At 39.7% G+C, this 144,179-nt stretch overlaps 2 protein-coding genes across 2 annotated transcripts; one reads left to right on the top strand and one right to left on the bottom strand.

Annotated features, from left to right (window-relative positions):
* Window positions 1-42,929: 42,929 nt before the first annotated feature.
* On the bottom strand, window positions 42,930-105,040 carry pls3 (plastin 3 (T isoform)). The gene is given in 16 exon segments (NM_001002326.1): window positions 42,930-43,458; window positions 43,605-43,729; window positions 43,855-43,978; window positions 47,833-47,966; window positions 48,123-48,240; window positions 48,957-49,035; window positions 67,060-67,255; window positions 82,409-82,504; window positions 87,618-87,760; window positions 92,128-92,293; window positions 92,494-92,575; window positions 92,675-92,807; window positions 93,903-94,032; window positions 98,138-98,301; window positions 103,302-103,393; window positions 104,930-105,040. Coding segments are annotated over 15 exon segments (1,884 nt in total). The 5' UTR covers window positions 103,363-103,393; window positions 104,930-105,040; the 3' UTR covers window positions 42,930-43,325.
* A 16,427-nt stretch (window positions 105,041-121,467) lies between these two features.
* On the top strand, window positions 121,468-129,799 carry LOC147833895 (uncharacterized). Its single transcript, XM_087281146.1, has 2 exons — window positions 121,468-121,557; window positions 121,912-129,799. Exon 2 carries the CDS (start codon window positions 125,325-125,327, stop codon window positions 126,660-126,662), a length of 1,338 nt encoding a protein of 445 aa, XP_087137272.1. The 5' UTR covers window positions 121,468-121,557; window positions 121,912-125,324; the 3' UTR covers window positions 126,663-129,799.
* Window positions 129,800-144,179: the final 14,380 nt, after the last annotated feature.

Here is a 144,179-nt window from a genome sequence, read left to right as displayed (position 1 = left end):
GTTCCAGAGATTGGGACGAGGGTGCCAGACGGTGCCTTGTCCCTGAGAAAGTAGGTCCTCTCTCAAAGGGATCTGCCAAGGGAGGGCCGTCGCGAGGAGGGAGAGCTCTGATATCCAGGTCTGGTTGGGCCAGAGGGGCGCAACTAATAGAACCTGTTCCTTGTCCTCCCTGACCTTGCACATTAACTGCGCGATCAGGCTCACTGGGGGAAACGCATACTTGCGTATGCCCCGAGGCCAGCTGTGGGCCAGTGCATCCGTGCCGAGAGAGCCCTCGGTCAGGGAATAAAACAACTGGCAATGACCATTCTGGGGGAAGCAACAGATCGATCTGGGCCTCCCCGAATCGCGCCCATATCAGCTGGACAGACTCGGGGTGGAGTCTCCATTCTCCAGAGTGAATCTGCTGCCGTGAGAGCACATCGGCTGCACGGTTGAGCATACCTGGGATGTGAATGGCGCGCAGCGACTTCAGCCGCGGGTGACTCCAGAGGAGCAGACGGCGGGCGGGCTGAGACATGCGGCGAGAGCGCATACCCCCCATGCGGTTGATATACGCCGCCGCCGTACTGTCCGTCCTGGCCAGCACGTGTTGCTGCTCCAGCACCGGAGAAAAACGACGGAGAGCAAGGAACACTGCCAACAGCTCTAGGCGATTGATGTGCCAATGCAGCTGGGCACCTACCCACAGGCCCGCAGCTGCATGCCCGCGACACACGGCTCCCCAGCCTGTGCTGGAAGCATCTGTCGAAACAACAACATGACTGGACGCCTGTCCCAGAGGCACACCGGCCTGCAGGAACGAGGGGTCGTTCCAGGGGCTGAGGGTGCGGCGACACAGCGCAGTAACAGAGACTCGGTGTGTGCCCGCATGCCATGCGCGTCTCGGAACTCGATCTTGAAGCCAGTCCTGAAGTGGTCTCATATGGAGCAATCCGAGCGGCGTGACAGCCGCAGCGGAAGCCATATGCCCCAGGAGCATGGACCATGGTGACTGAGTCCAGCTCCATCCCGAGAAAAGAGATCCTCTTCACCGGGGCGAGTTTGCTCTTTTCCCAGTTGACCTGCAACCCCAGTAGGCGGAGATGCAGGAGCACCTCGTCTCTGTGCGCAGTCAATTGCTCCCGAGAGTGGGCTAAAATCAGCCAGTCGTCGAGATAATTGAGTATGCGGATGCCCGCAAGCCGCAGAGGCGCAAGGGCACCCTCCGCGAGTTTGGTGAAGACCCGCGGAGACAGAGAGAGCCTGAAGGGGAGGACCTTGTACTGCCATGCTCGACCTTCGAACACAAACCGCAGAAACTGACGGTGGCGTGGAAGAATGGAGACATGAAAATACGCGTCCTTCAGGTCTATGGCTGCAAACCAATCCTGAGGACGAACGCATCGGAGGATGCGCCTCTGCGTAAGCATTCTGAACGACAGCTTGTGAAGGCAGCGATTCAAAACGCGCAGATCTAGGATTGGCCGTGACCCACCGCTCTTTTTGGGTACGATGAAGTACGGGCTGTAAAACCCGCTCTCCATCTCGGCTTTAGGTACCGGCTCGATTGCACCCTTCGCCAGGAGGGCAGCAATCTCCTCTCGCAAGACAGGGGCGGACAGGGGATTGACCATGGTGAAATACATACCCGTGAACCTGGGAGGCCGTTTGGAGAACTGTAGTTCGTAGCCGAGTCTGATCGTGCGTATGAGCCACTGCGAGGGGCTGGCCCGCGCTAACCAGGCAGGCAGAGCCCTCGCTAATGACGTCATCGCAGCAATCGTTGACGTACCCGCGGAGGGGCAGCCTGGGATATGGGCGCGTCAAGAAAGCGAACTTTGTCGACATCGCGCATATCTGCCAGGTTTAGCCAGAGGTGACGTTCCTGGACCACAAGTGTGGACATCGTCCTCCCCAGTGCGCAGGCGTCGGACGTCATCGCAGCAATCGTTGACGTACCCACGGAGGGGCAGCGAGGAGCGGGTGTGCTGATCCGGGGAGCGCGAGGGTCCCACAGAAGAGCTGGAGGAGAGCGATTCGCTCTGGCTCCGCACCCTGACTCCTGAGAGGGGGCTTGGGGGCTGGGAGAAGGGAGACCGTCCCCCCAGCGCCCGAGAGCCGCTGGCAGAGCATGCAAACCCTGCGAGCTGAGAGGCAGCGCGTCCCAGACTGGCGGGGCTTGAGCTGTCACATCCGGGGAAGGGAGAAAATGCTCTTTGATCGAAACTTTGGTGGCACTGAAAAGTACCGTTGGAATTTGGGCCCTCTCCTCCAGCGGGGAAAGAGAAAGTCTCCTCTTCTCCGCATGGCCTGTCTCAGGGCGCGTCAAGAAAGTGAACTTTGTCGACATCGCGCATATCTGCCAGGTTTAGCCAGAGGTGACGTTCCTGGACCACAAGTGTGGACATCGTCCTCCCCAGTGCGCAGGCGTCGGACTTAGTGGTCCGGAGAGCATAGTCGATCGCCGTACGCAGCTCGTGTACAAGCCTGGGTTAGACCCACCCTCGTGCAGCTCGGCCAGCGCCTGCGCTTGGTAGCACTGGTAGGTGGCCATCGCATGCAAGGCGGAAGCTGCCTGGCCCGCAGCCTTGTAAGCTCTAGCTCCGAGGGAGGCAGATAACTTACAGGCTTTGGAAGGGAGACAGGGCGGACCACGCAAAGCGGGGACGCCACGCGGACAAAGATTGACCGCAATGGCGCGCTCCACCTGCGGGATCGCCTCATACCCCCTGGCAGCTCCACCATCCAGGGTGTTGAGGGCGGAGGCGGACGCAGCGCGGGCAGAGAAAGGTGCCCTCCAGGACTGCGTGAGCCTACTGTGCACTTCCGGGAAGAAGGGGACGAGAGGCTTCGAAGGCTTCGCCTTCTGATCCTCTACGTAACACCCATCTAGTCGGTCCAGCCGCAGGGCTGGGGGATGAACCATCTCCAACCCGACGGCCGAAGCAGCACGAGAAAGCACGGCCAACATGTCCGCTTCAGGATCCGTTTTGACGGCGCTCGCTTGCCCACAGGGGGCGAGCGGGTCTGGATCATCGTCGGACAATGAAAGCCCACCCTCCGATGCCGCGGAGGACATCTGATCTCCGGTGTCAGAGAGCGTGAGAGCTACCATCTGATCAGACGGATCACTCCCAGTACCCGAAGCTTGGATGGAGCGCTTGGAGGAGCGAGAGGTCCGCGAGCCCTTGGGCGGCGGATTGTCTCTCGCTGAAGCCCTCAGATCTGCCCGAGCGCCCGCTGCAGAGCAGGAGGCAACTGGGGTGGCTCGCTCTCTTACAAAAGCTAACCGCGATCTCAACTGCGTAACGGTCATGGCATCGCAGTGACGACATGAACCGCCCCCGAGCACCACATTAACATGCTGGACCCCCAAACATGTAATGCAGTGATCGTGTCCATCATCCGGAGCCAGGAAACCCCCGCAACCAGAAACGCACAGTCGGAGCGCCATCCTGAAAAGGACGTGCTGGACGACTGTGTTGCTCTTTTAGGATGCTTAGCACCAATACGCACCACTCTTGGAGGACCGGACCCAAAGGGACGCCAGGCAAGGGAGATACCCAAGGCAAGGCAAGGCAAGGCAAGTTTATTTATATAGCACATTTCATACACAATGGCAATTCAAAGTGCTTTACATAAACAAGAATAAAAGAAACTAGTAAAATAAAAACAAATAATAAAAATGCGTAAAAACAAAACAAAACATAAAAACAGGTAAAATGTGATATAATAGAATGAAGAAGAAGAGAAAAACATGATAGTGCAATCTGTCGGACGCAGCACAGTGCTCATTCAGTAAAGGCACAGCTAAACAGATGTGTTTTCAGTCTTGATTTGAATGAGCCTAATGTTGGAGCACATCTGATCATATCTGGAAGCTGATTCCAGCAGCGAGGGGCATAGTGGCTAAAAGCCGATTCACCCTGCTTTGACTGAACTCTTGGAACTTCTAGTTTATATGATTCTAATGATCTGAGTGATCTGTTAGGTTTGTATTCAGTAAGCATATCTGTGATGTATTTAGGTCCTAGGCCATTTAGTGATTTATAGACCAGTAATAATACTTTAAAATCTATTCTGAATGTAACTGGCAGCCAGTGTAAAGACCTGAGGACAGGTGTGATGTGCTCCGATTTTCTGGTTCTGGTTAGAATTCTGGCTGCAGCGTTCTGGATGAGCTGCAACTGTCTGACTGTCTTTTTAGGAAGACCAGTGAGGAGTCCATTACAGTAATCCACCCTGCTGCTGATAAAAGCATGAACAAGTTTCTCTAAGTCTTCACTAGAAACAAAGCATCTGATTCTTGCTATGTTTTTGAGATGATAGCATGCTGATTTACTGACTGCTTTGACATGACTGTTAAAACTCAGATCTGACTCAAGAGTCACCAAGATTCTTGACCTTATTTTTTGTCGTTTGACCTTTAGTGCCAAGGTACGCATTTACCTTGAGAACCTCATCTCTGTTCCCAAACGCAATGACTTCAGTTTTCTTTGTTTAACTGAAGAAAGTTTTGGCACATCCAATTGCTCATTTCATCAATGCATTGGCAGAGGGTGTCAATGGGGCTGTAGTCATTAGGCAGTAAGGCTAGGTAGATCTGAGTGTCATTAGCATAGCTGTGGTAGGAGATTTGGTTCTTTCTCATTATTTGGCTCAGAGGGAGCATGTAAAGGTTGAACAGGAGAGGTGCCAGAATAGAGCCTTGTGGGACTCCACATGTCATGGGTGTCCACCTCGACCTATGGTCACCTATACTGACATGGTAACCTCTCCCTTCAAGGTAAGATCTAAACCATTTGAGGACCGTGCCAGACAGCCCAACCCAGTTTTCCAGCCTATCCAGAAGTATGCTGTGATCGACAGTGTCAAATACAGCACTGAGATCCAACAATACCAGCACTGTTATTTTACCTGAATCTGTATTTAGGCGTATATCATTGATTATCTTTATAAGAGCGCTCTCTGTACTGTGATGTGCTCTGAAACCAGATTGAAAATTGTCTAAACACCCCCTGAAGTTTAAGAACTTGTTAACCTGGTTAAAAACAACTTTTTCAATGATTTTGCCATTGAAAGGGAGATTTGAGATTGGCCTGTAATTGCTCAATAGGGTGTTATCCAGGTTGCTCATCTTCAAGAGGGGTTTAACAACTGCAGTTTTAAGTGAGTTTGGAAAAATCCCTGATAGAAGTGAAGCATTTACCACTTTTAGAAGATCCATTTCTAAATAGGTAAACACCGTTTTGAAGAATGATGTGGGGAGCGTGTCAAGACTGCAGGTTGATGTTTTCATAACTTGCACAATTTCTTCTAAGATTTTGCCGTTAATTGCTATGAAATCAGACATAATTTCTGATTTCTTAAGTTGTGGTTGAGCTTGTTTGATATCGACACAACTTGACTGATTGGATGAGCTGATTGCCTTTCTGATATTATTGATCTTATCAGTGAAGAAATGAGCAAACTCATTACATTTGCTTTCATAGAGGAGCTCACTTGGAATCTGACTTGGGGGGGTTTGTGAGTCTCTCTTTTGTTGCAAAGAGTGTGCGAGCATTATTTAAGTTGCTGTTTATAAGGCTTGAAAAGAAAGTCTGTCTAGCAGTGTTTAGTTCCATATTAAAGGCATGAAGACTGTCTTTATAAACAGTCCCAGCTCGACCGTCTGCCGCTGCGTGGACTCGCTCTGGACCGGGATGCAATTGTTCTCTCGAAGTGGCTGTTGATCAGCAGGAGGAACCCTCATGAAGCTCGATCAGAAAAGTCTCTGAAGCGAAAAGGATAGCGTCTGCTGGCACCAGGTGTGCTTATATACTCAGTTGATTGCATATGCCGCACACCTGCGCAGGCTTGCGCTGCCAATTCATTATTAATTGGCCCGTTCAATACTCTTTCAGACAAATAGCTTCTGAACCGAATCTCCCATACGTGGATTTAGAACATCAAATCCACTTATAGTGCTGGAGTTCCCCCCGAAGGGGAACATCAGATACCTGTCCTGATGCCAGGGGTTTCATGTATGATCACTTTTATATACAGTAACATCGGATACCTGTCCTGATCTCAGGGGTTTCATGTATAATTACTTTTATATTAGTTAACATCAGATACCTGTCCTGATCCCAGGTGTTTCATGTATAATCACTTTTATATTATATACATTAACATCAGATACCTGTCCTGATCCCAGGTGTTTCATGTATGATCACTTTTATATTATATACAGTAACATCAGATACCTGTCCTGATCCTAGGTGTTTCATGTATGATCAATTTTATATATATTAACATCAAATACCTGTCCTGATCCCAGGTGTTTCATGTATGATCACTTTTATATTATATACATTAACATCAGATACCTGTCCTGATCCTAGGTGTTTCATGTATGATCAATTTTATATACAGTAACATCAAATACCTGTCCTGATCCCAGGTGTTTCATGTATGATCACTTTTATATTATATACATTAACATCAGATACCTGTCCTGATCCCAGGTGTTTCATGTATGATCACTTTTTTATTATGTACAGTAACATCAGATACCTGTACTGATCCCAGGTGTTTCATGTATGATCACTTTTATATACAGTAACATCAGATACCTGTCCTGATCTCAGGTGTTTCCTGTATGATCACTTTTATATTATATACGGTAACATCAGATACCTGTCCTGATCCCAGGTGTTTCATGTATGATCACTTTTATATTATATACATTAACATCAGATACCTGTCCTGATCTCAGGTGTTTCATATATGATCACTTTTATATTATATACATTAACATCAGATACCTGTCCTGATCCCAGGTGTTTCATGTATGATCACTTTTATATTATATACATTAACATAAGATACCTGTCCTGATCCAAGGTGTTTCATGTATGATCACTTTTAAATACAGTAACATCAGATACCTGTCCTGATCCCAGGTGTTTCATGTATGATCACTTTTATATACAGTAACATCAACAACCTGTCCTGATCCCAGGTGTTTCATGTATGATCACTTTTATATTATATACATTAACATCAGGGACCTGTCCTGATCTCAGGTGTTTCATGTATGATCACTTTTATATTATATACATTAACATCAGATACCTGTCCTGATCCCAGGTGTTTCATGTACGATCACTTTTATATACAGTAACATCAGATACCTGTCCTGATCCCAGGTGTTTCATGTATAATCACTTTTATATACAGTAACATCAAATACCTGTCCTGATCTCAGGTGTTTCATGTATGATCACTTTTATATTATATACGGTAACATCAGATACCTGTCCTGATCCCAGGTGTTTCATGTATGATCACTTTTATATTATATACATTGACATCAGATACCTGTCCTGATACCAGGGGTTTCATGTATGATCAATTTTATATACAGTAACATCAAATACCTGTCCTGATCTCAGGTGTTTCATGTATGATCACTTTTATATTATCTACATTAACATCAGATACCTGTCCTGATCCCAGGTGTTTCATGTATGATCACTTTTATATTATATACGGTAACATTAGATACCTGTCCTGATCTCAGGTGTTTCATGTATGATCACTTTTATATTATATACGGTAACGTTCGAGGTTACAGAAGTAACCCTTCGTTCCCCGAGGAGGGGAACGGAAGTGCCATGAATGGGAGGATTCGGATCAGAAGCCGCTTATCTGGAGAGTATTGAACGGGCCAATGAATGAAATTAATTGGCAGCGTAAGCTTGCGCAGGTGTGCGACATCTGCAATTATCTCAGCATATAAGCACACCTGAAGCCAGCAGACGCCATCCTTTTAAGCTGAAGAGACTTTCAAACAGCTAAGGGACAGTCATTATGGCGACGGAATATGGCACTTCCGTTCCCCTCCTCGGGGAACGAAGGGTTACTTCTGTAACCTCGAACGTTCCCCTTCGGTTGGGGAACTTCAGTGCCATGAATGGGAGAATATGGAAAGCGCCATAATGACTGCACCTTACCAACACCCCCGATGAGGAGATAGTCAAGCAAGCGTGACGCACCCACATCATGGGGGGCGCGGTCCTCCAACGTGTCCCTGGCCCTAATTTATCCTACTTCAACAGAAGTTTTACGGATTTAGATATATTTTTTGGGAAGTCGTGAGCATCTAGATAATTCTAGGAAATACGACAGTACGTTGGGAAGCGTGCAATCCCGATAGGGAGGACGCTGCGGAGGCCATCCGTTACCCAAGGGGGGGATAGATGGCAGAATTTACCTATGGACTAGCCCTAAAAAGGGGGAGTACGCATAGCAAAAGAGTGGTTAGCGGAGAGGGAAGACACGGGTCCACCCAGGGGGGGGACTTAACCGTGGCGGAATAAGCATATGGGATCGCCTAGTGGGGATCACGCATAGCAGGCACCTATACCCAAAACGCGGGCTGACCAGCGGGCAGACCTACAACGTAGTGGGCCAGCAAGTGACTCCTCCGCTGAGTCAGTGCTGGGGGCCACGGAGGAATCTGCAGGGCTCACCTGACGGGGAACTTTACTGACAGATAAAAAAGGCGCACGTACCTCCGTGTTAGGGAGAATGGCGCCGCAAGCGTGTTTCAACACCCTACCGAGTTGTCTCCTCAATCACCAAAGGGTTACCTAATACCCTTGAGGAAACCGGCTCCACTCGCAGATTGTAAAACCTTGCAAATGTGTTGGGTGTCGCCCAGCCCGCAGCTCTACAGATGTCTGTTAGAGAGGCGCCGCGTGCACGCGCCCAAGAGGATGCAACGCTCCGAGTGGAGTGTGCACGAACTCCCGGGGGACACGGCTGACCTCGACTCGAATAAGCGAGTGAAATGGCATCCACAATCCAGTGGGATAATCTTTGTTTTGATACGGCACTTCCCTGCTGCCGACCGCCATAACAGACAAAGAGCTGCTCAGATGATCTAAAATTCTGAGTACGGTCCACATAAATGCGCAGAGCGCGAACTGGACAAATTAAAGAAAGGGCTGGGTCTGCCTCCTCCGGGGGCAGCGCTTGCAGGTTCACTACCTGATCTCTAAAGGGGGTGGTAGGAACCTTGGGCACATAACCGGGGCGGGGTCTCAGGATGACGTGAGAGTAATCCGGCCCGAATTCCAGGCACGAGTCACTGACCGAAAATGCCTCCAGGTCCCCGACCCTCTTGATGGAGGCCAACGCAACCAGCAGAGCTGTCTTCAGGGACAGAAATCTTAGAGATACTGATTCGAGTGGCTCAAAGGGATCGGATCGCAGACTCGTGAGAACGAGGGCGAGATCCCAAGAGGGCGTGAGAGGGGGGCGAGATGGATTAATTCGCCTAGCACCCCTAAGGAACTGGATGACCAGGTTATGCTTTCCCACGGTGCCGCCAGCTACCGCGCTATGATAAGCGGAGATGGCGGCCACGTAAACCTTGAGAGTGGAGGGCGACAGCCTGCTGTCCAACTTCTCTTGAAGGAAAGAGAGCACAACACTAATCTGGCAATTTCGGGGGTCTTCTCTGCGAGAGACGCACCATTCAGTGAATAGACTCCACTTCAGGGCGTAGGCGCGCCTCGTGGAGGGGGCTCTAGCCTGAGTGATGGTATTAACCACCGCAGTCGGTAGGTTACCTAAGTCTTCCTCGCGTCTAGGGACCACACGTGGAGGTTCCAAAGATCGGGGCGAGGGTGCCAGATGGTGCCCTGTCCCTGAGAGAGTAGGTCCTCTCTCAAAGGGATCCGCCAGGGGAGGGCCGTCGCGAGGAGTGAGAGCTCTGATATCCAGGTCCGGTTGGGCCAAAGGGGCGCAACTAGCAGAACCTGTTCCTCGTCCTCCCTGACCTTGCACAGAAACTGCGCGAGCAGGCTCACTGGGGGAAACGCATACTTGCGCATGCCCCGAGGCCAGCTGTGGGCCAGTGCATCCGTGCCGAGAGAGCCCTCGGTCAGGGAAAAAAACAACTGGCAGTGAGCGTTCTCGGGGGAAGCAAACAGATCGATCTGGGCCTCCCCGAATCGCGCCCATATCAGCTGAACAGACTCGGGGTGGAGTCTCCATTCTCCAGGGCGTAACAGCTGTCGTGAGAGCGCATCGGCTGCACGATTGAGCGTGCCTGGGACGTGAATGGCGCGCAGCGATTTCAGCCGCTGGTGACTCCAGAGGAGCAGACGGCGGGCGAGCTGAGACATGCGGCGAGAGCGCATACCCCCCATGCGGTTGATATACGCCGCCGCCGCCATACTGTCCGTCCTGACCAGCACGTGTTGCCGCTCCAGCATCGGTAAAAAGCGGTGGAGAGCGAGGAACACTGCCAACAGCTCTAGGCGATTGATATGCCAATGCAGCTGGGCACCCTTCCAGAGGCCCGCAGCCGCATGCCCGCGACACACGGCCCCCCAACCCGTGTTGGAAGCGTCTGTTGAAACAACAACATGGCTGGACGCCTGTCCTAGAGGCACACCGGCCTGTAGGAACGAGGGGTCGTTCCAAGGGCTGAGGGCGCGGCGACACAGCGCAGTAACCGAGACCCGGTGTGTGCCCGCGTGCCATGCGCGTCTGGGGACCCGATCGTGAAGCCAGTGCTGAAGTGGTCTCATATGGAGCAACCCGAGCGGCGTGACGGCGGCTGCGGATGCCATATGCCCCAGGAGCCTCTGAAAGAACTTCAGTGGGACCACTAGTTTGCTGTCGAGCTCCCTCAGACAGTTCAGCAACAGGCGAGCGCGTTCCTCGGAGAGGTGCGCTACCATGGTGATCGAGTCCAGCTCCATCCCGAGAAAAGAAATCCTCTGCACGGGGGCGAGTTTGCTCTTTTCTCGGTTGACCTGAAGCCCCAGTAGGCGGAGATGCCGAAGCACCTTGTCCCTGTGCATAATCAATTGCTCCCGCGAGTGGGCTAAAATCAGCCAGTCGTCGAGATAATTGAGTATGCGAATGCCCGCGAGCCGAAGGGGCGCTAGGGCACCCTCCGCGAGTTTGGTGAAGACCCGCGGAGACAGAGAGAGCCCGAAGGGGAGGACCTTGTACTGCCACGCTCGACCCTCGAACGCAAACCGCAGAAATTGGCGGTGGCGTGGAAGAATGGAGACATGGAAATACGCGTCCTTCAGGTCTATGGCTGCAAACCAATCCCGAGGACGAACGCATTGGAGAATGCGCCTCTGCGTGAGCATTCTGAACGGCAGCTTGTGCAGACAGCGGTTCAAAACGCGCAGATCTAGGATTGGCCGTGACCCACCGCTCTTTTTGGGTACGATGAAGTATGGGCTGTAAAACCCACTCTCCATCTCGGCTGAAGGAACCGGCTCGATTGCACCCTTCGCCAGGAGGGCAGCAATCTCCTCTCGCAAGACAGGGGCGGACAGGGGGTTGACCCTGGAGAAATACACGCCCGTAAACTTGGGGGGCCGTTTCGCGAACTGAATCGCGTAACCGAGTCTGATTGTGCGTATGAGCCACCGCGAGGGGCTGGCCCGCGCTAACCAGGCAGGCAGAGCCCTCGCTAATGGAGTCATCGCTACAATCGCTGACGTACCAGCGGTGGGGCAGCGCGGAGTGGGTGTGCTGATCCGGGAAGCACGAGGGTCCCGCGGAAGAGCTGGAGGAGAGCGATTCGCTCTGGCTCCGCACCCTGACTCCGGAGAGGGGGCTGGAGGGCTGAGGAAAGGGAGACCGTCCCCCCAGCGCTCGTGAGCCACTGGCGAAGCACGTAGAGTCTGCGAGCCGGAAGGCAGCGCGTCCCGGACTGGCAGAACTCGTGCAGTCACATCCGGGGAAGGGAAAAAGTGCTCTTTTACTGATGTTTTGGTGGCACTGAAAAGTACCGTTGTTATCGGGGCCCCGCCCTCCAGCGGGGAAAGAGCAAGTTTCCTCTTCTCCGGATGGCCTGTCTCAGGGACGCTTCGCGGTCCGTTTACCGGACTTAACGGCGCCCTGGGCAGGAGGGGCTGCCTGCTTTCGAGGTGAACGCCGCGCCCGCTTGGCCGGAGGCGCAGGCGGGGGCGGGGCAGCACTCGTTGGCGGGCGCCCTCGGCGAGGAACAGCGGAGGTGGATGGCTCGGCGGGCGGAGCGGGCTTACGGCCACGCCGATAGATGACATTGCCCATCGCATCCGACTGCTCTTTCACCGCCTTGAATTCCTGGGTGAATTCACCGACGGTGTCGCCGAACAGGCCAGCCTGGGATATGGGCGAGTCAAGAAAGCGAACTTTGTCAACGTCGCGCATATCGGCCAGGTTTAGCCAGAGGTGGCGTTCCTGAACCACAAGTGTGGACATCGTCCTCCCCAGCGCACACGCGGCGGACTTAGTAGTCCGAAGAGCATAGTCGGTCGCGGTGCGCAGCTCATGTAATAAGCTTGGGTTGGACCCGCCCTCGTGCAGCTCGGCCAGCGCCTGCGCTTGGTAGCGCTGGTAGGTGGCCATCGCGTGCAAAGCAGAAGCAGCCTGGCCCGCAGCCTTATAAGCTCTGGCTCCGAGGGAGGCAGACAACCTACAGGCTTTGGACGGGAGGCGGGGCAAACCCCGCCACGTAGAGGCGCCGCGCGGACAAAGATTGACCGCGATAGCGCGCTCCACTGACGGGATCGCCTCATACCCCCTGGCAGCTCCGCCGTCAAGGGCGGTGAGGGCGGAGGCACTCGCAGCACGGGCAGAGAAAGGTGCCCTCCAGGACTGCGTGAGCCTACTGTGCACTTCCGGGAAGAAGGGGACGAGAGGCTTCGAAGGCTTCGCCTTCTGGTCCTCTACGTAGCACCCATCTAGTCGGTCCGGCCGCGGAGCTGGGGGATAAACCATCTCCAACCCCACGGCCGAAGCAGCTCGGGAAAGCACGGCTAACATGTCCGCTTCAGGATTCGATTTGACAGCGCTCACCTGCCCGGAGGGGGCGAGCGGGTCCGGATCTTCGTCGGACAGTGAAAGCCCACCCTCCGATGCCACGGAGGACATCTGATCTCCGGTGTCAGCGAGTGTGAGAGCTACCATCTGGTTAGACGGATCACTCTCACCACCCGAAGCTTGGATGGAGCGCCGTGAGGAGCGAGAGGTCCGCGAGCCCGTGGGCGGCGGATTAGCTCCCGCTGAAACCCTCAGATCTGCCCGAGCGCCCGCTGCTTTTTTAGAGCAGGAGGCAACTGGGGTGGCTCGCTCTCTTGCGAAAGTTAGCCGCGATCTTAGCTGTGCAACGGTCATGGCATCGCAATGACGACATGAACCGCCCGCGAGCACCGCATTAACATGCTGGACCCCCAAACATGCAATGCAGTGATCGTGTCCATCATCCGGAGACAGGAAACCCCCGCATCCAGAAACGCACAGTCGGAGCGCCATCCTGAAAAGGACGTGCTGCACGACTGTGTTGCTCTTTTAGGAAAGTTGCAACTATACGCACCGCTCTGGAGGACCGGACCCAAAGAACCGCAGGCAAGGGAGTAACCCAGCTCGACCGTCTGCCACCGCGAAGACCCACTCTGGACCGGGAGACACACTCGTTCGCTCTGAAGTGCTGATCAGCAAGAGGAACCCTCATCGACTCACTCAGAAAGGATCTGAAGCGAAAAGGATGGCGTCTGCTGGCTTCAGGTGTGCTTATATGCTGAGATAATTGCAGATGTCGCACACCTGCGCAAGCTTACGCTGCCAATTAATTTCATTCATTGGCCCGTTCAATACTCTCCAGATAAGCGGCTTCTGATCCGAATCCTCCCATTCATGGCACTGAAGTTCCCCAACCGAAGGGGAACATCAGATACCTGTCCTGATCCCAGGTGTTTCATGTATGATCACTTTTATATTATATACATTGACATCAGATACCTGTCCTGATCCCAGGTGTTTAGTGTATGATCACTTTTTTTTTCCATCAAATTTTTCTTTTATTTTGTATTTTTGAACACAGAAAAACATGCCGTAGACAATCAGCATGAAACAGAATGTGTAGATATACATAAATAAACCAATATACAAGTTGTTAAGTAATAGTATCAATAATAGCATCAGCCTTGACAACAATATTATCAGTAAAAAGGAAAAACGGAAGAATAATGACAAGGACATACTATTGCAAATAAAAATGACAAATAAAATAAATTAATACATATATACATATATACATATATGCACACATATACATACATACACATACATATATACACGTACACATACAAACAAACATACATACACCCAGATATGCATACATGCACACATACATACACATACCCAAATAAATATGCACACATACATACACATAAATAAAACAAATTTCAAAACCAAAAAGGCAATGAGCCAAATCTGTACTTAGTGTTAAGTAAGGTTAAGAATAAACCAATTGAAAATAAACAATTAAATAGAAAAATGATATACACATAGAGATAGGTATTTAAAACTGTGCTAAAAAAGGTCTACGACAATGAACGTTATTAGAAGCCCAAACAGGGAACCTTAAATTACTATAAAAAGAGAAAAACAAGAAAAGAAAAAAATAATAATAATAATTAAATAATGTAATAATATGACATAATTCATAATTCATAATAATTCATAATAAGACATAATTTTAATGAATAATAAATGAGGGGAAAAAAAAGCCTGGAGCTAGAACTTCATGCTTTTTGGATGTCTCATGAATTCAAGTTAGTAAATCTTTAAGTCTGTGTAAAGTTTGCGCCTAAAGTCTGATGGTGTCCTCTCTTTCACCATGGATGCGAGCAGTGGACATTTCCATATATACAATGTCAATAAAAGTATTAATCCAAAAATGATGATTAAGAGAATGAGGGGGCTTCCATCTTGTTGCAACTATTTTCTTGGCTGCAGTCAAGCCAGCTAAAAACACTCGCTTTTGAGTTTTATTAAGTTGAATGCCAGAAAAATCATTTAAGATGAAAATAGAGGGGGCAAGAGGGATTGAAACGTTTAGTAGTGAAGATGAATTTTGTTTAACCATATTCCAAAAGTAACCAAGCCCAGGACAGTCCCAAATCATGTGAAAGAATGTACCAATTTCACCTGTGTGACAGAGAGTGCATTTAGGATCAGGTTTAAGCTTCATGCTATAAAGTTTGCGTGGAGTAATATAAGTCCTATGGATGAAGTTTAAGTGAATCTGTTGATGATCAGGATTTCTGGACGCAAGCATTACCATTGCCCAGACTTCATCCCAGTCAAAGGTGGGAGACAGTTCTGAGATATCTGATCTCCAAGAGGAGTCTAATGAAGAGGGAGGTACATTTTTTTCCGAAAAGTATGTGTATAGTTTAGAAACCAATCCCTGTGTTCCTTGAGAGTCATCCAATAGTTTTAACAAGGGGTGGTTTTTAAGAGGAGCCATCCAAGGGACCCCATAGGTTTTCATGGCTGCCCTCAGCTGTTAGTAAAAGAAAAAGGAGGAGCTTTGCAGATTAAACTTAATAGAAAGTTCTTCGAAAGTATAGAGGCCCTTTTCGTCTATTAGGTTACCTAATGAGTGAATACCTTTATCATACCATAGTCGACACTGGTCAAATTTAATTGGGTGTTTACCAATTAATAAACTGTAGTTATTAAAGATAGGAGAACAAGGATTCCAGTTTGAATGTATATCACAGAGTTTTTCTGCTGCTTTCCAGACTGAGAGAGCGTGTGATATTAAGGGGCCAAAACTGAGTTTGCACTTGTTTTTAGGTATATTAGCAAACAAAATCTCATTCAACTTCAAAGGAAGAACCAAATTTTCCTCCAGCGAATGCCAAGAAACTTCAACTTTATCATCAAACCAGCAAAGTAAGAGACGAAGCGTGAAGAACCAGTGGTAAAGCTTGAAATTTGGGAGTGAAAGTCCACCAGCATATCTGTCTCGTTGCATTATAGAAAGTTTAAGACATGGTCGTTTGCAATTCCAGATAAATTTTATAATTACTCTCTGTAGTCTATCCCAGAAATGAGAAGGAGATGTAAGAGGCAACATAGAACTCACAAAGTTAATTCTGGGCAGCACATTCATTTTAATAATTGAGACACGTGATCTAAGAGAGTTTGGTAAAGATGACCAGTTTTCTAAATTACGTGAAATTTTTGATAGTATGTCCTCATAGTTGGACTAGATGATATACTGTAATGAAGAGCCAATCATAATACCCAAGTATTTAAATTGTTTAACGACAGGAATACCTAAGGGGGATGTAATTTTTCTCATTGCATCGTTTAGCAGAAGAAGTGCTGATTTTGTTCAATTTATTCTGTATCCGGAGATCTTACCAAAACTGTCAAAAATTCATAAGATATTAGGAATAGACTGTGAAGGTTTACTTAAATAAAGGAGGATATCATCTGCGTATAGAGAAATATGATGGCTAGTCCCACAAACTGTTATTGGGGTGATGCCTTTGTCCAAGCGAATGGTCTGTGCCAATGGCTCAAGTGAAAGCGCAAATAGAAAAGGGCTTAAGGGGCATCCTTGTCGTGAACCTCTAGCTATATTAAACAATGATGAGCAAATGCTACCTGTTAGAACCATAGCTGTGGGATTTGCATAAAGGGCCTTAATCATATCAATAAAGGAGGACCCCAGACCCATGACTTCCAGCACTGACCAAAGATACGGCCACTCAAGACGATCGAAAGCTTTCATGGCATCTAGGGAAAGGACAGCAGTAGGATGCGTTGAAGAGGATGTACTATGTATAATATGGAGTAATCTTCTGACATTATCAGATGCAAGCCTAGATCTAATAAAGCCCGTCTGGTCACAGTTAATAAGTTTGGTCATAATGGGTTGAAGTCTTCTTGCAAGAAGTTTTGCATAAATTTTAAGGTCAGCATTAAGTAAAGAAAGTGGCCTGTAACTTGTACACTCATTAGGATTCTTGTCCTTTTTTAGCAAAAGCGAGATAATTGCAATATTGACATTACTGGAAAAGTACCCTTTTTCAATAACAGCTTGGATCATCTCAAAGAGTAAAGGCCCCAGATTATCCCAAAAGGTAGTATAAAATTCTATAGGAATTCCGTCCAGTCCAGGAGATTTGCCGCTACACATATCCAAAGCTGCTTCCTTGAGCTCCTCAAAAGTTATGGGGTAATTTAAACTTAATGAATCTTCTTCAGATAGTTTAGGAAGTGATATTTTGTTTAGGAAACTATCACATGTATCTTGGTTATGAGATATTTCCGAGCTATATAGTTCAGCATAAAAACTGCGAAAAGTAACATTTATTTGTGAGGGCTCATTGAGAGTTATACCGTCTTTTGATTTAATTGAGCTAATATCTGTAAAATGTTTGCTGGACCTTAATCTAAATGCAAGTAAACGACTGGGTCTTGCCCCGTTAAAATAGTAAAACTGACGTGTCCTGTGTATTAAAAATTCAGCACGCTGCTTCATAATATCATTAATCTCCTTTTTAACAAGGTCAAACTGAAGCTTAACATCATCATCGTAACCTTGTTGCAAAAGAGAGTCCAAGGCAGAAAGTTTAGCCTCTAGTATAAGTAATTTTGAAGATCAAGCTTTCCTTATACTTGAAGCATAGCAGACTGTAAAGTTCCTAATAAAACCCTTCACAGATTCCCAGAGTATCCTTGGGTCATCAACTGAACTTTTGTTTATACTGACAAAGTCTGTAAGTTTGTTTAAAAAATTTTTTCTGAATGTTTCATCTCGAAGTAGCGTGATGTATGATCACTTTTATATTATATACATTAACATCAGATACCTGCCCTGATCCCAGGTGTTTCATGTATGATCACTTTTATATTAAATACATTAACATCAAATACCTGTCCTGATCCCAGGTGTTTCAGGTATGATCACTTTTATATTATATACAGTAACATCAGATACCTGTCCTGATCGCAGGTGTTTCATGTATGATCACTTTTACATTATATACATTAACATCAGATACCTGTCCTAATCCCAGGTGTTTCATGTATGATCACTTTTATATTATATACGGTAACATCAGATACCTGTCCTGATCCCAGGTGTTTCATGTATGATCACTTTTATATTATATACATTGAGATCAGATACCTGTCCTGATCCCAGGGGTTTCATGTATGATCACTTTTATATATATTAACATCAAATACCTGTCCTGATCCCAGGTGTTTCATTTATGATCACTTTTATATTATATACAGTAACATCAGATACCTGTCCTGATCCTAGGTGTTTCATGTATGATCACTTTTATATTATATACAGTAACATCAGATACCTGTCATGATCCCAGCGGTTTCATGTATGATCACTTTTATATACATTAACATCAGATACCTGTCCTGATTCCAGGGGTTTGATGTATGATCACTTTCATATACATTAACATCAAATACCTGTCCTGATCCCAGGGGTTTCATGTATGATGACTTTTATATAAATTACATCAAATACCTGTCCTGATCTCAGGGGTTTCATGTATGATCCCTTTTATATTATATCCAGTAACATCAGATACCTGTCCTGATCCCAGGTGTTTCATGTATGATCACTTTTATATATATTAACATCAAATACCTGTCCTGATCCCAGGGGTTTCATGTATGATCACTTTTATATTATATGTATCAACATCAAATACCTGTCCTGATCTCAGGGGTTTCATATATGATCACTTTTATATTAGTTAACATCAGATACCTGTCCTGATCTCAGTTGTTTTGTGTATGATGACTTTAAATAAAAATAGAAAATAAATATGAGTTATGTTAATTAACTAAGATCGAGAAAGAAAAATTAACCACGATTTATTACAGAAAATGTGGTATTTATTTGTTTAAACATGACTGAATACCATATTTCAAACTACAAAAACATGGTTAATCTTACCACAACCATTATTATTTGGTTTAAAATGGAAGTACAAAAGCCCAGAGACAGTAAAACGGAGTAAAACGAGGTCAGCTGTTTTTGCTAATGAAATCTTTAAAATATAACATTATAAAAACAAAAAAAATAACCTGTATGATGGTTCTTTATCCATAATCATCCTGTTTGAGATGACCGCGCTAAAAAAGAACCTGTACTGCGCATGATCGGTGACCTCTCAGTATTGTTTTTTTTTTTTTTGTTAAGTGGGCGTTTCCCAAACACCGACCGAGCCACGCCCATTTTACGTCGTGGTAATGAACCCCCTGGAATTTAGTGCATGCCCTCCGCTCACACTCACACATGCTTCCTCATCTAGAATGATTACACTCGCACCACCTGAGGATTGTCAGAGACTGATTGCCCACACTATTTAAGCAACACACTCACTCGTTCACATTACCGAGTCTTGTTAACTGTAAAGCAACACTAAAATGCGTTTCTTAATCTTGTCTTCCCGAGTTTTGACCCTAGCCTTGTTAGCCCGTGTGTCTTAGTCTGCCGCCTGCATTCTGACCACTTGCCTGATCCTTTGACTATGATTCTGGACTTCCCTTGTATGTCTGTTTGCACCTGTATTGACCATTGCTTGCCTGACCACTGATTAAACCTGCAAGTGGAACCTATCTCTGTTGTTTGTTTCTCTGGTGAGGATCGAACACAGGTCGGCGGCTTGATAACGCAACGCGCTGACCGCTAGACCACAATGGTACTGCTGTGCTTGTATTACCGGAATAATATTTCATCATTCTGCAGGCTACATTCTGCTTGTGAGACTGCGAGACAATAAATAAGAAGAGCGGAGCTGCTGCAAAATAATGGATAAAAAGAGTGAGGCTATGGTCAAATAATTAAATAAATGAAAAAAAGTGCAACTGCTGCTTTCTCCGTTCGCCATGCTGGAGAGAAACAGTCTGCACAAATGAAGCGCAGCGTTGGTGTCATTGACTACAGCTCTCATCTGATTGGCTGAAAGGTATGAGTTACCCTGCCTCTGGCAGGAAAGTCTCAAAAATACTCACACACACTGCAAAAAATTGCTGTTAAAAAACGGTCAGATTCTACGGTAAAATAATGTTTTTTCACTAAAACAGTAATATTCTGTTAAAAACAGTGCTTTCTAGGTAACATTTTTGTTTTCGAGAAAGTAACCAACTGCAGAAAACTGTGAGCTAACCGAGTTCAGATTCGATGTTTTGAAGTCTGTGTTTGAAATCACACTTTGTGTCCTTGTTCACTATTTCATACACTAGTTAACTAATATAGTTCACCTGACAGTTTTAATGAACACTAATGAGTGAATTCAGACACTGATGAACACCTGCTGTTAATAATTACAATTACTGAAGAAAATAAACAAGAAACACAAACAGTGACTTGAGTTACAACATTAAATAAAATAAAATAAAATAAAACAGCTTCAGTCTCAGCAGAGGATCATTAAACAACTCCACAAACAACAGCAGACACACTTACAGCTTATTACTGACTGATTTGACTTCCATACTATTCACATTGAGATCCAACAGAAATTAAGGTGTTTTTTGTGTCACCGTAATGGAGTGAGGGGCTGATTTAGTTGGGTTCTTCACCCTTGAACTGATTAATTCAGACTCTCCAATCACTATAATAAAGAGTTAACAAAATGCTTGTATTATAGCAGTCAAGTTGGAGAGTCAATAAATAAAGAAATATATTTGTCTGAAATTAGTTCTGATAAATGTTTTGGTATAAATCTGGAAGAAGGGCCTCATGCAATAGATTTTATGTTTAGTTACAGGTATTAATTAAATTAATGAGAAGTGAAAACAGAAAGATACCTCAGTAATTACTTAACAGTTAAGAAATAACATACAAAAACAGTTCAGTTATGACAAATACACACTCAGACCTCATGAATCTGACCTTGTATCTCAACAATGGTAACATCTCAAATGTTTCATGCTGCAATGCATGCAGGGAGTGGCACGGTACAAATATCCCAGCATGCATTGCGGTATAAAAAAATGTTGTATAATGGTCTAAGAGTTTTCTTTACTTGTGTTTAATTCTGCTGTTGTTTATGTTTAGACTTTCAGTTGCCTGTTTGTGAGTTAAACTGTTAATTTTGTTAGTCGTCACCATTATTGAGGTTCATCCGCTGATTATTGATGTCTCTTTGAGTGCGATATACACCATAGAGCAGTGTTATTGTCCAAGATATTCTTAAAAACTTCCAGAAATCGTTGCCATATATATATACATAATGTAAAACAATAGATTTAACATTGAATGGGAGCAATAAATTTTATTATACTAAATGAGAACAGACTCTGCCATTTAATAGCAACTTGAACATCACCAGATCTTATTTTTTCAGATTTAGGTTTTTGGCTGGCTTGCCTCAACAAAGGAGCTTTTTAAGCAAAGTTCTTAACAATTGCAGCAGCCAAGATATATAAATGTTAAAAATGACAGGGCTAAGAGCCCAACTAAAGCAAACTCTGTTCTCCATGATGGTGACGTAAAACTTTAACTTTTTCTCAAGAAGAACTTTAGTAGATGTTATACAAAAATACATGTATTAAGTAATAAGTGTAGCTGGTGATGATGTTTGTAGAGTTGTTTAATCATCCGCTGATCATTTAAATGATTTAATCATTTGTTGTTCTTCAGGTTATTTCATTATAAAGCTGTGACTAAAGTTTTGTATGTTCTGTTTTTGTTTTTTCCCTTCAGTATTTCTTCATTTGTTCATTGTTAATCCTCAATTATCATTTAATTAGTCAGTTAATTAATGAATTTACTTCAGCTTTGCTACATGTTTCTTGAACACTCAGTAGTGTGGACACTTTAATAAAAACTGAAGTATATGCTCTGGGGTTTAAAGGGTTAAAGGTGTGAGAAGTAAAAACACAGTGTAAAAATGTATTTTAACAGTAATATACTGTTAATTTACACAACGGAAGTAGACTGTTAAAAAACAGTAGATTGCTGGCAACCACAGCTGCCAGTAGATTACTGTTAAATCAAGGAAAAAACAGTATTTTACTGTAAAACCTGAAGCTAATTTCTTCTGTCTGTCACCGTTGTGGAGGAGAGTAGAGCCAGTGGATGAGTTAAAGATGAACAATGAACTGCTGATGTTATTCTGCATGTTTCTCTATTTAAAGACAGCGGCTGTTTAGTGGCTGATGCAGTCAGAATCTCTCTGGTGATTCCAGATTTACATGCATGTGTGCTGTTGTGAAAAATAAGACATTAGAGTTAAACCAAACTTTTTTAATTAACTAAAATAAGTTATCATTATAAGTATGCTTCTAAGCATATATAGCACATTACTTCATAAACTCATTCAGCAGTTGACCAAGTTGAGGCAGTTGCTTTCAGTGAGCAAAATGAGTTCACTTGAGTATTGTGTAAATCAATGTAGTCCATGTATTTTTACAGCAACATACTGTAAAATAACAGTACATTGCTGGCAACTGCAGCTGCCAGTATTTTCCTGTTTTTTAACGGGACAATTTTTAACAGTGTTCTTAGGTCAGGGGATCGAGATGCCGTCTTACGCGTGGCAAGGGAGAAGGGAGAAATTAAGTATGAGGGGAATCGGATTCTGGTTTTCCCGGACTTCGCCAGTGCGACACAGTTGAAGCGAGAGAATTTCAAGGAATGCAAAAGAGCTCTTCATGCCATAGGGGTGAAATTTGCAATGATGTATCCAGCGACCCTAAGGATTGAGACTGGCAACGGGTATAAACGTTTTACCTGCCCTAAAGAAGCCTTGAGGTTTGTCACGGAATTGGGGCTGTAACAGGGTTTATTCTGTATGCAAGCTAACTGCTATGTTGAAGTACAATATAGGAAACATGTTGAACGAACATTACTTTAAAAAGACATTATTCTGAATTTAAGTTGACCAAGGACTGAATATTTTTGCTGCGATGCTGGGAACCGTTAATTGTGGCCTACAACCTGCACGCGAGTCATGGACCTAATTTTTCTTTTGGCACTATTTTGGACAGGGGGGGTCACGCTTTGTTCACGTTGCAGCACAGTTTGTTTTTTTGGAATGGGGACTGGGTTATCAGTGGCAGATTGATAAAAGTAAAATGATAATTGCTATCACACATATAGCCAAAATTGTTACAGATGGAGATTTAACTCTTCACTTTTATGTGCAAATGCCAGAATTTAAAGAAGCACTAAAAAATCAGATTTCAATTTACAAAGAGATCAATTTGGCAACAGCACCCTCTGCAGGAATTGCCTGGAAAGCAATGAAAGCGGTGTTAAGGGGTTATGTTATTCAAAATGCATTCTTTATTAAAAAACGCAATAAAAAAGATTGGATCAACTTAGAAAGGGAGATTAAACAAAGTGAATTAAAAATGATGAAAAAGATAACACATGGCGGCTTGAGACAATTGACTCAACTAAAATATAAATACAATACTATTTTATGTAAGAAAGTTGAATTTGGGTTATTTAGGGCAAGATACACATTTTTTGAATCAGGCAACAAAGCAGGCAAGTTTCTGGTAAACTATATATAAAGCAAAGAGAAATGGTGTCTATGATTCCCTCAATTAAGTTGGACGAAGGGATAATTAAAACAAAGTTAGAGGATATAAATGAAGTTTTTAAGAGATTTTACAAGGATCTGTACACATTGGCGTGCGACGAAGGAAATAAAGTTATAAAAGGATTTTTAGGTGCATTGACTCTACCTAATTTGACGGAGGAACAGAAACTGGATCTTGATTCCCCCATTAAAATTAAAGAAATTGTTGAAGTAATTGGGTCTCTACTCTCCTCCAAGTCTCCGGGCCAGATGGCTTTACAGCAGAGTTTTTTAAAAGTTATGTAGCTGAGGTATCGCCAATGTTGCTTAATATGTTTAATGAGGCACTGGAAAAGGAAGAGTTATCATATACACTGACACAAGCATTAATCACACTTATCCCTAAAAAGGATAAGGACCCATCAGAATGTAAGAATTACTGTCCAATTTCATTAATTCCTGTAGATGTTAAGATTCTTTATAAAATTTTGGTAAATAGGTTGGAAAAAGTTTTGACTACTTTGGTACAAGAGGATCAGGTGGGTTTCATACAGGGGAGAAATGGGGCAGATAATATTAGAAGATTTATTAATATAATGTGGTCGATGGCTGATTCCAGTATTCCAGTGGCAGCAATTTCAATTTCAAATGCAGAAAAAGCATTTGACTGTGTAGAATGGGAGTATTTATTTGAGACCTTAAAAATTTTTGGGTTTAGGGATATTTTTCTTAAATGGTTAAGACTTTTGTACACACGTCCCCAAGCTGCAGTACAGACTAATGGACAAATTTCTGATTATTTTACTCTGACTAGAGGGACACGTCAGGGATCACCATTATCTCCCCTGTTGTTTTGCTTACTTTAGAGCCTCTGGCAGCAGCTATAAGAGCAAATTCTGAATTTCCTGGGGTTTCGGTGGGAGGAATAGTGCATAAGTTGATGCTGTATGCAGACGACATACTGTTGTTTGTATCAGATCCTCAGAAATCTATAGCTTGTTTGTTAGAGATTATCAATTCTTTTTCCAAGATCTCAGGTTATAAAGTTAATTGGTCCAAATCGGAAGCTCTACCTCTGACAGCTTATTGCCCTGTGTCCTTTTTCCAACGGGCTCCATTTCAGTGGCCCAAACAAGGCTTGAGATATCTAGGTATTCTATTTCCGAACAATCTAAAAGATTTGGTGAGAGTGAATGTAGAACCATTACTTCAAAAAATTTCAGGAGACCTAGGGAGGTGGTCATCTTTAAATTTGTCCCTCTGGGGTAAGGTGAATGTACTCGGGATGAACTGCCTTCCTAAAATCAACTATTTACTTCAGTCAATTCCAGTAGATATATACCTATACAATATTTTAAACAGTTCGATAGTTTTGTTAAAAAAGTTATTTGGAACAATAAATGTCCCAGGTTACATATGAGTAAATTGCAACAACTAGTAGAAATAGGAGTGGGGCGTAACAAACTTTTACATTATTATTACGCTTTCAGTCTAACACATTTAGCCCACTGGTCTCTTCCTTCAGAGAGGGCTCCACCTTGGTTCATGGTGGAATAATCTATTCTACACCCCCTCCCACCAATACAATGTTTATCTATTAAACTGCCTCAAAAGATACAATCCCATCATGTAATATCACATCTCCAGGCAATATGGAAAAGAATAGCAAAAACATTAAATTTTAACTCATTTTTGGGTACAATTTCAAGTATTTGGCTGAATCCCAAATTGTGCATCGGGAAATCTAATCTTATGTGGAAGGAATAGATAGAGAAAGGTAATCTTAAGTTAGGTGATCTCTTTGAAAATGACAATTTGAAATCCTTTAACCAATTATCACAACATTTTGGCCTCAACAAAAATCAGTTTTGGAGATACTTACAGATTAGCCATCCATTAAAAAAGACGTTTAAGATTGGTAATCGAGCTTCAGAGGAGGACTGTAATCTAACAATATTTCTTAGAGCGTATGGCAGAGGGCATGAAGTTTCAATATATTATAAATGGTTAATGGAAAAGATGGGGTGTAGTTCCTATTCTGCTCTTAAAACAGTTTGGAGTAAGGAGCTGAATTGTATATTTAGTGATGATCATTGGAAAAAAATTTGCAAAAATTGTAAAGTAATGTCAAGAAATTTAGGAGTGCATTTAATACAATTTAAAATCTTGAATCGTTTTTACTGGACTCCAAGTAGGCTTTTCAGACTAGGGTTGAAAGACTGCGGAATGTTGGAAATGCGAAAGTGAAGAAGGAGACTTGATTCATACCCTGTGGTCCTGTTCTAAAATAAAAGAATTCTGGGTTAAAGTACATAATTACATTCAGGATGTTTCTGGATGCTGCTTTTCGTTTTGTCCTAACATATATATATATTAAGAGACCCGCTTGTATTGGGACCTGGGGTGAAGATGTGTGAATGGATTCAAATAAGTATTATGATTGGAAGACAAATTATTATGAGGGGATGGCGTTCAGTAGGTCCACCATCATTTCAAGAATGGGATACAGAACTGGGGAAGGTGGCAGCATATGAAAAAATGACATATAGGATACTAGATAAATTGGATGTTTATCAGAGAAGATGGGGAAATTACTTGGCATTTTTGGAGAAGGAATAAGGTCATTGTGGTGAGACGCACACCAAAAATGTAATAATTTATTTATTTATTTTAGTTTATTTATTTTTATTTATGTTTTATTGTATCATTACTGTTCCTATGGAGTTTTATAATAAGTATTTGTGTTTACGGGTTCTGTGATAGCAATATTTAATGACAGCACTGCCGCTATCGGGGAGGGGAGGGATAAGGGAATGTTAAAAAGGAGGTAAAATGTGTAAACTGATTGTATTGTGAAATTATTGAAGAAAAAGAAAATAAAAATTGAGTCATAAAAAATATATATTTATTTTAGTTTTTTTATGTGTATACTTTTGTTTCGTCTATTCCCAACCCCTTCCCTCCCCAACAGGCACATTTATATATATATATATACACACGTGTTTGATTTATTTTCCACCTTGACTTCCCCATGCCTTCAGCACCATCCTTACTGTCATGGGTCTAATTAAGAAAATAAGCTATAATATAAATGGCCTTTATAGCCCTATCAAAAGAAAGAAGATACTTAATCAGTTGAAACAACTTCAGTGTCAGATGTGAGAAACACACTTATAAGATAAAGAGCATGAAAAACTAAAATAATCTTTTAGATAAAAGCTTAGACAAAGCTTTCTATTCATCTCATAAATCTGTAAATAGGACAGGAGTCTGCATTTTAGTTCATAGAGGCCTATGATTTGCATCTACTACTGTTCATAAAGCCACAGAACGTAGAAATATTCTAGTAAATGGTAAAATTGATGGCTTGGAGATTTCACTTATGAATATTTATGCCCCAAATGAAAACGATCCAAATTTTATCAAACATTTTTTTAAAAAGATACTACAACATAGCCAAGGAATCCTTTTGTTGGGTGGGGATTTTAATTGTGTTATATCAAAATATATTAACAGATCTCCATCTCCAGGTTCCCCTCTTCCTAAAATGAGGAAGACGCTAATTTAAAGAAACAGGACTAGTTGATATAAGGAGACAAAAATTTCCCAGTATGAAAGATTTTACTTTCTTCTCCACTAGAGTTCATTTTCTAGAACTGATTATCTATTTACCCCCAAAGCAGATTTACATAGAATAACTGATATTAAAATCTTACCAATTCCCAGAGATGTTGTGGCTGGAAGGGCATCCGCTGCGTAAAAATGTGCTGGATAAGTTGGAGGTTCATTCTGCTGTGGCGACCCCAGTTTATCAAAGGGACTAAGCTGACGAGAAAATGAATGAATGAATGAAAATCTTACCAATAACACTTTCCGATCATGCACCAATGATAATGTCATGGGATTTAGGACTTAGGCCCAATCCCAATTCTATTTTTGTACCCCCACCTCTTCCCCTTTGCCCTTACAACCAAGGTAAAGGGGAAGGGCTTCAAAATTTACCCCTAAGAATTGAGGCCGTACTCACACTAGGTACAGTTGCCTCGAACCGGGCCAAAGCACGCTTGTACCCCCACCCGTCTCCCCCGACGGCCCGCACTCACACCACAATTGGGCCTGGGCACGCTTACGTCATCGATGCTGCGCTGTTCAGTGAGAAGCGCTGTCACTCAGCAGCACAGTGGAGATTTCCCTAGTTAAATCGTTTTTGTCGGTTTGAAATGCAGTCAAATACTTCACCAAACAGGGATGCGGTGACGCAGTCAGATATTTCGCCGAACAGATCAGCCACTTTTGGCGCTCATAAACAATCATAAAGCCCTCGTGCTGCAGGAATGAGGAGGTCTGCTGAAGGCGCGCAGCTGTTGTGCAGTGAGGGGTTTGCGTATTTAATAAGCTATGGCAGTTTGCGTTCACTGAACGGTAAGAATGATTAAGAAATTTATATGAAACAGTCCCTTAAAAGTCACGTCTCGCTTTCAGTTTCAGGCTTTGGCGCGTTTTGCACTCACACTACAAACATACCCCACCAAAGCCCAAGTGAACCGCGCTCAGGCCCACCTCTTCCAACCGGGCCAGCGCACTCACACTTTTCAAACGATCCGGGAAACGGGCCTGGGCACGGTATGGATGGCATAGTGTGAGTAGGCCCTGAGACAGCACTACAGCACCTGCACACATCATCATATGTCCTCGCAATCTCCTGTTTCTCCTGTGAGATCAGACAATACTGCTCTAGTGATTCCAGTTGTGTTATTTTTTGGTATTTATCTTCAGGAGATCACTGAAGGCATATGTTATCATAACGATCTAATGTGGCAATAAGATCGTAACTTTACTGTGTATTTACACAATGGCCATATTCATCAATGTAAACACACCAAAACCAACATTAACATAATAGCAGACCCTGTAAAAAGCCCATTGACAGACACTAGACTATTTTATAGGGATTATAAATCGCGAAATTTAGCGGGGGGGGTTTTAGCTTTTTTTTAAAAGCATGATGGTAAAACACGAACGCGGTTATGAATATATTAAAACATGTGTTTGTTTGTCGTAAAAATTCGTAATAATGACAAAAATACTAATTTGTGATCTCCTTACTTCCGAGTTCAGCAATACTGCCACTGTGGCTGGTGCATTCAGGGAAATTTTCTTACCCCTTGGTTTCAAGTGTGGTCCTGAAAAATCTTTGTTCAAAGGGCTATTTACCCCTTCCCCTTAGCCCTACGCCTTCAAGCTAAAGAGAATTGGGACAGCTACCCCTTTGCGTGCACGCGCAAAATGAGGGGTAAGGGGAAGGGCTACGGGGTAGAATTGGGATTGGGCCTTAGACCAATATCTAAGCAGTGAAGACTTAACACATCCTTACTAAAGATACCACATTTATTAAGTTCATAAAAAAATTTACTACAATTCTATTTGGATACTAATAACGCCCCAGATATAGCACCATTAATATTATGGGATTGTGCAGGGATGTATTATTGCTTTTGGCAGTGTGAAAAATAAGGAAAGAGAAGGTAGACGGCAACAATTAGAAAATACTATTATAAAAATAGAACAACAACATAAACCAACTGCAGAAAAAGAGATTCTAGAGACAATCTCAAATCTTAAAAATGACAAAAGTCTCGGTCCAGACTGTTTCTCAAATTAATTCTGTACGGCTTTTAAATCACACCATTACTCCATTATTAGTAAATGCTTACTACTTAGCCTTCGATACAGGTATTCTTGCCCCATCCTGGAAATACACTACAATAGTGGTCATTCATAAAGAAGGAAAAGACCCAACACTCTGTCAATCATATAGACCCATATCATTATTAAATGAAGACCTCTGTATATTGACCTCTATCCTGTCTCAACGACTAAAAAAAGATAATTTCTCATTTCATAAACCCAGATCAAACTGGATTCATAAAAGCGAGTTACTATTGGGACAATACACGTAGATTATTAAATATAATTACTTCAATATATTTCAATACATATTGAAATATATATTTCAATATACATTTAAATTTAATTACTCAACATCAAAAGCAGAAAATACCGCAATTATATCATTGGATGCATACAAAGCATTTAATAGAGTCTCCTGGCAATTTTTGACCCATACAATGCAGAAAATTAATTTTGGTCGCAACTTTCTTAAATAGGTAAATACCCTGTACTTCAACCCTCAAGCCTCAATTAGAGTTTATGGACATAAATCAAGGCCTTTTAAATTAGGAACAAGGATGTAGACAGGGATGTGCTCTGTTTTCTTTGCTATTTGCTGTAAGCATAGAACCACTAGCACAGCTCATACGAGAAAGTGAGGAAATAACGGGTATTAAAATAGGTGACGAAGAGCATAAAATTTCACTTTATGCTGAAGATGTACTGCTGTTTTTATCCAATCCACAACTAACAATACCCAAACTCAAAGAAATTATCTCATATTTTGGATGATACTCGGGCTATAAAGTGAACAGATAAAACTGAAGCATTAGATATTGGAAATCTAATACCTGAACATATGAGGCCATCAAATATTTAGGGATTCATATACCTCCCCCACTACAGGACTTGTATGAAGCAAACTATCCTAAATTAATCAGATGTATCCAAAGATGGTCGGATACCCCTCTATCCCTCTTTGACCATATGGAAAGTATAAGAATGAATATATTACCCAGACACCTTTACCTCTTTCAAATGCTACCCATAGAAATCCCCAGAAATATGTTGGTGAAACTAGAAAGGCAGATCTCAAAATTTATTTGGGCAGGGCAAAGTCCAAGAATAAAATATAAAACACTACAACTGATAAAAAAAAAAAGGGCGGTGGGATAGGTCTTCCCAATCTTAAACTTTATTATTGGGCCGCACAGCTAAAACCAATAGAAGCATGGTTGAAAAACAATATTGATAAATATTGATTAAATATGGAGAAAAGTATCTGTCAGTTTTCTCTGTCTTCTCTCCTTTTTACAGACTCCAGCAGGGGTAATGTAGAAATGGGCAAATGGACAAGAGTTACTTTAAAAATATAGAAAAAGATTAAAAATTCGTTAAAAATCAATCATTCAATTTCCCCATTATCTAGTATAAGTACACTAAATGCATTCATACCATCAGTATTAGATATTAGATTTTAAAAAATGGTCAAATAATGGACTAAATTTCGTATATAAGCTTATCAACAAAAACTATTTAAAATCATTTGAACAATTAGTAGAAGAAATACAATTACCAAGAACAGATTTCTACAGATATTTACAAGTAAGAGATTTTCTTACAAAACAAAGAATGGGAGAATATCATTAATCCAAATGAAATAGAGAAGTTAATGATAAAAATACAGATGAGGACTACTGGTAAGCAAATAATTTTTAAATTATATAAAAGTCTGCTACCATATCGTCCATATTATACTTTTGCATATAAAGAACGATAGGAGGCAGAAAGGCAGGTAAAGATTACACAGAAAACTAGATTGATATATGCTCAAAAGCCCATAGAGTCACAAAGTCAAATGTATGGAGAGAATTTAAGTGAAAAATCATTACAAGATATTTCTGCACCCCACAAATTGTAGCAAAGATAAGAATAGGCTCATCTAATAGATGCTGAAGAGAATGTGGTGATAATTTAGGGAACCACTCTCATATCTTTCGGTATTGCCCAAAACTGCAGCAATTTTGGAATGATTTCTATAAGGTACTTGGAGACATATTTTGTATTGATATTCCCTTTGATCCAGCTGTGGCAGTCTTCTTGTGCCTGAGAGCATGGGGGAGCGAAAAAGTATTTATTTATTTATTTAAAATATTGCTCTCTGCAGCACTAAAATATATTACGTCTAACTGACTCAGATCAGATCCACCTATGTATGATCAAAGGATAAAAAATATTAGAGAAATTTATGAAGTGGAAAGAATATCTCATTGCCTTAGACTCCAGATAAACATAGTTGAAGCAACATGGAACCCAATTCTAACAATTTTACATGAGTAACTTTAAACATACAACATAGATTTAATAAACACCTACATTACATACACGATAAGTATATGAGACATCTCCCAATTGCCCCCCCCCCCCCCTATTTTTTTCTTTTATTTTCTATTTTTTTCTATTATTTTATATATATATATATATATATATATATATATATATATATATATATATATATATATATATATATATATATATATATATATTGTTTTAAAATATAACTTTGCAAATGTCCCCTTTTTCTTTTCTCCCTAATCTTTTAAGTATCTATCTGTATCCTTACTGACTAGTTCTTATGTATCTCTGATTTTGTGTTGTGTTATAATAATTTTTTTTTTAAAGTTATCGGTTCAATTTAAAATTTTACTTTATAAACGGTTATTGATGGCACTTGATGTCAACAGAAACATCAGCGATTAAAAATGCACTTAACTTTAAGCTTAAAAAATAAATCTTGAAAACATATATTTAGATATACACTTCTTTTTTTCCTACAGTCATTATCCTGTTATCTCTTGTGTGAAAATGAAATTTTAAATGAAGCTTTAATAGAATTATATTTATTATTTTAAATCGTAGCTTTTGCTTTGGAAGAATCAGATAGTGGAAATATGAAAACATTTAGCAATACTACTTTTATCAAATATATGATAAATATTTTTCTTAAAGCTGATGTGAATTGTGTTTGATGTGGATAGCTGCTGTGATGGGAGCGGAACGATAGACTAGCCTATATTTTATCAGTCTATTTGCTCTTATGACCTGGAACACTTCAAGATTTCCTTTACTTAAAATAACCAAATAATATGCACCATTTTCAAATTATATTTTAAGATAAAAGATAATTATCTATTAAGTTTCATATAGCCTAGGGAAAGAAAATGTTTCAGGTCTCTCCGGAGCATTTGGGCTGAATGTTTGACAGCGTCTATCTTGAGATGGGGGAAATATTTCTCCAGTATTTTTCACAAACATGGAAACACAAAATCCCAAGGTTACATAGGCTATTTTATTTACATATCTAAAATGCTTTGGCATACTAATTTGCTTTTAACTTAATAAAAAGAAGCTGATTTTACCTGTCACTGGGTGCTTAGGCTCATTAATAGCATAAAGTATTTCTTTTTTATTTCAGTCTTTTTTTTTTTAACGTTAACCTGTTGAAAAGAGAAAAAAATTCATAATAAATACAATTATTATTCATTCATTTTTTTGGCTTAGTCTCTTTATTAATGTGGGGTCGCCACAGCGGCACCACCGTGCAGCCCTTAAGATTATTATTAAAAAATTAATTTGGGTTGGATGTTGCATATAGTTATTTATTTATGTGATATGGGTAAATAGTGTGTTTCAATCCGGCTACCACCGCAAGTATATTTCAAACCTGCAGGAAGCACTGTAATTAATACAAGTTTTTTTTTTCCCCAATAAGGTGGTGTAATAAATACATTTAATTTTTTTTATTAAGTGTTGTTCACATTAAATAATAATAATAATAATAATAATAATAAAACATTGGTTTAAAAAGTATTTTGTGACACCCAAATCCATCATTAAAAATGTTGGTTTGTTTTAAATAATTACTACGAACTGTACTGAGGCATTCATTTTAGACCTATATAAACTATAAAATGTCTATGCAAATTAATGCAAAACTATATGTAAAAACAAGATTGTTATATACTATAGTAACCTTTAGCCTATAATAAAGGTCAATATTGCCTTGCTGTCTCGCATCTTGCGCAATGCGGCATTAAACCGCAAGTGACAGAGACGGAAGACAATAATATAGCCCACTTTACAGCTTTCTTTTAAATTATAGTAAGTATATATAAAAATAGCGCCAGACCGTTTCTCCATGTTTCGCTGATAGCGTCTTGAAATTATTATTTAGGCCAATTTAATTATTAATTTATTATTTATGTACAGTAATTAAGACAAAAAAAATAGGTAGTAAAATATAATAAACAACAAAAATATAAATAAAAACTGTAAATGTAAAAGCTTATTTATTTACTGTTTTAGTCCTATTAATTTAAAATAACACTGTAGAAAATGCTGTGATGTGTTTATACAGAACAATAGCGCCCTCTTGTAACTCTTCTAAATATTACACTCATGACACAGGATCCCCAAATGATCCTATTAATAGTTAACAGGAAAAGAAATTGTTAACAGGAAAAACCGTTCAGAGCACAGACAGACATTGCTAGCGTCACGTTGTTATAGAGTGGAGGAACTATGACGTCACCTTGTAGGCTAATCGGCTGCTAGCATAAAACTGGTTCCCTCGATAAAATCCCCATAGTATTTTCCTATAGGCTTTTCGAAGATTGCAAATATTAAGCTTTGTGTTCAAACATGGTTTATTTGTCCAGCCGGATAATCCTCACAAGAAAATACAACTTTGACCACTTTTGGGTCTTAAATGCAAACGCAAGAATTGAAAAGCTAACATTAGGCTATAAATGGACTACAGTGTTTTCAGGGCGCTCACCTGTCAGCACAACCCTGCTACAGAGAACATTTCAAGCTTATTTTTAGAAACATGGTCTATGACAAAGATTTACTCTTCCTGTTTATTATATTATAATCCACACTATATATTATAAAAAATAAATATGCAAAAACACAGACCTATGTGCCTTTTGGATAGTTTTTTATGTGGAAAATACACATTTTGCTTTACGGTTGTTGTAAAAGTTTTAAAACTATGTATAAATGTGCCTACATTGTATTATCATAAGTAGTGCTGTCAATCGATTAAAAAAAATTAACTTATTAATCGCACTTTAAAAAATATATATAAAATCGCAATTAATCTCATTTAAAAGACTGAAACTTGTAATTTTAGCTATTCGAGTGTAAAATTAATGTAAACGCAAGAAAAATACTATTTAAATTCAAAATATAACTCATTAGAATTTTTGTTTAACTTGTAACACAGATTTTTCTAGTAAAAAGCATACCCACAATAAACCATCAAAATCCTGGCTTGACAGCCATATTTATTACGGAAATTAAAACACCTGCATGTTAATGACATTTGAATTTCAAAACAATCAATGCCAATAAAGAAAAAATTGATTTCCATGTTGGATTCTATGTGGACTGCAAAAAAAAATGCCAAAATACACGCATTGCAGATATGGAAAATTATAACAATAATAAAGTATTAAAAATCTGTGCATGCCCTTGAATAGGTTTACCAACTCCCATTCTATAAAAGCACAAAAGCCATATATAGGAAATAACGAGAGTTGATAAATTAAAAAACTACATTTTATTTTATTCAATATTAAAATAAAATTATAATTCACACTGGAAATGTGGGTGCCTGTGTGTTTTGAGGGAGCGTAATAAATAATGAACATAAAAACTGCCTGCTGACGCACACAGTTAATGTTGATTAATAAAATAAAGATAAATTATAAAAGCAATGTGTCAGAGACTCTTAAAAAACATGTTTACCCAACAATGAAACATCAAATGTAGCTAAAAGATTTTACATTGTCAATCAAATTAACTTAAACAATTGAAAAATGCAAGAAATATTTGTTTGGGCCTCAACTACAAAACTAAATGTAAAAAAAAAATGCTTAAGTTGCACACTAGTTTGGTCATATATAAATATCATTATATTAACCATATTGTATAAATATTATTGTCACTATAAGCCTACATCATGCTGATGATAAAAAACACAATGTCATGATATCTCCTGCGCTTGTCTTCTGACCGAGTGCATCTTAAAATACATGACTGACACTCCTCATAGAGCTTGAGAAGCAAACACTCTTTATAATTTGTAAAATAAAGACTTGCAGGTTAAGGAAACAGCAGGAGGAAGTTGCCACGGGCCGTGGTGCAGACTAAAAGATCAGAAAGAACAGATAGGTAACTACTGTAGATAGTCAGGAATATATTGATCTTTGCCCCGCTGCAGAGTGCAGACGCAAAAGCCTGCTCCCCCGCGGCGCGGACCCGCGCGTAAGAAACAGGTGGGACTCTCAAATACACACTTACATTACACAGGGCCCAACATGGAAGTTTGTGATTGGGTCAGCCCAATGTCAATAAAGAAAAGAACCAATGGGCTGCAGATGTCACACGGCCGCTCTGTCCGGAAAAAAAACATCTTACTTTCAGAGCGTGACACCTCACAGCACTGTCAATCACTGAGGCAGAAAAACATGACAGTCTGCTAAGTGTTTTATGGGCCGATCAGATCATAAGATGTTCAGCCCAGCCCAAAAAGTATGTCGAAACAGTGGGAAACTGCCCAGCGTCTGCTCCTGGCCACAACAGGGAAAAAAAAAACGAAACTGTTAATTGCGTAAATTTTTTTCACGCGTTATTTTAAATTAATCGCATGCATTAACGCGTTAATTTTGACAGCACTAATCATAAGACATATTTAATAAGTGTATCACTCTCATGCACACAGACCGCTTACCTTAACAGATGACAGAAATAAGGAATGAGGGACAAGTCTACCAAATGCCTGCAAGACCCATGGCGCATAGATTTACGAGGTGATTTACATTCAGAATAATGCAACAATTAAAATGATACATGACTTCACGCTTTACTAAATCACGTCTTTGTGAATCATGTCAAGACATATTCGCTAATCAAGTCAATCAACTCGATCTCTCAACATGTATAAAGCACGTAAAAGCATGCCATGTGAAAAATCTTCAGTCTTAATTAGGTTTAAACACAAAAAGAGGTGAGCATCTGTAGAGTAGTGAAAAGTAAGTACACACCCCATTTTGTCAGCATTAGACCTTGTTGAAACCATGGTTGAAACCCAGACTGGCAGTCAGGCAGTAATACAGAGAGTGGACCAATGCTCATCAAATGATATGAAATAAAATTAAATAAAAATTTAATAATTTAATAATAGGTTAACTAGGCAGGTAACGGTAATTAGGCAAGTTATTATATAACAATGGTTTATTTTGTAGACTATCGAAAAAAAATGTAGCTTAAAGGGGCTAATAATTTTGTCCTTAAAATAGTGTCAAAAAAATTAAAACTGCTTTTATTATAGTCAAAATAAAACAAATAAGACTTTCTCTAGAAGAAAAAATATTATCATACTGTGAAAATTTCTTTGCTCTGTTAAACATAATTTGGGAAATATTTAAAAAGTAAAAACATTTAAAGGGGGGCTAATAATTCTGCCTTCAACTGTATACGGCACACTTTGAGACACTCACGGCTGAGTCTTGTCTACTGTTTGTGACGCTACTTTTCTTTTGTCTTGCTTTGCCATGTTTTTCTGATCTTCGCCTTGGTTTATTTGTCTACTGTCTGCTCCCTGCATCTAAGCATCTGCCTGCCTATTGACTGCAATTCTGGATTGCCTGTATACATCTGTTTGCCCCTGTTTTGACCATTGCTTGCCTGACCATTCTAACAAACCTGCATTTTGATCCGTCATATTCCAGTTACAGAGCTTGCACTTTGCATCATCATGATTATGTGTAGTTACACTTTTTTTTTTTAACAACTGTTTATTGAGTTTTTCAGGAAACAATATAAAACGGAAAAAAAACAAGTGTAAATTTAAAACCCACTCCCACCCATCCCAGCCCTGGTAGAATTCAAAAGTATAAAATAATAATAAATAAATAAACATATCAAATAATTTTACAAAGGAATTTTACAAAGACTTCAAAAAGGATGACACAAAATCAAAGGCTGAACGCCATATACTGACAGTTTTCATATTAGCACCATGTATATGGGAGAGTTCCATCGAGAGAATGTCCAACAAATAAACAGTCCAGGTTCGTCTGTCCATGGTATGAGGAGGATTCCAGCGATTGACCAGCAATTTTTTTTGCTGCTGTGAGAGCAGTTAACAAAAGACATCTTTGTTGAACGGACAAAGTGAGGTCCCAAAAGTCATTCATGAAAAAATGATGAAAAGTCAAACATATCTCAGTTCCCAACAAGTATGAGTCCAGAAAGGAGAGAGAGAGGGACATTCCCAAAAGAAATGCAAAAAAGTTCCTAAAGATCCTTGTAAACAGAGATTACAATTAGAAGAAGGTGAGAGATTCATATACAAACGATTATTTGGAGTCAAGTAGAACCTATGCAGCAATTTCCATTTGGTGATTAGGATTTCTAGAAGACATTTTAAACCTCTCCCATACCTGATCTGAAAATAAAATGTGTACATCCTCATTAAGGTCCTTAGCCCAAACAGTTGTAATAGGTAGAGGTTTGTATGAATGCTCAAGAAGAAAGAGATAGATAACTGAAGCAGAGGAGGGAGACTTGTCAGAAGGAAGGAGTAATTTACGTAATGGGTCAATAGATAGTTGAGAGTTCCAAGGTACCCCATAAGCCAGGAGAGCTGATCTAATGCGCAGAAACCAAAAAAGGAGGTGCCTGGCAAATTATATTGAGTTTTAAGGTTCTGGAAAGATTTTTAACCATTGTCATCATAGATATCTCCTAAAGTGTTTACTTTATTATGAGACCATTGCGGAAAATGAAATGGAGTACCGCGTGACAGAAAATTATTATTACGGAAAATAGGTGAATGCCTATGACATTTTGTGATTAGTTTTAAACGTCTTTCTACATCCCTCCATGTAAAGAGGAGATGGGTTACAATAGGATCTCAAAATGAGATTTACATTGTTTAAGTGGGACCCCTGAAAAAACAAGAGAATTTAATTTATATGGATTAACAAAAGATTCCTCAATTGCTCTCCAAGACACAGAAGTGCAGGATCAAACCAAACTGATAAAGGGCAGAGGGGAAAAGCTTGTGCGTACAGTCTAAAATTGGGAAAAGAAAGACCTCCATGTAATCTACATAGTTGTAAAGTAGTCAGTTTAATGCGAGGACGTTTCCCATCCCATATATATCATGAAACACATGCATCAAGTTTTTGTGCCGTGGCGCATAGTCTAAAAGGGTTGAATTTATTTTCTTAATGAGTTATAGGTGTGTTTTGACAATAAACCAATTAGAGTCTCATCTCCCATTACCTTTAAGAGCCAGCTGCATCGCTCCATAAGCGCATTCGCTAATTACTGGACGTAAAGTAAGTCTAATTGGAAAAAATGAGCATTTCACCAGGGGTTAAAGTAAAAAAACTGAACTTTTTTTGGGGGGAGGGGGTGTTAGTGGAGAGAAACTGCACAGAAAGACTTAAAATATTGATGATAATGACAAAAATAAAGTAACAAGAGCTTAAAGTGATTTAAAAAAATGGTAAACAGACTGAGATATGAGATTATGCTTTGCACCATTTATTTAAAAGTACTGTCAAATAAAGTGTTTTTTTTAAACAATAACAATTGCTTAAAGTGCTTAAACAACAAATGCTAAAAAATAATAAAGAACTGAACTGCTAAACTAAAGATTAGAAGTGAAATCAATGCCATTATCACTTATTTTTTTTCTTTTATAATGGGTTGTAAGCAATCTCCTGCAAACCGTTTCTTTTCAAGACATTTGTACCAGAAGAAGGAGCTGGTCCAGTGGAGGAGGCTGAGGGCCCGCTGTTTATCCAATCATGTTTTCTTTTTCTTCTGTCAAATAAAATATCAGGCTACCTCAATCCATCGCTCCACAGGAAATATGCATTTAATTAATGCTCCGCTGTTATTATTATTTCACAAAATCTCTGTCAACATTTTTAATAAAAGTCATTAGGTTAAAGATTATGTCTTATGATTATGACTTATTTCCTCCTCATGTGTTTTTGCGCTTGGTTTGATGAAAAAAAAAATGACAATGAACCCCAAGGGCTCTATTTTGAGGATCCAGGCCCAAAGCGTAGGGCGCAAAAACATTAAGGGTGTGTCCGAATCCACTTTTGCTAATATAAGGACAGGAAAATCCACTTTGTGCTGTGGCACATGGTTTAACAGTTTTGAGAATAAACCAATCATCTCTCATCTCATGACCTTTTCCCTTTTTGAATAAACCAATCATCTCTCGTCTCATCTCCTTTTCCCTTTGTGCCATAGTGCATTTGCTATTTACATGACAGACTTTGTAAGTTGAAAAACTGAGCATTTCACTAGTAAGAAAACAGTTAGACAGAGCATCTGCAGCAGGAGAATGAGAGATGAGCCTCCTCATTATTTACTTTCACTTTCGCTCTCATGGATAGGGAAACATGTTGTACCCACAGACATACATTAGCCTGCACATAATTAATTTCTGACAGGTGGGCAAATCTAAGCTTGTTTTAATAAAACAAATATAAATATGGATATAATAAATAATACTGCTAATAATAATAACATTATACAAAAGCAAATTGTTATGAATCAACTGAAAAAGCCTCCCGAGATGAAGAAGACATAAAAGCAGTGATTTTTCATATTTATGTAGGCTAGAAAATAATGTTCTGTAATATTTTAATTCTTTATATTTATATCCTATATCTATTCCTATTATATTCTATATATATATCCTTAATATTAAAATTTTTTCATATGTAAAGATATTTGCCTATTGCTCTCTGGTGCGTATTAAGCAGTGTGTAAGCGAGGCGCAACCCGGAGTTTAGACCAGGTTTGTTTTGGTCTAATGAAAAATCTATTTTAGTTTTTCAAAATAGCAACGCGGCAGCAGTGCGCCTCAGATATTTCCTTTTTAGACCAGAATGCCTATGGGCGCACATATGAGCGCTAATGCATTTGCTATTTAAACAGCGTGGTGCAACGCCTCAGAAGAACTCTTGCGCCAAGCTGAAACTAGCAAAAGACTATTGTGCCGCGCCTTGCGCCACATTTCACCGGGTGTATGATAGGGCCCTAAGATGTCATCAGCAAACAAAGAAATATGATGATAAGTATTCCGTATAGATATAGGAGAAATAGTTCAGATTGTCGGACTGCTTGGGCTAAAGGTTCCAAGGATAGGGCAAATAAGAGAGGAGAGAGAGGGCAACCCTGACGAGTACCTCGATGTATAAAAAATGGATTGGAACAAACACAGCCTGTGAGTACAGTAGCTGCTGGATAGGCGTACAGGACTTTTATCATGTTTATAAAACTCAATCCTAGGCCCAGATGTTGTAAAACTGCCCATAAATAGTTCCATTCTAGTTGGTCGAGAGCTTTCATTGCATCTAGAGATAATACTGCAGCGGGAGAAGATAACATATCTGATGAATTCATAATATGATATAATCTACGCAAATTATCCGTAGCGGAGCGAGATTTGATAAATCCTGTTTGGTCATGATGGACTAGCATATTTATGAATTTTTCTAAACGACAAGATAGTACTTTAGCATATAATTTAACATCAGTCCCAATCAAAGAAATTGGCCGGTAGCTAGAACAAGAGGTCGGATCTTTATCTTTTTTTTAACAGGAGAGAAATAACAGCCATATTTATAGATGGATGAAAAAAGCACTCTGTAACTGAAAAATTTATCATATCTAACATAAAGGGCACTAAATCTGACCAAAAAGTAATATACAATTCGATTGGAATACCATCTATGCCTGGAGATTTACCCTTGTGCATAGCTCGAATTGCTGATTCCAGCTCTTGTAAAGTGATCGGCTCTGCCAAATATTCTGCATCTAAATCTGACAACCTAGGTAAATCAAGACTAGAGAGAAAAGATACAAAAGAGTCAGGGATGCCATTAGTAGAAGAAGTGTAAAGGTTAGAGAAAAAAGAACGAAAGACGATGTTAATATCTTTGGGGTCTGTCACAATGAGCCCAGATTGGGATTTTACTGCTGAGATATTAGCGAACTTTTCACTGTTGCGTAGTCTTAGAGCTAAAAGATGGCTTGGTCTGCTCCTTTGAAAATAATAATTTTGCTTGGATCTTTGAATGAGGGATTTTGCCCTGGAGTTCAGACCTAACTGTCAAATTTTGCTGAGTGTATTGTTTGAAAAACAACATTGATCATCTCTAGTCAGATTCTGGAGCTGTAATTCTAGTTTAGCAATCTTTTTGTGACGGCTTTTCTGAAGAAAGGAGGCATATGAAATTGAGTTATTCCTTATAAATCCTTTAACTGCATTCCAAAGTGTTCATTTCAGTGTTCAAATTGAACCTTTGTTAATTTCAATAAACTCAGCAAATTTATTTCTGATTTGACAGCAAAGGTTTTCATCCTGTAACAATTTAGGGTTAAAATGCCATCTGGCGGGCTCAAAGTTAATCTGCACAAATTTCCATCATGACCATCATGTGTACCGAAGTAATTTAAAGAGGAAAACCCATGGTTTAGCGCGATCTGAGGACAGCCTTGTGTACACGTGATGCGCTCGTTCCACTTCAATATCTTTTCCCGCTAGAGACGGGAGCCACATCGGCAGCGATCTTTTCAATAAAACCCATCGGGTCGTCTTTTTCGGCACCTTCGGGCAATCCAATCAGACGTAAATTGCTGCGCCTACTACGATCCTGTAAATCCACTACCTGTTGCTTTAGCTCGGTTACTCGTCTATCGTGGTCTGCGACATCTTTCTTTTGTTCTCTCATTTCCCCTGTTAGAAGATCCAGTTTGGAGCACATTGACTGAACAACTGACATATGAGAAGCGAACTCGTTCTGCATCACAGTCATCTCACTCTTTAGAATATCCTCAGTGCGCTACAGTGTTCGCCATCTTGTCCACCTGAGGCTTGGATTTTTTCTTAATCAACTTAGAAAAACAACTCATGCTGTTTCCAACTGTGTGCTATCTGAGAAAGTAATATTAATAAATCAACAGGAAAAATCAACAAGAAAGGGGCCGAATGTACGGAGCTCTACTCGAGTGCGGCTAGGTTCATCAGCACGTCACGTGACTCTCTGTAGTTACATTTTTTGAGAGGTGTGCACCAGCGTAGGCGTAAGCAAAGGTGAGGGGTCTGTGATAGTGCGAAGGCTGTACCTGACCACACATGTGCACTTATAATATAAATTAGCCTTTACAAAAAAATGAGGGAGGTGAAACTGCTGAAACTGATATACTATACCTGGTTGTATGTTGATGTTTTTTTTTCAGTTGTACAGACATTGCGAATGTAAGACACCAACCAAATGTGAGTTTATCAAAAGCAGTTTATTTGTCATCTTTTTAACTTACATCATGTATTATTTTATGGTTAAATATTTTAAATGAGGAGTATATCACTTTAAAGAAAAGAAATACAGATCATGCATAGTTCATTTTGAGGTCTTTTATAAAAAAAAAGCTATTCAGAGTTATTATAATATATACATATATATATATATATATATATATATATATATATATATATATATATATATATATATATATATATATATATATATATATATATATATATATATATATATATAAACATAAGGCAAAAGTACACTGACACTTGACTATGGAATGTGTTATTGTGTCTTAGTGAAACGTTTGTGTTAAAACATTTCTGGTAAATTCTGTAGCATGTATAATCTTTAAGAAAAAAAAAAGCACTCCAGTTCTATGATTCAAACATAAGCATGTTCTGTACAGAAGCAATGCTGTATCCAGTTGGGCTAGTTGTAACATTTGTGTCTAAAGAATTCTGTAAAACTGTACCTATCAATCATACACACTTATTTTATTGCTTACATAAACAATACTGAAAAAAGAGTAATGAATTGAATTCAACACACAAATGGTTTTGCCATTCTACAATTCATTAAAATTTTATATGAATTTGCGCCCTTTGTATATATATTTTTATATTTACATTTTTGATCTAAAAGAACCAGTCATCATTTTCCACAACTTTTAGCCAATTTTAACTTTGCCCTACAAACGAAAAAGGAAAAAAAAAAAAGAAGAGAAAAGAAATAATAATAATAGTTAAAAAAAAATAACACCTATTGCCATTTTTATTGTGGTTGTGAAGAATTTAATAAACCAGAAGCCTTTCAACCAGCAAAATGGCTTTTGGTAAGGACATCAGTATTTGATTGTCCACAGAGTATAATTTTAAGCCCTTTTCATACCTCTGCCCATTAGACAAGCAAACACAGTCATCACCATTTTGGGTTTGACTTCTACTAGATCCTCAGGCAGGGCGTACACACGAGCGCCAATCTTCCTGGCCATGGAAACAGCATATCTGCAAGACAAGGATAAAAACTTAGCACACTATGAAATATGATAGACCTAAATTCTGGTATATCTAATGGCATTTATGTTTTTTCTTCATACATTTACACCTGCAGTTACTACTGCTTAAAGTAAACTGAACACATAAAATCTTACTTTGCATTGTCCAGTTTGTCTCCATCACTCAGACTTCCTCTCTTCACTAGGTCATAATTTATGCTGCTGGGCTGGATGGCGTCAATCAGATCTAAGACTGCCAGACTGGAGCTGATCTCTTTGTCCTACAATCCACAATTCACACAAACTTCTGACATTGAACCAACATATGCATGTACTTGTTTAACTTATGAATAATATTTATTATATTAATATATAATGTTAACTGAATAAATAAAAGAATGTGGACCTTAAAACTTGATATTTTAGTTGATTTTCCTGCTTGTGACAAAGTCTTATTAACCCAGCTGACGATAACATCATCGTTGACTTTCTGCCCATCACCCAGGTTCTCTAGTACATTTAAAGTATATCTAGAAGTGAACACAGATAAAAAAAATAAATAAATAAAAAAGAACATTATTAGTTTGCAATATTAGTCCATCTGTATCAAGGTAAGTGCTTCCTTGAGAACCACATTTAGGATAATTTAAACATTGCCAACACTTCATAATTACCAGGTTATGCTCTCGTTTACTTTTTTATAGACTAAATGAACCATTAAAATCTACCCTCACCCGTGCTGGTTCTTGAGGGATGCTAATGGAGTTTATATGTACTTTGCACTGCTCTCTTTGGTTTCCCCCTTCACCATGGATTTTTTTGGGGGATGTGTAACAGACAGCAAGATCTGCTGGTGAAAGAGTTTGCTGCTCATTCAAACTCTACACCAATGCTGGCATAACCTATACTCCTGTCTCCTGCTCATCAGTCCAGACCGTAGCCAGCTCATAAAATGGCCTCTGCCAATCCATCAAAGGACAAGATGGCCAGTTTCTCAGTTCACAAGATGGCTGCCATCAGTTTTCACAGTATTCACAAAATTAAGTGTTTATTTATTCATTCATTAATTTTCTTTTCGGCTTAGTCTTTTTATTATTCTAGGGTTGCCACAGCAGAATGAACCGCCAACTTATCCAGCATATGTTTTTTATGCAGCGGATACCCTTACAGCTGCAACCCTTTTCTGGGAAACACCCATAAACACTCATTTACACTCATACACTACGAACAATTTAGCCTAACCAATTCACCTATACCGCATGTGTTTGGACTGTGGGGGATACCGGAGCACACGGAGGAAACCCACGCGAACACAGGGAGGACATGCAAACCACACAGAAACGCCAACAGCACTTCCTACTGCGCCACTGCTTTCGCCTGTATTTATTTATTTTTTGTCAAATAAAAAGAGAGAGAAAAAAAATTCTAATAGATTTAATAGCCTACACCCAGTATCAGGAGCCAAGGGGATATTATCAGATTGCGGTGTAGATACAAAAGTAAGATAGTATTTAATGATACTGTGCATTTTTTTATAACAACAAAAACTGTCTGTATATAACTTAAAATATAAAAAATACAAAGGGTGTACAGTTCATTAACAAATAGTTGCATAACCCCAAATTTAAAAAGTTGGGATAGTATGGAAAACACAATTGAAAAAAAAAGAAGTAATAATAAAATTTACAAAGACTTGTATTTCATTTCAGACATTACAACAAACATTATCCAATGTGTTCTTCGTGATTTTTATTTTATATATGTTTTTTTTTCCCAAAATAAACACGTATTCCAATTTTGGTTCTTGCAAAACATTTTAAAAAAAGTTGGAACAGTAAAGCATTTACCACTGTGTATTGTTGCCATTCCTTGTCACAACTCTTAAAATATGTAAAGGGGCTGAAGACAACAAGTGTTTCAGGTGTAATTTTGTCCCATTTTTCCAGCAAACAAGTCTTAAGGTGGGTACCATTAAGGATTTTCTGTTGCATTTTGAACTTTAAAATGTGAACATGTTTCACATTTTTGACAGACAGGCCAGTCCAGTACTTGTATCATCTTTCTCCACAGCCAGGACTTGCTAATGTTTGCTAAATGTGGTTTTGCATTGTCTTGTTGAATAATGCAGAAGCTTCTCTGGAAGGCATCATTGTGCTCCAAAATTTCTATGTATTTTCATTAATGGTGCCATCACAGAAGTGCTAGTTACCTGACAAGGGCACTGACACAACAATTTGTTGCTGGTAACATGTATGATCATTTCTTTTCTTTGGTCTGGAGCACACTGAGCCTATGTGATGATATCACTTATAGATGAATGAGAGTTCTTGATGCAGTGCCACCTGACAGTTTAGAGATTACAGTTGTTCATCTTAGGCTTGCGCCCTTGTACTTTATGCACTAAAATATGTCAAGATTCCTTGAATCTTTAAATTTTGTTATGCACTGTTGAAGGTGAAATATCCAAATGTATTTCTATCTTTATTCGAGTAACATTGTTTTAAAAGATTTCAATAATTTTCCCACATATTTGTTGGCAAATTGGCCCATCTTTGCTCTTAAAGGACTAGATCATTCTTGGATGCTGCTATTGTACCAAATCATAATTACAATCACGTGGCAACCAAGGCATTTATATTTTTGGCAATATTACGATTAGTTAAATAACAAATCCTAACAGTTAATATGACTACTACATTTTCTGTAATACTGGAAGGAGAAATACTTAAGGGGTCAGAATAAGTAGAAACCTGTAGGTAAGTGGAAAGACATGTTTTACCTCTAATCTGCATCATCGGACACTATGAACAAACACATCTTTTGACCAGGGTTGGACTGGCCATTGAGTACACTGGAAGGATTCCAAGTGGCCTGGTAACTGATTTGGCCTGTTGCCGCCATACTTTAATTTTTTTAAATAATACTTAATAATTATTTTATGTTATTGATGATAAACTTGTACTAAAAGTGGTAGCATTTCTGAATTCAGCATTCAACATATGTAAACAAACATTGTAATGAATAAAAAAAATAAAAAAAATGTTCATCTAAATCGGTTGGTCTTGAACATTCTTTCATTCATTCATTCTTTCATACCACTGTCATCATGTTTAATTATTTTTCTTCATTACTCCAGTATTTAAAATACTTTTATGTAGTGGCAGTGACAGCAACACAGCCAATCTCAAGTGTGATATACAGATGTAACTACTTCAGTAGTAGCGCCACCGCAGAGGTACCTACGTGTGCCAGCAGCTTTTGGTCACTGGGTGGCACTTTAACCATAGATTTTCAGCTGTGCCATTTCAGAAAATGCATGTGTACTGTACATTGTGATGTGTTCAATTAAAATATAATTTTGTTTGTTTGTTTTAGTTTTCTTAGCAACAAACATCATTTTACACTAAACTGTATGTTTAGAAAAGATACAATGCATGGTGAGAAGTGTAGCCCTAGGCCTTTTGAATTGTCTCTCGGGCAGTATGCTTCAGGCATTCTATTTGAATGGGGTAACATCGAATTCTCCAAAATCACTTGCCAAGTATACAATTAAATTTCATACTAAGAATCACCATTTAAATTAAACAACGGTCTCTTTAGTTTAATTTGTAAACGTTTGAATCACACAAAATTTGCAGAAACTAATGTCTGCTCCAAGCCCATGTCTTGGAGTATTGTCAGTCTATACCAGGGATGTCAAACTCAATTTCTGGAGGGTCGCAGCCCTGCACAGTTTAGTTCCAGCCGTGCTTCAACACGCTTGACCTGTAGGTTTCAAACAAGACTAAAGCACTCAATTAGTTTGATCAGGTGTATTTAATTGGGGTTGGAACTTAACTGTGCAGGGGTGCGGCAATCTAGGAATTTAAGTTGACATCCCTAGTCTATATCAATCGATGATTGGCTCCTGCACTGAAAGGCAGGGCTTCATTCGCCATATTGATCATTACACTTTTCAAAACTATAAGAGTGACACGTCTTGTGTATTCCATAGTTTTTGTTATTAGTGAATGAGACCCAATGTTTCCATATGAGAGTCGCAAATGAGTACTTGTGGAATAACATTGTTATATTTGTTACATATTAAAAATCGGATTTTAGATTAAAATGACGACTGTCATGTCAATACACCATTTATAATTTCTCATGCACAAGTGTGATTTCTTTTTTCAATCAAGTGTTACAGGTTCTCCTGCTCAGATTAGAAAAAAAATGTATTGAGGACGTGCATTCCAGTTGGCCTTTTTACTGAATGTAATGGAAATCAAGTGATTCATGTAAAATCATCTCTAAAAAAATCTAAACTGTCAAGATGGATGCCCATTGTCCGATAAGCCATGTTGCTACTATACCTCATTGTCTATGTTAATACTTTTAGTGTCACCTTCTCATGAGCTGCCAGACCAGGGCAAGAGTGAGAGTTGGGTTTCCATCATTCAGATCTTGCCCCCCGATGCCCACTAATGAGAAATTGGCTTTGGTCTTCCCAAGTTCCACAGCATAATTACAGTTTTCCAGCTGTACACACAGACACACAAATGCATGTAAATACAGAAAACACAACTGGACATTATCCAACAAGAAAAGTAGCAAATTAGAAAGCATATCTTGTTTGCAGGTTTGAACTTGTTGATTTGTCCAGAAATTTTGTAAAAATTACTGATAAATGAATACCTTTTTCATGTTGGCCCCTAGTTTAGGATATGGAGGCTTGTTGACTTTGTTGTTCCAGTCAACAGGTACCTTGATTTTCTCATAAAGTTGCAAGATAACTAGAGCATCTTGGAGGTCACTAGGAGAGTAAAAAAAATCATTTTCATTTTTTCAATCTGATCTAATAAAGTCTTAAAATGTAAAACATAAAGACATTCACTTTACTTTCAACTGGATTAGAATTAGACATAAAATCAGATTGCAATCCTACATTAACCCTTTAACAGCCCCTCCAAGAAAAAAATTGGATTGCATTTCTTAACTCCTGATGTCACCAGTTAACAGACTCAATGCATTTTTTAACACATCCCATAATTTCTAAAATATCAGCCTCTACCAAATAGTTGATATGTTTGTTTATAGTAAAAGTACCATAATTAATACATATGGTATGAAAAATCATAAAACATAAGCTGAAATATGAAGTGAAGACAAATTTATTTAAAAAAAATCTAAATAAAACATCTTTGAATTCTAAAATTCTAAATTCTAAAAAAACTTAATTTTTTGAAGTATGCTATACAATAATTCAGAATCTCATTTAACATGTGTTCTTGTATTTTTTTTTACAGTAAAACCAAAATTAAGTTTAGAGCAAGTATAGTGTGCAACAGAATTATGTTTGTTCAATTTTTAATTTTTTTTTGTAAACCAACAATGCTGTGTAGCGTAAACCTTTATTTAAAACAGTCCTTCTTTAAATGACAGTAATAGTAATTATTTTAAACAGTCAAAATATGGTCAACCATTTGGTAGAGCAGGCTGTAAAAAGAAGAGTAAATGTGTGTGATTTACCCATATAAATGATTGACATGAGGGTTGACACCCAAAGAATTCATCCAGTTTCTGAAAGTGCGTTCTTCTCTGGTCTCTCCTGCAAAAAAAAAAAAAGAAAAAAAAAGAGGGTTAATCAATCAATCTAACAGAAGAAATACACACACTCTTTTCTAATGATATATATTTATAGACAGACAGAGATAGATAGATAGATAGATAGATAGATAGATAGATAGATAGATAGATAGATAGATAGATAGATAGATAGATAGATAGATAGATAGATAGATAGATAGATAGATAGTCCATGTACATCATTACCAATTGCAAAATTTTCTGAAAAGTTTATTTGAATTGTAAACTTAAATCTGCTACAAGTTATGATGTATAACTGAAAAAATGTGTAGGATAATTGCAACTAGTTATGACTAATTATTAATTTCCTTATGAGCTGTTTTGCTGTTTTGTTGAACCATATTATTGACAATATACATTCTAGTACTACATTTTTCTTGTTCAAAAAGCATTTCACTCCCACAACCATCACAAAACAGAAAACTACTGTATCAATAGTATCTGGGTGCAGACTTGAATTTGTAAGCTGATATTGCAAATCTCAGACTAGCAATGTCAGACACAATCCACTAAATGAAAGTATCACTGTGAAGGGTAGGGTTTGGGGTGCGCATTAAAAGCATTGGATGCAGCTAAGCTTGCAGGTCCATCAAGTCTGCATCCACACCCCTCTCAAAACTTTGTGGATTAATCCAGCATTAAAAAAAAAAAAAAAAAACTCTAAATGCCTCAGAGACACTGAAGTAATGCATCAACAAAAGCTTTAAACACAAGAACAAAATATTATTTTAAATATAAAAAACAATTATTTTAAATCAAAATAATATTTTAGGTCCTTTTATATATTTTTGTTATTTATATCTCTTATGTATTCATGGAGATTCCGCAGCTTTTTTTAAAAACTAGTTTACATGCTGCATGTGTCTCATGTGGACAATTGTAATAACAAAGCCTTGAGGGTGTGGTCACATTAAAAATAATGAGCTTAGACTGTCATAGGGCTCTATTTTGAAAATCCATGCGCAAAGTGAAAGCGCAGGGCGCAAAAGCAATACGGTATATGCCGAAGCATGTTAATAGAACTTTTAATTTGCCAGTAACCTTGGTTAAGCGCTTCCGGGGAACTGTATGCCAATGTTAAAATCGGCGTGTTTAAGGTTAGTTTTTTAAAAAAATCAGCAATCTCTACTGGCTGAGTTATATCTGATATAAAGTGGGTCTCAGATTGTACAAGAAGCACTGCATTATATTACATTTTCCCCCGCCATGTCTTTATAAGCATTTATTTTACCCCAGTATGTTCAATGGAGCTTTTGTGTTAGCCTGCCGATTCTGACGGGCGCGTGCGAGTAAAAAGCTTTTTTTCTGGTTTCATGCTTGTACAACTAAATGAATGAAGTTTATTTAACTTAATGTACTTTAATGATATTACAACATCGATGCTGTAAAAAGAACCATAAAAAATTGAAAACAAAAAAAATCACAATAACAGGTCACCGGAAGTTTATCAGTATGGGAACAACACTAGTTCGGCATATACCCTATATTAGGGCGTCTCGGAATCCACTTTTGCTAATTTATGGATGGAAAATTCCGCTTCGCACAGTGGCGCATGGTCTAAAAGGGTTGAGCTTATTTTCTTAATGAGTTATGGGTGTGTTTTGAGAAAAAAACAATCAAACTTTGTAAGTGGAAAAACTGAGCATTTCACTAGCAAGTAAACGGTTAAACAGAGCATCTACAGCATGAGAATGAGAGATAAGCCTCCTCATTATTAACTTTCACTTTCACTTTCGTTGATAGGGAAACCTTGTAGGCACAGACATCCATTAGCCTATAAATAATTAATTTCGTTTGTTAAGCTCAAATGTTTGTTTAAAAATTATTTCTAAATTCAGTTGTAATTTCTAGATGAATTAATTAACAATAATAACGCTGTGTGTTTAAAAAACAACAACAGTTACATCCAAGTACACATGCTCTGCCCTATATGGTCTAAAACCTGACAGGTGAGAAAATCTAAGCTTGTTTTAAAAATAACAAATATACATATGCACATAATAAATAATACTGCTAATAATAATAACAACATTATACAAAAGCTGTTATGCATATGAATAAACTAAAAAAGCCTCCAGAGAAGAAGGCATGAAACTTTGTTTTCTATATTTATGTAGGCTATAAAATAATATGTTTTGTAATATTTTAATCCTTTATATTTATGTCCTATAGGCTATATATCCTTATTATATCCTATATGTCACAATCACCAGTGATCTTAACTCCTAAGTTCACTGGATCTTATTTACAATAATCATGGACTCCAAATCAGCCATTTCTGGACTACATATTCATACATGTACTTCGCTCACACACACACACTTGCTTCCTTATTCTGACTGATAACTCTCCCACCACCTGAATATTGTCAAAGACTGATTACACACACTATTAAAGCAGCACACTCACTCATTCACATTGCTGAGTCTTGTTAGCTGTATAGTGACATTGCACTGCATTATTCTTGTCTTGTTTTCCCGTCTCTTGACCTTAGCTTTGTTTACCTTTTTGTCTCAGTCTGCCGCCTGCCTACCGTCATCTCGCCTGTTACTTTGACTACGTTTCTGGATTGCCTTTATACATCTGTTTGCACCCGTGTAGACCATTGCTTGCCTGACTATCCGAATAAAACCTGCATGTGGATCCAAACCTCAGTTGTCTCTGTCAATCCCCGTGTTACACTATATATATCCTTAATTTTTTTAATTATTTTTCATTTGTAAAGTTATTTGCGTATTGCTATACACCCTGTCTGTATTAAGCAATGTGTAAGCCAGGCACACAACTAACACGCTCTGTGCAAGACAAACGCTCTCATTTTTTAGATCAGAACGCCTATGGGTGCACATATGAGCGCAAATGCATTTGCTATTTAAACAGAGTGGCTCAAAACGACTCTTGCGTCAAGTTGAAACTAGCAAACAATTATTGCGTCACGCCTTGCGCCAGGTGTATGATAGGGCCCATAGTGTTGGTTTCATACTGATTACTTTATCAAGATATATTTGCTGCAACATGCACTCACTGCATTTAAAAGTAGACACTTTAAGCTTTGTATAGATATAGCTCTTGTGTTTGTGTGTTTTGTTTTCACAGAGTTTCAGTTAATTTAATGATGAATTTCTAAATACAGTTCCCTGAGAGACAAAATAAACACTTATTTATGTGACCAAAATCAACATTAAATCTACAGTACAGTATTCTTAGTGTTTTTGGCACTGATAACCTTCAGAGCCTAACATTATCTAACAATTAAACCTGCATGCAGCGTTGAAAGGATGATAGAGGTCAATATGCTGGTAAACACTTAAAGGTGGTGCTATGACTAACCTAATATTGGCATTTAAATGGGTTTAAAACAGGACTCTTGTTAAACACGTGAATTTGCAATGCGAACGCAATGTGATTGGTTGTGTCGGATTTCATGTGACTTTTACATAATCTTCAAGGGACATGCGTCATCATTCTGTGCTGCAAACATCATATCCTCCTCCTTTACTCCAAGAGAAAAAAAGGTCAGGTGCTCGAGCACCCAAACCCTTCTTCTGCACACATCTGCTGTTTTTAATGAAGTAAAATTAAATAACTCTGCAAACAGAAATAAACCAACTCTGCATTTACAGTTCAGTCAGTTGCTGCTCATTAACCCTTTAAGCGTTTACTACACCGGTAGTCAGAAAGAAACGCAACTGCAGTTGTCATAAATCACAAATCATCAGTGTTTTCAATCACAAGAAACTTATTTTAGGTCCTAAATGCCGAAATATACATTAGTAGTAGCAGAACACCACTCTACAGTTCATGAAATACACCATTGTCTGTGAAAAGGGTAATAATCATACAAGCATGATCCGACAACATGCTTCCTTCATACAGTATACACATTGTGGGCATAATTAGACATTTTGTGCTGTCCATATATGTACTTTTGCGCATGCTGGTCAGTTTAGGACCATGATCTGTTCACACTGCATATCTGATATTGGCCACATTCATAAGAGCAGTGTGAACAGCCATGCGTAAAAATCAGATTTGACAAAAAAATCAGAGGTGACGCAGTAGATCATGCTGTTGCCTCACAGCAAAAAGGTCGCTGGTTCGAGCCTCGCCTGGGTCAGTTGGCGTTTCTATGTGGAGTTTGCATGTTCTTCCTGCGTTTGCATGGATTTCCTCCGGGTTCTCCGGTTTCCCCCACAGTCTAAAGGCATGCAGTACAGGTGAATTGGGTAGGCAAAACTTTCCATGGTGTAGGTATGTGTGCGAATGAGTGTGTATGGGTTTCCCAGAGATGGGTTGCGGCTGGAAGGGCATCCGCTGCATAAAAACATGCTAAATATTTAATTCCCAGTGATCAATTCAGCTGTGGTGACCCCAGATTAATAAAGGGACTCAGCCAAAAAAATAAAAAATAAATGCATGAAAAAATCAGATTTGAGCACTAAGCCTCGCAGTGTGAACGTAACCTTACACTGATCAAACAGACCTGCCAGTGTGGCATCAGCATTGGGAACGCCTCCCTTAACCCAATCAGCACTCCTCACCTGCTTATTAGGGACAGCTGTTGCTCATTGAAAGAGGAGTATTTAACAGATGCCGTCGTGGGAGACAGTGAACACCAGAACCTTGGACAATCAACTCACTGCCCCGCACATCCCAATGGACTTTTCCTTAGCTCTACTCCACAAATAAACCTTGAGGATTTTAACTGTGTCTCTGTGTCCGTGTGATCTTTCACCTGAGACATCTGGTGAAGAATGCGGGCAGTTTCAGGGGTTACACGTGAAAAATTTATTAACAACTAGAGTGGTTTTCACTGTAGGGTCCTGCTTTCTCTCTTTCTATGTTCACCACCTATGCCTGGGGCTAAAGAAGGACAACAACCATCACCAATTCATGGAACTGGATTGCCACCAGCTTTAGCTTATGAAGTACATCACTGGGAGTGAGAAGGAGAGGAAGATCTGAGTGCACCAGTACCGGTACCAGCAGTGGGCACTGGATAAGGGTGCCTCAGCCAAAGTCTTGGAGCAAAGTCTAACATTATTAACTCTGGCCTGCATTTCGCTGCTAGGAGATTAATAATGAGCTGCCACTTATTGTGGAGATTGCAGTAACATATATTACTTAGCCAGTATTTGCCAGAAATTCATGCAATTCTTTTAATGTTAATTTAGGCTTTCTTGATCTGTTAATGTTGGAGGGATGTCCAGTTCTTGGAAATGAAACTGTTGCACCATATTTTCTCCACTTGATGATGATGGTCTTCACTGTGTTCCCTGATATATCTAATGCCTTAGAGGTTTTGTTTATATGGTTTTCCTGACTGATAACTTATAACAATGAGATCCCTTTGATGCTATAGAAGCTCTCTGCAGACCATGGCTTTTGCTATAAGATGCAACTAGGAAAATCTTAGGAAACCAGGGGCGTAAAATTAGCATGGAAAGAGGGAACACATCCTCACCAATATCCACCAACTATTGAAATGTCTTCACCAATAATCTAATTCACTTAAAAATAATAATAATAATCGCACTGTCAGTATTACCCTAGACATGCAGAAATGGTTAAATCACATTCTATACTTGAGTTGCACTGCCCCCAAAGACACTTGAACATTCTGATTGGCTGTGCCTTTCCCTGCTGTCATGTGAGGGGCTATAGTTGCATTCAGATGTAACAGAGCCAAAACTTTGCAGGGGATTCTACTGTGCCAGTATAAGGTGTGTGAGGTGTGTGACACATACAAGTGAGGATTGCAGCAGCAAAAGAAATTTTTTACTAAAAGTGTAAATCACATAAACTGTGTATATCACATAAACGAAAAGTTTAAATCACATAAACTGAAGTTTGCTTCTGAATGAGTCCATCATGATCATTAAAACACAGTCTGTCATTATAGTAGACTGATATTGTTGGTGAATAATATGCCCTGAAAACTAACTGCAGAATAAACATTCATTCATTCATTTTCTTTTCGGCTTAGTCCCTTTATTAATCTTGGGTCGCCACAGCGGAATGAACCGCCAACTTATCCAGCATATGTTTTACGCAACGGATGCCCTTCAAACTGCAACCCATCTCTGGGAAACATCCATACACACTAATTCACACTCATACACAATGGACAATTTAGCCTACCCAATTTACCTGTACCACATGTCTTTGAAACCGGAACATTCGGAGGAAACCCAGGCAAATGCGGGGAGAACAAACTAACGCCACACAGTAACGCTAACTGACCCAGCCGAGCCTCGAACCAGCGACCTTCTTGCTGTGAGGTGACAGCACTACCTACTGTGCCACCGCATCACCCTGCAGAATAAACAGCTAAATGTAAAAGTATATGATAAATGCCAGATCTCCAAATGTCTCAGAGCATGTCCAATTTCAATTGAAACAATTTGTCAGAAAAACTACAGGCTGTGCTCCATCTTTTATTATTACTGATATATGAGACATGTTTTATTTGCACAATGGCTAAAATAACATAAGTCTTTTTTAAACTCTCTCTTTATCATCACATTATCAGGCCCATAGCCATCTTATTGAAATGGGTGTTTTTTTTTCTAAATACTAAATCTTTTTGCAGTTATTCGCCTGATTTTTCTATTTAATAATAAGGATTTGTAGGACGTAGGATGATTATCATAATTACAGTTTTTGATGTACTAAAAATATTTCCTTACATTTTGTCAAATTGTTTTATATTAGTTTTATAAATAATGAGAATTTAGAATAAAGAAATTTGAAAAGATACTTATTTTTAAAGTTCTAATTTATTATCAGCTATAATAAAATTTTTGATTCACCTAGGGTTACCACTTTTGTTACAAAAAAATAAGGGATGCATACTGCAGTGGGGACCATATCCCTTGGGGACCTAGACCACAGTGATCACAGGCCCAGTAGCATGCCAGTTGTGGTAAATCACAACCTAAAATATGTTTTTAGGACAGTATGAACACTTGGAAATTAAAATAAACTGTCTTTTATTGAAATCTGCGTAAACAGATGCAGTCAGTCTTTCTTTTTTACAACTCTGTAGCACTGATATGGCTGATGTTATGTTTAATAGTGTGGTACAATGGCGTTAACTCCGCTGCTGTAACCTAAAGGCAAGGAGAAAATTCTTATGAACCTAATTTTAAAGTGTGGTATTGATAACAGATTTTGTCTAAAATATTTGTCATTATTTGCAATAACAACTATCCACGCTTGACTTAATAACAATTTCAAACACTCTGCAGCCAGGTATTTGTTTCCTCCCACTCTCTGCAGTATTTTTTCAGTCGCTTGCATTTAAACTTTAAAACTTTAAGATGAGGAGGGTTACCTAGAAGCATCTGCCATTACTTTCTGTCAAGATTTGACAGACTCTGCTTAAAAGACTCCTCCTCACTAAGACCAATCAAACTGACGATGACATCAAATATTACCCAATCAAAGTAGGAAATGAGGCATCTTCATAAAATGCATGTGGGATGATTTGCATGAAAAGCTACTTTTAAAAATTGATAAAAATATGGGACAAAACATGTCCACATTTTTACCCCAGATAGCAGGCAGTAATCGGCCTGAGCTCGGCTGCCCTTCGCCGCCTCCGGCTCCGATTCGGCACCGGCGAGTGTTATCGGCCCGGAGCTCGCTCATGAACATCCGTTTGTGATGCGGCTATAAAGCACTGGCCCGATTCCTGTTAACCATATCTGGCCCGAGTCTGTCTGTAGAGTCCTAGCCGCTTCTGGCAATGTCTCTGCTTGTTTAACTGATGACAACTGATTAAATTCTTATTTTATCTAGTAATCTGTTAGCTTCCCATTTAATGATAATTTGAGAAAAAATCCATGGTACGACAGCAACAAAACAATAAGAATATTTTGTGTGGATGGTCGCAATGTTTAAACGCAAACAAAACAATATTATTTTTAAATGGATTATACATATAATCAAGAGAAAACACTGTAAAATGCGCTTATTTTCGAGATAGCACGCTTACGAGATAGCAAGTTTGGTTTCATATTGTGGCAGGAGAGATTAGTTGCCTAGCATCAGTAATTTATGGGTCTTTGTCTCCATCCTATCACCAAACGGCATTTGGGCTATAAAAAGGGGAAAACATTTGCTACTTGGAATGCATCACCTGATCACCGTGAACGTGCTTTCGTCATTTCCTGCACCTGCAGAGGGCACTGAAAAGTCTAATCGGGTTGAATATTGCTTTCCTGTTGAACAGTGCAGTCCTGTTTTTTGTTTCCTTAAATTAAATTTTCTGTTTTCTTAAATTGTGTTCTGATTTATTTTCTGTGTGGGTTTATAGGAGGATGGTTAAATTTTTCTTGGTTTATTAATTATTACTTGTTTGAGTCCCATTTCCCCTTTTTGGTTCATTTGATTGTATACATTTTCTATAAAGTAAGATCCTCCTATAGTTTTGGCTGGATTTATTTGTTTATTTTCGTTATTTTGACTTATTCATCCAGCTTGTTTTGATTTTGATTTTTTTTTGTAAAGATTTACTGGGGCTCTATTTTCTTCATTATTGATGTATGGTTTATTTTCCTTTAATTTGGCTTAAGATTGAACTTTTGTTTCTTTTTATTGTTTATAGTGGGATTTAATTGACTTTTGCTTTCATTTATAATTTCTTCTAATACATATGCATTTGTCCATTTTAGAATTTCTTTTGTGTTAATTGTGAACCGTTTGATTGCAGGGCCTTGGTCCGAACTGACTTGTCTGCTTATGACAGAGCAAGAGCTCCCAGGGCGGAAGGCTAATTTTATAGGTGATTTTTAGGATTTTTCTCACAGTGTTTAGTGATTAATGTGTGTCTTGTGCGTGTGTGCTCTTTACACAGTGAAGTGCTGTGTTTTCACTTGAAGTGCAGTTTGGCCACCATCCCTGGCTGGTGAGCTCTGGCCCTTGAGCACAATTTGTAATTTTACGAACCACAATGTCAATGTTGCAATATTGGTTTTAATCATGTTTTTACTCAAAGCTTGTTAATAAAGAAGTTTTTTTTTGTACTGTGCCAAGATTCTAATTGGTGGAACGAACTTGTGCGTGCCTTTTATATAGGTGGTGTGTGTATTTTAATTCTTTGGGTAATTTCCCAAGGTGGCATAGTCGGGTAAATTGCCGTAATTATTATTATATTGGGGATCTTCCTCCATCCGCCCACCTGCCACCAGTCACAATAAGAAACACATGCGTAAGTAAACTTCTGATCCAAACTTCAATCCAGACGGTGGCGGTTATGCTCCAAAAAGCTGGTTGCCAACCACCATGAAGATCACAAGAAGGAAAAGAAGTTTGTTTGTTTTTTCAAAACTTTCTCGTCGACTCCAGTCAGAAAGGTAAGGTTTTTACAGCTTGTGTACTGTATATTTTGTGAATTTAGTGCTTAAAACATTTTTCCAAGTGTTTAGTTGTAACAGTGTTTAGTAATTTAAAACAATTTGATTAAAAATGTAACTTGCTTTAAAGAAACACAATTGAAGCTAATGTAATGCACAATGTTAGATTGTAACAGTGTTTAGTAACTGAAAAGTATTTTAATTATTTTAAAGAAACATGCATGCTAACGTTACGTTAAAGAAAGTTTTTGAAGACAAATCCATCAACACTTACATGATAAAACATTTGCTTTTTATTTCTGAGTTAAAATTATAAAGTACGGTTGGTGTTGAAAAAATAATTTTACGGGTATATACTTATCCAACATTAAAAATTCTGACTGATTATGTATACATAAAAAGTAATCATTTTGGATTTATAAAATATTATGGTAACACTTTATAATAACTACACACTATGAGTCATTTACTAAGCATTAGCATCTAGTGAATTCATTATATGTTAAGCATTAACTCTACATTAATAAACGTTAGTAAGCAGTTTATAACTGCAGCTACAAATGCTCTATTCTTCACTTATAAGCACCTATATAATGTGGTTAATAATTGTATTTTCATACTTAGTTAATGATTTATATTTCATTACTAAATTAAGTATCGCATTATTTACAAACCAGTTGTATTTAAGAGTATTTGAGGGTTTTTAGGATTATTCAAAATTAGTTAGTAAATAATTAATAAATTATTTAAATCAACATTTATATATCTTATTATTCAGGCATATATTAATAGTTAACTAATATGTTAATAAATGCTTTATTAATTCAACTTCATGCAGTTTTGTGACCTAATCTAAAGTGAGGACTATTTATGCTTTATAAATCACTTATAAATGACTATTACAGGCTCAGATTCAAATGAACAATAATCCTTGCAATCTTTTCTAAAAAGTAAAATTACTGTAAAGTTTAAACATTGCTGAATAACAGGAGTGGCAAAATACGACATAAAACTGGATAAAACAACAACAATATAATAATTTAACAATATAATAAGATACAATATTTAAACTCTATAGTGATTTTATTTTAGGTAAGGTTGCAAAGATTTATTTTTCATTTGAATTACAGTTTCATTTGTGTATCTTTAAATAAATAGTAATGAATAACGCCATTTTTCCTGTTTAGAATTCAACTGAGCCTTTATTTGTCATTTATAAGGTATTTATAAAGCATAAATAGTCCTCACTTTAAATTAGGTCACAAAACTAGGTGAAGTTGAGTTAATAAAGCATCTATTAATATACATAGTAACCATTAATATATGCCTGAATAATAAGACATATAAACGTTGATTTCAATAGCTTATTAATCATTTACTAACTCATTCTGAATGATCCTAAAATCCCTCAACTACTCTTAATTACAAACGGATGTAAATAATGTGATACTTATGTTAGTAATGAAAAATAAATCATTAACTAAGTATGAAATTACAAATATTGAACACATTATATAGGTGCTTATAAGTCAAGAATAGAGCATTTGTAGCTGCAGTTATAAACTGCTTACTAACGCTTATTAATGTAAAGTTAAGGCTTAATAGATAATGAATTCCCTATTTGCTAATGCTTAATAAATGATTTATAGTGTGTAGTTATTATAAAGTGTTACCAATATTATTGTTTAACTTGTTTATGCAGTGCATCATGAAAAGTAATCGAAACTTGATACTGTTTACAACACTTTTCTTACATATGCGTTTGAAGATACACAAATGAAACTGTATGGTATAAAAAAAATAAATTTTTGCAACCTAAACTAATCTAAAATTAAATTACTGTACAGTTTAAACATTGCTTCTTATATTGTTAAATTACTATATTGTTGTTGTTTTATCCAATTTCATGTCATATTTTGACACTCCTGTTATTCAGCAATGTTTAAACTACAGTAATTTTACTTTTTAGATAAGATTGCAAAGGTGTAAAGTTCATTTGATACTGAGCCTTTAATTGTCATTTATAAGGAATTCATAAAGCAGAAATAGTCCTCACTTTAGATTAGGTCACAAAACTGCATAAAGTTGAGTTAATAAAGCATTTATTAACATACATAGTAACCATTATTATGTGCCTGAATAATAAGATAAATAAATGTTGATTTTAATAGTTTATTAATCATTTACTAACTCATTCTGAATGATCTTAAAAAACCACCAACTACTCTTAATTACAAATGGTTAATAAATAACAAAATACTTAATTTAGTAATGAAAAATCAACCATTTACAAAGTATAACAATACAATTTTAAACACATTATAAATGTGGTTGTAGGTGTCACCGACTCGGTCCCAGTCACTCCCCTCGCTGGCCAGCAGAGGCCGCCATCTCCGGACTTCTAGCATTACATCATTCACTTACGCTGATTGTGCACACACCTGTCCCGAATCTAGCTTACGACCCACGTACCCTTTATAAGCCGCACACAAACAGTCAGTGCAAAGTCTTGTTTAGCCCCGGCCAGCATTACTGAGCGTTATTCCCTGCCTGTTTTCTCGTGTATTACTCCAGCCTGTTTCTGACTCTGCTTCGCTTTCTGCCTGCCCACGACCCAAGCCTGATATACGGACTCTGATACTCGCTGCCTGCCCACGACCCAAGCCTGATATACGGACTCTGATACTCGCTGCCTGCCCACGACCCAATCCTGATACACGGACTCTGATACTCGCAGCCTGCCTTTGATCAATGCCTGGTAAATCCCTCTGTGTCTGTTTACCGCCAGTCTTGAAACCTTTCAGACTATTGTTGATGTGTGTTTGCACTTTGGTGCATATTGTGTGTTTGAGTGAGAGCTTGATTAATAAATACTGCATAATGGATCCCTCCGTGTCAGTCTCCTCGTTACATTAGGTCAAGAATACAGCATTTGTAGCCGTTGTTATAAACTGCTCACTAACGTTTATTAATGTAGAGTTAAAGCTTAAAAGATAAGCTTATGTGAATTAATTGTATCTTATGTTCAAGCTGCAATTGATGCATGTAAAACTGAACGTCTTGAAGCAGATTTTGATGGGGGTGTTTTTGGTTATTGACAATTACAAATTGATTAAAATTAATGGGTAACAATATTTTTCGATTAAGTCTTATTATTCTTGTTTGCAAAGGTTAATGAGGTAATTTTGTAGCACATTACAGAGACAAAAGATGGCACCATCTTATGAACATGTTAAAAGCAGTTCATATCCTACACTTTGCATTTACATAGTAGCCTGCGTTCGATGTTATATCAATACAAATTGTATTAACGTTAAGAAACGTGAGGTTATATATATATTGATTCGGGCCGAGTATGCCAGCCGAAGTCGGGCCGAGGGGTAAGTCTCCAGCAGGCGAGAATCTAGCCGGAACTGGCCCGAGTGTATTTTGCTATCTGGGACCCGTCCCCACCAATATCACGTGCAAACCTATGCCCTTGCAGGAAATGACTACTAGAACAGGTGACCTTATTCTGGTTTAATCAAAGGTGCTTGAAATGATTACAGCTCTGTACTGATTCTTGTTTAAAAAGAGTTTAAATGTGATGGTTTAATTTTGAACAAACATATCACCAGTTATAAGAGAGTGTGCACACTTATGCAACCATATTATTTTACTTTTTTAATTTTAGTTTCCCACACCTAGAATATTTCAGTTTTTTTTTTTTTTTTTTTTTATGAAATTGTAAAGGTTGTAGTTTACATTTAGGGTGGAAAAAGTTCTAAAATGATTAATGTAGTTTATTGTTTTTACAATAGGGAAACCTTGCATTTTTATAGGGGGTGTTAGTGTTGCACAATATATCGATATGAAAAAAAGTTTTGCGATACCCTGGCTCTCAAAATGATGCGATGCTGTAATTGCGAGTGCTTATTAATAGAAGCAGTATGGGGGCCGCACGCTTCTTCTACTTTTATGTCATTAGAAATACATGGCACATGTGGTTGGTTGCTGTCACCCCAGAAGCCAATAAGCTTGCTCCTCGACATTTTAAAAACTCCATGTTCACTGTAAAAAATTGCTGTTAAAAAACGGTCAGATTCTACGGTGAAATAATGTTTTTTCACTAAAACAGTAATATTCTGTTAAAAACAGTGCTTTCTGGGTAACATTTTTGTTTTCGAGAAAGTAACCAACTGCAGAAAACTGTGAGCTAACAGAGTTCAGATTCGATGTTTTGAAGTCTGTGTTTGAAATCACGCTTTGTGTCCTTGTTCACTATTTCATACACTAGTTAACTAATATAGTTCACCTGACAGTTTTAATGAACACTAATGAGTGAATTCAGACACTGATGAACACCTGCTGTTAATAATCACAATTACTGAAGAAAATAAACAAGAAATACAAACAGTGACTTGAGTTACAACATTAAATAAAATAAAATAAAATAAAATAAAACAGCTTCAGTCTCATCAGAGGATCATTAAACAACTCCACAAACAGCAGACACACACTTATTACTGACTGATTTGACTTCCATACTATTCTCATTGAGATCCAACAGAAATTAAGGTGTTTTTTGTGTCACCGTAATGGAGTGAGGGGTTGGTTTAGTTGGGCTCTTCACCCTTGAACTTATTAATTCAGACTCTCCAATTACTATAATAAAGAGGCAACAAAATGCTTGTATTATAGCAATCAAGTTGGAAAGTCAATAAATAGAGAAATCTATTTGTCTGAAATTAGTTCTGATAAATGTTTTGTTATAAATCTGGAAGAAGGGCCTCATGCAATAGATTTTATGCTTAGTTGCAGGTATTAATTTAATTAATGAGAAGCGGAAACAGAAAAGATAACTCCGTAATTACTTAACAATTAAGAAATAACATACAAAAACAGTTCAGTTATGACAAATACACACTCAGACCTCATGAATCTGACCTTGTATCTCAACAATGGTAACATCTCAAATGTTTCATGCTGCAATGCATGCTGGGAGTGGCACGGTACAAATATCCCAGCATGCATTGCGGTATAAATAAATGTTGTATAATGGTCTAACAGTTTTCTTTATTTGTGTTTGATTCTGCTTTTGTTTATGTTTAGACTTTCAGTTGCCTGTTTGTGAGTTAAACTGTTAATTTAGTTAGTTGTCACCATTATTGAGGTTCATATGCTGATTATTGATGTCTCTTTGAGTGCGATTTACACCATAGAGCAGTGTTATTGTCCAAGATATTCTTAAAAACTTCCAGAAATCATTGCCATATATAGACATATAATGTAAAACAATAGATTTAACATTGAATAGGAGCAATACATTCTATTATACTAAATGAGAACAGACTCTGCCATTTAATAGCAACATGAACATCACCAGATCTTATTTAGGTTTTTGGCTGGCTTGCCACAACAAAGGAGCTTTTTAAACAAAGATCTTAACAAATGCAGCAGCCACGATAAATAAATGTTAAAAATGACAGGGCTAAGAGCCCAACTAAAGCAAACTCTGTTCTCCATGATGGTGACGTAAAACTTTAACTTTTTCTCAAGAAGAACTTTAGTAGATGTTATACAAAAATACATGTATTAAGTAATAAGTGTAGCTGGTGATGATGTTTGTAGAGTTGTTTAATCATCCGCTGATCATTTAAATGATTTAATCATTTGTTGTTCTTCAGGTTATTTCATTATAAAGCTGTGACTAAAGTTTTGCATGTTCTGTTCTTGTTTTTTCCCTTCAGTATTTCTTCATTTGTTCATTGTTAATCCTCAATTATCATTTAATTAGTCAGTTAATTAATGAATTTACTTCAGCTTTGCTACATGTTTCTTGAACACTCAGTAGTGTGGACACTTCAGTAAAAACTGAAGTATATGCTCTGTGGTTTAAAGGGTTAAAGGTGTGAGAGGTAAAAACACAGTGTAAAAATGTAATTTAACCGTAATTTACTGTTAATTTACACAACGGAAATAGACTGTAAAAAAACAGTAGATTGCTGGCAACCACAGCTGCCAGTAGATTACTGTTAAATCAAGGAAAAAACAGTATTTTACTGTAAAACCTGAAGCTAATGTCTTCTGTGTGTCACCGTTGTGGAGAAGAGTAGAGCCAGTGTATGAGTTAAAGATGAACAATGAACTGCTGATGTTATTCTGCATGTTTCTCTATTTAAAGATATCGGCTGTTTAGTTGCTGATGTAGTCAGAATCTCTCTAGTGATTCCAGATTTACATTTATGTGTGCTATTGTGAAAAATAAGACATTAGAGTTAAACCGAACTTTTCTAATTAACTAAAATAAGTTATCGTTATAAGTATGCTTCTAAGCATGTATAGCACATTACTTCATAAACTCATTCAGCAGTTGACCAAGTTGAGGCAGTTGCTTTCAGTGAGCAAAATGAGTTCACTTGAGTATTGTGTAAATCAATGTAGTTCATGTATTTTTACAGCAACATACTGTAAAATAACAGTACATTGCTGGCAACTGCAGCTGCCAGTATTTTACTGTTTTTTAACGGGACAATTTTTAACAGTGTTGTTTGGATTAAAAATCTGTAGCTTATTTTCAGAGACCCTACCCCAGCTATAGATTTGCTAAGGGGGTTCGTGTTTGGTTACGCTAAGGTTAAGCTTGCAGCAGGACTATATTATATGCTCAGAAAGCAGGTCTGTGAATATACTGGCTGTACCAGGGGCCTCATGTACAAAGACTTGCAAACATTGCATACGCACAAAGCTGTAAATGTGCATACGCAGAAAAAATTCAGACATATCAAAACACTGTGTATGCGGGATCCCACGCATATTCTCTTTGTACATCCGAATAAACTGAGCACAGAACCACTCCCTGCCAGCTCCCCTAATAAATATGGTAATGACTCCACTTTGGCAGAACCAAATGAAAAAGCAATGGCAAAAGCAAGCAAAAAGAGAAACTTCACAGAATGTGAATTGGAGTTGCTCATTTTGGAAGTAGACCAGAGAGAAATTGTGTTATTTGCAAGTCTGTCCTCTGAAATAAATAACAAAAGAAAAAAATAATAGAGTGGGAGAGTTTAGCTGACGTAGTTAACCCAGTGGGGTCTTAAGATTGCACTGTGAGTGACTTAAAAAAGAAATGGTCCAATGTCAAGGTGTACAATTTTGTAGTGTCTGTTTAGGGTAAGTGCAAATAACACACCTCGTTGTAATGAGCTAGTTGAGTGATTCACCATCACTGTTTGATTGACAGAGACAACATAACTAAAGAAAGCAGCAAACAGCAGCGTGAGTGGCATAGCTTGCATACCTGTCAACCCTCCCGTTTTTCCCGGGATTCTCCCGTATTTTACAGTTCTATCCTGCTATTATTTCGTAAAGGTATTTTCCCATATTTCTGAGGGTGGCAAATAAACATTAAAGAGCTGAGCCTCCGTATATGCAACACATACCACTGAACCACCAGGGGCCACCCCTTGCTCTTAAATATGGGTCTGTTCTGTGCATTTGCTTTGTTTAGGCATGAAAACCCTTTGAAATAAATATAAAACGGCATAATTACCTTTCCTTTTAATTACAGGTCGTTACACAATACATATATTAATAACATATTGACATGACTGTCAGCTGATGCACTCCATAGTGACAAATAGATGCTGTTTCCTAAAGGGGGTCTGTACTTGCAATTTGAAGCGGAGCAAAAGTCTGGGTTTTGGGTGCATGTTTAAACAGATATGCACAAAATTAATAATAATAATAATAATAACTAAAGATGTCGATTTTGGTTGTTGTTTTTTTCAAACACAACTAATTTCGTCCTAATGAGCATAAAAAGTTAGGTAAGTAATCGAGTGCTTTCATTATAAAGTTAGATGTGTGCACTTTTTTAAAGTGACACCTCTGTTATTTAATGTAATTAAACTAAAAAAGAAAATCAAAATAAATCATTCATTCATTGCTCTTTAATCAGAATGTGTTAGTTTTACAGAGAAAAAGCCATTGAGATTAGATAGCTTGAATCTATTTCATCATAATATATTATATATAATGTATGTGTGTGTGTGTATGTATATATATAGACACTAGCATTTCAGCTGCCCAATCACCCACTCTACAACTGACCAAGTGGCTGCCACCTTGGAGCCTCATCCCAACCATGCACATGACATGAAGTTGGCCTGGACCAACTCACATTCTCACTTTAATTTCATCATTAGTAAATCCAAACGTGATCATGAAATCAGTGGTATGCACAAAAACTTTGATACATGAAACGTTGATACATGAGGCCCCAGGTCTTGATGCTTGATTTTCAATAATCAAACCAGTAGCATGTGTAGATATATGCTGAAAAAATCAAACACATATACATTGCCAAATATCCATTACTATACTAAATCTGAGAGTTGAACCAAGACTTCTATTTTTTTCTGTTTGACTTTAAATGTACTCAAAACACCTGTAAATAATAAATAATACCATGATCATAATTATGACTGCACATGAAACATCAATTGTTTTTTGTGTTTATACCACAAGAGGGAGCAGTGTTCAGACCTTAGAAAATGAAAATAAAAAATAAGACCCCTCTCCTTGAATTACTTGCATCAACAATAAAACATCAAATAAATCAACAAGAATCATGAACAAATACCCACCCTCCAGTAGTCCCCAGTTTATGTCTTGATTTTCGGGTTTTGTCAGTGCTGGGTACTTGTTGAAGAGATTGGCCACAAAGGCCAAGTTGAGTTTAGGGTTGCCTGACATGACGTCTGTAGACGTGACAAACTGTCTGCACCCCAGCTTGTCTGCTTGCAGCAGCATACACTCAGCTCTCTTCAGGTCATCTTTCTCCTGTCACACACACAGCAGTACAAACATGAATTGTTGAAAAATAGGTTTCAGTGCAAATAAATTTACTTAAGCCTCAAGATGCAAAACATTGTCCTTTGCTGTTGTATGGGTCAGTGAGTAAAATAAGAACCAAATCGAATAAATAGTATAAAGAGAGACTGCATGGGTGAAGTAAGGTAAAGGAGAAAGCTTCATTTTGTGGTATTTAGTAAACTATTTAGACAAATTTAGTTTGCCCAACTTTTACAAATAAAAGAATACATATCTGAAAGCTCTAAAAAACAACACTTCTCTTTTATAAACATTTTGAAAAAAGTCCCCTATTATGGGTTTTTTAAAATTACATTCCATGCAGTCTGTAATATAGCTCCCAGTGAATGAAGGCATCCAACTGAGGTTTAAATCTGAAAATACAAACAGGGTTCATACACAAGTTTACTAAAACAAAATCATGACTTTTCCAAAACTTTCATGTAAATATTTATGACCTAATGTTTCATGTACGTACACATAGTAAATATTAAGAAAAAAATGTATTACAGCATATCAAATATATTTTGCAATATAGTGCCACAATTATGTGGATGATGGTAACAGTTTTTTTTTTAAATCTCCACAGTTCACTTTTAGAGAATTACATTAAAAAATGGCAACTGGGGGTCACCATAAAAAAATAAAAAAACATCAGATGCTAGCTACATGCCAACAAGCTGTTTATGAGTGATACAAGGAAAAGCCCTTTTCTCACAAACAATTACAAATGTAAATGTCTGGAGCATGTGCTGTGGTCAGATGAGACTTAAAATAGCAACAAACACCAGGCGCTCTTGTGTAAAACAAAAGATGAGTAATTAGAAAAGCACCCCATGCCCACTGTCAAGTATGATGGATCTGTGATGCTGTGGAGCCTGTTTCTCTTCCAGTGACCCTGGGAACCTTGTTAGGGTGCAAGGCATTATGCACTCTTTGAAATGCCAGAAATTTTTTTTATCAAAACCTGTAGACAATTGTGACATACAAAATATTATAAAAGAAAAATGTTTTTTATTTTGGTTATATATTGTTAAAAAAAGATATATTAGAAACTAAATAACACATCTTAACCATGGATGCCAATAATTATGGACGGCATTGTATGTAGTATATATTTCTTTTTATTTCTGCAATATTTAACTCGATAATTCTTTCACAGCATTAACAATGTAAACCCTTGTAAAACTGCAAATTCATTAACAAATAACCGTTTCCTGGTTTGATAGACTCTTTTAACTTAACTCAGTCAGGGGTGCGTTTCCCAAACAATGACGTAACTCACGGCTGTACCATCAAGGTACAATGCATCATTTGGGAAAAGAATGATGTAGAGATGAGTGTTTTTCAAAACCTGTTGTTTCTCTGTCGCAGATCCATCATTTGAACTGTGTTAGTTATAAAGTAAAACGCCCATAATGATGCTCTACACTGGGTGGTCACATCGTTTTTAAAGAAGAACCCCATAAATTCATGGTGCAAATTATATTGTTTACAGAAATAAATTGTAACTGAAATATATGTAAACAACACATTTAGAGCCTATGTTTCCTTTACAATTATTATCGAGAATATTACATATTCTATTCTAAAACATAAAATCTCTTACAAAAGCTAACACGTATTTTATTAGTTACTTCCTGCTTTGCTACTGTTCGGTGGTCTTTGCCTACTGCTCCACTCTTTGCACTCTGACTTTTATATTTTATAACCTAATTTTAACTTGAGCCTATCAGCACAGTGCTCAAACAACACAGCTTGAAGATCAACATCGAATCTACAAACTTTCTGGAATATAGCTTTACTAACTAGAGCAGAATTATCGACCAAACAATCCTCCCGCTACCCAGCTGCTTACATTCCTGAGATGGGAAAACACGGCTGTGAAAATGCCTCTGGATCGGATTAATTTAGAGTCTCACTGCTGCTCAAACTGCCACAAACTTCTACAAAAGATTGCAGTTCTTGAAACAAAGTTACTTGCGATTCGAGCAGAACTGCCGGATTCCACAGAACCGCTTTGTGGACCCTCACAGCACACAGCCAGTGAGTCCCATAAATCTATTCCAGCTACAGTTTTGAGAACAGAAAAACAAAATGAAACTGTTGAAATTGAGCATGAAAACAAATGGCAAAAACAAGGTGCAAGGCCAAAGAGTACTCGTGGGGTACCCCAAATACAGGTCGGACTCAAATACAGCTTTAGAACAGATATGAAGTTTTGAGTAATATGGGTGAAGAATCACAAATGCAGTCAGACAGACATTGCATGACTCAGCAGCTAATTCTGCAAGGAACAGAAGCTTAAGGCCGACTAGACAGCAGCAATCTACTCCGATTGCACCTGAGATAAGAACACTAGTAGTATTAGATTCTATAATCAGGAATTTTAGGAGCAAAGCTACAATGACATACTGCTTTCCACATGCAACAGTTTTTGATGTAAACAAAGAACTTGAGAAAAATCTGAAGAAGTACAAGACTGCAAAAAGGATTATCATCCGTGTGTGGAAGAATGATATTCAGAAGGAACAGTCAGAACAGCTCAAAAAAAGATTTCTGTGACCTAAACTTTCATATTCCATTGCCGCAAGCCCCCAGTTAGCAACCAAAATTGTCTATTATCAATAGTAACATCTGAATTTGACTATTTTAGTATTGCTGAGGATTTTAATATTCACATTGATAATCCAGAAATCAATACTGTAAAAGAACTGATGACAGTTTTTAATACTTTCGATCTGACTCAGCATGTTTAAGGACCCACACACAATCGTGAACACTCTCTTGACCTACTTATAACTAAGGGTTTACACATTTCATCGATCTGATCATTTCTGTATTTTCTTTGATATATTGATCACTCCAGCTATTAAAGACAGATCTGTCTGTCAGAAAAAGATATATAAATGAGAACGTTCGAGGTTACAGAAGTAACCCTTCGTTCCCCGAGGAGGGGAACGGAAGTGCCATAGAGTGGATTGATTGAAATCCACGAAATGGGAGGATTCGGTTCAGAAGCCGCTTGTCTGAAAGAGTATTGAACGGGCCAATGAAAGCATTGAATTGGCAGCGTAAGCTTGCACAGGTGTACTTCATTGCCAATTATCCCAGCATATAAGCACACCTGGAGCGAGCAAACGCCATCCTTTTAAGCTGAAGAGACTTTCAAAAAGCTAAGGGACAGTCATTATGGCGACGGAGTATGGCACTTCCATTCCCCTCCTCGGGGAACGAAGGGTTACTTCTGTAACCTCGAACGTTCCCCTTCGGTTGGGGAACTTCAGTGCCATAGAGTGGATTGATTGAAATCCACGAAATGGGAGAAGTATGGAAAGCGCCATAATGACTGCACCTTACCAACGCCCCCGATGAGGGGATAGTCAAGCAAGCGTGACGCACCCACATCATGGGAGGCGCGGTCCTCCAACGTGTCCCTGGCCCTAATTTATCCTACTTCAACAGAAGTCTTACGGATTTAGATAAATTTTTTGGGAAGTCGTGAGCATCTAGATAATTCTAGGAAAATACGACAGTACGTTGGGAAGCGTGCAATCCCGATAGGGAGGACGCTGCGGAGGCCATTCGTTACCCAAGGGGGGATAGATGGCAGAATTACATATGGACTAGCCCTAAAAAGGGGGAGTACACATAGCAAAAGAGTGGTTAGTGGAGAGGGAAGACACGGGTCCGCCCAGGGGGGGGAACTTAACCGTGGCGGAATAGGCATATGGGATCGCCTAGTGGGGATCACGCATAGCAGGCACCTTTACCCAAAACGCGGGCTGACCAGCGGGCAGACCTACAACGTAGTGGGCCAGCAAGTGACTCCTCCGCTGAGTCAGTCCTGGGGGCCACGGAGGAATCTGCAGGGCTCACCTGACGGGGAACTTTACTGACAGATAAAAAGGCGCACGTACCTCCGTGTTAGGGAGAATGGCGCAGCAAGCGTGTTTCAACACCCTACTGAATTGTTTCCTCAATCACCAAGGGTTACCTAATACCCTTGAGGAAACCGGCTCCACTCGCAGATTGTAAAACCTTGCAAATGTGTTGGGTGTCACCCAGCCCGCAGCTCTACAGATGTCTGTTAGAGAGGCACCGCGTGCGCGCGCTCGAGAGGATGCGAAGCTCCGAGTGGAGTGTGCACGCACTCTCGGGGGACGCGGCTCACCTCGGCTCTGATAGCGAAAGAAAGGCATCCACAATCTAGTGGGAACTTATTTCGGTACGGCACTTCCCTGCTGCCGACCGCCATAACAGACTGCTGCTCAGCTGCTCAGATGATCTAAACTCTGAGTGCAGTCCGGATAATACGCAAAACGCGAACTGGACAATAAAGAAGGGCTGGGTCTGCCTCCTCCGAGGGCAGCGCTTGCAGACTCACTACCTCGTATTAAAACGGAGTGGTAGGAACCTTGGGCACATATCGCGGGCGGGGTCTCAGGACGTGAGAGAAAGCCAGCCCAATTACAGGCACGAGTCACTGACCGAAAAATGCCTCCGGGTCCCCGACTCTCTAATCGATATCAACGCGACCAGCAGAGCTGTCTTCAGGGACAGAAAGATACTGAGTCGAGGATCGAAGGGATCTGACGCGGCTTGTGTAGCGAGGGCGAGATGCTAAGAGGGCATGAGAGGGGGCGGGGTGGATTAATTCGCTTAGCACCCCTGAGGAACTGGATGATGAGGTTATGCGTTCCCACGGTGCCGCCAGCCACCGCGTCATGAGAGCAGAGATGGCAGCCACGTAACCTTGAGTGTGGAGGGCGACAGCCTGCTCTCCAGCTTCTCTCGTCGTAAAGAAAGCACAACGCTGATCTGGCAAATTACGGGGGTCTTCTCTGCGAGAGACACACCATTCAGTGAATAGACTCCACTTCAGGGCATAGGCGCGCTCGGGGAGGGGGCTCTAGCCCGAGTGACGGTATTAGCCACAGCAATCGGAGGTTACCTAAGTCTTCCTCGCGTCTAAGGACCTCCAAAGATCGGCGAGGGTGCCAGATGGTGCCCTGTCCCTGAGAGAGTAGGTGCTCTCTCGAAGGGACTGCCAGGGGAGGGCCATCGTGAGGGAGAGCTCTGACATCCAGGTCCGGTTGAGCCAGAGGGGCGCAACCAGCAACCTGTTCCTTGTCCTCCCTGACCTTGCACAGTAACTGCGCGAGCAGGCTCACTGGGGGAAACGCGTATTTGCGCATGCCCCAAGGCCAGCTGTAAGCCAGTGCATCCGTGCCGAGAGCACTCGGTCAGGGAAAGAACAACTGGCAATGAGCAATCCCGGGGGAAGCAACAGATCGATCTGGGCTTCCCTGAATCGCGCCCATATCAGCTGAACAGACTCGGGGTGGAGTCTCCATTCTCCAGGACGTTAGGCTGCCGTGAGAGCGCATCGGCTGCACGGTTGAGCTTGCCTGAATATGAATGGCGTGCAGCGATTTCAGCCGCGGATGACTCCAGAGGAGCAGACGGCGGGCGAGCTGAGACATGCGGCGAGAGCGCATACCCCCCCATACGGCTGATATACGTCACCGCCGCCGTACTGTCCGTCCTGACCAGCACGTGTTGCCGCTCCAGCACCGGAAAAAAACGGTGGAGAGCGAGGAACACTGCCAACAGCTCCAGGCGATATGCCAATGCAACTGGGTACCTTTCCACAGGTCCGCAGCCGCATGCCCGCAACGCACAGCCCCCCCGCCCATGTTGGAAGCGTCTGCTGAAACGACAACAAGACTGGACGCCTGTTCTAGAGACACCCAGGCCTGTAGGAACAAGGGGTCGCTCCAAGGGCTGAGGGCGCGGCGACACAGCGCAGTAACAGAGACTCGGTGTGCGCGCGCGCGTGCCATGCGTGTCTGGGGACTCGATCGTGAAGCCAGTGCTGAAGTGGTCTCATATAGACTACTCCGAGCGGCATGAAGCGGCTGCGGATGCCATATGCCCCAGGAGCCTCTGAAATAGTTTCAGTGGGACCACTATTTTACTGTCGAGCTCTCTCAGACAGTACACCATCAGCTAAGCGCTCTCCGGAGAGGCGCGCTGCCATGGTGACCGAGTCCAGCTCCAGCCCGAGAGAAGAGATCCTCTGCACGGGGGCGAGTTTGCTCTTTTCTCGGTTGACCTGAAACCCCAACAGGTGGAAGTGCTGGAGCACTTTGTCTCTGTGCATAATCAATTGCTCCGAGAGAGGGCAAAAATCAGCCACTCGTCAAGAATTTAAGTATGTAGATGCCCGCGAGCCGAAGGGGCGCTAAGGCACCCTCCGCGGGCTTGGTGAGGACCCGCGGAGACAGAGAGAGCCCGAAGGGGAGGGCTTTGTATTGCCAAGCTCGACTTTCAAACGCTACCGCAGTAACTGACGGTGGCGAGGAAGAGTGGAGACATGGAAATACGCGTCCATCAGGTCTAATGCTGCAGACCAACCCAGAGGAGGAATGCACCGGAGGATGTGCTTCTGCGTGAGCATTCTGAACGGCAGCTTGTGTAGACAGCGGTTCAAAACGTGCAGATCTCGGATTGGCCGTGGCCCACCGCTCTTTTTGGGCACGATGAAGTGTGGGCTGTAAAACCCGCTCTCCATCTCGGCTGGAGGGAGCGGCTCGATTGCATCCTTCGCCAGGAGGACAGCAATCTCCTCTCGTAAGACAGGGGCGGACAGGGGGCTGACCCTGGTGAGTACACACCCGTGACTTGGGGGGCCGTTTCGCGAACTGAATCGCATAGCCGAGTCTGATAGTGCGTATGAGCCACCGAGAAGAGCTGGCCCGCGCTAACCAGGCAGGCAGAGCTCTCGCTAATGGACTCATCGCTACAATCGCTGACGTACCAGCAGTGGGGCAGCGCGGAGTGGGTGTGCTGATCTGGAAAGTGCGCGGGTCCCACGGAAAAGCTGGAGGTGAGATATTTGCTCTCACTCCGCACCCGAGCTCCGGAGGGGAGGCTCGAGGGGTGGGAGAAAGGAGACCGTCCTCCCAGCGCTCGTGAGCCACTGGCGAAATGCACCGAATCTGCAAGCTAGAAAGCATAGAGTCCGAGACTGGCAGATTTCGGGCTGTCACATCTGGGGAAGTGGAAAAGTGCCCTTTCATAATGTTTTCATGGCAGTAAAAAAGTGCCGTTGGAAATGGTGCCCCGCCCTCCAGCGGGGAAAGAGCAAGTTCCCCCTTCTCCAGATGGCCTGTCCCAGGGACGCTTCGCGGTCCGTTGCCAGACTTAGCGGCGTTCTGGGCAGGGGGGCTGCCTGCTTCCGAGGTGCCCGACGCGCTCACTTCGCCAGAGGCGTGTGCGGGGGCGGAGCAGTTCTCGTAGGCGGGCGCCTTCGGCGAGGAGCAGGTATGAATGGCACGGCGGGTGGAGCGGGCTACGGACCGCCGATAAGACATCACCCATCAACTACTCTCTCACCGCCTTGAATTCCTGGGTGAATTCACAGACAGTGTCGCCGAACATGGCTTGGGATATGGGGAAAGTCAAGAAAGCGGACTTTGTCGACTTCGCGCATATCAGCCAGGGGTGGCGCTCCTGGATCACTAATGTGGACATCGTCCTCCCCGTCCTCACACGCAGCGGACTCAGTAGTCCGAAGAGCTAAGTCGGCGGTGGTGCGAAGCTCGTAAGCCTGGGTTGGACCCACCCTCGTGCAGCTCGGCCAGCGCCTGCGCTTGGTAGCGCTGGTAGGTGGCTATCGCATGCAAGGCGTAAGCAGCCTGGCCCGCAGCTATGTAAGCTCTAGCTCCGAGGGAGGCAGATAACTTACAGGCTTTGGATAGGAGACGAGGCGGACCCCGCCAAGAATAGGCGCCGCGCAGATTGACCGCCATCGCGCACTCAACCTGAGGAATCGCCACATACCCCCTGGCTGTTCCACCGTCAAGAGTGGTGAGGGTGGAGGGACACGCAGCATGAGCAGAAAAAAGTGCTTTTCAAGACCGCGTGAGCTGGGGGATAAACCATCTGGACCATCATTAACATGCTGGACCCCCCAGACATGTAACGCAGTGCCCGTGCCCATCATCCGAGGACAGGAAACCACCGCATCCAGAAACGCACAGTCGGAGCGCCGTCCTGAAAAGGACGTGCTGCACGACTGTGTTGCTCTTTCTGTGAAATTTGCAACTTTATACGCACCGCTCTGGAGGACCGGACCCAAAGAACGCCAGGCAAGGAGGAAACCCAGCTCGACCGTCTGCCGCTGCGTGTACACACTCTGGACCGGGAGAATGCTCTCGTTCGCTCAGAATCGCTGGTCACAGCAGGAGGAACCCTCATCAACTCGATCAGAAAGTCTCTGAAGCGAAAAGGATGGCGTTTGCTCGCTCCAGGTGTGCTTATATGCTGGGATAATTGGCAATGAAGTACACCTGTGCAAGCTTACGCTGCCAATTCATTGCTTTCATTGGCCCATTCAATACTCTTTCAGACAAGCGGCTTCTGAACCGAATCCTCCCATTTCGTGGATTTCAATCAATCCACTCTATGGCACTGAAGTTCCCCAACCGAAGGGGAACACTAGTGAGCAGATTATGAAGGCATATCGCTAGCAACAATTATATCTGCAGACTCTGTTGATTCTTTCCTTGATTTGTTTGACTCTAAAGTTAAGAATGTCATAGATGACATTGCTCCTGTTAAAGTCAGGAAAAGAACTGGCAAAGAGAGAGCCTCCTGGAGAGGCTTAATAGCAGTCCAAATAATGAAAAGACAAGAAAAGCTGAGCGTATGTGAAAAAAGACGAAACTAGTAGTCCATTATAATATCTTTAAAGACAGTCTTCATGCTTTAAATATGGAACTAAACACTGCTAGGCAGACTTTCTTTTCAAGCCTTAAAAACAGCAACGTAAATAATGCTTGTACACTCTTTGCAACGATAGATTCATAAACCCCCCTAGTCGGATTCCCAGTGAGCTACTCTCTAAAAGCAAATGTAATGAGTTTGCTCATTTCTTTACTGATAATATCAATAATATTAGAAAGGCAATCAGCTCATCCAATCAGCCAAGTTGTGTTGACGTCAAACACAACTTAAGAAATCAGATATTATGTCTGATTTCATGGCAATTAATCGTAAAATCTTAGAAGAGATCGTGCAAATTATAAAAATATCAACCTGCAGTCTTGACACGTTCCCCACATCATTCTTCAAAATAGCGTTTAATTATTTAGAAATGGATATTCTAAAAGTGGTAAATGCTTTACTTCTCTCTGGGATTTTTCCAAACTCACTTAAAACTGCAGTTGTTAAACCCCTCTTGAAGAAGAGACACCTGGATAACATGTTCTTAAACTTCAAGGGGTTTTTAGACAATTTTAAATCTGGTTTCAAAGCACATCACAGTACAGAGAGCGCCCTTATAAAGATAACCAACGATATACACCTAAATACAGATTCAGGCAAATTATCAGTGCTGGTACTGCTGGATCTCAGTGCTGCATTTGACACTGTCGATCACAGCATACTTCTGGATAGGTTGGAAATCTGGGTTGGGCTATCTGGGACGGTCCTCAAATGGTTCAGATCTTACCTTGAAGGGAGAGGTTACTATGTCAGTATAGGTAACCATAGGTCAAGGTGGACACCCATGACATGTGGAGTCCCACAAGACTCGATTCTGGCACCTCTCCTGTTCTACCTTTATATGCTACCTCTGAGCCAAATAATGAGAAAGAATCAAATCTTCTACCACAGCTATGCTGATGACACTCAGATCTACTTAGCCTTACTGCCTAATGGCTACAGCCCCATTGACGCCCTCTGCCAATGCATTGATGAATTTAACAATTTTATGTGCCAAAACTTTCTTCAGTTAAACAAAGAGAAAACTGAAGTCATTGCGCTTGGGAACAGAGATGAGGTTCTCAAGGTGAATGCGTACCATGGCACTAAGTGTCAAACAACAAAAAATAAGTTTAAGAATCTTGGTGCGACCCTGGAGTCAGATCTAAATTTTTATTAGTCATGTCAAAGCAGTTAGTATATCAGCATACTATCATCTCAAAAACATTGCAAGAATTAGATGCTTTGTTTCCAGTGAAGACTTAGAGAAACTTGCTCATGCTTTTATCAGCAGCAGGGTGGATTACTGTAACAGCCTCCTCACTGGTCTTCCCAAAAAGACAGTCAGACAGTTTCAGCTCATCCAGAACGCTGTGGCCAGGATTCTGACCAGAACCAGGAAATCAGAGCACATCACACCTGTCCTCTGGTCTTTACACTGGCTCCCAGTTACATTCGGAATAGATTTTAAAGTATTATAACTTGTCTTTAAATCACTGAATGGCCTAGGACCTCAATACATTACAGATATGCTGACTGCATACAAACCCAACAGATCACTCAGATCTTAAGATCATTTAAACTAGAAGTTCCAAGAGTTCTGTCAAAGCAGGGTGAATCAGTTTTCAGCAACTACACCTCTCGCTGCTGGAATCTGTTTAGCTGTGCCTTTACTGAATGATCACTGTGCTGCGTCCGACATATCACACTATTATGTTTTTCTTTTCTTTTTCATTATCTTGTAACCTATTTTAACACTTTTTTTATCTGTTTTAACTATTTTTTATTCTTATTTTTATAGTTCTTAATATTTGTTTTTTATTTCTTACACGTGTCTCTTTTATTCTTGTTAATGTAAAGCACTTTGAATTGATGCTGTGGATGAAATGTGTTATATAAATAAACTTGCCTTGCCTATCACATATATATATATATATATATATATATATATATATATATATATATATATATATATATATATATATAAATAAATAAATAATGAGGCGATTTATTAAAAAATTTCTTATTTAAAAGAAAATAAAAAAATCCTACTTTATTAATAATAATCAGGCCCGACCCTAAGCAATTTGGCACCCTAGGCAAGATTTTAGGTGGCGCCCCCTCAAATCACAGTAAATTCCACTGTATAGACATAAGAAACTAAATAGATTTTTGATCAACTACTATAAGCTGGGAAAACGTCAGATAAATATGCCAATGCAATTAACATTAATGCTGAATAGACATCTTTATAGATTAATGCTGAGATAGATATTAATATTTAAGCATTTGCATAAGGAAGGAATGATGAGGGTAGTTACATTACTATTACTATTTTCCATAACATCTATGTCTTTCCATAACATTAGCTGACGTCAAAACTATCAGATAGCACTATAGCTATTTATTGATTAGCAATCTGTCCAACGATGGATGTAAAAAAATATGGGACAACAAATAGCTTCAAATTATAGAATACATAGCAAACATTAGAAAATATTGACAAATAAAAGGTTTAGTCTATTAAAATCTATGGCCTATACAGAAATTAAATAAAGCTATAAAATCTACTTCACTTTTAATTGTATTTGCATATTGATTAAAGTTACTATAGTTATTTAGTGAAGAGCAGCAAATGAATCTCTCATCGTGTTTTGCTTGATAACAGAGGTGTTAATGTAAAAATGCACAGATCTATAATGAAGCATTCGACTATAGTAACTGTTTGTGCTCATTAAAGAGAAAATTAGTTGTGTTTAAAATAAAACACGCAGGACAGAGCCAAAAAAAAAAAGTTATTGCCGTCTATCACTGAACGTGTCAGGAATACCGAAAACAAAACCAACTTATTAAACAAAACCAACGCTCATTTCTGGCGCCCCCCCTAGATGTACAGGGCCCTTAGCATTGGCCTATACTGCCTATGCCACTGGCTGGCCCTGATAATAATGATGACTATGATAAGGATTATTATTAGGGATGTAACGGTATCAGAATTTCACGGTACGGTAATACCTCGGTATGAATGTCACGGTACGGTATTTATTGAATCATTTACAGGAAAAAAACAAAACTCATGAAAATACTCCAAAAAAGTGCCAAAAGTGTCAATGACATACAAATTAGTCATCTATCTGTAAGCTTTGAAACAGGAACTTCAATTTTAATAACAAAAAAATATTAAACCATGTAAAAAAATTAAGTTTCAACCATAGACTGTAAAATATATGGACGTAGTATCCGTGACGTCACCCATAGGTTTCTGAAGAGCGCAAAAGAAGCCACAAGTAGGCGCGGCCAACCGTCGCCATTTTGGTCACGTGTCATCACACCCACGGCGGGATACCAAATAAGGGCAAAGAGGCGGAGAGTGAGCGGCGCTACAGACACCTGCTAGCATTTAGCTTGGACCTGGTTCAGACACACTTTACTTTGGGAGAACGCTTAATACTTTATCACTTGTGACTCGTTTGTATTCTGACCACTTGTGCTTGGTTGTACACTATATCAATAAAGTGTTTAGACTTTTAAAAACACTGCTGTAATACACTGAGCCACTAAACATTGTTCTTATGACGTTTTTCAACAGGAGGAAAACGCAAATTACTTCCAAACACTTCAGATACAGTCTGTGTTAGTTACTGTAAGACTATTGATGAAATCCAGCATAACACTGCACGACAACGCTTCAGATGACTGATCTAGAGCCTACAGCTAATCAATCTGACAGATTCTGGAGTGCATTACAGCTCTAAATATAAATATAAACGATAAATGATCTTAAATAAAACAAATACATGTATAGAGATGGTATATAAGTATATAACTTTACTCACATGGGAAACAGAGGCCACGTGAATGGTTTGTGAGCACAATTAAGTGCCCTCAGCATGCCATGCCATCTAATAATTGTAGGAAACAAGTCCAAAAGGCAGTTGACTGTGTAAAGCCACATAAAACAACACAGAAATACGATAAATATGCCGAGTTCAGTCGCTAATCTGCAGAGGTGACGTGACGGCGACCAGCGAGACCTAACTGTCACTCAAGTGGCAACGCCCTTAATTATGCAAACTTAATATAACTTAATATAAAGGAAACGGATGAGTTATAAAAAAATTCACCCCCCTCACAGTTGTCATGAAGGGTAATATTAGCTGTATTAACCAAAATCTTTTTTTGTACCAGGCTGTAAACACCTTTTTTTCTGCTGTAAAGTTGGCCATTCTAACAGTGGGCTCAATTGAAATTTGCTCTGTTTTGGAGCCAGGAGCGGCCAGGACTAGCGGAATTTCGGATGAATTGCAGTTTTAGTTACTTCCGTATTGGCTTCCTGAGGGAGAGCGGGAGGTTGCCGCTTGGTTTCAACTTAGTAGTGTTGAAAACTCATCACATTCAACATTTAATCACTCACTTAGATAGAAATGGGTTAAAAGGAAAATTATCATATAAATATAATCTGGTAAAAGCTGGTATCTCTGGGTATTTACAATGTCCCCTGCAACAGAAAAAAACCCTCATTTGGGACTGAGGTTTCTGGGACAAGAGAGATATGACTTGGCCCAGGTTGACAGCAGTGGGTAACGTTGTGCATTGTCTTTCCCCCAATTGAGAAGACAAACCATGAGTGAGATAGAGATCTCATGTCTGCATCAATCTGAACAGTGTGCTGTGTTTCTGCAGTCCCCATGACTGATTATTATCGTATTGGGGGACGTATTCCCCAACTTGCAGGCACGTGCACACACAGGGCTCAACCTGTGCAGTGCACATGCCCTTTTTAGTCTTGGATAGAAAGTTCTCTTCCAAAATGTTCAAAAGTGCCCCCGCGACGCGACATACCCTCCGTCCCCGCTTTACAGTACGCGCGCGACAACACAGCTGATAAGAACTCGCGCGACAACACCGATATTCAGTACGCGCGCAACAACACAGCTGATAAGAACTCGCGCAACAACACCGCTATTCAGTACGCGCGCGGCGACAACACCCGCTTTAGGGTTTTCCAGCTCTTTTTGATCCCCGCTTCTAGCAGTACACTCCATTTCCGCATTACTGGATCTGTAGCGACAACAGACCGCAAGGGATTATGGCCAAGCATGGGCTGATGGGAATTGTAGTTTCTGGTACCTCCCGTTCGCGTCATTCGCCTGAGCAAATTTTCTCAGAAGACCTATAGTTTTACCGAGTCATGCGACTACGGTAATATCGAAAAAATTAATATTGCGGTATGACGGTATTTACAATACCGTTACATCCCTAATTATTATTATTATTATTTTTAATTATTAAGAAAGATATTGTTTATTTATTTCTTATTTTTTGAAAAATCTAGTGTTACATTTTGACACATGCAAACCACTGCAGAAATGTTCTATCTAACAGGCCATGTCATAAACAGTAGCCTACATTTCTTAATAAATAACCTACCTCTAAAATAAAACCATTAAAGTTTGCTATGTTTTTTTGTTTTCACAAGCTTTGGAGCAATGACTGCAAAAAAATATACTAGTTTTGGAGATGTAACAAATTCCGCTGAGCTGTGTTCAAAATTACATAAATGTTTTCAAAGTGCAATGCGACGGGAGCACAATTGTGAACATGAAGATTGCTAAGTTAAAATACTTTAAAAGCAAATTACACCTAAGAAAGATTACTTTAATGCTTTTTTAAAAATCATAAGTTTAAATGTCTGAATGTTCTTAACAAATAGGGCATGGGGGATAACTGGGAATAGAACACAGCCAGGAACTATGTTTCTAACTACAGCTCCAGAGGTGTAGTTGCAAGTGAACAAGTTTACAACTTAGTTTGCGAATGTTCAGTGGAACTATGAATTTTGGAAACGTCAAAATTAATTAACTATGTTTGTAATGACGAAACTTGCGACCTTAGTTGGCTAATGATGGTTTTCGGAAACACATCCCTGTTTGTGATACCAACCATAGACATAGTCACACTCTGAACTTAATTTTATCCATGGTGCTATCTAATAGTAATGTAGTCACAGTACACAATTGCAACTCTAATAATAATTTTTTTGTTATGTTTAGAACTGATCTCCCAACTGTAAATTAGAACAAGAGTTCAGTACACCATTATTTCAATTCTATAAGTAAGACTACAGATTTGCGTTTTGTTGAGGCTTATAAAACAGTCAAGGAGACTCAATATTTAAATTTTTGGGACATATTTAGAATATAAGACAAGTAGAAAAACAGTTTATGCAGGTCTATTAAAACATTTGCTTGGTTGGCGCCCCCTACGCTAACCAAGCAAGACAAAGGCGACAGTGGCAAGGAGTCAAAACTTCATCAGATGCATGATTGTGTAATTTGAATATGAACTTACGGTAAAGCCTGACATGTCAATGTCAATACGACTTTCACCATCCTTCTGACCTTTAGGTGCAATCTGGTTGAGCAAGTGAAAGTAAGCCCTGGAGTCCTGCAGATTCAAGAGTGAGAAAAGGAAAGAAAAAAAGGTTAAGTGAAAATGTAGCTTAAAGTGCCCTGCAGTCATACCAGTTGAACTATAATTGGGTAGTTGGTAAATAGGCAATTATTATTTATTTATCTTTGCAAAAAAAAAAAAAAAAAAAAAAAATTCCAAAGATAAAATAGTTATATTTTTGTTGTTTTTAAAAATATTTAACTTATGTATTAAAAGAAAAACACCTCTTAATAGTATAAAAATAGCATGATAGTGATTTATCTTTATTGTATCTCATGCAGTACTATTAATTTTTATATGAATTTATCAATATTATTTTCTCTTTGACTTCAATTAATAACCCCAATCCTAAATTAAGTACAGTCATACTGAAGTGCAAAGGAACAGAACCTATAGACACACTGGAGACTGGCAGCTTCAAGAAAGCACATGCTGGCTGCAGTTTCTGTTTTCATCATCATAACTGAGCGAATATTCAGTGCATATCTAATCTGAACACAGTCTTGAATTCACATACCTTTGTGCCACTGCTATGCTTATGTGGACAGATTTTTATCTGTTATTCAGAAACAACTATATTATATAAGCAGTCACCAATTCTAATATACTGCCAACTCTCAAGTCACTAGTTTTTTCACACACCAAATGAACATTATTTACCATATATGAACCCAACATTTAATATTATATTCAAGAAACTACATTTCTATTGGACTGTCATGGTGGCGCAGTGAGTAGCACAATTGCCTCACAGCAATGAGGTCACTGGTTTGAACCTCGTCTGGGTCAGTTGGCATGTCAACAAAGGGGCAAACAGATGTATAAAGGCAATCCAAATTTATAGTAAAAATAACAGGTTAGTGGTCAGAAGGCAGGCAGCAGTCAGGGATGAACAACAAAACAAAGCAAGGATCAAAACCAACAAGGCAAGAGAAAGATGTTGTAATGTTTACAAGCAGTATAACAAGACTCAGCAAACAGAGTGTCAAAATAAGCAGTATATATGTGTAGTGTAATCAGTCCATATGCAGCATCAGCTGTGGCAGTGTAATCAATAGAGACATGGAGCAGGTGTGTATGTGTGTTGTATGACAGAATTTGTAGTTCATATTGAGGCAGGCTTGCCTCAAATATATGCATGTGAAAGTTCTCCGGTGATTTATTATGGTTAGATTACTGGTGATCGTGACAGAGCCCATGCTCTAAGAGCAGATTCCAGATGCTCCAAATACAGTTTAGGAGGAGGGTGAGCAGAGGCGGAACTGGGGGAGGGATGGAGGGCCAAGACCGTGCAGCAGAGGAGTAACCTGAGCATGGAGTTGCTGAGGGGTTCAGGAGGCACTGGCAGTTCATCTAACCCCAGTGGGTCAGGAGGCTTTGGTTCAAGAGGCACTGGCAATTCATCTTACCCCTATGGGCCAGGAGACTTCGGTTCAAGAGGCACTGGCAGTTCATCAAACCCCAGTGGGTCAGGAGGCTTTGGTTCAGAAGGCACTGGTAGTTTATCTAACCCCAGTGAGTCAGGAAGCTTTGGTTCAAGAGGCACTGCCAGTTCATCTAACCCCAATGGACCAGAAGACTTTGGTTCAGGAGGCACTGACAGTTCACCAAACCCCAGTGGGTCAGGAGGCTCTGGTTCAGGAGGTACTGGCAGTTCATCTAACCCCAGTGGGTCAGGAGGCTTTGGTTCAGGAGTCACTGACAGTTCATCAAACCCAAGTGGGTCAGGAGGCTTTGGTTCAGGAGCCACTGGCAGTTCATCTAACCCCAGTGGGTCAGGAGGCTTTGGTTCAGCAGACACTGGTAGTTCATCTAACCCCAGAGGGTCAGGAGGCTTTGGTTCAGAAGGCACTGGCAGTTAATCTAATTCCAGTGGGTCATGAGGCTTTGGTTCCAAAGGCACTGGTAGTTTATCTAACCTCAGTGGGTCAGGAAGCTTTGATTCAAGAGGCACTGCCAGTTCATCTAACCCCAATGGGCCAGGAGATTTTGGTTCAGGAGGCACTGACAGTTCATCAAACCCCAGTGGGCAAGGAGGCTTTGGTTCAGGAGACACTGGCAGTTCATCTAACCCCAGTGGGTCAGGAGGCTTTGGTTCAGCAGAAACTTCCAGTTTATCTAATCCCAGTGGGTCATGAGGCTTTGGTTCTAAAGGCACTGGTAGTTTATCTAACCCCAGAGGATCAGGAGGCTTTGGTTCAGGAGGCACTGCAAGTTCATCTAACCCCAATGGGCCAGGAGACTTTGGTTCAGGAGGCACTGGCAGTTCATCTAAGCCCAGTGGGTCAGAAAACTTTGGTTCAGCAGACACTGGCAGTTCATATAACCCCATACGGTCAGGAGGCTTTGGTTCAGGAGGCACTGAAGGGTCATATTACTCTTGTGGTTCTGGGAAGTCACATGGCACTGGCAGTCTTTCGTGAAACTCAGACGGCGGCTCTGGCCAATCGTGGGACTCAATTGTGGGACTTATTATGTGGAGACTGTAGAATTTCAGGCACCCCTGGCCATTCAGGGAATTTGGGAGGGTCTGGCGCCACTGGCTATTTAAGAAATTCTGGTGGGTCTGGTGCCCACCATTCGGAGAGTTCAGGAGTACCTGGTGCTCTAGGTCATTCGAATGATTCAAAGGTGTCTGGCGCCTAGCATTCAATTGATTCAGGGTGTCTGGCACCCGCCATTCGAGGGATTCAGTGGTGTCTGGCGCCCACCATTCGAGGGATTCAGAGGTGTCTGGCACTGCCATTAGACGAATTAAGAGAGTTCTGGCAATGTCAGTGGCTCTGGTTGTGGTAGCGTTGACTCTGGTAGCTCTGGCGGTTTTGGCAGCTCTGGCAGTGGTGGAGGATCTGGCAGTGATGGAGGATCTGGCAGCTCTGGAGGTGGTTGTGGCAGAAACCAGAAACAGTGTATGAAACCAGGGTATATGTAATCTATGTGATCATTGAGAATGACCATCACTTGTGTGTGTGTGTGTGTGTGTGTGTGTGTGTGTGTGTGTGTGTGTGTGTGTGTGTGTGTGTGTGTGTGTGTGTGATGAGAGGGAATAAGGAACTGGTGTGCAAGAGGTGCATGATGTTATATGAAGTCCAGTTGAGTGACAGATCTGTAGTTCTCCAGTGATCTTCAAATGTTAGATCGCTGGTGATCATGACAGAGGACCCACTCTAAAAGCGGATTCCAGATGCTCCAAACAGATGCTACAGGCCAAGAGAGAGGTGAAGTGGAGGCAGAATAGGGGAAGGGACAGAGGGTCAGGTCTGTGCAGCGGAGCTGAGCCTGGAATAGCAGAGGACCTGGGTCGTGGAGCTGTGGAAGGCCTGGAGCACAGTGCTGCAGTGGGCCTGGAGCATGGAGTTGCAGAGGGCCTGGTGCGGGGAGCAGTAGAGAACCTGGAGCAGGAAGTTGCGGAGGACCTGGAGCATAGAGCTGCTGAGGGCCACGAGCTTGGAGCTGCTGAGAACACAGGTGGGTCATACACCTACAGTGGATCAGGAGATTCTGGTTCAGGAAGCACTAGCAGTTCAACTAACCCCAGTGGGTCAGGAGGTTTTGGTTCATGGAGCACTGGCAGTTCAGCTAACCCCAGTGTGTCAGGAGGTTTAGGGTCAGGAGAGACTAGCTGCTTATTTATTCCCAATGGGTCAGGAGGCTTTGGTTCAGGAGACATTGGTGGTTCAGACAGCTCTGGTGGCACTGGAGGATCACACGGCTCAGGCGTCACTGAATAGTCGCACAGCTCTGGTCTGACTGGGAAGTCACACGGCACTAGGGGCACTGGGAAGTCATGTGCCACTGGTGGAAATGGAAAGTCACATGGCTCTGGCGGCCATTTGTGGAACTTAGGTGGTGGCTCTGGTCATTCTAGTCATTTAACCATAAAAGTTGAGCTGTTAAATATTCTAATCTCTAAGACTGGTTACTCAAAAGTCTAGTTCAGGCTCCAGACTCATTCGGTGTGATTTCAGGCTCATTCTGGCTGTTTTTTTCAGTTTTTTTTAAATCCAAGATTTACAAACCACTCAACCTCTCAAGTATTTGTTGGCAAAATGCCAATCCTTGGCCCATTTTTGCTGCTAAAGGACTAGACCTTTATTGAATGCTGGTTTTGTACCAAATCATAATTTGATTTTACCTGTTGACATCACCTGTTTAAAATCAAATAATTATTCTACCAATTTATCTGATTACTAATCCTGAATTGCATCTGTCTCAACTTTTTTTGTTATGCGTTGCAGGTCTGAATGTTATGAAAGGATGAATATTTACAAATAAAATTAAGTTGACCAGACAAAACCAGAAATATTTTGTGTTGTCATATTGTCTGCAATGAAATACAAGTCAAAGTGAATTTGGAAATATTTATTTTCTTTTTATTTATGTTTTCCATACTCTCACAACTTTTTTCTGATTTAGGTTTGTACATGAAAAACATTTACTTTAAATTAAAGTAATATTTCATGGCATATTTATATTATGCCAAAATAATTGTAATAATAATTTGCATGTCCACATGGGTGTTGTAACGTAATATGTGTTTGAATGTGGAAGGTTGGAACTAATCAGCAGATGAGCTTCTGCATTGTGCTTGTTCAATACACATTTTTAAACCAGATAATCTTTTTTTTTTCCTAAAAGAATGGCAACATATAAAAGTGTACTTTTAGGATTTATGCAGACATGTTTCATGTCTGTAAGGCAAATATTCGATAATCAATATCAAATATATTTGATTTGGCTCACAGTCATGTTGACAAATGGCCCAGAAATAGAAAACACTCCCTTTTTACAAACTTTACAAAAACATATTGTTTTGTTGAAATTTTGAATGTATACAAATAAAAATAAACCATTTGCAGTTTATAAATACTTTTATGGTCAGTACATGTTCTCAAAGTGTGTGTTTCAGGAACAAAATAAATTTAGAGACAAGGATATTTTTATTATTAAGATTCAACCAATTGCACTGACCAACTGCTATGGGAAATAGTACAAACTTATAGTACAAAATAGTACAAAAAATAGTACAAACAGACCAGAGAGCTGATAACTCTTCAGAAGAGTGACACAACAGCAGAGCACAGTGAATAGGCAAATTAGGACTGACCTTAATATCATGGCTAAAGTTGTTGATCTTACTCCATCCAGCATTCTCTAGATGAAAGTTGGCCCAGCGGAGCAACAATTCCTCTGGAGACAGTTTCATCAGATCCTCAAGTGTCTCTCCATCTCTCAACAATGCTGCGAGGGCTAAAACAAGACACAGTGACATTAAAACACTTTAAATTGAGATCTTTTGTCCCTCCATTGAAAGCCAATGTCAAAAATTTGAGGCCCAAAAAGGTAATGATAACATTGTGAAAATAGTCCATGTAACTACAGTGTTTCAACTTAAACCTTAAGCACATCACATTTTATAGCCCTGAAAATAAGGGGGTCTAATAATTCAGGGGGGCTAATAATTATGTAAAAATCAAAAAATATAAACACAACAAAAAAATAACAAAAAAAAAATCTGTAACTGGACCTCTTTCAATGTTAATTGAATACCCCTGGTCTAGCTTATTGATCTTCTTGGCTCAAGGTTCATCTGAGGATAGACCCTGTGAGACAGGCATAAACTCTCTCAAGTTCAATTTGAGAGAAAAACTGTTTAGTCTAGCAATGAGGTCAAGTTAAGTTTAACAGCTAATAGCTACACTGGGGTGCGTTTCGGAAAACCATCATTTGCCAACTAGCGTTGCAAGTTCCGTCATTACATAGTTCTTTATCCTCCTATGCCCTATGGATTCAGAAAGTTCTGAAAAAAATATCAAGGTCATCTCTCTTACACTTAATTTGCTTTCAACGTAGCCTATTTTTACAGTTTAGTTTTTGTAATCTTTATATTGACAATTGCGCTCCCTTCATAGTGCACTTTGAAAACATTTAGGACATTTTGAATGCAGAAAACTATAGGTGACTATTATTTAAAAGTGAAATTTACGTTACTTCTCCAAAGATTGTGAAAACAAAAATATATAGCATAGGTTAATGGTTTTACTTTATAGTAGGTTATTTATTAAGAAATGTGCCTGTAGCCTACTGTATATGATATGGGCCTGGTGTTTAGTAATAATAAAAAAATTATTTTAATTGTAAATGGCGCCTTTCTAGACATCCAAGGTCGCCTTACAATAAGCATCAACAACCATGCTAAAACAAGATAAAACAAATATACACTGAAGAAATTTGGGTTTCCTGATCAAATTATAGCTTGGATTAGACTTTTATACACATCTCCAATGGCCTGTATACGAACAAATAACAATTATTCTAAATATATCTCACTTGGTCGCGGTACTAGACAAGGCTGCCCACTCTCCCCTCTACTATTTGCAATAGCCATTGAGCCATTGGCAATTGCTGTAAGAGCCAGTGCAATGGCTGGCATAAAAAGGGGGGAGTTGGAGCACAAACTGTCTTTAAACACCGATGATCTCTTGTTATACGTGTCTGACCCTTGTACCTCTATTCCTTTGGTGTTGAAATTGCTAGCAGACTTTGGCCTGATTTCAGGATATAAGTTTTGAGTAAAAGTGAATTGATGCCTATTAATACAGCAGCGTTGGATTACCCATTAAGTTCTTTACCTTTCAAATTCTACTTATAAAGTTTCAAATATTTGGACATAAATATCACAAAAAAGCTTTTCAGACTTATTTGACCACAACTTTGTCCCATTAGTGAAAAAAACTTACACAGGATTTTAATCGATGGTCTCTCCTCCCTTTATCTTTGATCGGTAGGGTTAACTGTATTAAGATGATTGTACTTCCAAGATTTCTTTACTTATTTCAATTATTACTATTTTTATTCCAAATTCTTTTTTAGTTACACTTGATTGCTCTATTCCTAGTTTTCTCTGGAACAGAAAACCCCCAAAGATCCATAAAAGTATTTTTCAAATAACAAAACAATTGGGTGGTCTAGCTCTTCCAAATTTCCAAATATATTACTGGGCAGCAAATATACGCTCTACTCTATATTGGCTACATTCATGCAACTTAGCGAATCCCCCCTCTTGGGCTGCACATTGAGTCTGTCTCGTGTAATAAGTCATCCTCTTTGGCTGCTCTTTTATGCCTCCCATATACAATGACCCCAATTAAATATTCAAATAATATAATTGTAAAAAACAGTCTCAAAATTTGGACCCAATTTTTGCGCCATTTTGGTTTTTTATAATATCTCTTTATTATCCCCAATACACTCCAATCCTCTGTTTTATCCTTCTATCTTGGACAGTGCTTATGCCTCATGGAGAGATCTTGGATTGGCTTCTTTTGGTGATCTTTACATTGACTGTGTTTTTGCCTCTTTTGGTCAGTTGGCCTCCCAATTTAATGTCCCTAAAACCAATTTTTTCAGATACTTACAAATTCGAGATTTTGTGCGCAAGAAATTTGTTAACTTTCCAAATGCACCGCCTACTTCAGATCTAGACACAATTCTGGGCATAGATCCCTGTACTAAAGGTTCAAATTCTAATTTATGTAATATAATTGTTAATCTTCAATTTTCTTCTGATAATTTACGGAAAACCTGGTCTCAAGACATTGGAATTGACATTACAGAGGAGACATGGAAAGCGGTCTTCAACAGGGTTAACTGCTCCTCAATCTGTGCATGTCACAGGCTAATACAATTCAAGGTAGTGCATAGAGCTCCAAGAGCAGGCTAGCTCGCATCAATCCGTCTATAGACCCTGAGTGCAAAAGGGGTCATTCTGGTACAGCTACTTTATTCCATATGTTTTGGTCCTGTCCTTTCCTGCTTTCTTTTTGGAGACAAATATTTCTCTCGCTATCAGCTATTACCACTGTCGATATCCCACCATGTCCAATTATTGGTTTATTTGGGGTTCTTCCGCCCGACCACACTTTACCCTCTCATTTTGTAGACTTTGTAGCCTTTTTAACCCTTCTGGCTAGGCGATTAATTCTTCTGAACTGGAAGAGCCCTCACCCTCCTTCTCACTCTTGTTGGATAAGAAATGTTCTTTATTTTATGAAATTAGAACATTGTAGACTTGTTTTTATGTATATAAGATTGCACTAGTGTTGTTGGTTTTTATTAATTTATCTATTTATTTTATTATTTTATTTTTATTTATTTATTTCTATTATTATTATTTGCTCAAAATACTCTTCAGTGTATTTGCTTATTGTTACGTTTATGTCTTTGTAAATTTTTGTAATGTTTCTCAATGTATAAATAAAACATAAAAAAAAGTTAAACAAATATTAAAACAATACCAAACAAGCACTGACCAAACAAGTATAAACACATATCGCGGATATAAAATAACATGATAAAATTTTTAAAGGAAAGCCTGCTTAAAAATATAAAAGAAGGGTCTTTAGACTCTAGATTTATACAGTATATGTCTTTTAAAATATTCAACGTGGGTAGCGGCAGCTTACAGTGCCAGCTTGCACCCGAACCAGAAATTATACTAAAATGGACCATCCATTTAGAACATCCATTTAGAACATTGGTTTAGAAAATTTCTGCAGTGGTTTGAATGTGCCACAGTTGTAAAAGTAGACTTCAAAAATGTAAATAAATTAATAAACAATATCCTACTAAATAATAAAAGTAGGGGGAGGCAGTGGTGCAGTAGGTAGTGCTGTCGCCTCACAGCAAGAAGGTCGCTGGGTCGTTGGTTCGAACCTCGGCTCAGTTGGTGTTTCTGTTTGGAGTTTGCATGTTCTCCCTGCCTTCGCGTGGGTTTCCTCCGGGTGCTCCGGTTTCCACCCACAGTCCAAAGACATGTGGTAGAGGTGAATTGGGTATGCTAAATTGTCCGTATGAGTTTGTGTGTGAATGTGTGCGGATGTTTCCCAGAGATGGGTTTCTGCTGGAAGGGCATCCGCTGTGTAAAAAACTTGCTGGATTAGTTTGCGGTTCATTCCGCTGTGGCGACCCTGCATTAATAAAGGGACTAAGCCGACAAGAAAATGAATGAATGATAATAAAAATAATGGTAATAATAATAATAATAATAATTCTTATTATTAATAAATAGTCTACTGTAAATTACAACCATAAACATTTTATATGAGTTATTTGTGAGATATATAAGAATATTCTCAAAAATACTTGTGAAGGGAACATTGGCCTATATGTGCCATTTACATATATTTCAGATAATATAAAAAACGAGTTTTTACTAAAACTAATATTGAATTTTTTTTTAAAGTGCGTGTCATTTTTTTGGGTAATTTTTTTAAAGAAGTTGTTACTCCGCCCCGTTTAGAGCGTCATTATGGAGGTTTTACCACTAACGTGGTTCAAACGATGGATCTGCAACAGAGAAACTACGGTTTTGCGGAAACACTGGTCACTACATTGTTAATTTTTCAAACGTTGCATCATACTATTATAATTCAGCCACTAGATATGTCGTTGTTTGAGAAACCCCCCACCCCCAGGTCAATTCAGTCAGTCAGGTTAACACTAACTATAAAAGATTTTTCTGGCTATTTTCAGACTACCTGGATGTTGTCATTACCATGCCCAAGGCAGCACTGTTTGGACCAAAAGCAAAACTGTATTTGCACAAAGACATGTACCCTCATTTCTGCTCAGCTCAATGTCAGCAAACAGACCAATCTTGATGATCTGCCACAGAAGCCCTAAAACCAGATGAGGTTTCCCTTCTCGAAGGTCTAAAGCTCCAATGTTGACCACGTGACAGCCAATGGCAGAGGCTGAATTGAGAGCCAAGTTAAGATTCTCCTGCAGGATGGAAAGAATGTTTTTCAATATAGCACAAAATTATATTAATTTAACCAGGTAAAAAAAAATTATCTAATTGAGATTAAAATCACTCTTAACACAAATGTGTTTGCTTTAATACGGGAAAACAAACAGGGTTAATAACCCAAAGTCAATAAAGATAATTTTTAAAGGAATACACAAAAAAAGTAAAATCAAACCTGTATTGTGAATGGTGTTAGCTTTTTTTTGTTGATTGTCCTCTCATCAATAGTATCAGGTACTGAAAGATTGATCATTTTACTAAAAGACAGAAGGACACACAGATTAAGACATATGGATATCTTAAAAGTTAAAATAATGAAACCATGTACAATATGTTAAAGAATGTATCAGGCTTACCACAAGACTATACCATCACCTACGGCCTTGAAGAGAGCATCCGTATTAGGGTTCATGGGCAGTTTGTGTTTACAGTCAGGGTCATGTTCCAAAGCTGTGTTGATCCAATTCACAAATGCAAATCTCTCCTCCTCTTTTCACAGATGCAATAAATAAAAGTATATACAGTGCCATTAATGCCAAACAAAAGCCAACACGATACCATAGGCTAATACTTTCATAAGATATTTACATGTGCCTAAAGTACCTTTAATTACCATGGTATTTCAAGGCATTTATATGATAGTTCATGCAAAGACTGTAATATCACCATTATCTTGGTAGCCTATCATCTCAATACCACAAGCCACAGGGAAGTATAGTGCAAACAAAACTTGATGCTAAAGTTTAAAAAAGTTGGAGATTTGATGATTTTTAATGTTAAAACATATGGCATGTTGTTAGCATGATTAGTATGTTAGTAGCATGTCATTACAGATTCTAGCATAACTAAGAAGTTATTAACATGTTGTTAGCATGATTAGCATGTCACTCCCATAGTGTTAACATAAATAGCATGTGCTAGCATGTTATTAGCATCTTGTAAATGGCTGCTATGGTGTGGCTGATATTTAAGGAGTTAAAGAAAGAAAAAATAGGTAGAAATAAGATTGAAGAAGAAATTTTAAGCACCTCCATTTAATACAAACTTTTAAAAAACATGTTACATTGAAAAACGCACTCTCAAATCATTCAATGAAGAAATAAAATAAATAAATAACTTGTAAAGTTAAGAACGTTTATTTATTACAAACATTTTAAAAACAACATATCACAAAGTTAAAACAATATACATACATACACACACACACACACACACACACACACACACATATATATATATATATATATATATATATATATATATATATATATATATATATATATATATATATATATATATATATATATATATATACATACATACATACATACATACATATATATATATATATATATATATATATATATATATATATATATATATATATATATATATATATATATATATATATATATATATATATATATATATATATATATATATATACATATAATAAAAATGCAATATGGTTGGTATAATTGCGTTATACTAAAACTAAAACTAAAATTATAGTGTGTTCAGCCAACATAATTAATGCAAAAGGAAGAACTGATTTGTTTCATCTCGTAAAATAAGTATTTTTACCTGAGAAGGAATGCTGTGTGCCTGCACTGGAGAGCTCAGAGGTGCCTCCAATGGCCAAGATACCCTCTTTCCTGTTAATGGCCTTCCGAAAGCTCTTTGCAATGTCACCACTCTTTAACTCCTGAAAGATCTGGATAGACACAAAATAGGATATTAATAGTATAATACAGGGTACCTGTATGCATATTGGCCAACACAGTGCTTTAGTCATGTTAACCTATGTAATGTGGCGTTGACACAGTCTGCATTTTGCTGTATAAAGCGCAATAGAAATAGAAGTTTCATAACTTTATATACATAACACACATAAAATGCTACAATAGCCATTCACCAAATCAATGCACAAAACCATGTCAGAACCTATCATAAAGACTTGACATAATAATAAAATAAATGTAAAAAAAGATATTTTAGAGAAATATTATTTAAAAACTGCCCTTTTATGTGCCAGGACTTTTTAGTTACCTAAAAAGTGTGTGTGTGTGTGTGTGTGTGTGTGTGTGTGTGTGTGTGTGTGTGCTAACGCACACCTCCCACCAGTGCTGATATACAGCCATAGCACACTGCTACTCGTGTGATATTGCTCATATATAAATATATACATATACAGTACATACATACAGTTGAAGTCAGAATTATTAGCCCCCCTGGATTATTAGACCGCTTGTTTATTTTTTCCCCAATTTCTATTTAATGAAGAGCAGATTTCTTCAACACATTTCTAAACATAATAGTTTTAATAACTCATTTCTAATAATATATTTATTTTATCTTTGCCATGATGACAGTAAATAATATTTTAATAGATATTTTTCAAGACACTTCTATACAACTTAAAGTGACATTTAAAGGCTTAATTAGGTTAATAAGGGGAAACTAGGCAAGTTAGCGTAATTAGGCAAGTTATTGTATAACGATGGTTTATTCTGTAGACTATCGAGAAAAAAAATAGCTTAAAAGGGCTAATAATTTTGTCCCTAAAAATGGTGTTTAAAAAATTTTTTAACTGCCTTTAAAACAGTTTTAATAAAACAATAAGACTTTCTCCAGAAGAAAAAAATATTATCAGACATACTGTGAAAATTCCCTTGCTCTGTTAAACATTATTTGGAAAATATTTAAAAAAGAAGAAAAATATTCGAAGGGGGCCAATAATTTTGACGTCTTTCTAAGGGGGCTAATAAATCTGACGTCAACTGTGTGTATATATATATATATATATATATATATATATATATATATATATATATATATATATATATATATATATATATATATATATAAAATAATTAATCTGGGGTCAACACAGCAGAATGAACCGCCAATCCATCCAGCACTAGTTTTATGCAGTGGATGCCCTTCCAGCAGAAACCTATCTCTGGGAAACATCTATACACACTCATACACTATGGACAATTTAGCCTACCCAATTTACCTGTACCACGTGTTTGGACTGTGGGAGAAACTGGAGCACTCGGAGGAAACTCCACACAGAAACGCCAACTGACCCAGCTGAGGCTCAAACCAGTGACCTACTTGCCGTGAAGCGACAGCACTATCTATTGCGCTACCACATTGCCTTAATAAATTAATTACAACCCAAAATCAGAAAAAAAGTTATGTACAGTATGAAAAACCCAAATACAAAGAAACTAGTGATTTCTATTTGTACTCTAACTTGTATTCCACTGCATATAATACATTAAACAATATTTAATGTGTTCCTCATGATTTTTATTGTTTTGCTTTTTCAAAATAAACATATTACAATTTTGGTTCTTGAAAGACATTTCAAATAAGGTTTTAAGTGAATTTCTCCATTTCTTTTTGCACTTAAAGGACATTTAGGAACTAAAGACAATAAAGTATAATATAGTGTTTCATTCTTTCTGGGTCTGGACTACAGACAGGCCAGTCAAGCACCTGTGTTCTCTTCCTCACAAAATTGCAAGTTAACTTTGTCAAGGGCACTGACACAACCATGACAAACTCAGAATTTTGGACTTGTTGCTGGGAACAGTCTGGATGATTCTCTTCTTTGTTCCGCATCAATTTCTCCCAAAAAGTACCTGAAATACAGGTTCATCTGACCACAGAACATGTTTCTGCCAAGAGAAGCCGATGGCACTTCTAGACACTGTTAACCAGGCCCGGATTAAGAACTATAAAATATATATATATTTTTTTTTTATAAGGGTATTTTAATGTATTGCTTTTACAAACTTATAAAGCATATTATTGCCATGGCATATAACGCACAATGCTTCTCTAATACAGTTCTATGTGAATCTGAGTTCTATGAATCTGAGTCTTTCATAATACAAACACTGTTTTACTGTCTCTCTCCTCCTCTCCCTGTATTTTCTCTACTCTTCTCGTGATGAAGACTTGATTATAAACCTGAAAGTATCCGAAATCACACACACTATACCTCTTCTCTCCCGTCTCTCTCCTCTTCTGGGCCTTTCTCTCTCTATCTCCCTTTCTCTCTCCTTTTCTGTCTGTCTCTCACACGATGAATCCAGTCCGCGCTGCGCTGCCGTTAGCCTCCTCCGCCTGGTTAATGCTAGCTTCTCATCATTTAAAGTTACCATAACGTCTTCTTCTACTGTACCCTCTTTCTCCTGATCATGGGTCTGTTTAAAGATGGTGTGTTTGGAAAATGCCTCAAAAAAGATGCCTCCTCTCCTCTTTCTCTCGCGTTTGCTAAATCCACTTGTCCACTCATTTGACGTTTCCTCGCTTGACCAATTACAGCATTCTGTTTAGTTAACGAAAAAAAGGCAGTTAAAATATAATAATAATATTAATATGTGATCGCAATTTTTTTTGCTCAGAGGAAATACAGTTGTCTGAGCAATATAGTGTTTCCAGAGAGGGAGGCACGGCAGGCGCCTATAATAAGGCTAAACATTATTAAATACCCACGAGACACTTGTGACTTTATATCACATTTGCATTATTTTTAAAAAATGTTTCCTTCCTGTTAAAAATAAATATATTTCCAATCTGATATGTAATGGGGAGAAAAAAAAGTAGTACGAGTTCAGCTGATGGTGGATTCGAACCGAGTTTATGATTAATCGCGTCAAAAGATGATGCTGTGCGCCCTACAAGGTGCGCCACTACAGTTGTAAAGATCAGCAGCTCTTTACTAATCTTGTCTCTATCAATCAAGCATCGATGGGTGTAAACCCTGAATAGCTTATTCCTACTAGATGCGCTATTTGCAATTAGCCAAAAAAGACACTGCGAAATTGTCTTTTTTTCTCCCCCCTCGCAGGGGCCCCTAGTGCGCACGGGCCCCTGGGCCTGTGCCCATAAGGCCCATTGGTTAATCTAGCCCTGCTGTTAACATAGTGATTCCTTTTCGCAAAGTGCAGTTTTCCCTGGCATTTGTGGATGCAACAACTTATTGTTGTACTTGACAAACATGTGCCAAAGCAGTCCTGAGCCCATGTAGTGATATCACTTATAGAAGATTGATGATTCTTGATGCAGTTCTGCCTGAGGGGTCTGAGATCGAAGTTGTTTAGCTTAGGCTTGTGCCCTTGTCCTTTACGCAATGAAATTCCTCCAGATTCTTTGAATTCTTTAACTATGTTATGCACTGTTGAAGGTAAAATATCCACGCCTTTTCAATATTTTTTTTAAACTGGTGCTCCTCAGTGACTTCTTTGCTCCTAAAGGACTAGACCTTTCTTGGATGCTGCGTATGTACCAAATCATAATTATAATTACCTGCTGTGATCAAATTACATCTTTATTTCACAAATTTACCTGATTACTAGCCCTAAATTACTCCTGTCCCAATAATATTGTTATTTGCGTTTCCCATACTGTCCCAACTTTTTCCGATTTGGGGTTGTACACTGAAAAATGTAAAAAATAATAAAAATAAAAAGTTTCATGATTTTATATCTCATTGTCAACCTCTATTATAAACAATATATAATCTTTTTAAACATATATTTTTTATTTTTCATTATTTGTAATGTTTTGTAAATAAAATGTTTGATGTTTTCAAGACTGGAAATTAATTTATTAAAAACTATGGTAAGTAATGTAAATAAACAGCATTGATTCAATGTTATTATCCAAACTATTAAAATGGAAATAAAACACAAGAAAAATGCACTTAGTATAATCTTGAGCATAGTAGAATGTATTGACTATATATATATATATATATATATATATATATATATATATATATATATACTCTGTGGACCTACAGAGACAAACTCATCAAAGCTGATCATGTTGTCCTTGTTTTTGTCACCCTCTTCCATCAGTTTCTGTATGATCTCTCGGACTTTGTACCCTGGCAGTGGCAGATTGGCTTCTTTGAAAAGGTCATGCAGCTCATGGTCACAGATGAAGCCATTGCCGTTCAAATCTATGAAAAGAAATGATAAGGAAAGGTTTGTTTGACTTTTCCAACAGGCAACAGCCAAGCAACAGTAATGTTGGTTACAACGTTGGTTTTGTGTGTGTGTGTATGTGTGTGTGTGTGTGTGTGTACACTACAGTTCTGTCTGGTTCTTGAATCTGATTTACTAATAGCCATGCGATTTTGCCAGTAACAGCACTTGTCCAATGCCCGAATACATCAACAATTAGAGGACACTCTACAGTTTGACAATTATTGCTGCAGTTGGGCAACAGAATGTACTTTCGGAGCTGTTTTAGTCGAGAATGTAGTTGTTTAGATTGCAACTTTGCAGATTATTTTTAAGGATAGTGCATATTTTAAAATGTTTATTATTTCTGAGACATCGCGTCGGTAGCCGTTAGCCTGTCTTTGAGCAAAGACAGTTGATGATGTTCATCCACAAAATGGCGACAGAGACTGCATACTAAGCCCTAAGTGAAAAGATGTGTAATTTCAAAGTACAGCTGATTAAATCAAATGACATTCTAAATCGATCTTTCTCTTTTGCATGTTGTAATGCTTTCATATTTATATCATCGTAATATTGTGATCTCCCAACAGAGCAACAGAGAAATACTGGAAAATCTCTGTACAATGAGATGGCATTTCATGCTGTTCAGCCTTATAATCTTAAAATGTGAGCAAAATCATCTGTTTTGTCAACGCCAGCCTCCCACCAATGCCGATATACAGCCACATCGCACTGCTACTCGTGTGATTTACATTATATGAGCAATATCACACGAGTAGCAGTGTGTTATGGCTGTATATCAGCATGGATGGGAGGTCCCGCCCGTGCTGATATACAGTCATATCGCACTGCTATGAGTGTGATATTGCGTTTATACAACAGTTCAACAGCACAATCGTGTATATAAATAAGAAAATCAAACACGGAGAGTGTAAAGACCCCTTTTTATTAGGAACTACTTTCTTCCGCCATTTATTTACATCTGCAGCTGATGTCAAAACAGCAGAAGTTGGCAAACCAGGGGGGTTTAGTTTACAGACTGTACCAAAGAGAGAGGTGGGTAAAATTACGGGAGTTTTTTTTTTTTTTTTTTTAGAAAGAAATAAAAACAGGATGTTTGCAGGAGACTGGTCTGAACAGATTAATATTGATTTGATCTGCTTTAGTTAGAAATCAGACTTTTATATCTTCTAAGCGTAAGGCCTTATTATGCTGTTCTGTCGCCATCTTGTGGATAGAAAACGTCAACTGTCGCCGACGAGCTGTCTCTCAGAAATTGTAAATATTTTAAAATAGGCACTATTCTTGCAAATAAGCCTCAAAAGCATATTTTGTTGTCTAACTGCAGTAACATTTGTCAAACTGTAGTGTCTGCTTGTAGCTGGCTGTATGTGGGCGGAGTAATACACAAAGAGTAAAGAGGCTGTATGGATGCTGATATTACTTAAATATATGAAGACTATCAGCCAATCAGATTCGAGATCCAGACAGAACTGTTGTATATATATATATATATATATATATATATATATATATATATATATATATATATATATATATATATATATATATATATATATACAACAGTTCTGTCTGGATCTCGAATCTGATATATATATATTTACATACATACATCGCACTGCTACTCGTGTGATATAGACATACAGACACACACACACACATATACATATATATGTATATATATATATATATATATATATATATATATATATATACACACACACACACACACACACACACACACACACACACACACACACACACACATAAATACAATGCATCCTGAAAAGGTTCAAACCGCTTCACCTTTTCCATATTTTTTTATTACAGCCTTAAGGCCCGTGCACACCGAGACGTTTTTTAAATAAAGGGCGTCAAAGTGATCGTGCATACCAAAGCACAAATCAGCAGGCGCAAAAGCGTTATTTAAAAAAAAAAAACACCTAGTGCTTGTATTTTTTTTTTGACACGCCGCATCAAAGCCTTCTCCACCAATTAGATTTTGTTCACGTGCACGGAGCTTCTGAAGTTAAAGTAAACAGCACTTGAAGACACTCAAGTGCAAAACTGTCAATGTGAGCGCACATTAAAGAAGAGGCAAAGGCAATATGAACGTGGAGCTGCTTATTGCTCTGGTGAAAAATAATCATTTCTGTCAACTTTGTCCTCTGTGTTACAAGTGTGTGTCAAAAGCTTAAAGTTGTGTAATGCCAAATAACGTCAAGGAGGGATTTTGCATACTCTTCTGCTCGACGCCAGTGAAAAGCTCTTGGGTTTGAATCCAGAAAAAATCTTGAAAAGTGATGACAATAAGCATCCCGTGTGCACAAGCCTTTATTCCAAAACTGTTTAAATTCATTTATTTTCTCAAAATTGCATTCTACATACAATACTCCATAATGACAATATGAAATTTTTTTTTTATGAAATTCTTGCAAATTTATTAAAAAAAAAAAAAAAAACTGAAAAATCACATGTACGTAAGTATTCACAGCCTTTGCTGTGAAGCTGTCAATTGAGCTCAGGTACAGATCTGTTTCCACTGATCATTCCTGAGTTGTTTTAGCAGCTTAATTCACCTGTGGTAAATTCCATTGATTGGACATGCTTTGAAAAGTCATACACCTGTCTATATCCCAGGGTTGACAGTGCATGTCAAAGCACATACCAAGCAGGAAGACAAAGGAATTGTCTGTAGACCTCCTTCCTTGAGCTGGCTGGCCATCTAAAATGAGCAATTGGGAGAGAAGGGCCTTAGTCAGTGAGGTGTTCAATAACCCAATAGTCACTCTGTGTGAGCTCCAGCATTCTTCTGTGGAGAAAAAGAACCTCTTGATCTCAGACTGGGGTGTCGGTCCACCTTCCAGCAGGACAATAACCCAAAGCAAACCGCCAAAATATTAATGGAGTGGTTTCACAACAACTCTGTGAATGTCCTTGAGTGGCCCAGTCAGAGGCCAGAACTAAATCCTATTAAACGTCTGTAGACCGTCACTTATGATCCAGCCTGATAGAGCTTGAGAGGTCTTGCAAAGAGGCAAAAATTCCCAAAGACAGGTGTGCCAAGCTTACAACATCATATTCAAAAAGGCTTGAGGCTGTACATCCACAAAGTATTGAGCAAAGGTTGTGAATACTTATGTACATGTGATTTTTGAGGTTTTTTACTTTAAATTTGGAACAATTAAAAAAAATTCACATTGTCAATATGAGGTATTGTGTGTAAAATTTTGAGGAAATCAATTAATTTAATCCATTTTGGAATAAGGTTGTAACATAAAAACATGGAAAAAGTGAAGTGCCTTAAATACTCTCCAAATGCACTGTATGTACATTAATGTATACAAACAACTGCAGGTTAACCCATTATAAGGTGTACTCACAATAATATCATTTAGTCTGTATTTCCGAACACTAAATACAGACTTTTATTATGAGTATAAGAGTAAAGAAAAAAATGTAATGTGTCCAATTTTTGACTGGTGTATATATAAATTTACCAATTTTAAAAAATAATTTATACACATGTAGCTGTGTTACAAGCTTTTTCATATCTGACACAATCTTGTGTGGAACCAATTTACATTACGAAATCTAAAACTTTCACTTACAATTCCATCAGTCAATGCCATTTTTTAAATCCGTATTAGTTTGTGTACATGTTAGCTAGCGTGGGACGATAATCGTTTTCAAGGTATACCACGGTTTGGAAAAGTCAAGGTTTTAAAACCCCCAAAATGAGAGTTTTTTTTGTTTTTTTAGTATGACACTATCTCCAGCAGAAAAAATATACAAAAAAATATATAAATTGTAAAGAAATCAGTGTTTTTGAAACTAATGAAGACAGCAGAAGTCAATTATTTATTTTCATTATTCAGCCTGACATATTTACTGTTCCAAAATATGAGTGCTTCAGACTTCAGCTGCTGTAAAAGCTGAACACTCAGCCATCAGCTGTAGACATGGCTGCTGTGCCAAGGAAGACACTCATCTCTTTTCCCTTCTTTGAGGAACGTGAGTTATGAACATAACAAGAACGTGAAACCGAGATAATTTTATCCAAGGTTATCATACCGTCTGAATCTTATACCATCCCATGCCTAATGTCAGTTTATAATTACTTTATGACCAAACAAATCTTTTACATTTGTGTTCATACATGATACAACTTATATACATTTCTTCAAAGTTCTAATTAATTTCAATAAAATCATTTTAAGGTTCCAACTTTTTTTTTTTCTAAATTAAGTTCTGGTGCAAAGTTTATTGGAAATTTACCATCCATTTGCAACATCTATAATGAGCTAATGATTTCTAAAAATGTCAGCTGTACTGGCACATGAGAACAAATGTCATTGGTGTGTGGGAAAGGGGTAAATTTGTCACAGAAGTTATTTTGTTAGTTTAAATATTTTAATTGAACTTTACAACATGCTATAAATCATTAACTAATTAATCATCATAAGCTATGATAAATGTTTTTTTTTTTTCACAGTCAATTTACCTTTATTACCTACTTCTAACAAATGGAGCCTTATGGTAAAGTGTTACCAAACAGCAAGACTATAATATTTCAGAATCCAATCATTTAAAATCATTATCTGTTGCATGTTGTGAACCATAATAGCATGTGAAAATGTGTCCAGTTTCACATACCATCCATCATAAAAAAAAGTAATTGAAAATGGAAATCCAACCGCAAACATGGGTAAATAGTATTAAAAAATATATAACATCACATAAAAAAAAAAATTCAAGGTTGAAATCAGATGCCAAATGGCACATTTGAAAACATACTGCAAATTCTTATTTTTGGCTTTGCACAATTATTTAGCTTTTGCCATCTATGCAGAGAAAATAAAGATAATCAGAAGACATCACAATATATGTAAAGGAAAAAAGACACCTAATGGGTGGAACACCAAGTTATGATTAGAGTAGACAAAACTGGTCAGACAGGAAAAACACTCACCAACTTTCCCAAAAGCCTCCCGCAACTCCTCCAGCTCTTCTTTGGATATCTTACCAGCCATCTCCCAAAGCTCTGTCAAATACAATGTTGTTCTGTAGAAAGAAAGACAAAAGGTTTGTCTGTATGTCTGTTTTCTAACAAAGAAACTTGGAAGTGGCTCTGTGCAGTAAAATTATAAGACAAGCAAATGGCATGCAAATATTTAGGCATGCAAGATACTGAAGTAGTAGACTATATTTGGACAAAATGTATGTTGGAAAGGGCGTGCCAAAACAACCTTTTGAATGCAACCTCACTATGAGTTTGAGAAAAGCAATTACGTGAGTCTTCAGCAAGACTCACTGATTCTTTAATCGATCTATCTAAAGGCTTTTTTATTGTTGTTAGTCAACTGAAGAGTCACCTTTAATTCAAGGCTAGCAAAATCCCACAAAACCAAGTCAAACCCAGCAAATTTTGTTAAATTCATCTTCATTCTTATAGTGTTGTTTACAATTTAGATTTTGTCAAAGCAGCTTAACACATATGAAGTTCTGGTTCTACAGTTCAGTTCTCACAGTTTAGTTCAGTTAAGTTCAGGTACTGCACAATGAAAATGATACAACAGAACAAAAAACAATAAAAAGGTAGTTCACCCCCAAAATATATTTTTTTCTGTATTTACTCAGCCTCAATTGATTGTAAATCTTTATTACTTTTGTACACAAAAAGCTACTTTAAAGAAAGCTGAAAACCTGGCTGTAGCCATTGACATCCATAGTGGGAACAACAAAAACTGTGGAAATCTATGTTTACAGGTTTTTAGAATTTTCCATAAAATCTTCCATTGTGTTCAAAATCAGAAATAAAATTAGACCGGTTTGGAAAGGTGAACACTGAACTATGCCTTAGTTATCCCTACATAAAGTGAAAAGATCAAGCAACAGCCAAAAGTCACTCTATAAGAAGCAACTTTATTTTAGCCACTAGTTTTACATTGCAAGCATTTGGGATTATTTAGCACACATCTGCAATGGTGCTTGCCATCCTACCACACCCTGACGGAAAAGCAAAAAGTTGAAGACTTCTTACAGCTAGAAAAATAACCTTAACATTCAATGGTACCCTAATGACAAAATAGTCATCAGTTGTAAATTAATTAACCTTAATTTCATAAATTTAATACGATTCTGCAGTTCAAGCATAGCTGTAGTATAATTTGACTACGGTTTGTTTGTGGACAAATCTAAGCAACCAGATAATCCTGTGTAGTGACTAGATTTCCAGTGTTTCCAAGGACTGCCAACATTTCATGACCGATTGAACAATGTGAAACTATAAAATACTAAGTAAAGGAAATTTTACCCATGTTTTCTATCATAAAAAAATATATACCAGTCAAACTAGAAAAAAGAAAAAACCCTAAAAACCTTTCAAAAAACTGCCCTGAAATATCAGTTAACAAAATTACTTTCAAGCTGCAAACATTTGGAAGAAATGTGAATTGAAACAACATATGGCTTTTACAGATGCTGTGTCATTAGCAGCATGGCTAGGAAAAGAGACGGGTTTTCACCAGTGTATATTATTATTGAGACAAAGTAGAATGTAGAGAAAGACTAAACTTGAATAGAGAAAATCAGACATACCGTCGATCCTTATGTGTGCTGTGAATGGAGCTTTAGGCACCAGCAGTGGCAACAGAGGCAGTATTCACTCCACACCCTTCAATGCTAATCTGAAACACCAGCATTCCTGACGGCCTCACAAAGACCTATGGCAGCAAGTCATAACACTTCCTGACAGTCTAGCAGTCGGCTTGTCTGCTCGAGAGGGAGGAGGGATAGGCAGGAACAGACGGAAAAGAAGAGGGGGAGGGTAAACATTCCTGATGTTCTTTTTTTTTTTTACTTGAAGCATTTTCATCAAAGATATACTTGAACAACGCAATAAAGTGAGTAAAATGGCGCAGAAAAATGAAATAACTTGAAACAGTCCTTTGCTTTAAAAATGTTTTAGCAAATAAAATATAACACTGAACTGAGCTAAACAAACAAAAAATTTGCAGGTAATTTTACAACTAAGATGCCTGATGTGAAACTCGTTGTGACATGGTCTCGAGACCCCGAAAACAGATGTTTCAATATGTGTGGCATACCTGCTGAATCTGCATTTGATTGATAAGATCAGGAGCAATAGCTAATAGAAGGAAGGAACCAAAAGCTGTGGTTATCGACTTACTTACCTGGGTGTGTCACATAAAATAGAGTGTATTCCAGAAAGCAGGTTATGCGACATACCCAGGTAAGTTTAACTTTAGTCGGCTTTAGACAGATCAGTTTGTCGATAGCACAATGAACAGAAATAAATAAATAAAAAAATAAAATGAAAAATAATGGCAAGTTCCAAACCCAAGTCAAGATCCCTTTACTCTCTCTCGGCAACCTTACATCTTTCTTTCAATAGGCCTACTCTGCCGTGAATGTAATTTCAGCTGGAACCCATCAATGGGAAATACCCATTCATTCTTATTCACACACATACACTACAGTCAATTTAGTTTATTCAATTCAGCTATAGCACATGTCTTTGGCCTTGTGGGGAAAACTGGAGCACCCGGCGGAAACCCACGCAAACACGGGGAGAACATGCAAACTCCACAGAAAACAGCATAGCCCACAATGCAAACACAAATAGAAGAATGCACTGCAAATCCTCACTATGCATTCAAATAGCATGGACCACAATGGAAATGTTTTAAGTGGATCAACTGAAAATGTAGCTCTAGGCAGCAACTAAGGGGCCAAGCACGCAAAGTATATCTTTAGCTCATTTTGGACTTTTTTAACATCACACAATTTATAGAACAGTTTTTAAATAACTGTGATTATATAATTAATTGTTCAATTCAATAATTAAAATGAGCTTTAAATGAAATGCATTTTGCAAAATGATTTATGCAGCCTGATGAGCTTCAAAAGCAGTGCAAAGCCTGATGTAGGGTGTCAATGTCTAAATTAGCTCATAGGAACTGAAGATTAATTTAAAAGGGACTTCAAAAGAATCAACTCTTTAGATCCGAACAAATGAATCATCCAGCGATCGTTTGAATGGACAGTTGACTCCAACTACAGATAATGCTATCCAAATATAACAACTGCACTTCAATATTTAAGCAGTGTAACAAGATCTAAGTTAGATGCAGTAGATTCATAAATATGCATAGACTATTTTCTTTAAATGCAAAAATAATTTTTATTGACTATTCTAACAGAAACTAACAATTAACACAAACACACACACACCCATGCACACTCCGCTTTGCAGGTACAGTGAGACTCCACTCACTGCTGCACAACTCAAAATGCACAAAAGAGAGCGCAGCACGATTTGAACACAATAAAATGATCTGCTGCAATACTTTCTAAATATAGCTCATGTTAATATTACATTTTCCCATCTTTGTTGCTGCAATGTGTGCATATGTTTTTCTTTTTTTTTTTGTAATGTTTAAACCAGTCACTGAAGAATAGCCATGCAATCTGTAACAGATGATTTTCTGCGTTGTGTTTGTTGGTTTTAATGAAAAGATCCATACAGCAATGCAGTCGAACTGGAATTTATTCTTGTATCTCTCTGTATCAAAAAGTATATGTAACAGACATCAGTCCAATAAACCTTCACAGCACAGCAATGTCTGTCTGTCGGACGCCATCTCACAAAGTGTCAGCATAGGCACAATAACCATGATGAAAATAAATACAAAAAAATTATAAAATAAAACATATAATAATTAAATAAAAACAATACATAAAATACATTAAATTGTGATTTGTAACATACCTGTATCAAAAATATATGTAACAGACATCAGTCCAATAAACCTTCACAACACAGCAATGTCTGTTGATCAGTACACAATTTTTAAACTCATTTGCTCTCATTTTTAAAGGAAAATGCAGAAATGCTATATAAACTTTCTCATAAATAACTATAAAATGTAAACCCGATTTAATTGAATTTTTAAAGCACATTTTACATATAACATACAATTTATATGTAACGAAAAAAATAAACAAAATAATAAAATAGACAAATACAGAATTTAATTTGGATTAGCTATTGTGCTCATTAAACTTACCTTATATGACACGTTCCACACTCAATTATGATCAAAATACATTTCTCCCACTATAGTGATACAATATTTAACCTTATTGACAGCACTGAATAATATAAACATCAACATTAATGTAATAATATTGGTATTTATAAGAGGAGCTGAAAAAACGGTCCTGCCTGTCGAACGCCATCTTACAAAGTAAGCGCGCATCGGAAACTATATCAGATTTCATCTCGCGCCTACGTGATCATAATTAATTATAAATACCTATATTATTTTTATATGGATGTAAAGAGAATATTATCGAAACTTTAAACACTGAAACATGAAGACAAAATATTGAAGGAAAAGGAAAGTAATTAATTGTTTGTCTTGTCCATTTCCTTTAAACCACCTTTCAAAACAAAATACCCTTCCGATAATAAGCCAATAATCTAGTTCAACATCACACACGCCACATCCACCCCCACTGTTCTGCACTAGATTATTGCACAGTATATAGACACTTATTATTCAAGAATAGTGTTAACATGTCACACAACCAAATAAAGGTAATTCAGCTATAAAGCTATCTCATTAGAAATTCAGATAACCCAAGGGTAGCTAATCCTCAGTCTATCGTCTGAAAAATCATGCCATATACACGATTTCAATTATGACACACTAATAGATGGTCACTATAACATTTTCCTTAATAAACAACTTTATCTAGGACCACCAGAAACGCGTCCATTCCAACAAATTGACGGGTATACAATCTGTCATACAAAAAGAAATCAACAAAGAAAACGTTGGAAATAGAAATTCACAAATCAATAATAGGGCAAATTCTTTGTGTGGACATTGTAAAAGTCTGCTCACAGGTTTAATAAGCCTACCAAACCTGCTGTGTGTAAATGTTGTACACTGAACTGTCCTGGAAAAGAACAAAATTTGCAGTAGGGTGAGGTGAACCCACTTAAACCTCTTCCCCTACTGTTGCAGCTTCACAATTATCATTAGGAGCAGGCATGGCACTTCGAGAAATTGGAACATTTTGAGGCTCAGCTACACAGGAGTGTTCACATGTAATGTGCGGAAGTCTGATAAAACAGTCAGACACTACTTCAGAAAAGCTCAGACATTTCAATCCCTGAACCTGTTCAGCTTGTGTCCCCATTTCATGATCACAGATGCCACAGTCTTGATTTTCAATCACCTCATTTGTCAACTCATCACTCAACATTACAACCTCATCCAGGTTAGCAATCCATTGAGATGGTCTGTCAACAATTTCACAGTTTTGACCATCAGACTGTGATGAAACAGAATGTGAACTCAAATTACCTTCTGGAGATGCAGAATCATCCCAAGCAGGCAAAGGCAAACAATTTACAGGCATCAATAGGTTCCTATGAACAATTTTGACACGGCCAAAAACTTGATGACGGATCCTATAAGTGTTCAAAGAACAGTTTTTGCTTGCTACAATATACACTGTACATTCCCAGTGGTCCCCTAATTTCAATTCACCTCTTTCTCCCTTGTTCGCCAGAACACTATAGCCAGGCTGCAAAGAATGACCCTTGCATTTCAGAATATAATGTTCAGCCTGTTTGCCTTGTGGTTGACGCGCATTTTGTTGTGCAAGCGACATTGCCTCCTCAGATCTCATCCCAGAGACTGGGCATATTTACTTACATTAACAGCATCAACATCCAAAAGTACACTCTCAAAAAGAACGTCCACTGGCAACCTCGGCGTGCACCCAAACATCAAAAAGAAATGTGGGTAGCTAGTTGTATGAGAAGGTCAGAAAGTTCAGCAATTGTGGCCATTTCGCTTTCGACCTAGGCGGTAGAGAACTATTATCATCCCAAGAGTACGGTAAACCTTTGAGCCTGATCGTTACCTATGGGATGATATGGTGTCGAATGAGATTTCTCCACGCCCGAAAGATTCAGCATTTCTAAAATCAGGGAACTCTAAAGGTTTGCACCCCTATCAGAGTGGATCCTCGCTGGGAAACCATATATACAAAAAAATTATTCCACAGAACACATGCAACGGTTTTTGGTAGTTTGATTTGTACAGACGTACGCGCATGGAAGCTTCATAAAATGGTCAGTCATTACCAACACATTGACTGATTTATTATTGACATCCTCAGCTGACCAGATATCAATACAAATCAGTTCAAGTGGAGCTGTTGTTGTTATCGATACAAGCGGCGCTCTGGCCTCCGGCTCAGGTGTCTTACTCAGTACACATATTTTACATTGTGCAACATATATCTTCACATCTTTCTCCACTGAGTTCCAGTAAAATTACTGTCTCGCTAGCCAAAGAGTACGATGTTGACCCTGGTGCCCAGTGTCGTCGTGGACCCCATTCAACACCAGTCCTCTTAAGACTGCTGGTACAACAAGTGTCTTTGCTTCATGCTTCAAAGCATTATACGGTGTCCTGGTAAGTCTGTGCAGAATCCTGGGTACAGCAAAAGGTTCTCGACTCAAGGCATCAGCCACCACATTTTTTGGTCCAGTTAAGTATTGTATGTCGAATTCGAAAGGAGCCAACTTCGCAATCCATCTCTGCTCACAGGCATCAAGCTTTGGTATGGTCAAAATATACTTTAGCTGATTATTGTTCGTTCATACTGTAAATAATTTTTATTTCAAATAAATTTTTATCGTTCATAAATTTATCGCAAATGACCCATTTCATTGCCAAAAACTCTAACCTATGAGCAGGGTACTTGGATTGTGCATGATTGAGTGCCTTCGAAGCAAAAACGATTGGCCTTGCAACAGTATGCCCCTCCTGAACTTGGAAGAGTACTGCTCCAAGTCCCCTCGTCGATGCATCAACAGAAAGTATAAACGGTCTTGAGAAGTCAGGATGAGCCAGCAAAACCTGTTTAACCAAGGAATCCTTTAGCTCTTCAACCTTTTCTCTACATTCATCTGTCCAGTCATTAGGGGTGAGTTTTCGAACTGTTACTTATTTTTCACCTGTCCCTTTTCCCCTCCTAGGTTTCTTCTGACCCATCAAAAACTGGAAAAGAGGCTTTGCGATTACAGAGCAGTTCTCAATGAAGTGTTGATAATATATTACCTAAGAATTAGATAAGAATTACCTAATTTTACTCCCAGAAGGCATTATACCATCAACCTCCATCAAGTCCTTCTCTGCCTTATTCAAAATAGCCTCTACCGCAGGGATGGGCAAACTTGATCCTCGAGGGCCGGTGTCCCTGCAGATTTTTGTTCCAACACTAGTCAAACACACCTGAACATGCTAATCAGTGTCTTTAAGATCACAAGAAATCTATAAGCAGGTGTGTTTGATTAGGGTTGGAGCTAAACTGTGCAGGACACCGGCCCTCCAGGATTGAGTTTGCCCACCCATGCTCTACCTTCATCGGATCACTTGCCACTCCAGCCTGTGAAACAATGTGGCCTAAAAATTTAACTGACCTTCGCAGGAAACTACACTTGGACAGTGAAAGCTTTAGATTATGGTCCCTGTGATGCTGAAACACCATTTCCAGTCTCTGCAAACTTTCCTCTTCGGTCTTACTGAAAACCATTTAGATAGCTGATTGACTCATGAAATTTTGGTTGCCGAAATTAGTTAGCATCATTCTCATTAAGATTGCCAAGCTGTTGCAAAGACCGTGTGGTAATCGATAATATTTGTTCAGTCCAAGGGGAGAACAAAAAGCTGTAAACTTTTTATCGTCCTCATGTAAAGAAATGTTATAGTACCCGGATGTTAAATCCATAGTACTAAACAGCGCATTTCCCCCCAGTGCTGCAAGAACATCCGCTTGGTGAGGTAGAAGCCGTGTGAGCATTCAACCACCAAAAGTCAGTGCACAGCCGCAAGTCTCCATTTTTCTTTCAGATTAATACTACTGGTGACGCAAATTTACTTGATGACTATCTGATTATCTCTTTCTGTTCCATCTCATCTAGTGTCTCCCTCAGTTTGTGACAATGCGCCTGTAAGAGTCTGCGATGAGGTAAGGTCTGTCATTGACCAGCCGAATTTGACGAACTCATTGAGACCCAGAGCATTCAAGGTAGTTTATTATTAGTTTCAGGTATTGTGCTTTTGCAGACAGGCTGCCACATGAACTGTTACTGCATGCGGTCACATTCTGGAAAACTGTTTGCACCTGGTCGAAATCTTCCATTGCAATGCATGGGTAAACATCAGCCACTTTGGCATTTTTGCGCAGTAAAATTTCTGAATTTGTCGAATTTATCATTTTAACCGGTAGCCAACCATCACCCTACAAAGGTGAGATTATTCTACCGAAAATAATGTTCCTGTGGACACAACGAGACGTACTCGGTTCAATTATCACTGTACTACCCACTGACAACTTTGGATTCGGAGGTAACCAACCCCAGACAAGGTGTTCACTCATGGGTTGTAAAACTACCGTAGACTTGATCTTCAGAGAGCCCACCCTGTCAGAGATTGAGATCCCTCTCCATCGCTCAACACTTTGCAGCATCTGTAAAAATTGCCAGTTTTCATTCTGACTTAACTGATCTGGTTTATCCAAAACTCTCCAGAATCCCTCATTTAAATTAATTTCTCTGATCAATGGTTTCAGTATGTTAGTGTAACCCACCTATGAAGTTGATTTAACTGAAAAGGGAAAAATTATCTACTGGGTGTGAGCTTTCCAAACTATATACATGAAATTCCAACACAATTTACTATTACTATTACTTACTATTATCAATTTACTGTTATCTCAGACTTCAGTACCAAATTTAGTTTGGTGGCATCGATAATCGTAGCATTTGACATGTCAGTTTTAGAAGAATCAGGCATTTCTCCAGAACTATTACTAGGTGACAAACTTAAGTCTCTAGTCTGTAACAGACTGTCTCTGATGGCCTCGCCAATTTCAGAGCCAATTTTTCTTATCAGGTCACTCATGTCACTTGAAATTTTCGATTAATTTTTGGTACACTCTTGATTCTCTGATCGAATTGTTGGACTACAACTCACATCAGGTCTGCTATCAAATGATGGTCTTAGCACTCTACCCCTCCCAGTGCTTGTATTTTCTGATCCCATAAGCTAAAAACCTCTGTGAGGAGAGGTTAGTAGAGCACTCCTTCCTTTACCAGCAACAATTTTATAATTTTGGATTTTAACTTTTCCTCCTGATCATCTAACAAAATGAAACCCCTTTTATATGAATACACTTTGCAAAACAAATAGACTCAAATTTAAAATGTCCTTTGAATTAAATGTCCATGTAACTTTACATGAAAAGTGCCGCTGCGTGCCTGCGCGCCATGCCCATCTGGGGACTTGATCGCAAAGCCAATGCCGAAGCGGTCTCATATGAAGCAAACCGAGCGGCGTGACCGCGGCTGCTGATGCCATATGCCCCAGGAGCCTCTGAAAACATTCAGTGGGACCACTATCTTCCTGTGGAGCTCGTTTACACAGGAAAGCAACAGCCTGGCGCGCTCCTCGGAGAGGCGCGCAACCATAGCGACCGAATCCAGCTCCAACCCGAGATTAGAGATCCTCTGCACAGGGCAAAGTTTGCTCTTCTCTCTGTTGACCTGAAACCCCAACTGGTCGAGGTGTTGAAGCGCTTTGTCTCTGTGCATAATCAGCTGATCGCGGAACAAGGTTATAAATGAGCCAATTGTCGTAATAGTTAAGTATGCGGTTGCCCGCAAGGCGCAGGGGCGCTAGGGCACCCTCTGCGAGCTTGGTTGAAAACCTGCGGAGACAGAGAGAGCCCGAAGAGGACTTTGTATTGCCATGCTCGTCCTTCGAACACAAACGGGAGAAAAGGGCTGTGGTGTGGAAGGATGGAGACGTGAAAATATGCAAAACAAATCCTTTGGACGGACGCTCTGAATCAAGCATTTCTGCGTGAGCATTCTGAAAGGCATTTTGTATAAATGACAGCTCAGTCTGCACAGACTTAGGATTGGCCTTAACCCCCCGCTCTGTTTGGGCACGATGAAATATGGGCTGTAAAACACGGACCTCATCTCGGCTGGAGGGACCTGCTCAATTGCATCGCCAGGAGGACAGCAATCTCCTCTCGCAAGACAGGGGCGCTCTCGGGGATCACCCTCAAGAAAAGGAGTGTGTCCCAATGAAGAGCTGAAAATAAGAGAATTTCTCTTACCTTCCTCCCTGGATCCCGCGGTGAGACCGGAGTGAGAGAAAGGAGTCCATTCTGCTGCACTCTGAGGACGAGGCGAGTTATCCCGGCGCTGCGAGCTGGAAGACAGAGCGTCCCAGACTGGCAGTGATCGAGTTTGCGCATCCGGAGAGAGAGGAAACTGCTCTTTTGAAAATTTAGTTGCCGTTGGCCCGGAGGCAAGCAGCGATAAGTTTAGAGTCGTAGTGGACTGATGTAATAATCCTCGGCCCCCCACCGAGGAAAGAGCAGGTCCGAATGGCCCGTCACATGAACGCTTCGCAGTCCGTTAACCGGACTTAACGGCGCCCTGGGGCGGTGGCGTCGCAGTCCCGCGGGAGGCTCGGCGTTGCGGCTTGGTCGGTGGAACGGGCAGCGGAGCAGATGTTCAAGCCGCAGGTAGACGCACTCGGTGAGGAGCTGCCGCAGCGAAAGGGGCAGCAGGAGGAGCAGTTTTCCGAGCCCGCTGATAAATTACTTCACCCATCGCCTTGGACTGCTCTTTTATCGCGAAGAATTCCTGGGTGAACTCCCCAACGGTGTTGCCAAACAGGCCAGCCTGGGATATGGGAGCGTTAAGAAAGCGAGCTTTGTCAACGTCACTCATATCAGCCAAACCCAGCCAAAGGTGGAGTTTCTGGACCACTAATGTGGCCATCGTCTTCCCCAGGGCACAAGCAGCCGATTTGGTGGTCATGAGAGCATAATCGGTTGCCATGCGAAGCTCTTGCAGGAAGCCAGGGGGAGAACCTCCCTCCTGCATCTTGGCCAGCTTCTCGGCTTGGTAGCTTTGAAAGGTGGCTGTAGCGTGCAGAGCAAAGGCGGCCTGACCTGCAGCAGTGTAGGCTCTGGCTATGAGAGACTCAAATAACCTGCATGCCTTGGAAGGGAGTTTGGGCGAATCTCCATGAGCACGCTCCACCTGGGGAACCGCCTTATATCCCCTGGCCGCCCCATCATAGAGGGAGGTGAGAGCGGGAGTGCACGAGGACCGGGCAGAAAAAGGTGCCCTCCATGCCTACGTGAGCTCTCTGTGTACCTCCAGGAAGAAGGGGACGGGGGTTCTAGAAGGCTTCGCCTTTTTTTCACCCCCACGTAGCACCCGTCTAAGCGGCCCGGCCGTGGTTCTCAGGGACAAGCCATCTCCAGCCCCATGGCCAAAGCAGCCAGTGTCAACACAGCTAACTTGTCCATTTCCAGATCCGTAACCATACTGACAACCCCGGAGGGTGACAGGGGGTCTGGATCTTCCTCAGAGCATGTCAACCCACCCTCCGATGCAGCGGTGGACGTCACGCCCCCGGTGTCATCTAATAAAACCGCAGCCAGCCCGGAGGATGGACCAGCGCTCACACTCAAAGCAGAAACAGAGAGCACTGGCAAGGAGCGAGGGGTCCGCAGGCTCGAAGGCAACAGATTAGCCCCCTCTGTAATCCTCAGGCCTGCCAGAGTGCTAACCGCTTGGCGTGGAGCAGCAGGGGTGACTTGCCCTAATAAAAGAGCTCGCCGCGACCTCAGTTGCGCAACAGTCGTGCCATCGCAATGCGGGCAAGAACTGTCCGCGAGCACCGCATCAACATGTTGGACACCCAAGCATGTGATGCTATACTTGTGCCTGTCATCCAGGGCAAGGAAACCACTGCATCCAGAAACTCACACAGCCGATTGAACTCACACAGCCAACTGATATAGCCCTAATTGGCTCATCAGTTTCAGCTGTGGAGCTAAGCTCAGCCAATTCAATTGGCATTTCATTGGCCCGTTTTTATATCTTCAGAAATGATTGTTTGTCTAAAGCACTCCCAAAGTCTGTTTATACAGACACACGTAGAAGTTCCCATATGAAGGGGAACACTTTAATTCACTCATGCATTTTCAGTAGCCACAACTGCAACTAGGACTACACCAGCATTCCCAGTGCTCTATACTAACTTTTTGCACTGGTGCACCTAAAATTTTTGACGGCATGCGACAAAAAAATCTGAAGATATTTGTTAAGTAAATTACATAAACTTTTAGGTGATTACCAAGGTATTGTGTAAGAATTGAAAAAAAAAAAAAGTTTTATATTTTACACAGGAGAATGTATTTCTGTAACTTTTTTGTGAAAAGTGTTGTGAAATGAAGTAATAATGAAAATGAAGTGTTGTGAAATAAAGTATTTTTTACTCTTTATTGGAAATGATAAAGGTTTACACACACACACACACACACACACACACACACACACACACACACAACTATAAAACTTTTTGTAAAAAACATAGTTTAAAAATTTATTTGGTATTTTATAGTTAATGTCTTTAATTAGCTTCTTGATGGAAGTTTAAGGAACACATTTGACACTGTTTAGGCAAAGTGTCTTGTCACTGTAGTGGTACCTTCATGGATCAGATTTGTACATTTGATGAAGGTACAATAATGTATCTGCAGGATTTAAAACCCAAAGGGTTTTTGGTTTCCCACTGGACAAATCAATATTTTTCAGGACTCTTAATGTATACTTTATTTCCAAAAGTGTAGTAACAAAAATTGTTCTTTGATGAGTTGATCAGATATGTTTGTTTAGCACTAAAATAATTTGTGCATTCTTTTATCTTTTTATCTGAGTATTGCTCAACCATGGTACAACACATCATTTATGTTTTCAAATAAGCCTAAATGACTTGGTTAGCTGCATCAGGTGCAATTGATTAGAAAGTTTAATCTATAATGCATTTCCAGTAAATGGATATCCAGATGCATTAAATATCATGTAACCCTTAAAGCATTATTAAACTTATCTTAATTATTATTATTAAGAATGTCTTTTTTTGTTACATGTACATAGGCGATACATTCTCACATAAATTTTTCCTTTTTGTTCAAGTGATTTGTTTACTGTAACCCTGTCTGCTTGATTAAATAGATTTTTAGTAATTTTACTGCAATATGAAAGATAAAATAAATGTTAAAATTTATACAAGGATTGAAGTGAATTGCACTTTTTTCCTATGTAAAAAATCAAACAGTCTTGCTTTTAATATTCTCCTCTATAGCCTACATATAGTAGAAAAAACATTTTTCTTGCAAAAATAAAACTATAAAACTATATACGGTGATGTGTGTACCGCTGACGGCTCACAGCAAGAAGGTTACTGTTTCGAGCCTCGGCTGGGTCAGCATTTCTGTGTTGAGTTTGCATGCTCTCCCCGCGTTGGCATAGGTTTCCTCTGGGTGCTGTGGTTTCCCCTGCAAGTCCAAAGACATGCGGTGTAGGTGAATTGGGTATGCTAAAATTGACCGTAGTGTATGTGTGTAAATGAGTGTGCATGGTTGTTTCCCAGTGATGGGTTGCAGACGGAAGGCCATCCTCTGCTTAAAACATATGCTGATAAATTGGCAGTTAATTCTGTTGTGGCAATCCCAGATTAATAAAGGGACTAAGCCAAAAAGAAAGTGAATGAATTAATGAAAACTGTATATCAAATGTGGTTTAAGGTGTATGACACTTTAGTTGATGAAACCTAGTTTCATCTGCATATATTGTGGTATTTGAAGATCGGATATCTGTTTAGATACACATTTATATACTAACATAGTGATCCTAAAAAACAAAAAACAAAAATTTTCATTTTGATTTCACAGGGAAATTAACTTTCAAATAGCTTTCCTCATAATTAGTGCTCAGGCACTTCATTTAAATTAAGTTACACATTTTAGCCAAGCATTTACATAACATATATTTTGCACTCCAGTTATTTGTCATGAAACATTTTTTTTTTTGTCTGAGGTATTATGAACTGCTGCAATGCTAATCTTTCTCCTTTTGGTTTCTTTCTTTATTTTATCGTTTCAACTCCAAGGTTTAGATTTGGCTACTGCAGTCCTGGTTTGGGTCCAGCCTCACTTGTGAAGACTAAAAAAGTTTTTAACGGAACACGTCTACAGGCTTTAATAAGATTTTATCAGAATTTTTTTTCTGATGAATGTCTGCTCCAGGATGGAGTCCTTTCTTATGTCTTTTTGATTATTAAATTCTGATTAGTTAAGCTGAAGAGCTTAGTATATATATGATGACCTTAGTGTCATCCCACTTCAGAGTAAAACTAAAATAATGTGTGAAAATTCTTTAATGTATATTAAATTATTTGTTCCTCAGGATCTACCCTGCCAGGTCAAATGACTTGAGTGAACCTGGACTCTTGAAGAATGGGAAACAACTGTTTTCTGAGTTATTTGCCATTTGCATTGTATGTGTTAAGTATTTTAATTTCTTAGTAAGTGAGCTGCCAGTTTGAAAGTAGATTGTACCAGTTTTGATAAGACAGCTGAGAATACACTTAGCCTTGGGTAAGAAACAGATTGTACTTTAACTGTGTATGTTTTCTGTTACTTTGGAGACCATTTCACAGGTCTGGGGTCAGCTCTGAACGCCAGGCTATGACTTTTGTCACACCCAATAGTATCTGGATGCACCCTGTATGATGCATGCTGGGATTGGATCACTCAGCGATGCAATGTCAGACACAATGCACTCAATGGACTGAGTGACGTCACTGTGACAGGTAGGGTTAGGGGTGGGATTAGTTGAGCACATTAAAAAGCATTGGATGCAGCTCAGTTTGCACTGTCCCAGGTCTGCATCCATACCCCTCTCGTCACACCTGCTGCAGTGCCCTCATGTGGACTATTGAGGGCACTAGCTCTTGTTTCGTTTTTTATTCTCATTTCCTGTATCCCTGGGGCCTGGGGGCTATTTCATAAAAGTGGTTAAGAAAAGCGGAGATTAAAGTCAAAAGCCTGACTTCAATGAGCTGAACTAAACGTCCACGCTTTAATTGGTTCTCCATAATAACAAGTTGAAGATCATTTGATCTGACTAGTCTGAGTTCAGTTTAAATAATCTAGATAACTGCACTTGCACGTTTCTGTCGTGAAACCTTAAAAGTCGAGCATAGATACATCAATTATGTTGTGTGCTACCATGGCAACTTCAAGAACTGAAAGAGCTCTGAAATGAGACAGCTGTTTACAGTCAGTGAGCCGCGAAACTGCAGATTGTTCAATAGGCTACATTAGTAGCAATATATTATTAAATATAGGCTATTATTTAGGCGTATTAACATGAAATTAAATATTTGTTATAAAACAGTAATTGTGCTTGACCGCGCGCATGTGCGTGAGAGAAAGAGGATTTGCGCTTACTGCCAATTGTTGCTTGCATAGAAAAGTTTTAATGCATTGCAGGCTCACTGTAACATACAAAATGTTCTAAATGTAAGCACATAGGTTTAAAATAAACAAAGAGCCGTGCACACACAAGCGGTGGGATTTTTTATTTGCTCCCGAATCTGCTGCAAATCATTGCTTTCTCTTTGCCACTTGTTTCCCGCGGCCCGTGGGAAAATATCTTTACAGTAAAGTGACGCTACTGCTCAGCACGGATCATCTCCTAATTATTCCACTCATGTTACAGCTTTAAATTCATTATTTAAGAAATATAGTCTTCTTCTTTAAATTAGTCAGTGTCTTTCTTACCTACATGCCTGCGTGGGCTTCCTCCAGGTGCTCCGGTTTCCCCCAAATCCAAAGACATGCGGCATGCGCTAGTTATGGGATGAATTGAATAAGCTAAATTTGCCATAGTGTAGGAATGTGAATGAGTGTGTATGGATGTTTCCCAGTGAAGGCGTCCGCTGCGTAAATCTGCTCTATAAGTTGGCTGTTCATTGCGCTGTGGTAACCCCAGATTAATAAAGGCACTAAGCTGGAAAAAAAATATATACATGTGTATAATGTGCAAAGAAATTTGGATAAGACCACGGATGCGCTTTTAGAAGGAAAGTTTCAGTATAAAACAATTAATGTCGCATCACCAGACTATCCTGCCTTTCCTCTAGAGTTTCATGCTATTTTTGGTGTTTCAATTTTAATCTTTATACATTAACTGCAGTTTAGCAGTTCACTCTCATTCAGCATATTTTTATTCAGGATGTTTTAATGGAATTTGATACAGCATCGTGAACGGAAAGAAAAACCTCTGCATTTCGGGACTTGCGTGATCATTTAAGGTAATCAAAAATCGCTGCTTACATGGTAGACTCTTAATAAGAGTATTATCTTAATCATCAAAGCGGAGTATTGGTGTCCATGTGAATGAAAGTGCCAGATGAATTTGCAAGCCGTCAAAGACATCTGCGCCCATGAGCCCTCAATTGTTAAATTAAGTTTGATTTTTAAATTAAACGTGTTCCCCCCTTTCGTAAAGCGTCTGCTTCATGTTGGTGTGTCAGAATCTTTGCTTGTGAAATACAGCCATAGTTTAGTACGGTTAGTTTAAGCAAATTTGATGAACGTGATCATGCTTGTTGATGAATCTGAAGGGATCCCTCTCGCTCACTGGCACTGCGTGCGTTGTCTGTGTGTGTGCGTGCGTGCAAATGTGTGTGTGTGTGGGTGTAATCCACTTAGAATCCAACATGGAATGCATTTTTGTTTGTCATGGGCATTGATTGTTTTGAAATTCAAATGGCACTTACAAGCCTGTGTTTTTATTTCTGTAATAAATACAGCATTTCGTGATTAATCATGATATGAGAAGTTGGGTCTGTCTCGTGTATATATATATATATATATATATATATATATATATATATACACGAGACAGAGTGAAATACCCAGCAGCTAATCAACAATATAGAAGTAGTCAGAGTGCATACACGGGACCTGCTTGAAGAGGTGGTCTTGGTATGCTTTCAAACGAACCCTGGAGCGGTTCGTTTGTGGTGAGAATATGATTCGTACTAAAACAGGTCCAACCACAAAAAGTACTGCGCGTTTTGGACTAATTCAGCTGCCGTAGGCCGATGCGCTGTGCATTATGGGATATCGAGGAAAAATATTTGTTGACAGCGCTTTAGCAACAGAGAGAGAGAGAGAGGGGAAAACATTACCTGATGGATCGTTGGTAATATTTACGCAAGATGACCATGTCGCAGTTTAGCTAAATTAATTCACGTCTCCTCCTGAAGTGATGAGCAATGCATTAAACACTATTTTCCAGCCGCGACCGCACTTCATTTTCGTAATGTATAGTTTGTCTAAAGCAGAGATACAATCAGTCAGCGCAGCCATCCCTCCAGAGTAAAAGGTTTTGTTTACCTGCGGGAGTTCACTGGCATTTTCCCGCACGTGAATTCTGACCAATCAATAAGCAGTTTAGGAAATATGTTCAACAACATCTGGCCAATGAGAGATGTGGATTTTGTCAGATGACTGCATTTTGGTTCATTTCAACTGGTTCGGACCAAAGCCAGCAGTGTGGTTTGAAAATGACCCAAAGACGGCAGAAGATGCAACAATGTATCATTTATTACCCTTGGTCCGGACCAAATGAAGTGAACTACAGACTTGAAAGCACCCTAAGGCATGGATTTTGGCTGCCAGTGGGTGAATGTAATTTCAGACAATGGACTTGAAAATACAGATGACTAACTATTTTATTGAGCAAAAACTTCAGGAATTGGGGAGATCGACACGAGTCTCCTACCCCATCACACTCTATCTGCTCCTTTTTCCTTAACAGAAACATTCAAAAACAGAATACATAGAATTCACTCTCGGGTTAAGGGCGGCGCGATCGCCATTCGCCTAGAGCGCCAATTCAGCTTGCTCCAGCCTTGAGTGTTATTCAGACACCTCACCCCGAACCTGAGCTGAACTATTTTGAAACTTGATCGTTGCACTTGTGTAGTAACAGCTGACGATGGCCATAGCAACGACAAACGGCATTGGAACGCGAGCTCACAAGCACATTTAAATCTGTCATGTGTGATACTAGTTTAAGGGTGCTGGCTCCTTTAAGAGTTACTTGCTGGTGATGTCATCAGTATGAGACCAGCATCAGTCTGTTGCATGCAGGAAAGCAGCCTGCTATTGTAAATGTCTCATCCTCAGCCATCTGCTACATTTCTTGTTTTACGGAAGCATCGTTGGTATGTAATCTTATGTTAAAGTATAATTCACAGTCATTTGATAGTATTTTGTGTTAAGTACAGAATTTTAGATGAATCTTTATTCAGACATGCGTGTTGTGATATGTCAATTGTGTTATGCTCTGATGAGTGAAATAGGTTGCTGTTACATACAGTTTAGCATTTATTTAATCCAACATGATACAGTTTATTCAGTATACAGTTAAAAATAAGAGATATTAGGTGTTACAGTATTTTTGTTTGCATAAATGTATACACCCTATTATTCATGTGTGCTTATGTCACAATAGGAATGCATTAGTGAAATATTTCCTCTCTTTAGTGTGTCTAAATTAAATTTTGCTCTTTTTTTAGTTTAACACCTACTTCCTGTCACCAAATAAACGAAGTGAGCAGAGTATCCGCTTCAGCATGGTGATTGGTAGAGGAGTTATCTGTCTGCTAACATATGCAAGGAGCATTGGGTGGCAGAACAGTAAAACAACGGCTACCTCACAGACAGATCTACAGCAGTGAAGAATTGAGCGTGTCTTTCAGTGTGATTAAGGAACAGAGCCATACGTCTGTGAGACTGGCCTCTACTACATTATGGAAAATTCAGAGATTCCAAATCAAAGCAGTCTTGTGACTTTGTCCAAACAGTCAATGTCCTCCAAATGTTCAAAAAGCTCAGCTGCTAATTCTGCTGTCGCTATTGCCCTTGCAGAAGCTGAAGAAGCTAAAGCCAAAGTTAAATTTGCTGAAAAGGAGATGCAGATAAAGATGCAAAGGGCACGTTTGGATGCAGAGAGAGCATGTTTAGAGGCACAGTTAGCAGTATTGGACGTTGAAAGGGAAGCTGCTGTGGCAGTAGCAAAAGCTGAAGCACTTACGACAGCACTAAGCAGTGACAAATTATCAAGTCACAAATCCAGCAATCAACTTACCTCAGGCTCTTATACCACTACTCAAAGAACTAACGAATATGTGCAAGAACAAGCTAGACTGCAAGCTGATAAACAACTTGATATACCTGCACAAACAGAATACATACCACCACCCCCATTAACGGAGCCTCTGCATGCAAGTATATCACAACTGCCCCCATATAAATCAGAGGAACACTATTTAGCTGATGTTGAACATTGCCAGGATGTTTCAGGGATTGTCCCAGACAAAGAAACACACAATTGGTGCAAAGGACCCGAAGAAGCTTACAAATTTACTCCTTATGTTGACGAGTATGATCATAGGGTGTCGCAGTATGTAAAACTCTCTCCATCTGTCAAACACAGACAAGATCCTTACTTCACTCATCTGAGACCACCCGATAATCCCAGCCATTTGACAGCTCATCCATGCTCGCATCTTACCAGGCAGTCACAGGATAAGAATAGGAATACCAACAGCTACCCCCAGAACAAATCATATGCTTCAACCCCACCTCATGCTCAATTTCATACAAACACACCTCACACAAACACGGGTGTTAATAAGGACATGTCTGACCTAGTTAGGTTCATGGCAAGAAGAGAAATAATTTCGACAGGCCTATTACAATTTGATGATCTTCCTGAAAGCTATAGATCTTGGAAAGCATCATTTTTCACTGCCACCAGGGATCTTAATCTATCAGCTAAGGAGGAGATGGATCTCTTGGTCAAATGGTTAGGAGCAGATTCTAGGGAGCAAGCCAAACGCATCAGAGCGGTGCATGTGAAAAACACAGACAGAGGTCTCTCAATGATTTGGGAACGTTTAGATGACTGTTTTGGTGCACCAGAGGTTGTAGAAAGCTCACTACTCTGAAGACTGGAGAGCTTTCCAATAATTTCAAACAAAGAATGGAAGAAACTCCGGGAGTTAGGAGATCTCCTTATGGAGCTTCTGGTAGCAAAATCTGAAGGAATGCTTTAGGGTCTTGCATGCTTAGACACAGACACACATGCTTTAGGGTCTTACATGCTTAGGCATAGCCAGCATAATACAAAAGCTACCTTTTAACCTACAAGATAAATGGATGACTTTGGGCTATACTTTCAAACAACAACACAGAGTACCTTTCCCTCCATTTTCTGTGCTGGTTAACTTTGCTGTAGAGCAAGCCAAAATGCGGAATGATCCTAGCTTTGCTCTTCCCTTTCAGTCTGATCATTCAAGGCCAGAACACTCCAGGGCCACCAACAAAATGTCCATAACAGCTTACAAAACAGACATCTCCGCTCAAAAGACAACGACTGGTGAAACTGAGGTAGACTTAGCAAAGTTTTGTCCTATGCATAAGAAACCACATCCTTTTGACAAATGTTGTGGGTTTAGAGAGAAATCTATCGAAGATCGCAAGGCCTTTTTGAAGCAGAATGCGATTTGTTTCAGATGCGTCTTATCGACAAAACACATTGCAAGGAATTGTGACAAACTTGTCAAATGTATTGAATGTGGCAGTAAAGCGCACCATTCCCTGCTACATCCAAAACCTGTTTATCCGCTTGTGAAAGCTCAAACACTCACCAAAGACTATGGTGGGGAGAAGTTAGATCATTCTGAAAATGATGTGTCTACCAAATGTACAGAAGTCTGTGGGAGTGGTTTAAGCAGCAAAACATGCTCCAAAATCTGCCTCATAAACCCTGCCATCAGGGTTTATGCCATCATCGATGACCAAAGTAATCAATCTTTGGTGAGATCAAAATTCTTTTATGTTTTTAATGTGGATTGTGACAGCTCTTCCTATTATCTTAAAACTTGTGCTGGGGTCTCTCAAAAGACAGGGAGGAGAGCACATGGGTTTCAAGTTGCATCAATTGATGGTGGTGTTATTCACTCTTTACCTACCTTAGTAGAATGTGATGACATCCCAGATGATCGTTCTGAGATACCCACCCCTCAAGTTGCTCTTCATCATCCACATTTGAAGGATATTGCTAGACATATCCCAGAAATCGAGCCAGATGCTCCAATCATGATGTTACTTGGAAGGGATATCATAAAGGTGCATAAAGTGATGAAACACATTAATGGACCCCGTGATGCCCCTTATGCTCTGAAGTTAGACCTTGGCTGGGTCATAATAGGTGACGTTTGTCTAGGAAATGTGCACAAGCCTGATAGAGTCAATGTTCTCTTCACCAACACACTGGATAGTGGTCGCCAATCACTTTTCAAGCCATGCCCCAACATTTATCACATCAAAGAAAATGTTTGTGGTCAAACTTTAAGTGTTCAAACTACGGCTATTTCTGCAAAACCTGGTTTGGAAGAGGGGCATCACACTAAAGGGGATGTCTTCAGACAAACAAAGGATGATGAGAAGCTAGCTCTGTCTGTCGAAGATCAGACTTTTCTCCATATCATAAAGGAATGCTTCTACAAAGATGAGAGTAATAGCTGGGTTGCTCCACTTTCATTTAAGCCTGAGAGACGATGCCTACCAAACAACAAATCACAGGCTTTAGTTCGGTTCAGATCTCTGGAGCGGTCTTTTTCCAAAAAACCTCTCATGAAAGAACACTTTTTTTGCATTCATGGAAAAGATAATGGCGAAAGGGCATGCAGAAATTGCCCCACCACTTAAGCTTCAGGATGAGTGCTGGTACTTGCCTCTTTTTGGTGTTTATCACCTAAAGAAGCCGGATTAGATCAGGGTGGTCTTCGATTCAAGTTGTCAGTTCAACGGTGTGTCACTGAATGACGTACTTTTGAAGGGCCCAGATCTAAATAATGGGCTTCTTGGGGTGCTTTTGCGCTTTAGAAAGGAAGCTGTAGCAATCACTACAGATATTCAACAAATGTTCCATTGCTTCCTTGTCAGGCCAGAGGATAGGAACTTTCTTAGGTTCCTCTGGTATGAAGATAATGACCCAGAGAAGAATGTCATTGAGTACAGGATGAAAGTTCATATCTTTGGGAACAGTCCTTCTCATGCTGTGGCGATTTATGGGCTTAGACAAGCAGCAAAAGAGGCTCAACAAGAGTTTGGAGCAGACGTTGGAAGGTTTGTAGAAAGGGATTTCTACGTGGATGATGGTTTAAGATCGGTACCATCTGCAGCAGCTGCAATTGATCTCCTCAAGAGCACTCAAGCAGCCTTAGCAAGGTCCAATTTGAAACTACATAAAATTGCTTCCAACAGCAAAGAAGTTATGGATCAATTCCCTATGGATGATCAAGCTAGTACTCTTATGGACATGGACATAGGTAACGGTGCAATGCCAGTACAGCGTACTCTTGGAGTAAGTTGGAATCTCCATACAGACACATTCATGTTTCAGCTGTCATGTGATACTAAACCATTCACACGTCGTGGTGTCCTGTCCACTGTGAACGGCGTATATTACCCCTTTGGGTTTGCGGCACCAGTTGTCATCCATGGGAAGGCTCTGATAAGAGAACTCACCACTGATTCATGCGACTGGGATGCTCCTTTGCCTGCAGAAAAAAGGGAAACTTGGCAACAATGGAAAAATTCTCTTCAAGAACTTCAACACTTGCAAATACCAAGACATTATACAAAGGATTTCTCTTCTGAAGTTTCACACAGAGAGCTTTGCATCTTTTCAGATGCTTCCGTCTCTGCTATAGCTGCAGTAGCTTATCTTAAAAGTTCAAGTCCTGATGGAACCTGCAAAATAAGCTTCATCTTGGGAAAAGCCAAGCTAGCCCCCCGACCAGAGCTAACTATTCCTCGACTGGAGCTTTGCAGTGCAGGGTTAGCTGTGCAGATGTCTAACATCATACTATCTGAGATGGACACAGAGTTTGACAGTGTGAACTTCTTTTCTGACAGCAAGGTTGTACTTGGATATATTCATAACGAGAAGTGGAGGTTCCACGTTTTTGTGAATAACCGAGTTCTAAGAATCAGGAAAAGCACGCACCCACAGCAATGGCATTTCGTTCCTAGTGAGCATAATCCAGCAGACCATGCAACAAGATCCGTACCTGCAGCCTGTCTGAAGGACACAACATGGCTTACTGGTCCATCATTCTTGTCTAGCTGGAACCGGACATACTCCTGCTCAGGCCTGTTTGATCTTGTTGATCCTGCGACTGATGTCGAAGTCCGAGCAGAAATATCGGCATTTATCACCTTAATGAAGGACAGTCAGTTAAGCTCAAATCGCTGATGGATCTGGAAGGATCTCATTCGTGCTATTGCATGCCTAATACACATCGTACGGACCTATAAAAAAGAGCTGGTCAAAGATGGGAAGGACTGCAAAGGGTGGCATCATTGTATGGTCAGCGTAGATGAGTTAAGCCAAGCAAAAAATGTCATCATACGTGCGGTGCAACAGGAAGCTTTCTCAGAGGAATTCAAATGCATCAAAGATAACAAAAATATCCCGAAAAGCAGTCCCCTCTTCACGCCTCACCTCACCATAGATGAGAATGGTCTTATGAGAGTAGGTGGTCGTATGCCTCGAGTGAATACAGGAATTGATGAAAACAATCCCATCATCATTCCACGACTACACCACATAGCAATTTTGATAGTGAGACATTACCATGAACAATCACAACACCAAGGGAGGCATGTCACGGAAGGTGTTGTTCGTATGGCAGGCTTTTGGATCTTGGGTGCTAAAAGATGCATATGTTCCCTAATCTTTGGATGTGTGATTTGTCGAAAACTGCGTGGGAAAAGTGAAACACAGATGATGGCCAATCTGCCAATGGACAGAGTCAACACCGAACCTCCATTTACTTACGCAGGAACTGATGTGTTTGGTTCTTGGACCATTTCTGCCCGCTGCACTAGGGGAGGACTCGTCTACAACAAGAGATGGGCAGTGTTGTTCACCTGTTTAACCATCAGAGCTGTCCATATCGAAGTAATGGAATCTCTGGACACATCTTGTTTCATAAACGCCTTGAGACGCTTCATTGCAATTCGTGGTCCAGTTAAGCAAATACGGTCGGATCGAGTAACTAATTTTGTAGGAGCATGCAGAGAACTGGACAGTCCTTCCAACTTGGATGAACTTAAGGTCACAAAGTTTCTTGCAGATCAAGGATGTTCATGGATCTTCAACCCTCCCCATGCTTCTCATATGGGAGGAGTGTGGGAGAGAATGATTGGAGTAACTCAGAGGATTTTGGACTCAATGATGCTGCAGCTGGGATCATCAAAAATCTCACACGAGGTTCTTGTTACATTCATGGCGGAACTCTAGACCCTTGGTAGCGGTTTCTATGGACCCAGAAGACTCACTCATACTTACCCCCTCAACATTACTCACTCACAAGTACAGTCCTTGTCCTTGTCCACCAGGAGAGTTCGATCATGCTGACCTTTACAGAAAGCAGTGGAAACAGGTTCAAAGTTTGGCATCAACCTTCTGGGACAGGTGGAGAAAGCAATACCTCTTCACATTGCAACCTAGAAAGAAATGGCAAACTAAAAAACAAGACATCAAGGAGGGCAGTGTGGTTCTTATGAAAGACTAACTGTCTAAACGTAATCAGTGGCCTCTGGGGCGCATTGTACGAGTGTTCCCAAGTGAAGATGGAAGGGTGCGAAAAGTGGAGATCAAGGTTATGGACAAAGAAGTGTCAAAAATGTTCATTAGACCCATAACTGAAGTGGTGATGCTAATTCCCCCCGACTAATTCTAGGACTGGTTTATCCTTCTCATAGCTTAGCTTGTTTAGCTTGTTTGGTATATTGTGATACCAGACGGGGAGTGTTATGTGTGATACTAGTTTAAGGGTGCTGGCTCCTTTAAGAGTCACTTGCTGGTGATGTCATCAGTATAAGACCAGCATCAGTCTGTTGCATGCAGGAAAGCAGCCTGCTACATTTCTTGTTTTACGGAAGCATCGTTGGTATGTAATCTTATGTTAAAGTATAATTCACAGTCATTTGATAGTATTTTGTGTTAAGTACAGACTTTTAGATGAATCTTTATTCACACATGCGTGTTGTGATATGTCAATTGTGTTATGCTCTGATGAGTGAAATAGGTTGCTGTTACATACAGTTTAGCATTTATTTAATCCAACATGATACAGTTTAGTCAGTATACAGTTTAAAATAAGAGATATTAGGTGTTACAGTATTTTGTTTGCATAAATGTATACACCCTATTATTCATGTGTGCTTATCACAATAGGAATGCATATGTGAAATATTTCCTTTCTTTAGTGTGTCTAAGTTCAATTTTGCTCTTTTTTAGTTTTACACCTACTTCCTGTCACCAAATAAACTAAATAAAGTGAGCAGAGTATCCGCTTCAGCGTGGTGATTGGTAGAGGAGTTATCTGTCTGCTAACATATGCAAGGAGCATTGGGTGGCAGAACAAAATCCGTAAACAAAGGTTTATTTTTTATTATAAACAAAAGTTTATTGCTACTCTATAACACAAAGTACTAATCTACATAAAAGTGAGAGTTATGACTGAGTGGATTCAACTTTTAGCAAAGTTTTTAGCAATGGAAACCTTGTTTGTGTTACTTGCGTTCTGATGGAATTTTGGTTTCCTCGACTGGTCCAAAGGGAAATCCGGGTGAAGCTGATCGGTCAGCGTAGCAACTCCAATGACGTGCTGGAATTCCCTTGTCAGTGAAGAGGGGTTTCCTTACTTACAGGGAAGCAATTGCTAGGGATACGGATAATGGACGAGGCGGCGTTCACACTTTTTTGCCAGTGAGCAACAGGGATCCCTTCAGATTCATCAACAAGCATGAAATTCATCAAATTTGCTTAAACTAAGCGTACTAAACCATGGCTGTATTTCACAAGCAAAGTTTCTGACACACCAACATGAAGCAGATGCTTTACGAAAGGGGGGAACATGTCAAACTTAATTTAACATTTGAGGGCTCATGGACGCAGATGTCTTTGACGACTTGCAAATTCATCTGGCACTTTCATTCACATGGACACCAAATACTCTGCTTTGATGATTAAGATAATACTCTTATTAAGAGTCTACCATGTTAGCAGCGATTTTTGATTACCTTAAATGATCACGCGTGTCCCGAAATGCAGAGGTTTTTCTTTCCGTTCGCCAGGCTGTATCAAATTCCATTAAAACATTGCATGTTAAACACACGCGGGACCAGACCAAGCTGAACTGGTGCTCTAGGCAAAAACGGCAATCACGGCAGTTTATTTGTATGGAAGGCCGAGGACCGTAAGGGAGGGGGTGGGTGTAGAGGATGAATGTGAGGACCGGGGGGTTAACTCACTATTCTGCAGCCCAAGGCAGCCGCCTAGGTTGCCTCTATAGACGCGCCGGCCCAAAACACTTCGGCCACAACAAGATAAAAAAAAAAGGCAACTGCGTTATTTGTGTTTTTTTAACCCGTGAAATATTTCGATTATATATATAAATAAATATGAGAGAGATAAAGTATGTGTATATACAACCCAAATCAAAAAAAGTTGGGACAGTATGGAAAACGCAAATAAAAAAGAAAGAAGTGATTTTTAAATTACTAATAATTAGTAATAACAATCATTTTTTAACGTGTTCCTCGTGAATAAATAAACACATATTCCAGTTTTGGTTCTTGCAACACATTTCAAAAAAAGTTGGAACAGTAAAGCATTTTCCGCTTTGTAATGTTGCCATTTCTTTTCACAACACGTTTAAGGACTGAAAACACAAATTGATGAAGTGTTTCAGGTATAATTTTGTTCCATTTTTCCTGAAAACAAGTCTTAAGTGGGCAACAGTACAGGGCCTTCATTGTCACATACATTGCAAAATGCGCCACACATTCTTTAGTGAAGACAAGTTGGTACCTGACAAAGGTTTGCCTTAGGTAGTCCTGAGCCCATGTGATGATATCACTTATAGATGAATGAGGATTCCTGATGCAGAGCCACCTGAGGGATTGGAAATCATGGTTGTTCAGTTTAGGCTGATTCCTTTATGCACTGAAATTCCTTCAGATTGCTTGAATATTTTAATTATCTTATGCACTGTTTATAATTTTTCATGTAGTTGTTGGCAAACTGGCGATCCGCTTCTCGTCTTTGCTTCTATCATCATTGCTCCAAATCATAATTATAATCACCTGTATATATGTATACAGGTATTTATATATATATATATATATATATATATATATATATATATATATATATATATATATATATATATATACATACATATATATATATATATATATATATATATATATATATATATATATATATATATATATGTATCTATATAGATAGATAGATAGATAGATAGATAGATAGATAGATAGATACACATATATACATAAATTGGCTCATACAGTTGCGAGTGTTACTAATCAATAATAACAAGTTATTTAACTATAAATATTTGAGTTGACTTTATTGTTAATTGTATAACTTATTGAAATATCACTCTGTTTAACTGTATATTGATTTGAAGATCAAGTATTTTTTTAGCCTTAAAAAATTATTAATCATATTATGTTAACAGATTAGTACAACTGCAGCTGTATCTGAGTTCAAGTTGCTCGTTCTGGGTGTAAAAACAAGCACAGGCAACACATATTTACAGACATGCATGAACTTGAGAGAGAATGGTCATTTTTATGTTTAGAAAATCTATATTCTAAATCAACATTCATTAAAAACATATTTAAAATAAAAATTAATCTTATATTTTTTCCAAACCCTAGATGATTATTTTTAACTTCACATAGTTTCATAGGGTACAGTTTTTATAATTCTTCTCCACAAGTCCAGGTCATTTCAATCTTTAATAGATTTTTCATAAAAATAGAGATAAAATTATTGTATGCAATATTGCAACCCAGTCTCATGGCAGTTGGTCACAAAATTTAATTTATTGATTTGTGTTCATGGAGACAAATTTCCCTCTTTTTTTGTGTCACCCTGCACGAGATTCTATCCAATGTATTTCAACAGGAAAAAAAGATTTTGTGTCTCCAGCATGATTTATTTTGCCACAGGGTACCCGATGCTGCGCTTTTTAAAAATTATTTTTAAGACATATAATTTTTGCTACAGGATACCAGATGCTGTATTTGTCACGGTATGGGGGTGGATGGAGAGGAGGCGAGGACCCAAATGCAGAAAGTTAAGGATTTATTGAAAAAATAAAACAAAAACAAAACTCAAATCTCCCCACGTGGGGAAAAACACAACATACACAACTAGACTCGATCTCGGCATGACACACTACTTTAAATCACTGTTGTAGAACAGATATGAACAGACCTCATACGGCAGAGAAGGGAAACAATTAACAACGGACCAGCACAAAACAGAGCACACTAGGAGAATAAATAGGAAAGACAAACCAATAAACAGACAGGTGGACAGGTGAAAATAATAATTACAAACAAGATGGGTGGGACAAGGCAATAGACGGGAGAGCGCATGGCAGAGACGAGACAAGCCATGCGCTCACATAAAACAGGACAAGAACAAGAGCGCGCACGTCTGGCACACTCTGGGTACACCCACGACGGCGCGCACGCACAGAGACAGAAACAGGACCAGACATGGGTAGTGTCAGAGCTCTGCCACAAAAACAAGAATTTACAAGACCAGAGTGGCAGAACCCTGACAGTATTTTGATTAATATTGCCAACAGGGTATCAGACACAGTATTTTGATTATTAATATTATTCCCGCAGGGTACTAGACGCAGTACTTTTTAATTTATTTTATGTTACTTTATTTTTGCCATAAGATAGCAGACACTGTATTGTTTAGTTATTCTTTATTTATTGTATTTTAGCCACAGGGTGTGCAGTATTTTATTTATTCATTTACTTTATTACCACAGGTACTAGGCGTTGTGTTTTTTCATAACATATTATAATAATCATTTATCTTTAAGCACTCTTATAATATAAATTTAAATCAGGTGATTTTAGTTGTTTTTATAGCTTTTTCCTGAAATTGGGTTTTTTTTCAGATCCACCCGGTAAAAAAACAAAACAGCATCAATGTTGGACACACATTTTTTTACAGAATAAACAATATTTTATATATATATATATATATATATATATATATATATATATATATATATATATATATATATATATATATATAATCAGATAATAAGGCAGAATATGTATGTATATAATACATTTTGTGTTTTTATGAGTATTACCTATCATCCTCCACCTCATGGGTCATTCTGCGAGTTAATTCTTCTCATTGTGCTCAGAGCTCTATTCAAGTAAGTCATGATTCATAATGAATGTATAATGTCTAAATGTTTATATTTATGCCTTTCTTTTTGCAAGCATTAAACTCAAATGTTGTACATTTTAGACCAAAAATCAAAACCCGTTTAACGATTTACATCTTTTCATAGACAAAAGTTGAACAAAATGTAGGCTTGTGAAACATGCTAAACTTGATTAACTTTTTTAAAGACGTACTACTTTCGGTCCAAAATGGCAAAAAACTAAACATTTAATTAAAACATGGCCATCATTTTTTTAATTTAAAATAATTTCAACATTACACATCGATGCATTTGGCTTTCAGAGTTTGGCTATAATCAATGTATAACGTTAATAACAACAGGTGTAACATTAGACATAATTAGTCAGTAATGTTTAAAGACATAAATAAAAGTGTACAGGTACAAAGATTCAAAGTATGAAATAAATAAATTACCAGTTATGCTTCCTAGTAAAATGTAATTCTAGTTTGTTATCAGCTGTTATCCCACTTCCTTTACATGTGAGATCAGGAACCTTAGGCCCATGTTTTATGCCTTTTATGGAATAATAATAGCACTTAATATGTTCTGCTCTCCCTGCACATCAAGTCTCCTGTCACAACACACACGCACAAACACACATTTAACGAACCCAAAGACACTTTTAAGAGCCTATCTATCTATCTATCTATCTATCTATCTATCTATCTATCTATCTATCTATCTATCTATCTATCTATCTATCTATCTATCTATCTATCTATCTGTCTGTCTGTCTGTCTGTCTGTCTGTCTGTCTGTCCATTCATCCATCCATCTAAACTGTTCTATCTTTTCTCAATTATCTCTTTATTTCATAGATTCTCTCTCTCTCTCTCTTTCTCTATCTACTTGTCTTATCTGTCTTTGTCAGTCTGTCTGTCTTTCTGATGCCATGGGGCAATTTATCAGGACATTTTATTTTGTGCCCAAAAAATCTGTTTGTATTGTAAAAAGGAGCAGCCTGTGAAGCAGAGGCTAAAAAAAAAAGCTTCAGTGGTTTGATGAGAAGCGGGAGGAGTGGGTGGTTGGTCGAAAGAAGACCACAACAATGCATCCATCAAGGATGAAGCAATTATTATGCTATGTACTTTTAAAAACAGTTTTATTATCAGAATAAATGTGTGTATGTAAATGTCCCAAATAAAATCGCAAATCATATAAAAGTATTTTGGTGATTTTCTAACATTGACAAAAATAAGGGCGTAGGATGAACGTATGTACAAATAAGGTTGTAATAGTAAGGCTGCGGTGAATGAACCACACTCCATCTTCCATACCCAGCTGAGGTGCCCTTTAGTAAGGCATCTATCCCCTTATGGCGCTGGAAGCAATAGCTGCCCACTGCTGTGGGTGCATATTCACCCCATATTCACCCCACCCCAGTTGCCTCCTGTTCTAAAAAAACAGCGGGCGCTCGGGCAGATCTGAGGGTTCCAGTGGGAGATAATCCGCCGCCCACAGGCTCGCGGACCTCTCGCTCCTCACGGCGCTCCATCCAAGCTTCGGGCAGTGGGAGTGATCCGTCTAACCAGATGGTAGTTCTCACGCTCGCAGACACCGGAGATCAGATGTCCTCCGCGGCACCAAAGGGTGGGCTTTCACTGTCCGACGAAGATCCGGACCCGCTTGCTCCCTCCGGGCAGGTGAGAGCCGTCAAATCGGATACTGAAGCGGACATGTTAGGCGTGCTTTCCCGGGCTGCTTCGGCCGTGGTGTTGGAGCTGGTTCATCCCCCAGCTCCGCTGCCAGACCGACTAGATGGGTGCTGCGTAGAGCACCAGAAAGCGAAGCCTTCGAAGCCTCTCGTCCCCTTCTTCCCGGAAGTGCACAGTAGGCTCACGCAGTCTTGGAGGGCACCTTTCTCTGCCCGTGCTGCATGTCCCTCCGCCCTCACCGGCGGAGCTGCCAGGGGGTATGAGGCGATCCCGTCTGTGGAGCGCGCTATCGCGGTCAATCTTTGTCCGCGCGGCGCCTCTACATGGCAGGGTTTGCCCCGCCTCCCGTCCAAAGCCTGTAGGTTGTCTGCCTCCCTCGGAGCCAGAGCTTATAAGGCTGTGGGCCAGGCTGCTTCTGCTTTGCACGCGATGGCCACCTACCAGCGCTACCAAGCGCAGGCGCTGGCTGAGGCGGGTCTAACCCAGGCTTACTACATGAGCTGTGCACCACGACCGACTATGCTCTTCGGACTACTAAGTCCGCCGCGTGTGCGCTGGGCAGAGGTGGGACCAAGTCATTGTTTGGCAAGTCACAAGTAAGTCTCAATTCATTGCCCTCAAGTCCCGAGTCAAGTCCCGAGTCAAGTCCCAAGTCAAAGGCAACAAGTCTCAAGTCAAGTCCAAAGTCCTATAGTTTGATTTTCGAGTCTTTTCGAGTCTTTTTAACAGAAAAATAAAATTTAAACAGATTATGTATGGCTGTAAAATCTGTCTTTATTAAACAAACATTTTTTTTTAATTGAAAGAACATTGCTGAGATATATAAAGATAAAAATGTGATTTTCTGAAAAAGTGCTAAACAGTGCTGCGTCTTGTCTACACAGCCTATTGCACAAGAATGAGTTCCACCAAAAAAAGAGTCCATTTTGCCTCACATCACACAGAAATTGCAGGTCTACTGCTGTCTAGTTCATTAAGTTTAGTTGTGCTATGTTATGTCTTCAGTGATCAACTTGTGATTAACTAAAACTACATAAACAACCTCAATGAGGCAGCAGTAGACCAACAACTCCTGTATGCTGCAAAGTAAAATTAAGTGAACTTGGTATTTTGTCAATTGAATCTTGTGTGTGCTGAAGAGATTGAGATGCAAATCTGTCTAGTAGCAATGTAAAATGGTAGCACATATTCTAAATGAAGTAGGCTACTTCATACAAACAATAACGTTGTTTTCTTCACATAACAATGAAGAACATTGCTCTCTACCTTCTGTGATGCTCGTGCACCGATTTCCTCTGTGGACAAAACTGCTTGCGAGCTCTCAAATATACGCTGCTCACGCGCAAATTTTCTCGCTCTCAAATATGCACTGCTCACACACACATTTTCCTGCGTGCTCTCAGAGATTATATACAGACTTTGTGTCTTGTGTTTCCTCTTCCTTTTGTGCTTTTTGATATGATTTATATTGAGGCACTATTTATTAACAATAACCAAAATACTAAAATAGACTTACATATTCAATTTCTTATCTAATAAACCATAACATTTTGGCTGTATGTTTTATGATGAGATATTTCCAGTTTCAAACACTTAAAGACACAGAGAATAGAGGTTGGATGTAAAGATTGCATTTTGTTTTACAAACATTTATTAAACATCCAAAAGGTTCACCATACTAATCAAATAAAAAACATTTAAACAAAAATATAACTAACGCAAGCAAAAAAATAAGGAAAAACTTGATTTGGCATTATTGCCTACTGTACTATTCACTCTTTAAATAAATCTCACTATCAATCCCATTTTATCATGGCAACTAAAATAAAGTGAACTAGTCTCTGCTGTCTTCCACATTATTGATGAGATTGTGGAGGACATTTTCCATGTCATCCTCCTCATTTTGAGGAAAAGCTGTTCCACAGGGCCCCTGAACACATCTATTGGCATGGACAGGGTTTTGAACAGTACTATAGTAAAGTACTTTAATTAATCTGTTGGGGTAATATTATAGTTGCTATGGTAACACAAGTGTAATATAAACAAATGACCCAGTGCTGTAGTTTTTTTTACAGTATTGGGTATATTATACTACAATTCACCACACTTTACTGTAGTAAAACTACACTCTGTATTTCATTTTATTAGATCACTATTCTTAATACTACAGTATGCTGAAGCATTCATTAACAACTTGTAAATAATACTAGGCTTAAACATAGGCAGTATACCTAACTCTCAAAAACACTAGTATTTATTACAGAATTTACCTTAACCTCATAGTTCTTCGTGTATTGTTACTAAATAGTTTAGCAATATATAAACCATATCAACATTCTGGAATAATCAATTTATCAGGAGGATCACTGGAGAGCAAAAGCAGGAAAATTATGAAGCGCCAGTGTGGACAAAACTCAAGCAAACTCAGAGAGACTGAATACGCGCGTGAGAGACCAGCAAATCAGATTGAAGTACCTGCCCACCGGTGAAAGTAATGTCAGAGCCAATCAGATTTTCTTTCTTTTCATAAAGAACGGGGTTCGAATCCCACTTAGGCACTTGTAAACAATCATTTTAGAACATTTTGTCAAAAATCCCTACTGAAAAAACAGCTTAAACCAGCCTAGGCTGGTTGGCTGGTTTTAGAGGGGTTTTGGCCATTTCCAGGCTGGTTTCCAGCCATTTCCAGCCTGGTCTTAGCTGGTCAGGCTGGGAGATGACCAGCTAAAACCAGCTATGTCCAGCTTAAACCAGGCTGGTCAAGCTGGTTTTAGCTAGATTTTGCTGGTCAGTTCCCAGCCTGACCAGCTAAGACCAGGCTGGAAATGGCTGGAAACCAGCCTGGAAATGACCAAAACCCCTCTAAAACCAGCCTGGTCGACCAGCTAAAACCAGCTTACCAGCCTAGGCTGGTTTAAGCTGGATTTTTCTGTAGGGATATTGTTATGTTTAACCATTTATTAGAGCCACAAAGTATCTAAAAGTTGTTTTCATGTTTGAATAGCCAATAAATGTGCTAAATAAATTAAAATAGAAATACCCACAGTGAAACAGTTATATAAATTTAAATATTAGTTTAAATACATTCATAGTGGTTTTAAATATCTTTTAATATGTAAAGTAGAGAAGTTCACATTCAACAAACTGAATAAAACAAGTCTTCGTTTTTAGTTTATTTAAAAACAATTACAAATGGAGTAATTCAACTCACAATTAAATGATCTCATTGAGTGATTGAATAATAAAGGTAAAACTTTAATTGAATGATCAGTCAAGTGTTTCCAAATGAAATCTGTTAAAATAAGAGTCCTACAAAACAGGAACAAAGACACTCATGAAAGAAAATGTGATTGTTAATTGTATTTTTTATTAGATGGTTGGTTTTAAGTACTTTAAAAATAGTATATAATCCTTAAATATAGAGGGAGAAATACAGAAAAACAAACAAACAGAACTTCAACAATATAGATGCATTACATTACAATCTCGCATTAAAAAATTTAATTAAAAACCATATAGAGGACTAAAATATTGCTAAGAGGCATAACATCAACAATAATAAAAATACCTTTCAGGTTTTAAATTCTAAATAAAATTAATAGTATTAATCCAAAATATGAAAAATGTAACACTTTACAATAAGGTTGTATTAATTAATTAAGTTTATGCATGTACTAATGTGAACAAACAATGCAGTGCAGTTCATTACAGTATTCATTATTTTATGCTTTAATTAATGGAAATAAAATTATTGGTAATTCTTGTTAACTCACAGTGCATTAACATTAATGTTAACAAGCATAACTTTAAATTGTAATAATGCAATAGTAAATGTTAAACTATAATTAATAAAGGTTTAGAAGTATAGTTCATTATTAGTTCATGTTAGTAGATAGATTAACTAAAGAAACCTTATTGCAAATTGTCACCATAAAATAACAAAAAACTTTTTTTTACAGTTTTAAGAGCTTTAAAAATAAATTATATATCTAGTTATTATGGCATGTAATTAATGTTACTTCTAATTAAATAGAAAATACTGTCAGAGGATGGGCAAAACACAAAGATAAAACATAATATGCGCATTGACACAAACGACCAAGTGCAAAAACATAAATTACAGCCATGCTCGTTCATAATTATATGATATAAATCACAAGAGGGTAAATTTGGTTTAAAAAAAACTGAAGTTCATTGACTTATACACAACAGTAAAACAATGCTTTTGCACAACAGTAACACATTGCGAGTAGTAAAGTCTCTTACCTTTGACAGATGTTGTAAATCCGCTGAATAAAACAAAAGGAGCAGATCGCGGATGTGTTTATTTCACTCTCCGAGTCAGAATGAAAATGGCATCTTCAAATTTCCCGCTGGTACAAAAACACGGAAGTGCGCCACAAAGCACTAGTCGTCGAAAGTATGCGTGCATGCTCTCTGTCACACACGCACACACACGCAGAGATAGAGCGTTCTGTGTCAACATACTTTTTATCTTTGGGCTTTTTATAGAAAGTAGCAAGTCTTTACAAGTCAATAGGCGCAAGTCCAAGTGAAAGTCCGAGTCATTTATGTTCAAGTCCAAGTCGAGTTGCAAGTCTTTTTATATTTTGTCAAGTCGAGTCTGAAGTCATCGAATTCATGACTCGAGTCTGACTTGAGTCCAAGTCACATGACTCGAGTCCACACCTCTGGCGCTGGGGAGGACGATGTCCACACTTGTGGTTCAGGAATGCCACCTCTGGCTAAACCTGGCCGATATGCACGATGTCGACAGTTCGCTTTCTTGACTCGCCCATATCCCAGGCTGGCCTGTTCGGCAACACCGTCGGTGAATTCACCCAGGAATTCAAGGCGGTAAAAGAGCAGTCGGATGCGATGGGCAATGTCATCTATCGGCGTGGCTGTAAGCCCGCTCCGCCCACCGAGCCATCCACCTCAGCTGCTCCTCGCCGAGGGCGCCCGCCAACGAGTGCTGCCCCGCCCCCACCTGCGCCTCCGGCCAAGAGGGCGCGGCGTGCACCTCGAAAGCAGGCAGCCCCCCCTGCCCAGGGCGCCGTTAAGTCCGGTAAACGGACCGCGAAGCGTCCCTGAGACAGGCCATCCGGAGAAGAGGAAACTTGCTCTTTCCCCGCTGGAGGGCGGGGCCCCAATTACAACGGTACTTTTCAGTGCCACCAAAACATCAATGAAAGAACACTTTTCCCCTTCCCCGGATGTGACAGCACAAACTCTGCCAGTCCGGGACGCGCTGACTTCCGGCTCGCAGATTCTACGTGCTTCGCCAGTGGCTCATGAGTGCTGGGGGGACGGTCTCCCTTCCCTCAGCTCTCCAGCCCCCTCTCCGGAGTCAGGGTGCGGAGCCAGAGCGTATCGCTCTCCTCCAGCTCTTCCCTCGTGCTTCCCGGATCAGCACACCCAATCCGCGCTGCTCCACCGCTGGTACGTCAGCGATTGTAGCGATGACTCCATTAGCGAGGGCTCTGCCTGCCTGGTTAGCGCGGGCCAGCCCCGCGCGGTGGCTCATACGCACAATCAGACTTGGTTACGCGATTCAGTTTGCGAAACGGCCCCCCAAGTTCACGGGCGTGTATTTCTCCAGGGTCAACCCCCTGTCGGCCCCTGTCTTGTGAGAGGAGATTGCTGCCCTCTTGGCGAAGGGTGCAATCGAGCCAGTTCCTCCAGCCGAGATGGAGAGTGGGTTTTACAGCCCATACTTCATCGTACCCAAAAAGAGCGGTGGGTCACAACCAATCCTAGATCTGCGCGTTTTGAACCGCTGTCTGCACAAGCTGCCGTTCAGAATGCTCACGCAGAGGCGCATTCTCTAATGTGTTTGTCCTCAGGATTGGTTTGCAGCCATAGACCTGAAGGATGCGTATTTCCATGTCTCCATTCTTCCACGCCACCGCCAATTTCTGTGGTTTGCGTTCGAGGGTCGAGCGTGGCAGTACAAGGTCCTCCCCTTCGGGCTCTCTCTGTCTCCGCGGGTCTTCACCAAACTTCGCGGAGGATGCCTTTGCGCCCCTTCGGCTCGCGGGCATCCGCATACTCAATTATCTCGACGACTGGCTGATTTTAGCCCACTCGCGGGAGCAATTGATTATGTACAGGGACAAGGTGCTTCGGCATCTCCGCCTACTGGGGCTTCAGGTCAACCGAGAAAAGAGCAAACTCGCCCCCGTGCAGAGGATCTCTTTTCTCGGGATGGAGCTGGACTCGATCACCATGGTAGCGCACCTCTCCGAGGAACGCGCTCGCCTGTTGCTGAACTGTCTGAGAGAGCTCGACAGCAAACTAGTGGTCCCACTGAAGTTCTTTCAGAGGCTCCTGGGGCATATGGCATCCGCAGCCGCCGTCACGCCACTCGATTGCTCCATATGAGACCACTGCAGCACTTGCTTCACGATCGGGTCCCAAGACGCGCATGGCACGCATGGTCTCTGTTATTGCGCTGTGTGGCCGCGCCCTCAGCCCTTGGAACAACCCCTTCGTTCCTACAGGCCGGTGTGCCTCTAAGACAGACCTCCAGCCATGTTGTTGTTTCAACAGATGCTTCCAACATGGGTTGGGGAGCCGTGTGTCGCGGGCATGCAGCTGCGGGCCTGTGGAAGGGTGCCCAGTTGCATTGGCATATCAATCGCCTAGAGCTGTTGGCAGTGTTCCTTGCTCTCCACCGCTTTTTACCGGTGCTGGAGCGGCAACACGTGCTGGTCAGGACGGACAGTACGGCGGCGCTGATATCAACCGCATGGGGGGTATGCGCTCTCGCCGCATGTCTCAGCTTGCCCGCCGTCTGCTCCTCTGGAGTCACCCGCGGCTGGAATCGCTGCGTGCCATTCACGTTCCAGGCACGCTCAATCGTGCAGCCGATGCGCTCTCACGACAGCTGTTACGCCCTGGAGAATGGAGACTCCACCCCGAGTCTGTTCAGCTGATATGGGCGCAATTCGGGGAGGCCCAGATCGATCTGTTTGCTTCCCCCGAGAACGCTCATTGCCAGTTGTTTTTTTCCCTGACCGAGAGCTCTCTTGGCACGGATGCACTGGCCCACAGCTGGCCTCGGGGCATGCGCAAGTATGCGTTTCCCCCATTGAGCCTGCTCGCGGAGTTACTGTGCAATGTCAGGGAGGACGAGGAACAGGTTCTGCTAGTTGCGCCCCTTTGGCCCAACCGGACCTGGAAATCAGAGCTCTCACTCCTCGCGACTGCCCTCCCCTGGCGGATCCTATTGAGAGAGGACCTACTCTCTCGGACATGGCACCATCTGGCACCCTCGCCCCGATCTTTGGATCCTCCACGTGTGGTCCTTAGACGCGAGGAAGACTTAGGTAACCTACCGACTGCGGTGGTTAATACCATCACTTAGGCTAGAGCCCCCTCCATGAGGCGCGCCTACGCCCTGAAGTGGAAACTATTCACTGAATAGTGCGTCTCTCGCAGAGAAGACCCCCGAAACTGCCAGATCAGTGTTGTGCTCTCTTTCCTTCAAGAGAAGTTGGACAGCAGGCTGTCGCCCTCCACTCTCAAGCTTTACGTGGCCGCCATCTCCGCTTATCATAACGCGGTAGCTGGTGGCACCGTGGGAAAGCATAACCTCATCATCCGGTTCCTTAGGGGTGCTAGGCGAATTAATCCATCTCGCCCCCCTCACATGCCCTCTTGGGATCTCGCCCTCGTTCTCACAAGTTTGCGAGCAGATCCCTTTGAGCCACTCCACACCTGGAGGCATTTTCGGTCAGTGACTCGTGCCTGGAATTCGGGCCGGATTACTCTCACGTCATCCTGAGACCCCGCCCGGGTTATGTGCCCAAGGTTCCTACCACCCCCTTTAGAGATCAGTTAGTGAACCTGCAAGCGCTGCCCCCGGAGGAGGCAGACCCAGCCCTTTCTTTACTTTGTCCAGTACGCGCTCTGAGCAATTTTTGTGGACCGTACTCAGAATTTTAGATCATCTGAGCAGCTGTTTGTCTGTTATGACGGTCGGCAGCAGGGAAGTGCCGTATCGAAACAAAGATTATCCCACTGGATTGTGGATGCCATTTCACTCCCTTATTCGAGTCGAGGTCAGCCGTGTCCCCCGGGAGTGCGTGCACACTCCACTCGGAGCGTTGCATCCTCTTGGGCGTGTGCACGCGGCGCCTCTCTAACAGACATCTGTAGAGCTGCGGGCTGGGTGACACCCAACACATTTGCAAGGTTTAACAATCTGCGGGTGGAGCCGGTTTCCTCAAGGGTATTAGGTAACCCTTTGGTGATTGAGGAAACAACTCGGTAGGGTGTTGAGACACGCTTGCTGTGTCATTTTCTCTAACACAGAGATACGTGCGCCTTTTTATCTGTCAGTAAAGTTCCCCGTCAGGTGAGCCCTGCAGATTCCTCCGTGGCCCCCAGCACCGACTCAGCGGAGGAGTCACTTGCTGGCCCACTACTTTGTAGGTCTGCCCGCTGGTCAGCCTGCGTTTTTTGGTATAGGTGCCTGCTATGTGTGGTCCCCACTAGGCGATCCCATATGCTTATTCCGCCACGGTTAAGCCCCCCCCACCCCCCCCCCCCCCCCCGCGGGCGGACCCGTGTCTTCCCTCTCCGCTAACCACTTTTTTGCTATGCGTACTCCCCCTTTTTAGGGCTAGTCCATATGTAAATTCTGTCATCTCTCCCCCCTTGGGTAACGGATGGCCTCCACAGCTTCCTCCCTATCTGGATTGCACGCTTCCCAATGTACTGTCGTATTTCCTAGAATTATCTACATGCTCACGACTTCCCAAAAAATATATCTAAATCCGTAAAACTTCTGTTGAAGTAGGATAAATTAGGGCCAGGGACACGTTGGAGGACCGCGCCTCCCATGATGTGGGTGCGTCACGCTTGCTTGACTATCCCCTCATCGGGGGCGTTGGTAAGGTGCCGTCATTATGGCGCTTTCCATAGTTCTCCCATTTCGTGGATTTTCACAAAGATCAAATCCATTTAATAGCACTGAAGTTCCCCAACCGAAGGGAAACGTTCGAGGTTACAGAAGTAACCCTTCGTTCCCCGAGGAGGGGAACGGAAGTGCTATACTCCGTCGCCATAATGACTATCCCTTAGCTGTTTGAAAGTCTCTTCAGCTTAAAAGGATGGCGTTTGCTCGCTCCAGGTGTGCTTATATGCTGGGATAATTGGCAATGCAGCACACCTGCGCAAGCTTACGCTGCCAATTCATTTCATTCATTGGCCCGTTCAATACTCTCCAGACAAGCGGCTTCTGATCCGAATCCTCCCATTTTGTGGATTTTCACAAAGATCAAATCCACTTAATAGCACTTCTGTTCCCCTCCTCGGGGAACGAAGGGTTACTTCTGTAACCTCGAACGTTCTTGAATGTTGGTTCCGGCCTAAATATAAAACATAGAAAATAAAAACACATCTTACTAAATTAGTTTTTTTTTTACATTACAATCAGTCCAGCAGGTATTGGTTTTAAGCAGACAACAGAAAGTGACAGAAAATACAAAATTTACTTTTTTGAAGATAATGAGGTGCTTTTATGCTTGAGATGCAGACATCTTTCTAGGTCTCTTTTGGCCTTGTGGTGAAGGTGGGATCAAATGAAGCAAAAGAAGAATAGAGCCAATGTCACTGCTCCATCCTAAAAACAACAACAACCAAAGGCAACATCAGAAAAAAAGAGTTTAAACCTTATTAAAAGTTTAAATAGAACACTGACAGCCTAACCTGCTTCAGCTGTTTCATTGTCTGTCACAGAATTTTCTGCTGAATCAATCAGGTCCTGGAGGTCTTGGGA

The sequence above is a fragment of the Danio rerio genome, chromosome 14 (assembly GCF_052040795.2).
Source record: "Danio rerio strain M-AB ecotype USA chromosome 14, GRCz13ab, whole genome shotgun sequence".
Taxonomy (NCBI): Eukaryota; Metazoa; Chordata; class Actinopteri; order Cypriniformes; family Danionidae; genus Danio; species Danio rerio.
The sequence above is the reverse complement of the archived record's forward strand: the minus strand, read 5'-3'. Positions and strand labels throughout refer to the sequence as shown.

Bases quoted from the DNA above. Each gene is read 5' to 3' on its own strand.
- LOC147833895 (XM_087281146.1), top strand. From the start codon at position 125,325: ATGTTCCATTGCTTCCTTGTCAGGCCAGAGGATAGGAACTTTCTTAGG.